Source organism: Medicago truncatula, chromosome 1, assembly GCF_003473485.1.
Source record: "Medicago truncatula cultivar Jemalong A17 chromosome 1, MtrunA17r5.0-ANR, whole genome shotgun sequence".
NCBI lineage: Eukaryota > Viridiplantae > Streptophyta > Magnoliopsida > Fabales > Fabaceae > Medicago > Medicago truncatula.
In genome coordinates, this window is record NC_053042.1 from 52563165 (window position 1) to 52695084 (window position 131920).

A 131920-nucleotide genomic window follows, 5' to 3' on the forward strand; every position below is an offset into this window, starting at 1 on the left:
CAGCTTATATTCAATATCTCAAAGCAAGAAGAAACACAAGCATAAGAAATTGCTTATTAGTACTTCCTAGTTCTTATTTTACATCATATTAAAATTGGTCTTCTTTCTCATGTTTGCAGGATGAAGCCTCCCTCTTCCTTAGCATGATATATTTCTATGAAGTATTAGTAATAGTAGGTATCACTTGCTTTCATATCATTCCTTACCATTTTCTTTTAAATTCCTCACCAAATTTTATTTCCAATGATTTCTATTATATAATTTCTTCTGGTCATGCGGCCTACATTTGTGATGCTCAACAAAGCGTCTTTGAAATAATAGTTTTATTTATCCAAATATTGCAGGTGATTACTAGTTACTTATCTTTGAGCATGAAAACCATCTTAAATGATCACATTAATACAGTTGAGGTAAAAAATAAAACAGCATGTTGCCAATTTTATACTCCTATTTATTTGTTAATTTGATTGTGATCAATTCTATGCTGAAGTTAATAGCCTTTAAGTGTATAACATCCACTTTCTTTATTAAAGGTTTTTTAGCTAGACTTGGAATGAAGGTGGATTGAACCAGATGAAGGATTGAATATGGAGGTCTCAACTCTCAATGTGTAGGGTGTGTCAATACCATCTTAATTTAGCTTATATATTTTTTATCCTATAAATCATTATTCCATTTTCAAATTCTACACAACTATAATGAAAAGAAAGAAGAAAAAAAAAATGAATAAAAAATATTGTTTCCAAAGAGTTCTTTGTTAACAAATACAACACAAGTGGTATGCAAATTTCATCAGAATATATAAAAAACAAAGGCACGCAACACATATTCTTAAATTGTAAATTGATATTAAAAAACAGAGAGAATCAAGAATTTAAAAATGAATGAAAAATAAATATGTTATATTTACATAATAGACTGTTTTTGACTTGTTGTGCTTAAGCCAGCCATGAGTATTCCACTCTCTTCTGTCACATTTAGTTGCCTTTTATTGCGCGTTTTATTGCGGCTTTTCGTGCAGTCCAATTCCCAGTACTTATTGCAGGTGTCCTTTTCAAAGCTTTAACTCCAAAAGGATTATCTTTACTCTGTTGCACACACAAAGGAAATGAAATCAAGTTCAAACTAAAGAAACATCAAGTCACAGAACAAGAGAATGGTTATTATTTGTGGTTTATAGCAACCAGAAGCAATAACCAATGTTGCAACACAAAATTGCAACACATGTTTGATGGTTCTTATCTGTAATAGAAATAGACTTAAGGAAGAAATAAGATAATTACCAATCGGCAAGTTCCAGCTTCAACATCGCAGACCGGGTAGTCATGAGGGCAACAGCTGGAACCGTCATCGCAGCAAGTTGCAGACTCAATAGGGCAGCATCCCCAAGCAAAGCAGAAGTTTCCATACTCAAAAAGGCAACAACATGTGGTTCCAGCTGAGCAAGAGTAGTATTCATCACATACAGTTGAAGGCTGAACAGGTGATGGAGGTGAAGGACCAGGATTTGGTGGGTTCTGACCCTTCTTGATAGGATATGATGCCTCCATTGCAATTCCACACTTGCCAGTTTCTTTTGTTAACAAATTTCTCTCCATCTTAATGTAGCCATTTTCACCCCATGATGAACCCCATGAGTTCCTCACTAACCAGTAATCGATCCCGTTCTCTGTTCCATATCCAACCACTGCAACACCGTGATCAAGTTCTGTTCCACAAATGCCAGTAAAAACACCCTGGATCGACAAAAATCAAAATTTGAGACAGCATTCATTTAAGTAAGTCGACACCATCAACACATTTGAACAATTAATCACTTAATGTTACACAATTGTCATCATAAAAAAGTAATTAAGAAAGAGATAAATATAATACCGATTGGTAAAGTTGAAATGCCCTGCCACCAGCTTCAATGGCAACGCTAACAGGTTGATGTGCAACCGCCTTCTTCAAAGATTTCTCATCATTCTGAGGAACATCTTCATATCCATCAATAGAGACTACCCGAGCATTTTTCTAAAACACCAGAAATCACATAGTTAGCTAAACCAATACATTCTTAAGGTAACACACACACACAGATTGACATATATATATATATACACACACACACACACACACTCACACACACACACATATAGAAAATGGAACAAGCAAGTGTAAAATTATTTTATATACCCTGAATGCATCACATGTATTATCACGAGCATGATAAGGGTAATCCTCTTCTGTATCGATGCCTCCATTTTTCATTATAAACTCAAAAGCATAGTCCATGAGACCTCCATTGCACCCCATGTTATAACCTCTATCACAATCCACCAACTCTTGTTCTGATAGAGATATGAGATCACCGGTTACAATTTGATTGATCCCTTCCACAGCTGCAACCGTTGAGAATGCCCAACAACTCCCTTCACAAATCACAAAGTCAATTCAATACTCACATGTTTCATAACTTTCACAAATAAATTCAAAAGGAACAAGTATATGTTTGGTTCTATGGTGTAAGTCTGTTGAATATTTAAAAGTGAATTGAAATATAAATTGCAGAACAAACTAAAATAAATAATCAATTGTGAAGGCAAAAGTTTAGGATTCTTGTTAAGCTATAATCAATTTAATTCACTAAATTCAATTCATCAAATTATAGAAAAAAGAAAGAGAAAAAACTCACCACATTGGCCTTGATCTTTGACGGGATTGACAGCACCTTTCTCCCTCCAATCAACGTGCTCTGGCAATTCATCGTTATCACGAATAGCATAACGATCACTCTTGGAAGCAGACAACAACCCTTTGGATTTCCGAGGTCGTGTACCCAAAAACATGGAACGATATTCTTCATTGGTAAGATCAGCAAACTTTGTGAGACCCAACTTGAAGGAGTGGTTTTCAAAATTGTTATGGTTTTCAATATACCTAAGGTTGTCCTTAAAGATTTCAAATCGACGTACTTTCTCACCTAATGCATTATAAACCTTACCATGCTTCATCAACCACGATTCATACAACTTCATGAGGTGGTTTTCGTTCTTTGCAGCATCGAGTTTTGCATCGTAGTCGATGATGGACATGTCTACGGCAAGAGCAAGAGACAAAAACGAAAGAGAAAGCACGAGGACAAGAGAGAGATGTGGTTTTTGAAAGAGTGCCATGATGACGATGATTATAGAATTGGGAAGTGAATTGATGAAAAAGAATGTGAATGAGGTTGTTCTTATATAAGAGAGAAAAGAAACGGAAATAGCGTTGAAATAGAAATTTGTCAACAACATGCGCTAGAAATAGGGGGAAGGTGCGTTTTTGGCTCGATTTAGGAGGAGAAACAACACACGTACGTATCAAATTCTGTTTTTCCCAACCAAATATATAGCATAGATATTTTTATTTTTATTTTCTAAAAATAATGAACGATCACATTCTGTTTTTCCCAAGCAAAAATATAGCATAATTTTGTTTCCACTATATTACAAGAACCCAAATTCGACCAAAAGCAAATGCAATTATTTTACTATTTTATTGAATTAAGGAAGTCCACGATTTTAGACAAATTATGATACATTTTCCTGTGTATGCATGTATTTAATTATTTTTTTATGTGAATGGTGTATGAACTGTGTAGCTTTGCTTCCGAGTGTTTACAAGAAAGTACATCATGTATGCCATTTTCCTACAATACAAGTTCAATCTGTCAGCTGAAATTCATTAAATTATAGATAAAGCATAAGAAACAAATGTAGCTATATATACATACGTATAAATGCATGTTTTGGCTAGTATATATAAACATATAATGAAATATGCACCTATATTATCATTGGAGAAGCTTCACTTGATCATCTTCAAGGGTCTCATCATAGCATTGTCTTCATGGTCCAATATCTACATCAAAATGAGTATCAATACATGTATATTTTTAATAATTGTTACAAAAAAAATATATTATAAGCACTTACATGACAATGATACACGTAACCAGACTCCTTAGTTGCATCAAACCCATACGTTGCATTGGTATGTATGTAAGCAAACCTAACAACAATCTTTGTAACAAACCCAGGTCTCATCTTAAACACATTCTTCCACCCTTTCTCATAATCAGGCACCTTAACTTTCTTCCCACGTGCATGCTCATCCACGTGGCACTTCACAGCATCATTATTTTTCGTCATACAATCCTTAAATTCATCAGATTTCACTAGCTCGGTCTGATCCAAAACCTTAAACAAACCCAAATGAATATGAAGTGGGTGATTATCATCAGTCAAATTAATCACATACCACACCTCACTGGACCCCACTTTCGCAATTTCTGTAACCTGTGCTTCGTAAGGTTTCGCGTTGAAATACAAGTGAATCGGTTCATCAATATCACTCGTGTACTCATACATAGCAATATACCGTGTTTCCGTCACACTTGATAAATCAACAACCGGATATTCCACAAGCTTTTCCGGTATCCTTGACGTGTCAACTTCTTTATCCGGTAAAATTACAAATTTCATAACCTTACCACTAGTTTCATCAACTGGATCACCGGTTGGGTAAGGATAAGCTGCATCATTACGTAGAATAGCAACGTTACTCTTAGATTCAGAAAAATCAACAATAACATCTGTGATCTCAGATGGCCCCACAAGAGTTTCATTACTCGTAACTGGCTTCCCGATATAAGCAGAATCAGATGCCACGTGTACAAATCTTAAACCATTACTGAAAAAGAGCCTGAAAAATCTAGCGTTACTTGCATTGATGATACGAAATCTATACTTACGACGTCGTACAGTTAAACGTGGCCAAGCTTTACCGTTTACAATGATTGCGTCACCAAAATATTCCGGTTGCCACTGTGGATGAATCGTAGGGTTGTTACCAGTTGAGTTCATGAAAATCGAACCGTCCGTTTTAAAGCTACGATCGAATAACATCAACGGTAAATCGAATTCGTTACCGTGTGGTAATTTTAGTGTTGATTCGATCGAAGGGTCACGAATGATGTAGGTCCCAATTAAGCCAGCTAGAAGGTTGACTCTGGTCAAACCCATAGCATGGTCATGGTACCATAAATTTCCAGGGTGTTGATTATTTGGATAGTGATATGACTTTTTTGTCCAAGTGGGTCCCTTGATTTTGAATCCAGCGGTGAAAAATGAGTTTGGGTTACCATCGCTTTCGGGTTCATGAATTCCACCGTGGAGATGAACTACAGTGGGAATACCATTGGTTGTTTTGGTCAATGAAGTGGGGATAGTTGGGTCCCATGGGAGTATGTGATTTGGAGGGAGGTGATTTTGCCACGTCACGTCTGTGGAGATTCCGTTGAGGGCTTCGATTGTTGGACCAGGAATTGTTGCTTTGTGTTTGTTTAATCCGTAAGCGTAAACGGTTGTTGGTGGAAGATCTCTGTGGAATTTCTGCATTATAGAAAACAAGTTGGGGTACAAATTTCTTAATTGAATGACTGACTATTATTAAATAATGTTGAAATTAATATAGTACAATTGACAACAATGTGAGTAGAATTAAAATTAAACAATGCTCCAAAGTGGAGAATGAGTGAGTGATCACTATCAGTAAGTGTCAAGACCTGAGTGGATGACACTAAAAAGGTTGGGGGAACTAATTCTTTGCTTCATAATTATCAATAAGCTAAGATCTTTTTAGAGCTTGTGGTCCACTAGTTGGTGAATGAATTATATAGAACAATATTGTGATCAATACCATAGGTATTTTATAAAAATATTAGTATGATCATTATTTGCAACATCACTTCTTTTGAAGAAAGTACGGAACTTGGGACATGAGTTTGAGGAAATTACAGTTTGGAACAACCGTTATAGTTGTCCAAAAATGTGTAGCCTAGAGGTTTGGTACCTATGGCTAACATTTTCACCATGTCCTCTAAAAATTTAGTGACAACTAGTAATCGTTTGTCTATAAAAAAACGTTATAGTTGATTATGCATCTGGCGTGCACCCTTTACAAACTGGCATTTGGGTAGCTAAGACCAGGGTCACATGCATATGCAAGTGTTAAAGGAATTCTGCTTAAAAGAAGGTACTGTAAATTTGTAGCATTTGATGGAAAAGGAATTGTAGAGCATTGAGAAAAAGTAAAAAAAAAAAATGGATATATCTAAATTTACCCCAAAGAATTGGATATATCTCTTTTGTTGGGTGGTAAAATTTTATGGAATGTGTGTTTTACGAGAATAAAAGAGTTTAACGGTGGAGTTCGTTGCTCATTTGTCTTCTATTCGTTTGTAATTAATCCTAAGTACGTATAATTAAGTTTTCATAATGATGAATTGAATTCAATGTAAAAAATTAATATGGTATTTAAGTCCATTAACTATTTTTTTGAGGGAACTTATTTTAAACAATTTTAATAAATACAAACTTTGTATTACCAATAAGAAAGAAAGTTATCTAGATCAAAAAAACCCAGGTATCAGAAACTTTGTATTAATCATGTGAACCATGTAAACCCACAGAAAAATAATCTAGAGATACTTTATCACACACAACTTTAAGATAAGAAAGAGAGTTATCTAGATCCTGAAATTCATGAACTGTGGTATAGTCCTATCGAAACAAGTAAAGAATGAATTTGGCATGGTATAATAAAGACAACACAAAAAGCGGAGATTCGCATGCAATGAGGAATTTAAACAAAAAAAAAAAACAGCAACATACCCATTTCTTCTTGAACATGCCAATCTTGAGAGACTTTGATTTGGGAACGCCATCTACAACCTTGTAGCCATAGACTTTGGGCATATTGGGAAGGTCATCAACAAACATCTTCAGCTTGGATGCATTTATGAGTTTGACTGTAGCTGCTGCTGATGATGATGATAAGGAAACAAAACATAGTAAATGAGCTAAAATTGTGAGTAGCTTCAAGAGCACTGTTTTCTCCATCGCTACCTTGTTGTAAGGTGGATTTGAGATAGAGTATTATAAAGGGAGAAAAAGGAGAATGTTGCAGTGAGAACTCAAAACAATAGGATAATTGAATTATAGTTTAAGCATAAACTTAATATGTGAGCCGTTCGATATGTATTCAACGATTCTGATTCGGAGATTGCATTGGTAGCAAAATGTGGGTTGGAAATGTTGAGTGGGAAATAGGAAGGGTATTTGTAGGACGAATATTGGTCAATATTTGGAGTAATGTAATATGTCATGGTAAAGATTCCAGTACCTTGTGCAATGCTCGTGGCCACAATTGGATCACTCGCAATATAGAAACCAAATTAATTAATACTTTAAATATTCAATTTAAATCAATTAAATTGGTCAAACTAAACAAACAAATTCAAACCTCAATTAATTTGAAAATTAATTTTATATTGCTTCAAATTGATTATCAAGATTTGAGTCAAATATAATAAATATCACTTAATGCACTTTAATTTATTTTATTTCAATTTTGTCTGTAACAAATACTCCATTTTAATATGACTATTTTGAGTATCTATAGAAGAGGACGAAGATACTACATAGTATTAAAAAAGTTTATAATGCAAAAACAAAAAATTAACGGCAAAGTAGAATATATTATATATTGGGTGCTAAATACAATAAGTTTTAAACCAACAAATATATTATATACTATCGAGTTTTTAACTCAATATATATTATATATTGGGTTTTTTCCTTCTAAAAACAAAAATACAATGAGTTTTAAACCAACAAATCACGATAAAGCATAATGGTATTCAATCCTCTAAAAATTGCAAACAATGAGTTTTAAACCGCCAACTTGTTCAAAACGTTTTCCTTCATTCCCGCAATTACTCTCTCTACAACCACAAAACAATATGAAGAAAGAAACCATAGCAATAGCATAACAACTTCACACTACACGCACAATACCCTCAATTCCAACAATGGCAACTCTCTCTGAAACCTACGCTTGCGCACCTTCCACCGAACGCGGCCGCGGCATTCTCATCTCCGGCGATCCCAAAACCAACAACATTCTCTATTGCACTGCACGATCCGTCATCATTCGCAATCTTGATAATCCCTTACAGGTCTCTGTTTACGGCGAACATTCTTATCCTGTCACCGTCGCACGTTACTCCCCCAACGGCGAATGGATCGCGTCCGCTGATGTTTCCGGTACCATTCGCATTTGGGGAACTCATAATGATTATGTTCTCAAGAACGAATTTCGTGTTCTATCTGGTCGGATCGATGATCTTCAGTGGTCTGCAGATTGCCAGAGGATTGTTGCTTGTGGAGATGGAAAGGGAAAATCGTTTGTCCGCGCTTTTATGTAATCATATTTATCCTTTTCATACCTCATTATTTATGTTATGACTTTTGAGTTACAACTGATCGAATGTGTTTGTCTAACATCCACCACACGACACTCACTTATGTGATTATATTGAAACTAATTCTTTTCTCAAATTATTATCAACGTTCATGTGTTAATATCCACGTTGTCCGTGTCGATTTTGTTTGTTTTTAATTTCATGCAATATCAAATTTATATCTATGTATCTCACGTGTAGTTTGAATGTTTGATGATCCAGTCACAATCACTGGTGGAGTGGATCAGATTTTTGATAGTCTTGGCCACAAGCTTCCGAATCTCCTTTTACTAATATAATAATAAGGGAAATGTTAATGTACAAATATAAAAACTTGAATTGATTAGTTGATATCACATTATTTCTCTTGAGTAGTGAGGAAGATGTGACTTCATTATATTTAAAAATAAGAATTCAATCTTAATATATAGGGATGAATTAAGTAAGCTTGACTATGTGTTGTTTGAGAAATAAATAAGAACTTGTTACATGTGGTAAGGTTCTGTGCAGAGTTGAGCTATCCTAAATAATATTGTATTGCTCATGTGACCAAGGAAATTGTATGGAAATTCTTTTGATAAAAAAACTTGTAATTCTATGGATGCTGGTTAATTACATTTTTAAATTTCAACTACTCTATGGCATCTAAGGTTTCCACCACTTAGCAGAGCTAAACACATCAGCTATCATGTCTCCGTCTACCCTGTATGATTTAGATGGATGTAATGTAACCATTTGATTTCCTAACTTGTTTGAGTATTTTAAATATATTTTTTGCAGTAAGGCTTGAATTTAAATTACCATATTGTCAGATTAATTCCTCTTTACTTGGAAGAATTGACTAATTGCATGCATGGGTGAATGTGCTTCCATCCTCTCTCTTTTTTTACCACCTGATCCCTTTTTTAATGTTTAAAACATTTTGCATTTGAAGGTGGGATTCAGGTTCCACTGTTGGTGATTTTGATGGCCATTCACGGCGGGTTCTAAGTTGTGCATTCAAACCAACAAGGCCATTCCGCATTGTCTCGTGTGGAGAAGATTTTTTAGCAAACTTTTATGAAGGTCCGCCGTTCAAGTTCAATATGTCCATCAGGTAAGTGTTATTATCTGTTGTAGCATATCTGCCTCTCTAATTAAGCAATAGATAAAATTTTCAAATTATAAATGAGCTTATCCCTTTTTTCATTTTTTTTATTTACCTTGTCTTCTTTTTAAGGGGGTAGTCTATTATCAATAACATTTTCTATGAATGTAACCAACCACACATTGAATAGACAAAAAATGAATGTATGTCTATTCCTAGGGTATTAAAATATGGAGAATGCTAACCAGTGTCCTGGAGGCATTGGTTAAGCAACTAAAACAAGTAAGTTTTTAATGAAAAGTAATGCAATCATTATTTGGTCAAATAGATTGAAATGGGTTTTAACATGGTAACTTCATCATAAGTTTATAAGTCGTAGTATTATCAATTCTTTACATCTTGGAATAGTATCTAGTTCTAGCTTGAAATAAGTATTTTGGGTTGAGTAGGTTTCTATTTCCTTATTCAGGTTGTCATAGAAGACATTCTATATCTGCAGGGACCATACGAATTTTGTCAACTGTGTTAGATATTCTCCAGATGGGAGCAAATTCGTTACAGTTAGCTCAGATAGGAAGGGTATTATATATGATGGAAAGACTGGGAGTAAACTTGGAGAGTTTTCTGAAGAGGACGGTCACAAGGGCAGCATATATGCAGTTAGTTGGAGTCGTGACAGTAAACAGGTGAACTCCAGGTTGTGTTTGAATGTTACTGTTTTATTATGTTGACATTGATAAAAATTTCGTCTTTTTTCTTTTGGCCAGAATTGTATATAAGATTGCAATGTGAAATCGATTCTGTACTGGTTTAACATTGTTGAGAGCTTAATCACCACATACATATACATACACATACAAAATGAATGTGCATGCATACAAATATCATATATGTAAGGAGGAACATGTTATGAATTTATTTGTGCTATTTTAGATGTTCAGTACTGCTATTTACATTCTAGTTTAAATTAAGTAAAAAAAATTACAGGTTCTTACTGTCTCTGCTGACAAGTCTGCAAAAGTGTGGGATATTGATGAGAATGGTAGTGGAACAGTACATAAGACATTGGCACATCCTGAATCTGGTGGGGTGGAGGACATGCTCGTTGGTTGTCTTTGGCAGAATGATCATCTGCTTACTGTCTCCCTTGGTGGCACGATTAGTTTATACTCTGCTAAGGATCTAGATCAAAGCCCAAAGTCCTTATCTGGTCACATGAAGAATATCACTGTTTTGAATCTGCTCAACAAAAGTGAAAAGATGCTTTTGTCTAGCAGCTATGATGGAGTGATCATTAGATGGATTCCAGGCATTGGCTATAGTGGTAAGTTTGACAGTAAACAATTTGGATTAATCAAATTGTTAGCAGCTGCTGAAGAAGAAGTTGTTACTTCTGGATTTGACAACAAGGTAACTGATATATATGTGTCATAACTAATCATTATCATCATATGGGCTCTTCAATTGTCAAGCTTAAAAAATAACCAATAGATACATTTTATATTCAGCTGTTCTGTCATCGATGCCCATATCAAACATAAAAGTGAAACTACACCTCTAATGTCACTCTGATTGCTGAATTATTTTTACAAAAATTCAAATATTTCTGATTGCGTTTAAACTACATCTGGTAGAAGCCAGGGAGTTTGTTTTGTTCATGTATTATCCTGAAAGAACATGCAAAATCAAGTATGTTGATTCCATTATTAGAGGTTGAACTTGCATCAAAGTGTAAAATCTAAATCTAGGCCTCTGATTTTTGCAACTGTTGAAACAATCTTTAACGAAGACTTTGTTCTTGATTATCTGTGAAACAAAATGTTGCTAAATAATGCATTTACTGTAGGTGCAACATGATTTGGATGAAGTCTTCAATCATTATTACCAATTCATAAACTAAGGACATGTTAATAGATATTCAAAAGCTAGCTCTAGAATAGAATTATTGCAGGCAACTTGTTGATTTCTTGATTCTATAATTGATAGTATTTAAATTTAAATGTATTAAATGCAGGTATACAGAGTTCCCCTGCAAGGGGATAATTTTGGTCCTGCTGAGCATGTTGATGTTGGAAGCCAGCCAAAGGATTTGGGCCTTGCACTTAATTCCCCCAAGCTTGCTCTTATTGGAATTGAATCCGGGGTTGTCTTACTTAACGGTTCAAATATTGTCACCACTGTAAACCTTGGCTTTGTTGTGACAGCGTCTACTATTTCACCTGATGGCAGTGAAGCAATTGTAGGTGGGCAAGATGGTAAGCTGCATATTTATTCTATCTCAGGAGATACACTTACAGAACAAATTGTTCTTGAGAAGCACCGAGGAGCAATCAGTGTAATCAAATATTCTCCAGATGTTTCCATGTTTGCATCAGCTGATCTAAATCGTGAAGCTGTTGTGTGGGACTGTGCTTCCAGAGAGGTAACTTGAGCCTGATATGACTGTTCCATGAAGTTGATATGTCTTGTGCCTGAATGCTTTGTTTGTCCTATATATACCAAATTTTCCTATGTGAAATGAGAAATACATGACTTATACTCTCATGATTGTAACATTATTGCTTCAATTATCATGATGTACACTTGTTTTTGTCATAACTTACTGAAAAATGTCGTTGCTAAATAAATCTTCCTTTCTCTTTCAGGTGGTGCTTAATAACATGTTGTTTCACACTGCACGTGTAAACTGTCTTGCTTGGTCACCTAATAGCAAACTGGTAGCTACTGGTTCACTTGATACATGTGTTATTGTATACGAAATTGGAAAGCCAGCATCAAGCCGCAGAACCATAAAAGGGGCTCATTTAGGTGGAGTGTATGGCTTGACTTTTATTGAGCCAGAAAGAGTGGTCAGTTCGGGAGAAGATAGTTGCGTTCGTGTTTGGGATTTAATTTCAGAATAAATTAGCCTCCCAATGTATGTTGCGGTTTTGTCGTAAGAAATTGATTGATGCGTTGTATTATATGATGATTATCTTCACTGCTCGCTCTGCAATGGTTATGCAGTAGGAAGAAAAGTTAAGATTACAATAGTGTCTAGGTATCTATTTTCGACGGATTTCTCCTTGAACTATCAATCTTATTCTTTATTATCCTAGCCGATTTTGATCTGCAGAGATGGGGTATTCTTAATAATTTCCAAAGAAATTGGCAACAATTGGTCTTTGTCTAAGCAAATTAGCTTCCTTTATTTTGCCTATCAAAGCAATTTAATTCACTTTTGTTTCAATAAGCGAATTTGTCCATCTAACAAACAAGGGATTCAGTAAAAAGAAAAGAGAGCAAGAAACAAGGATTATTGTGGTCTTATTTTATGTGTATACCTATAAATTAACTTAACATGTCTGTTATCTGCAACTTGTGGGTTGCAAACCTTGCACATTCAGTTCAGATCGGATAGTTTCACTTCTTTACACTTTAGCATGAGGTTTTAAGGGTTTGATTTCCTTATAGGGTTTTAGAGCTCGTTTGGATGTACTAACGAAGCACATTGAAGAGCCTAGCATCATGACATAGTTGTATTTAGAGAGTCTAGAGAAGAAATAAAGAGGAGGTTAAATACTTGGAGATAAGAAAAGGATAAATTTCAATTAACTACTTAGTGATAAGGGAAAGTCGAAAGAATGACGTTATAAAATCAAAAAAAAGGAATTAGGTTTTGAGACATTTTAGCCACCGTCAAGAAAAATGTTTGACGAGATCTAGTAAGTGTTCATGAGACATTTCTCTGTTGCAAAAAAACACAGAAATGCGCTCATTTTAAATAATCGAAATACATGTCAACCATATCACTTGGATGTAATGACGGATGTCCTTTTCGAAATAAATGTGAACCACCAAATCGCAAAACATGCATACGAATATCATGCATATGAATATCATAAGGTAACACAATACAAATTCCAAACCACCACAAAACATGGAGCCAACTGATACCAACGAAATCACATTAAAATAAAAGATCATTAATATATTCCTCCTCTCAACACCCTCTTAAACACGACATTGAGTTTAAGGGAACAACTCTACGACTAGTGTAGTTATCTTTGGTTGAATTCCTCTTACCTTTTTTAAATAAAAAAAAATATCTTAAATATCAATAATAATTAATAAGAGTCTAGAATACTTATTTTTTTCAATAACTTCTATACAAGGAAAATTAAATAATTAAATCAATCCAATTGACTATCTTGTATACAAAATTGTAAACTATTTAGATATTTATTGGCCTGTTGGGTTAATAAAAGATATTTACATATTTTTTTAATGTAAAAATGAAAGTGCAAATGCATCATTATGATTTTTTTTGGTATATCAACAACGTTGACACTCCAATGAAACTTGTAATCATGTGCAACACCTCCTAAAATATTATTGGTAATGAAAAAAGAAATGACTATTATTTTTCCGATCCTATGTTATTCTCGGACGTCCTGTAAAATTTACAAAAATATCCTTGGTTCAGATTATATAATTTGAACCAGATTGTTAGCATTTTTCGGATTATAAAATCTGAAATACTAGGAACTCCATTACGACATTTATTTTGTCGTAAAAAATGTTTAAGAAAAGATGGGAAGTGAAGAATGAATGAAATTGTCGAAGATACTAGCCTATTTATAACCTTAAACAAGTCATAGATCATAACTACAGTCAAATGATACGTTTTCCATGCCCCAACCGTCCAAAAATGCATTAAACACACAACCGTCTAAATCTTTGGTGAAACGCCACCATCCATATAAACCAAAGTCTAATTAAAATTATGGTAAAAGAAAATTTCGAATTATATAATTCAAAAATTCCTAACAATTTAATTCGGATTATATAATCGGAAGGAGAGGTATTTTTAGAGAAAAAGTTAAGGCGCGTAAGAAATACGTAGGATTGGAAAAATAATTGCTCATGACTCGAGTCATGGACCATGGAATCTCCTTGACTTAGCGGCAGCATTATGCTTTCTAGTCAATATGGTCCTCCCGGTGCATCTCCTTCCTTAATAACAAACCAACCTTCAACCAAACTGCTTCCTTTTCTAGGAAAAACATTAATGGATCTACTCTTTTTCTTTTAATGGATCCACTTATCTCATCATAATGAAATTATTATATAAAAAATACAATTATCATAAAAATTGAATCGTCCTTTTTCTCTACACACAGTTGGTCGTACACATTTTAAAAGGGACTTTCACAAAATAATTCCACGTTTATTAAAGTTATAGTTTCTGAAAGTTGGTACCAATAAAGATAAAAGTGTATTTATGGCTTACCATCTTCTTTAATAAAAGTTTAGACTTAAATATCACTTGACCCACCAACTTCATTACTAGAATATAGTAGTACGAACTAGCAGTCTGCTTTAACTTTGTTTAGTTCCTTCATTTCCCTTTCATTAAACATATAAAATGCTAGTACAATGTTCAGTTGTAAATTCTCTATGGATAAGCACTATTACCTTGCTATCAGCATCATTTGTGTATAATTAGCATTCTAATAAATATAATACTCCATCAACATTCAAGTTTCAATGTGGTCCCTTCTGGTTATAATCACACGTGACGTACGCGTGCTAATCTACCTAACGTGCACAATACAATATTCACAACGATGCACTTTGTTGTCAACCAAACTGTTCCTACACGCACAGTTTCATCATGTTTGTGCGCACAGAAAACAGTAACTTGTTTCACCTTGTCTACTTTGAGTAAGAATGTCCCATATCCTATCCAATAGTATAATAAAACAAAACCCATTCATCAATGTCCCTTAATCCTCCTCCGGTACTCACTTTGGTTAGCAATAAACATGTACTTAATTAATTTAGTAGTATTATTTTAAAAAACCAATACAAGACGGTTCATACATACATACATACATACCTTAATACAAATCAAGGTTTTTAAAACCTTGATTCATACATTCCAATTCGAGCTTGAATCATGGCTCAAAAGTCTCACCGGTTTGATAACCAATTCGATTTTAAAAACATGACTAATTAGAATCACATTAAGATTAACAACATAAGAAACACAAGTCATGAGACACAACCACAGACATTTTTAAAAAGGCCCACATCATCATCTCAACTACTACACAGTACACTACTGATAAAGATTCACAAACAAACAAACACATCCAACATCCTAACACAAACCTGTCCCACCAAATTACAGTCAAACTACTATACTAACTTAGAAAATGGGACTTAGGTCAAACACAATCCATTTTGCATCTTTTTTTCCTTCACTTTTTAACTCTACAATCACTATCATTACATTATTGAACAGCTGCTGGTAGTATTGTCATCACTGAACATGTGTGCTGCAGAGTTATCCTCCGTTGGATAACAAGCATTTGCATAGGAGTAATTTGCAGGAATGTAGTTATTATAATTGTAATGATAGCCAGTATTAGGAGGAACAAAAGGTGACCTGTGATACATCATCTGAGGCTGTTGCTGCATAGCATGCCTTGCCTGCATGTTCATCAATGAAGATGGATGGTTATTGAAACCATTCATGTTCATTAACATAGATGGTGGATACTGGCCAGTAACAAAACCACCATTTGGAATAGATGCAGTGGATCCTGCAGGAAAACCTCCTAAACCATTGGAATTTCCACCTACAACAGTAGCACTACCAGCACCATTGTTATTGTTCCCATTAAAACCAGCTAAATTCATCATAGCACCAATGTCGCTAGCCCTTTTGGATTCTCCAAGGTTGAGACTTTCATTACCAACCAAATGAGCATTGTTCAACTTCATAGCTGCCAATGTTTTCTGATCAATCCCATTAGCACCTTCCTTCATTACCATGTTCTGATTTGGATTTCCTTTCTTGCCACTATTTCCATTGCCAGCATTGTTCATCTTAGCTATAATACCTTTCTTCACATTGTTTGCATCATTCGCTTGCTTTAGCATCTGAAGATGATTAGTTCTCTCCCTGATGAACCGCATCTCTTCATCCTCCTCCTCTTCGTCCTCGTCATATTCGTAGTATTCATCATCCTCTTCAGAACTAAAAGCAGGAAATTTCTGCTGATTTTTGAAGACTTCAAGCCCTTTGACCAGTCCTTGTTTTTGTCCTCTGTTCTTGTCATCTTTGACATTGTTGTTGTTCTTCTGCTTTTGATTCTGATTATTGTTGGTTTTCTGAGACCAGAGCTCAGCATATTTTCCAGATCTTACTAGTTTCTTGATCAAAGTTGCAGCATCCACACTACCTGAAACTGTTACCTTCTGCTGTTCTGCATCTATTTGAACTTGGTAAACACCTATACAACAAAAAGGTCGAAATATAAAAAATCCAAGCACGCCAAAAAAGGTTAAAATAGTGTGTTATCCTCCAACTATTAAAGAACATTTCAAACCAATGTAATGTTTACATTAACCATATTCATATAGGGTACACTAAGGTAAAAAAAAAAAAAAAAAAGATATTTTTAAGAAAAAAAGGTAAAAAGTTCTAAATACCAAACCAAACCTTTTATAGCCTAAGCTTTCCATTGAAGATTTAAAAAGTAGCATTCATGTTGTCCACTTATTAGAACAAATCAGCTTTGTATAGACAAAAAAGTACCATTTTTTATGTCTACCTTAAACTCCCATAACTTATAAAAGGAACCCCATTATTATTGTGACTAAACTAAACAATGTTACTTACTAGACTGAGTTTGAATATGATTCTGAAATTCTTATAAAATGTACTATATTGTTTTCTGTTCCGTACATTTTAACTTGAAGAAAACAAGGCAAGTTAAACATCATCATAATCATAATAGAGACAAAAATGAGTGAATAGTGAGGACAAGTGAGTGGAGAGAGGAAAGAAAGTGACCTTCAATTCTCTGAAGGAGTTTCTTCACTTTCTGCTTACAACCATCACAGTGAATGTTCACTTTGAGAACACAAGTCTGTAGATGAAATAAAACAAAGCAAACAACAAAAAAAACAAAAACATTATTAAAGAAATAGACCAAATACTAGAAAACTAAACTAAAATAATAAAAGGGAGAAGGGGGGGTGTTAAAAGAAAAAAAAGAAAGCATGTTGTTTTATGGATAATGTTAATAAAGGGAGAAAGAAGTACCTGGATTTTAAGGAGCTTAAAGTCTTCTTCTTTAGTCATTGAAAGTGGTGTTTGGAACAAAACAAGTCTAGCTCTTTTTTCTGTTTGCAATGAAAAGAATAAGGTAGGTTAAGCAAATGGTAAAACTAAAAAAGGTAGCATGTGAGTTTCTACAAGTTATATACTAGAAGTAGATAATAGATAGATTCTAGTTTCTCACACTCTCTATGCTGCTGCTATTACTAGCTAGTAGTAGCTAAGCTTCTTGTTCACAGTTCACAAGTCTCAAGCAAGCAAAGCAGTTCACGAAAGCAAACAAAACAAGTGCACATGGGTGTTTCAGCATAAAAATATATTTTAAAAGGAGAAAGAGTGCAAGGGAAGTGAAAAGGTAGAAGAAAAGAACCAATAAAAAATGCAGTGAGAGAAGGGAAGAGTAATGGAAAAGTCAGAAGAAGAATTTTGAATGAGAGAGAGAGAGAGAGAGAGGGTTGGTCTGAAATCTGAAATGATGTGATTTAACGTTAAAATAAATATACTGAGTGAGTGAGTGAGATGAGAGGGAAAAAACAATAAAAGAACAACAGCGACTTGACATGCCGAATTCATACTCTGTGTACACTTTGTCACATCTCAACGTACTAGTACTCTCTTTTTTCTTGTGATGTTTCAAACAAAGTTGCGAGTATTTTTTGGGATAGATTTCAAAGCAAAGCTCTATCACCTTTATTACTATAAAGTTTAAAAGTTGTTTTTTTTACAAAAATATGTAGTTTTTTAAAAGTTTTGGCTCGGATATAATGAATAGAAAAAGAAAAAAAAAATCATATGAATAAAATTTATTTAATTCAATTCTTATTTTTTTTATTTGTATCTAAGTATTTTATCTCAACGTACTAGTACCATATTATCTCTCGTTTTTGTTGAAGTTGATTGTTTGATTGTGGCTAAGTTTGTCAACAATGAATTTTAAAGTTAAGTAATGATATTTGTACATCTAATTGATGATTACTTTGTTTTTCTCTCGATAAAAAATAATAAAGAGAGAAAAAAGGAGAGAGAATAAGAATCTCACGTGAGTATGAGAGAGAAAGTTCCAAAAATTATCACATAATGATTGCACAAATATCATTTATCTTTGAAGTTAAGTAGGTACTTCATGCTTCTATAAGACATGTCTCTCCTTCACACATTACATAAAGAACCAAACACATGTGATTTCCTTGTCATTTTCAAACATATAGCATGTGGGTATCGATCCTCCCTACAACCATCTCGAAAATCCATGTCGCCAAATTCCTCAAAGTTTTGTATTTCCTCCGTCTATAATAGATGACATATTTGACAATATGTATTATTGACCTAAAATATTTTGACCATATTTTTCTACTAATATATAAACATAAATAATATCATATAAGATATTGTTAAATTCGTCTCGATGATTTTTTTTTTGTCAAGTAGCCTAGTGGTTAGAGCTCACACAATTAAATTATGGAGAAGTGGAGTGTCCGGTGTTCGAACCCTGGCCCCTGCATATAATATGCAATATTCCTACCAAATGAGTTAAGCTCACGGGGATTCTCGATGAATATTTTTAAAATATTAAATATTGATAATTTTTTCTAATTGAGAATTAAAGGTATTAAAGATAAAAATTATGTATCAGTATGTGTGACATAGTCAACTGTGACAGTTAATATGGCCGGAGCGAATAATATTTAAGCATGCATCAACATATATTAATCATTGTGAAACGCATAACAAAACATGTTTATCATTTATTTAAATAAGAATTTCATTGTTATACCTAAAGATATGCCGCGTATCTTGCTAGTTGTTATGTCTCATGATGACATGCAACATTAGCATCCATGTACAAGTTAACAAGGGCAACCGTTCCTCATGCGAAATCGTTGATCAACTCAGACTCACAAAGATACTTCAGATACGTCACGTCAACATCAATGGCACATTTGTCAATAAAGATTGTGATGCCCACCAAGCACAACAAATATATTCAGACAGTTTGGTCCCAATTCAGGTGCATTTGCTCATCCTCATCTTCCACCTTAGTTGCAATTGCTTTCTGAAGATGACGCCTAAACCATGTTCTCAAGAAGTTGAAACGTGCATGAGCACCGTTTGTGGTTGTCACCAGATCAGTTCCTAATAACTCTATCGTCAAACTACATGACCTTCTTAGCATCTGGGTGGACATCATCATGAGCAACATCATTCTCGTCATGCTCCTAATACCCGTGCTTAGGCTCGTGCACATGAGATGGTCTGTGGCTGCCACTCATGTTGCCCTTGCCCCTACTCTTCCTCACCATGCCCTCTACTTTACGTAACCATTCTCGCATGGTGGATGTTGTCACGATAGGTCTGCTGTGTCTAATACAGTCTTGGTGTTGATCCATAATTGAATCCATCATATCACATACAAATAAACTAAAATGCATTTTTTTTTTTATAATTTGAACTTACAAGCAATATGTTTCAAATTATGTAATTTGAATGCATTCATCCCAACAAAAAAAAAAAACAAATTAAAGAACAATAGACCGAAGAAATACAATCTTGCTTATGTTTGATGTTTGAAAAGGCTTAAAATATGATGACTACGATTCTAACAAAAAAACTTCAAGAATCATACAATATACGGTGATTCAGATTTTGGATGGTGTGAAATTAGTTAGGGCAAAAATTAAAATTGTTGAGAATAGATGAAGATTTTTGGTTTTATTTATATATAAAACGAGTTTAGATTATATAATCGAAACCTTTTTTTTACAATTTTTTTTTTACAGAGAAACTTTTTTTTACTTTAAATTTTATAATCGAAACACAATAAAAATAGATTTTTTTTTGTGGCGGACGAAGTTTGAACCCCGAACCTTGCATATATTATGCACTGTCTTTACCAACATAGTTAAACTGACACAATAAAAATAGAATTGCGGAGGGCGCATGAGTAGCTCCTAGAGTGGGAAAAGAAATTCTACAAAAATAGAAATATATGACATGATTTAGGTTCGTTTTAAAAAAATAAAATTGAGAATCTGAATTTTTATTTTGTAGTTCACTATTCCCCAGATTCACCACAAAACTTCCCTGTTCTTCTCCTACCGGCAGGGGCGGACCTGAGCAGGGCAGGGTGTGGCAATAGCCACACCAGCTCAAACCCAATATTTTTTTTTTGCATGTAGCCAAGCCCAATAGTTTTTTTGTTTTACAGTATCAACAGATGTAGAACACGTTTTCCTCTTCAAAAATTGCTTTTCTGACATCAAATATTTCATATTGACAAAAGTAAATGACCAAATTACCCTCATCGGTAGTTAACTGGGCATATCCGGCATCAGTTAACTACCACTGGCCCCACTGCCTCTGGCTTTGCTGCTAAGTGCACTTCAAGTTGTGATTTTACACCTTTCGATCGAAAAATCAAAATAAATCAAAACTCATTCAGAATTCTACGAAAATTTACAGACCCTCTATATATATATTTTTTTTTAGAGTTGTCTGTAAAAGACCAGCTCAAAATTCAATTTATAGGTTGTTGTTTTGATGTTTTAGTTTCTTGAGTTATTGGCGCATTAAAAATTCATATTTAATCCATCCGTTGTCGAAAAATTCTAATTTTTTGCGGGAAATGTTTTTTTTATGTTCTTAATATTTGTGCAAAAAATAATGAAAAAATTCAAACTCTATATAACTTTTCCGGATGCACAGTTGAAAAAAAATTCCAATTTTACGTGTTTCAGTAAAAAATTCAAAATAAATTGAGGATTAGTCGAAATACTACGAAAATTTGCATATCCTCTATATGTATTTTTATAGAGATGTCTGCAAAAAAACTACTCAAAATTCAATTTTTAGGTCGATTTTTTTCAATAGCGATTTTGCACGTTTCGATCGAAAAAATAAAAAAATCAAGACTTATTTGGAATGTTACGAAACTTTTCACATCATCTATATGTATTTTTATAGAGGTGTAGGTAAAATTTCGTAGAATTCTAAATAAGTTTTGATTTATTTTGATTTTTCGAATCGAAACGCATAAAATCACAATTGAAATTGCACTTAAGTGTAGCAGAGTCAATGACAATTAACTTGTGCTGGAGGTAATTTGGTAATTTACTTGTATCAATGAACTATTTGGAGTCAAAAAAAACAATTTTCTTCCTCTCCTCTAAGCAGAAACACGCGTTTTCCATCTCCTCAGAAGCGAATCACGACGATTCACGAACAAACAAGTGCCCAACAAAAAAAAAAATTGCGATTCATCCCATCTCCTCTCCTCTCCTCTATCAGCCGGTCATGATCATTCCATCTCCTCTCCATTCTTAGCCTGTCAGCCCATGCCCATCTCCTCTCTTCTTCTCTCTCAGTCTCAGGTCAGTTTTGAAATTGATTATAAAAGTGAGAGTAATTGAACCATGATATAGAAATTGAAATTGAATTTGATTTTAACTTTTAGGGTTTGGTTTGGTTACTAAAATTGATTTAGGTTGTTTGGAATTGGAGTTGAACTTGAATTAGGTTGTATTATTGAGAGAATGAGAGTGTAGCAACTGTAATCCATAAAAGTGGTGATTTATTGGTAGGAATTTGAATGGGGTGTGTGAGTGAATCTAAAATAGGACAGAGAACCTCCTAAGTATATATAGCCTTAGTGATGACTCTCTTGGGCCTTGTATTCTCACTGATATGAGCCTGCTCTTCTGCATAACCTTCTTCTGTTATGCTCATATATTTATTGATGTCGATTTACTCTATGAATTCCTCTCTTGGGCCTTGTATTTTCACTTTAGGACTCTCTAGTTTGATGACTTTGTATAATTCCATTGTTGGGGTACTTGAAGAAGTGCAGACAGTGGCGGAGCCAGGAATTTCTTAGAGCCCGGGCAAAAATTTAATCGCAAATTCAAATGTGACATAGTGCTAATTATTGTTTGTAGTATGTTGACTTAATTCTTTACAACCATGTATAAAAGAATGTTATACTAAAACTAGTTATATATTTTTAACACTTGCATAAATACTGTACTGTATAGTTTCATGCTTATATAAGTAGTTTCATATTCGGCACAAAGAAATAGTGACAACATTTAATCCCAAATCATGCTATAGTATGCTTATATAAGTAGTTTCTATATGAGAAATATAAGTAGTTTCATGAAATAGTATTAACATATAATACTGTATAAATATTTGCAACAGCTTATATAAGTAGTTTTTTTGATATAGTTTCATGCTAGCAAGCTACTAGTACAGATACATCAACAATGAGAGAAACACAAATCATGAAGGAATGCTTTATAATTTTTGATATAGTTTTCATATCAGTTACTATAATTTCCTATCAGATATATTGAGACCGATAGAGAGAGCCAGAGAGGTGAGTTTGCCCAATATTTTTTTTTTTGAAGAATCTAAATGGGCTTTTGGGTTGGGCCTAATGTGCATAAATTATCGATCGACCCCGGCCACCGCCCGGAGTTGCCGGGCGGTGGAACCGCCCCTGAGTGCAGAAGGATACATCATTTGATAAACATGGTGAAACTGTATATTTGTTAGATGTGCTTCAATCGTTTGATTTTATCTTCATGTTACATCTAATGGTTGAGATTTTTTGATGCTACAATCTCTGTTAATATAGCTTCTTATTAATTTTTTTATTATTTAATCATTTGACGAAAAAATATTGCCCCACTGATACTGGAAGTCCAGGTCCGCTCGTATATTTGTGCTGTGAAATTGATCAGGGTTCTAATAAATTGACCTCTCTTTATATGTGGTTTATGCATTTAATTTTTTAACTCTTGCTGATTGAGGTTTATGCAATATCCATGTTCAATTTTATAGATAAATTCCTAATTGTATTATCACTTCATTTGAGCGCTATTAATTTATTCGTGTTATCTGCGTGCATAATTATGTACTTATTTTTATTGTTATGTCATTGTTTCATTCATCCACATTATGTTTCAAATAACCATCAGCTTATAATATCTATTTTTTTTAATCATTTTGCAGGCTAACGTGTATAAATCTATAAAATGCTTTCTGGCGTGAAATTCATTCCCCGTGACCAGGTTTGTAGAGTTACCATACTTCTAACAGTATCACTGTTGTTGTTCATTCCTATTTTTCGTTCTGATTTTCTTTCCTACAAATGTTATGCGTTGTATGTACTAGGTACAAGATGAGGACTTGGATAGGGATTCTGTCTCCAAAGAAAGAAAGAAATCAGATAGTAGGAGGAAAAAAGATAAGAGGAAAGGGAAGAGCTCGAGGAATATATCTTCTGATGAGGATGATCACCTTGATAAGATAAAAAAAGGCTCTAGAAAGAAGAAGTGGTATTCGTCTGATGAAAATTCTTCATTTTATACCACCGAAAGTGAAAGCGACCGGGATGATAAGAAACGAAGGCGGAAGGGAAAAAAGAAAAGGGATGGACTGTCAAGGAGTGGTAAAAAGGAATATACATCGGAGGAAGACTCTTCTTCTTCAGATGGCAGTGATGGTTCTTTGGGTCGCCAAGGGAAGCGCGAAAAGTCACGTACTAAAGATGGGAGTAGAGATAACAAGATCAAAGGTGAAGTTAACGACGTTGCGAGAAAAGAAATGGGATTGGATTGGATGCTTAGGTCTGAAAGTAAGAGGTCAGCTGTTTCAGAAACAAAGGAGATATTGCCAGAGGACGTTCCGGTTGAGGAGGTATGTCTTAGTATTAAATTCCATTTCCCCTCAGCTGTTCAAATGTCTAGCTCTCATGTCAACCCTATATTTATGTTCTTTTTGAAGTTTTTCTATGAATTCTCTCTTTATGCCCATCATAATCTGTTGGTGTCATTTTCAAGTTATTTCTCACAAGATATTTAAAAGATAGATAAAAAGGGAAAGAGTGCAAAGAGAAACTTTTTTGTGTGTATTTGGATGGTCACCACTCATCAATGAAAGATAGTATTGAATGCAAGGCAGAAGATATAAGCTTGAATTGTACAATATACCATAGCGTTAGTCTTAGAATTTAACTATTTAAGTTCGATTTAGGGTCTTGCTAACAAGTGTCCTTTGTGGAATCAAAAAAGGAAATAATTTAAAGTTTTATGTAGCAAAAGTTATTTTTTAAAGTTCCAATGTTTTGAATACACCATTCCTAAGATAAAATTTCTTCTTTTGACTTCTTAGCAAGTGCCCTTAGGGCACCTGTTAGCATTTCCCTTTAAGTTATAGGGATACATCATTCAAAACAATTGTAAGATAAAAGGAGATATAAACCATAGGATCCAAAATCTAAACAGTGTGGATGAACTAAAGAAATGCGTTAGGTGTGATTTGTGATAGAAGGTGCCACTCAATATTAAAGGAAAATTGTATCACAGTTTAGGACCTGCAGCACTATATAGAGTTTAATGTCACGAGGTAAAGAGTCGACAAGAAAGTAAGGTCTTTGTTGCAAATGTTGGAATGGTCCTACAAATGAGTAACTATACTTATACAAGACAATGTAGGATTTGGAATAGAATCATTACAGATGAAGTTTGGGAAGCCCTTATCGTAGCAAAGATGGTAATGTTCTGTTTTATATGGTTTGAAAACATGTGTGCCGAAAGATGTGGAGAAGCTCTATTTAGGAGGGTAGTCCAGATGATAGAATAATCCAATAGTCAGTGGAAGGCGAGGTTTTGGAAAACCATTCTCCAAATAATTAAGAGAGATTTAGATATAATTTTGGATTTGATTCGAGATCAGAAATTATGCTGTTGTTTGATTCATGTAGCCAATCCCACCTATTGAGAAAAGGCGTCGGGTGTTGTTGTATTGTCCTCCTGGTGCTGTAAAACTTTTGTCATGGCATAGTGTAGGAGTCAGACAGACCCAATGCAAATGTATTGTAGATAGTCTTACGTTCTATCTTCTAGAACTTAATTCCACAGGTCAAACTTGTAATTTCCTAGTCACACGACAACAACTTCAAATATTATGCCAAGGCTCTCCTTCTGTTGTTGTATTGTCATTGACATACCGTTTTTTTTTTTTTTCTTTTGAAAATAATGAAAACTTAATATAGAAAAAACAATAACCAATGAGTAAATGGAAAAGAATGATGAAATATGTTATCCAAAAACTGAAAAAGGTATCGGATTGAGATAGTTAGCTTTGGTGAGCATTAGACTTCTGAAGTATGATTTAAGCCTTTGGCCTTCTTCTGCATGAGATAAAGTTTATATTCATTTGTCTTATATTATTTATGTTTGGAGTTTGTTTAATATTTATCATGTATCTTTGTATTTTTTTTTTGTAAGTTACTTATGAGTAAACAATATTCCATGTTGATGCTCCAACAGGTGAAGTGTATATTCAGTTATGGTCTTATCTTAAACCCCTTCATTTGTTTGCAGCTTATTTTGATCTTTTAATCACATGGCCAATATAACATGTTAAAAGAACTAAATGTATTTTTTCTTTCTTCACATGCCCAATATAACATGTCAAAAGAAATAAATGTATTTTTTCTTTCTTTTAGTCAAAGAAGGCAAATCCTAAGGAATTGAATCCTTATCTAAAGGATGATGGAAGTGGTTACCCAGAAGAAAGGGATGGAGTTAACAATGGTGCAAGCAAACTTCTATCGTCCTCCCTTGTTGGGGATGGAGGAGCCAGTTGGAGACTTAAAGCTTTAAAGCGTGCACAAGAGCAAGCAGCTCGAGAAGGACGAAGCTGCCAAGAGGTTTTATTCCCTTGCTTTTCAGACATTCTTTATTTCCTGTCTATCCTATAAAAGTGTTATTATTCTGTTAGGACAGAAGGATCTTTGATTGGAAGAATAGAGGGAAGATAATTAGTTTGGGAAATGTGTAAATGTAGAGAGAGGACCATTAGCATTTGGGAACTGAACCTTTGTTATGTTGTTGTAGAATGATGAAACCCTTGTAAGGAGAATTGTCTCCTCCTGTTGATATTATTTCATTCTATGATAATAGATTCATTCTCATTCTTTCTATTTACCATTCCGTTCTTTAATTAAGGTTAATGGTTCTTAACATATTCACTATATGGATACGTACAGGTTGTGGGAGAAAGGTGGGGTTCTCTTGGTGAGTTGACTGCATCCGTTGCATCTAAAGCAGCTGCCCCAGCTCGGGCTCATCTACATGCTATAAGAAGCAGACAAAGAGGGGTAACTGAAGAAAATTCACCAGATTCTGATAAGCCTATCCAACGGGATTCTAAAAGGGTAACTTTGAGAATAGATAGAAAACTATTGCATATGTCTTGTTTTTTAGATGAATTATATTTTCAATATATTATTGTTTGTGTTAATCTCATTTATGAAGCATATTCCATTGCACTTCACTGAATTTCGCTAATGAAATACTGGCAGGACTACATAAAAAATACTCCTCGGCACCGTGAAATGAAAGCGCCTAAAGTGCAAGATTCATTATCTTGGAGAAAGCGCAAAAGCCAGTTTGCTGTAGCTGAGGGTGCCGAGATCATCGCTGCTGCAGCATCTAGCTTAAATAAATTTGCTAATGATGGAAGCTTTATGCGTGAGTTAGTTAGCAAGGAGAGTGGTAACTCCGATGGCTCTGTTTTGGAAAGTTTTGAAGCGGAAAAGGTTTCTCCAGATGTAGACATACGTGGTGAAAGAAAAGCAGCAATACAGAATAACATGAGTGCAAACCAGTTGGCAGCTAAGGCTATGCAACTTCGTTTGAAAGGAAAAAATGAAGAAGCTGATAGACTAATGGTAAGCCCATAAGACGGGAGAGTATGCATCCTTTTCTAGATTTTGTTTATCTCTTAATATACTGTCTACAAAAGCATATCCTTCTAGCCTCGTGATTATTTTTATTAAGTTGTGTGCTTTTCCATTATTGTTTTGGTGGGCAGGAAGAAGCAAGGGTTTTGAACACAAAGCAGGGAAATGAAGATCATGAAATTAGATCAAGAACTGAGGGAAGTTCTAGTTCTAGAAGGTATTTTTCTATCTTGAAATTCTGTATACTATGTTTTTTGTTCCTCTGTAATCCCCTACATATTTGTTTCATGTATTTCGGATGTGAAAACGTTGTGGCTAAGATGGATTTCTTGTAATGCAGCAAAACATAGTGTGACTGATTGTCTTTGATTTTTTTTTGTCTAATAGTTTATATTTCTTTGCAAGTTCACAAACATGTCTGACGTGTTGCATCAATAGTATTGGTTTCTACAAATTTACGCATAAAATTTTACTTTTCTTATGATTTTAATGGTGACATTTTTTACTTTATTCAAGGTATGCTATGCAGAGGATATCTTCTGAACAGAAGAAAGGAGAGGATGATGCTGATATGCATCTTGCTCGCAATATAATGCAGAACAAGCAGTTTAAGGTTTATACTCAGGCGGATGATGAATATGACTTTGAGGTTGGTCCAAGCAAAAAGAGTAGAAAGAAGCAAGGAGGTGAAGACCCCAAGAATATCCAAAAAAAGATGAATGCAAATCGGTTCTTGACCCAGAAAGAACGTTGCCTCTTTTGTCTAGAGAATCCAAATCGGCCTATGCATCTTGTTGTGTCCATTGCAAATTTCACATATCTTATGTTGCCACAGTGGCAGCCTGTCGTGCCTGGTCATTGCTGTATTTTACCCATTCACGTGAGTTTAATTTCTACTGCTATTAGTGTTTCTTTAAGAGTTGAAGCCAGTTGAAAAAACCATAAGCTTGTTGTTCATTTAACACAATATCTGCAATATAATTGATTAAGTTCTTTGGTCGGCGAGTAGATGATAGTAACAAAGACTTAAATGAATTTGATACCTTATTGAAATTGGTTAAATTTGTTGTTGTTGTTTGGAAGTAACCTTAAGATATATAATGGTGAATTAAATTTTAAGTGGATGAACTAATATTTAGTCAGTTGATCTGTATCATAACGGACTTAATATATTTATTTCAGTCTCTAATTTGCAACTTCTTATCCTTAACATGACAGCATGAATCAGCTACAAGAACGGTGGATGATAATGTGTGGGGAGAAATCCGAAATTTCAAAAAATGTCTTATTATGATGTTTGCAAAGCAAGATAAAGAAGTAGTGTTTCTTGAAACTGTGATGGGATTGGCGCAGCAACGGAGGCATTGCATGGTTGAGTGCATTCCTGTACCCAAAGATATTGCTAAAGAGGCTCCTTTATACTTTAAGAAGGTCAGTTGTCGAACATTTTTATATTCTGTAGTTCTGCATTGCTTGTCTTTGTCTCTCCAGAATCAGTGCTTTTCATATATGCATCCTTGAAATGAACTATTCATCTAGTAAGCTGCACATAGTTGTATTACTTGTTCTAAAAGTCAGCATGAAAACATCATCAGTGTTCCATGGGGAGTAAGGGATTTGAGGGATGTTGGATCGTGGTGGAGGGTTTGGGGAAATGGTTCTTTCACAATTCATATATTATTATGAGAAATGCGGGAATATGTATTCAGAGCATTTGAGGATCATAGAATGATAGAACTAGTTTCTTTACTAGTGTTCTGATAGAAATCAATTGATATAGAAGAATAAAATAGGGAAAATCCCTTTGATTACAGAATAATATTGCAGAACTTCGAGGGTCTGCACCTCCCTATTACCAAAATGGCCCCTTCCCAGTCAAATCCTTAGATGCCCCTCAATCTTCCCATCCCTCCCCTATTTATTCTTAAAACTTAACCTCCCACTACTGACTTAATTAATTATTAATCATAATATAATAATAAACCATAACTGCATAATTAACTACTATAATTATAATAAAACTGACACAATTCTAATAAGATATCCAACATGTTCCTATAGCGTTTCTATAATAAGGTCCATTTATTTATTTATTTTATGTAAACTCTGTATTAGAAGTTACAATTGACACTATAATTACTAACTTTTGGGGAGTAACTTGTTAAATGGTTCTAGCATGGTTAAAATTATCTAGAGTTTCTTTGGATGCCCTTCTTTGATAAAATGTCAAATAGATAGTTCAAACTCCAAATTGGAACTTGGACCATGAAGTTGAATGAGAAAACCATGTAAATTATCAAGCATTTACATTTATTTCCTTATGTGTTTGTCAACTTTTTGGGGTGTCTTGGGTTTTAAAGTACCTAGTCATGTATCGTATTTAGAGAAAGATGACATTAGGTTCCCTTATATGAGGACATTTGGATGACCTAACTAGGAGACGATGGGCCACAAATTTGATACTAAAAGGTGAAGCATACCTTCGTTACTCTATATTAAACCTTAAAAAGTTTTAACCATACAGTCTACACTGATTGCTGCTTCATTTTTGTTTCGATATACTCGGACTCAATGCATGAGGTGGTTTAGTGTGAGATTTGCCGGATCTTAAAACTGCAGATGTCATGTTTAGATATGGTCATTTGGACAATTGAACCTAAAATCTGAGACATCCATCCCACCCCCAAAAAAAAACTAGATGTCAAATAAAGGACAGGGATGATATATTAGGAATTCTTCATGATTCACGACTTCACGTAGCAAATTGCAAGTTTGACATGCTACCCAAGTTGAGTTTGATTTGAATTCTCAAGCTTTTAAACTGGTTCGGTATGATTAATTACAGTTAAATTAGTTGCATATAGTGAACAATTAACCACATCATGCATAAAACTGGATCAGTTTCTACCAGTTTAAATGGTTTCATCTTATTTTGTTTTTTGGGGTAGAAGTTCATCTGCACAACCTTAACTATGTCATTATATGATGTTCTTCTGATGTGTGCGCCACATGTGGTTATTAAAACTTAAAAGCGAACCTGCAAAATCTGAACAGGGTTGTTAAAATGATGTACTATTATGTTCCATCTACCCACCTAGTTTTCCTTGAGATCATTGATATTCCAGTATAGCATTTGGGGAAAAATTTCGTTTTGTTGTTTGTTGACTGCACTTTTCATTCTATCCATTATTCCATTTTTGTTTTTATTTCAATTGTGTTTCAAGCCATAAACTCACCGTCCATTTTTAAATTTACTTCAATCGCAGGCAATTGATGAAGCAGAAGATGAGTGGAGCCAGCACAATGCCAAAAGACTCATTGATACGAGTCAAAAGGGTTTACGCAACTCAATTCCCAAGGACTTTCCTTATTTTCATGTAGAATTTGGTCTAAACAAAGGTTTTGTCCATGTTATTGATGATGAAAAGGAGTTTAAGAGTAGTCTCGGGTTGAATGTCATTAGAGGCATGCTGCATTTGGCTGAGGAAGACATGTATAGACGTCAAAGGTACGAGAAAGTGGAGGTGCAAAAGCAAGCTGTTGCTAGCTTTTCCAAAGACTGGGATCATTTTGACTGGACAAAGCAGCTAAATGAAACATCTTAGCAACGCATACAGATTTGACTACATTGACTTTTTTCAAATTAATCTTTATAGTCTCATAGAAACAAATTATGTATTGAAACACCAATTGCCAAGAGATGCTAGTTTCTCCACATGTAATGCAACAATATAACTTGTTGATGCTCGGGCTTTATGAGAATCATAGGAACATCCAAAATCAGCATATTCTACCAATGAAATAGTTGCTATGTAATAGGATACATAACACTTTACGTTTAGATTATGTCTATAGAAGATTTGAAATTGAAACTATTGTTCGATAGTGCAGTATTTATACGACTGGGAATCTAAAAAGTTCCATTCAATGAGTCACTTGATCATCTGTTTTATTATAAATTACAAGTGTCGTGTTTGTAAAAGAAAAAAGTGTTAAAACGTCCTCCTCTTGGTGAGTTTACTCCATCCTTTACATTCTTACATATTATTCTATAGTCTCATTGTTAGAACGTTCCACCAAAATCACTACCAAGTGTTGTGGTAGAGTCCTCATGTATCCGCCTCTAAACTCTGGCCACTCTACCTCATTCAGATTTGGTCTGTCCACCAAAGCTGCCAAATGTTACACGTAATTTCATTGCTGCACTGATCAGAAGGTTTCAATCAGTATTGAGATTGTTTTTTGCGATGAAAGATGATAACGTTTCAAAAGTAATTTTGATTCCTTGGACTTCCTAGTTTGCAGGAAAAATTTGCTAGTCTCTTATATGATATTCTTAGGACAATCGAACTTAACCACAATAATCTTTGAGGTTTGAGGATATTTAGAATGACCAAACTGAATATGAGACTAATATTTATTTCACTTTTATTAATGATGGGAATTTTTTGTCAAAAATAATTACTAACAGTCAAAATGAGTTTCTCCTAAAAAAAACAGTCAAAATGAGTTTTTTCAATTGAATTTGCCCCTCTTGATATGCTATCATAGCCTCGTTTCCCCTTCAAATTATTCCTATGGTTCACGACTGACCTCGTGTTTTTCATTTTTTAACAATTGAGTTGTCTAATCTTATCAAAATTTCAAGGAACTCACCCTATATAAATTCCACCAGTAAGCATGTACCAAAGTAAAACTAATGAAATTCCATACTCTTGGAGAAATTAGACAAGAGAACTGAGAAAGATCACAAAGGTAGAAGCGGGTTATACTTATAAAAAGTAGGATAACATGATCTATTTTTATTTTCATTTTTTATTAGAAAATTATATTTTTCTTGTTTGAATGAAGATGATGTTAAATGTTTAATACAGCAGCTAATGATAATAATTTTTTCCTTTGGGAGGAGCAAATAGCAGTTTGATAACTTTCCATAGTTTCTACAAACATCATTCCAATTCACAAGTTACAATACATGAAAGAATATTGCTATTACCCACAACCAATACTTCATGGAGAAAAGGAAAATCCTCCTATAACAGGTCCTGATTCATGTCAAGATGAGATAAACTTCTTCGACCTCGCAAAAAACACAACTAACTAACTAACATATGGTTTCTTCAAGTTCAAACAATTATCTGATGCATGCATAAACAACTCCTGACCCTGATTTGATTCCTTCTCTGACATTAAGAACCACGATGATAATATGTTAAAGCAGTAACATTTACATGTGTCATTTCCTCAAATCAAGAACCAGTATGTATATCTTAAAATCCCAACAAGGCAATGTTGGTTTAAAATTATGTATTTAATTTACATACATAAACAGTGAAATTAAGTTTCACACACACATACAATTGTATTTTGTTATCTTATTGTAGTGTAAATAAGTTTTAAGCAATATTACATATGATACAGTACGAAATACAGTTGGGCATCTCTATAAAATATGATTTTTTATGTTAGTGTATGTTTGTGTATAGTTACATGAACAAGATAGCTTCGTCTTTCGATTCATTTTTCAAACTAAACACAATGATGCTATCTGCCGTATATGAAAGTTATGCAGCAGGACAGGGCACGTTTTTACAGAGAATCTAGCCCATCGAAGACCCTGACAAATCTTACTATTGGTATGGGTACTTAAAGTAAATTTACACTAACCAGTTATAAAGATAAATCAAGATAAAAACAGAGAAAACTCTAGACCTGCAGTTTCCAATTGCTTCTGAAGTTCTTGGCATATTGCATCATTTTCAGCCTGTAAAGTGATATCCAGAAACGATGAAAACATTAATATCATCAGTTACAATTAGACTATCACGTCAAAAGCTACGCGATCAGTCACATATCAAGTCGGTTAGCTGTGTGTTACATACTTGTAGTTCTTTAATCCTCTTAACTCTTAAGTTGTGCTTCTTCTCCTGCATCAGATATTGCAAGCGATGCAACCAATGCATCAAACTGCAGAAGAAACAACATATAAATAGCTCAAAGGACAGCTCATGAATGGTCTATTAATATTGTTGAAATATAGAAGACAGAAAGCATGATGACTATGTCCAATATTACTATAAAATTTCAAAACTAACAGTGTGCTATAGTTATCCTCCAAGAGAATCACATAACTAAGACTCTTTTTGGTAAAAAAAAAAAATAAAGATGACGGATAAAGTAGCTAATAATAGGCGAACTTGCGAGTAACATATAAGATAGCCAATAGCTAATAGCATATAAGCGGGATGATTGAATTTGAAGTATTTGGTAAAATTAATGGATGAACTAACTAGTAAATATAAAATGACATAAAGTAATTTTTAAGTAGTATTTAAATTTTTTCATTTAAGATAATGAAGATTAAAAATATTATACTACAAGCTCAAACTCTACTTAGCATCTCAAAATATATAGTAAGATCAATGTTCTTCATCAATCTAATGGTGACAAATGTCATTTTTGTTATACAAAAAAAAAATCACCATTTTTTAATGTCTCCTACAGTAGGAGACCTATTCTCGTCTCCTACCGGAAACGGCGCCTATGATACAACATTTCCATGTTTGAAACTTCTTATAAAATTTCTAAACTTTTTTTAAGCATGTATCTATTCTACTTCTGAATAAAATGCTATATACCTGCTTAGCAGCCTTCATCAAAGTAGAAGCCATCAACTTTGGTTGTTCTGAAAAATTTGCACTATCCATTGATGTAGTATGTGCAGGTGGTTCAGGGTAATTTGGTGAAAGCTGACTAGAAGGAGCATCCCTTTGCAATGTCCCAACAGTATTAGAAGCTAAATGTGCTATCAAATTAACTTGTTCTTGTAACTGGGAGACTATATCCATCGTCGAAGAAACTTTATGGCGATAATTTCAAATTAACAAAGTTCAACTGCAGAATAAGAAACATAAAGGTTATCGATACGTTTATACATATGCAATTACGGACATATGTAGTCAAAATCCAGTTACATGCTTATGACAAATCTAAATTCTAATGAAAACAAAGATTCTGACAAATGAAGGTAGAAGGTAGAAGCCGTTTCGTTTAGCTTTGCTATAAATGAAAGAAAATGACATAGGTAGCCATCACAGTACTTGGTTTAGACATTTTATCAAACACCTAACATACTATTTTAAGCACATATTCAGTAAAAAATGAAGTATATATGAATTTAAAAATTGAGCAATTAGCTATTTATTTATGCTATTGAACAAGGGATTTGTATAACAATGTTGTTCTAAAAGTAATGAACCCAGCAATACATACACGAATTTATGTGCTGAAATGTGAAGTGATAGCTTCTAATTACCAACCACAAGTAACATTCTATTTCTAATTTGTGCTCCCTCTTCTATTCACAATACCTGAATACCAGTTAAAAACAACTTCAGATAAAAAGATACGTCAAAACAAAAAAAGTTTACTATATAGTATTTTTTTTGAAAGATGTTTACTATAATTAAATCTAACAATTATATATTAGATCTAATTTGTATCGTTGTCATTTTTTTTTTAGTTCAAACGGTGGACATTCGTAGAAATATTTTTTAAATTAACTGGTAATGACATTTGTAAATTGTAGAGATATTTTAAGAATTAAAATAATTTGATTGGTTGTATTTGTAAATTTTCTTTTATAGGATAACATTATAACCATTAGATTGGAGGATTTTTTGACTCAAAATCGATTTAAGATAAACGAAAACACGCCGAATAAATTTTGGATGGACACAAAAATTTGGATCCTCTATTGATTATACACAAAAAAGTAAAACATTACATGTTATAATCATCTAAAAACTAATGATTATTTTTTTTTTTTTTTTTTTACTTTTCCTTTTTTATGTGTGTATGGCTAAACAGAGGATATAAATTTTTGGAGTCTAGGTATGCTCCATTTAGTCATTTAAGTCATGATGTATGACATGTGGCAAAAGAATATTCAAGGGTTAAGATTTAAAATAAAAATAATTTGTTTACTAAAACAAAACCCAAAACTTGTATCATGTCTAGAGCTGTCAAAACGGGCCGGTCCGTTTAATCCGAATAAATATAGGGCTTGGGTCTAAAATATTGAGCCTGAATTTTAATAGGGCTTTTTAGCCCGGCCCTTAAAAGTCCGGTACCCGTTAGGGCTAGCCCGAATGGGCCGCGGGTAGCCCGTTGGCCCGCATAACAAAAAAAATTCTATAAATTATATATATTTTTCAAATAATTATTTACTTAGTTGATTATCAAAGTAAAAAACAAAAGTGAAAATTCAATGAATTAACACAAATATAAATGTAATATAAAATTATATTTATTCATTTCGTTATTTATAGTTTTAAAGATCGAATATATAAATATCTATAACCATAACATATCTAATTTATTTAAAATCATTTTCCTCGTCGTTTTAGTTTACGACGTTTGTACGAAAATGTTTACAATTTACTTTTGTGCTAGACATTATTTAAACATATTAAAAATATTATTTATAAAAAAATTATAGCAGTGTTTTATAGTACTTTTTTAAAATAAAAAATATATAATTTTTAATACGGGCCGGCCCGTTTAGCCCGCGGCCCGTGTAGGGCCGGGCTCGGGTAGTATATTTCAAGCCTGTTTTGTCAACCGGACTTTTTGGCCCGGCCTGCTAAAGCCCAAAGCCCGCTAGGGCCGGCCCGTTTAGGACCGGGCCGCCCGTTTTGACAGCTCTAATCATCTCCCTCACGGGTAGCACTTGGGTGCCATTGATACTTTTGTGTCTATCTCTCTTAACAACTCATTTTCTCGCATTAAAATAATTTATTTTAATCATTCATTCATCATTCTCTCTCATCTAAAATGAACCTATGTCACCAATGTTATAAAAAAACTATGGCACCGAAGTATTTCCCCTTCCTTTTCCATGTTATGACAATTAATTGATGTCAATCAAGAGGATGTTCATGACATAATTATATATTGATTTATAAATTCCCCAAATTAATTTTATTGAATTGATTGTTTAATAATATGAATATTGAATTGAATTGCAACAGTCATGGATATTGAATATCGAAGGTTAAAGGGTTTTTTTTGTAAAAAAAATAAATAAACAAATCACATGCGAGGAAGAGTAATGATTGTTGTTTGCAGAGGAAGATGAGATGGAGAAATACTTGGGTGCTATAGTTTTTTTGTGACATTGGTGACATAAGTTCATTTTAGATGAGAGAGAATGATGAATGAATGATTAAAATAAATTATTTTGATGAGAGAGAATGAGTTGTTAAGAGAGAGATAGACACAATGGCACCAATGACACCAAAAGCCAATGACACCCAAGTGCTATCCGAAAAAAGGGGAAATACTTGGGTGCCATAGTTTTTTTGTGACATTGGTGACATAGGTTCATTTTAGATGAGAGAGAATGATGAATGAATGATTAAAATAAATTATTTTGATGAGAGAGAATGAGTTGTTAAGAGAGAGATAGACACAAAAGTATCAATGGCACAAAAAGTCAATGGCATCCAAGTGCTACCCGAAAAGAGGGGAAATACTTGGGTGCCATAGTTTTTTTGTGACATTGGTGACATAGGTTCATTTTAGATGAGAGAATGATGAATGAATGATTAAAATAAATTATTTTGATGAGAGAGAATGAGTTGTTAAGAGAGAGATAGACACAAAAGTATCAATGGCACCAATGGCACCAAAAGCCAATGACACCCAAGTGCTACCCGAAAAAAGGGGAAATACTTGGGTGCCATAGTTTTTTTGTGACATTGGTGACATAAGTTCATTTTAGATGAGAGAGAATGATGAATGAATGATTAAAATAAATTATTTTGATGAGAGAGAATGAGTTGTTAAGAGAGAGATAGACACAAAATGGAGTATACCTGGGGAAGAGGGGAGAAACGTGAATCTCGGATGAAAGGAAGAGGGGTGTAAATTGGAAGAGGGCATGACTCTGATTTTAATTTTAAATCTTGACCATTGGATGTTATTTTGCCATATATCATGCATCCAATATCGTAAATCAACTAAATGGAGTATACCTGAACTCAAATTCTTGTGTCCACTCAAGATTTGCTCAAACACATGCTTATTGTATGAAAGACATGCATAAATAAGAACTTTTCAAAGCTTTGATTCTTTTGATGGAACAACTCTTCTATGGACACAAACCTAAATGAAAAATATTTGGGCACACACTCACAATTAGAAAAATTTAATAGAGAAATAAATTAGTCACATCATCTTTTACTTTTATCTTTTAATAATTTTTCTCATCCATGTGTGTGTGCCTAAGTACTAGTATTTATTTATGTTTATGACCAACTAAGACTTTCTCCTTTTGATGTTTATTTTTTAGTCTTGTTAATCGGTGTTCCGGGACACCGATTAAAGAATCCAAAAATAGAATTTGTCTTAAAAATATAAGGGTGTGTTTATTTCAAGTTATATTTGTTGATTCCAGAGAATAAAATGATAGAAATGTATATGCCTATGTTTGTTACAAGTTTACTAAATTTTATTTTCGGGTATAAAATGTTCATGGGAATAGAAAAAATTTCCCAAAGATAAGGATGGGAATAAAGTTCCCATGGAGATGGGAATAAATTCATATGTAGTTGCCTATTATAATCCCTATTTTTATGGTTTCTAGGAATATTATAAAGTTAACCAAACATATTTTTTTCTAAATACCTTGGAATAAAATTCTCATCTTTATATTCTAAGGAATGTTATTCCTAAGAATAAATTTGATAAACTTGAAACAAACACACTCTAAAAGTTTTTCCTTTTAATTAAATAATGATTAAGCGACTTTCTAATAAAAACTATTCTTTTGGTTGCTTAACCAATGACGTTGGGCACTAGTTACTCAATCCATTTCAAAATAAGCGTCGTTTTAGCCAATTACACACAGATTAATGAATGAAATAAAATAGTCAAATGCCATAGCAATTTTACCAAATTATCCTAATCAACTATTGATTTATTTTTCATTAAAGAAAAAAATAATATTTTGGAAGTAGTGTAACATAATATTAATTGAAGGGTACGATTGAAAAGAAAAAATTATTATTGCATTGGAAACTGAAAGTGACATTCATCTTTATATTCTAAGGAATGTTATTCCTAAGAATAAATTTGATAAACTTAAAACAAACACACTCTAAAAGTTTTTCCTTTTAATTAAATAATGATTAAGCGACTTTCTAATAAAAACTATTCTTTTGGTTGCTTAACCAATGACGTTGGGCACTAGTTACTCAATCCGTTTTAAAATGAGCGTCGTTTTAGCCAATTACACACAGATTAAGGAATGAAATAAAATAGTCAAATGTCATAGCAATTTTACCAAATTATCCTAATCAACTATTGATTTGTTTTTCATTAAAGAAAAAAATAATATTTTGGAAGTAGTGTAACATAATATTAATTGAAGGGTACAATTGAAAAGAAAAAATTATTATTGCATTGGAAACTGAAAGTGACATTCATTTTGAAATAATTTTTTTTTTTTATTAAAACGACACTCATTTTGAAACGGATTGAGTAATTTTTTTTTTTTTGTTTACTTTGGTTTAATCCCTTTAATGCTGCAAGGCAAAGTCACCTTATTCGATATTCACATCCTAGCCAAAATGCTACACATCTTCGTTTAAATGATCAACCAATTGCATTTTTTCTTCTTCTTTCTGATTTGCTAAATCATTATCATTTGGTGTTTCTTAATCATTTCGCCACGAGAAAATGAATGTTTGTCCTCTTATCATTAGACAATCTAATTCGGTTTTCAAATACATCCACAGGAATAAATTTCTTATCTAGAACTTTTGCCCTTTTAAAAAATTCATTGCTTAGTTTCTTTCTTTTTTCTTTATTATTGGAGCTCCAATAATTAGACAATTCATTATCATTATAGGAGATTTTATCTTTTGTGAAGAGATCCATTTTTTTTTCCATGATTTTCAGAAAACTAGATAAATCAGGTGGATACGTGAAAGAGATTCGTTCTTTTCCATCACTTTGACATATATGAAAAAAAAACTGTGAATTTTCATCTCGTACGACTCTTTCAAAGTGATCGTTTTTTATATATCGCAATGGCCTATTCCATTTTCGATAATCGAAAAGAGTAGTTACAAGAGGTTTTTCCAATGCCAAGAGATTATTATCTTGCTCAATGTTCTCCAAAGTCTTATCTTTTTTCGGAAAAAGATAAGAAAGAATATCTTCTTCGTCTTCGATGGAGCCGTTTTGTTCTTGTTCCGAATCTATTTCAACATCGATTTCTGTTTCACCATTGATTTCATCCTTTTGTTTCTCGTCGTATTCTAAGATTTCATCAGTATAAGTATATAAATATGGAACCGGTGTTCTGCCTAAATAGTGGACAACGATAACAAATGAAAAAACAACAAATATTTGACCCACATAATTTCGCAATTGTAATAGAATGTACTTATCAAATCGCATAGTTAACTTAGATTTGATCGAATTTTTTTGCTTTGACCAAACTAATAATATCAATCCAATACATTTCATCAAAAAGATATGACCAATTAACCAACCAAGAAAACTACTTGTTAAGAATAACAATTTATTGTTGGATCGAAAGAGATAAATGTTCATTAATCTTAGTAAGATTGAACTTGGGAAAAGCAAGGGGTTTGATAACTGAAAAAAAAGATTGTTAAAGAATACTTTGTAAATACGAAATTTACGTATTGAATTTGGATTCTTGTATCCGTAATCCAAATCCAAATAAAAGTGAGAATCCGCCGAATAATAGTGTTTGTTGTTTTTGTATACGAAATTAAAGAAAAGATACGGTAGAGTTAGGACAGTGATTGTATGAGGTCTAATCAAAGCCAAATGCAAAGGCGCATAATAGATCGATATGAACATCATAAGCTGTCCCGTAATAAACCCGGTTGTTGCTGCTATTTCCGTCTCGGTCCCTTTGTCCATAACCCGGGCTCGAATAAGGAAGAGATAAGATGGCCCTATGGAGAATGTAGTCAGAAATCCATAATACAGTCCCATCACAATGGCTGAATTTAGTATTTTAAGCCATAAACCTACTAAACGATCTAGTATAAACAATTGATAAATCATGAAAAACCTCTTTTAGTATTTTGATATTTATTGCAATTTTTATTCTTGCAATTTCATTACTATTCATATATGATATTAGTAATTCATATATGTTATTAGTATATGATATGAATTATTCATTTTCGTATTTTTTATTTATTATATATAATAATATATTATATGATATTTAGTAGATAGTAAATGTTATTTAGTATATTTAGTATATGTTATTTAGTATATGATATGAATTATTCATTTTCGTATTTTTTATTTATTATATATAATAATATATTATATGATATTTAGTAGATAGTAAATAGTTAGTGATATGATATTAAATGATATTAATAGTATAGTAAATGATATTAATAAGTAAATGGTTGGTGATATGATATTCTTTTATTATTTATATTAGATATTATTAGATTAAATATCTTATTATATGATAATATGGATAGAATAGAATGAAATAGAGCCACTTTGAATTTACCTATGAAATGAGGCATGGAACGTAGCCATTATGAAGAAGTTCCACAAGTTATAAAGGAAACTTCGGTCTGATAAAAGAATTTACCTTTGTTCCTCAGTAGCTCAGTGGTAGAGCGGTCGGCTGTTAACCGATTGGTCGTAGGTTCGAATCCTATTTGGGGAGATTTTTTTCATTCCGGATTACATAATTCGAAAGGAAGGGTAAAGTGTTCGCTTGTTAAGTAAGATGTTAAGTAAGAGTAGGTAACGGGTTACCCCTGTCATTGTTTCTATTACATTCTATCTCATCGTATACCATCCTGTTCTGCAATATTGGAGACTCGCGGTCAATACCTAGGTGTAGGTTGGGGATACTCCTTTGTTCTACTAACTATTTTCATATGTACTAGTAATAGGAAGTGCATCTTTGATGCAGTCATCAATTCTCCCGAGAGGCCACCATTACCGAGAGCAAACATATTAATGACGAGGAACGCATTTTTGGTATGCTACTTTGCTCTGCTGTTCTGCCCCAAGCCGAAGAATTAACAAAACAAAAATAAATATAGTATTCATATTTATTTTCATTTTAAGAACGAAATAAGGTCACACTATTTCATTTCAAGAAAATATCGATAGCTAAGTTCCATAGCTTTGCTTCCACTAGCCCGATCCTAGTTGATTTTCTTATCCAAAAAGTCCTTCCCCTTTTTGCCGGTTGTGGGCGAGGAGGGATTCGAACCCCCGACACCGTGGTTCGTAGCCACGTGCTCTAATCCTCTGAGCTACAGGCCCCACCCAGTCTCAACTAGATCTGTTCCTCGGAGGAACCTACAAGAAACCTTCCCTCTCCCCAGATATTTTAGCTTAATAAGATGTAAAAGCGCCTCTCTCTCTATAATAATTGTGCGTTCCGAGGTGTGAAGTGGGAGAGATTTTAGTTGAGAATTGGGGTTTTGAATAAGATGACCTTTTCATTCTTATTCCCTATTGCTATTGAAAAAGGGAATAAGAATGAAAAGTGTTAAGCTTTTTATGATCCCGGCGCCGAGCTATTTTCCCGCAGGACCTCCCCTACAGTATCGTCACCGCAGTAGAGTTTAACCACCAAGTTCGGGATGGATTGGTGTGGTTCCTCTACGCCTAGGACACCAGAATATCGAACCATGAACGAAGTAAAGGCATGAGATAAAAGCATATTGACTGGTCAATGTCAGGTCCTAATTCTTGACTGGAGAGGACACCAAAGGCCTCTGCCCTTCCTAGCTATTCAAGGGATGGGGGACAGAGGTTTTGGTTTTTTCATGTTGTCAAAGAGTTGAACAATCAAAATAGATGGTGATTGCCTGATCGAATTGATCAGGTCATGTAAGAACAAGGTTCAAGTCTACCGGTCTGTTAGGATGCCTCAGCTGCATACATTACTGCACTTCCACTTGACACCTATCGTTAATGAAAAACGGCTCGTCTCGCCGTGACCTTCTCTTGAATTCTCAAAACTTCTTTTGCTCCATCCCCGCAGGGGCAGAGAACCCATATGATCATTGAAAAATATATTAGAATTAAACGATCAATTTTAGTTCATAGGAAAAACTACAAGACCCAATTTGATACCTAAAATAAATAAAATTAGTTTTTAGTCTCTAATTTTTTTTGGGACAACATAGTCCCAACTTGTACTTCAACCACGGGTAAAAAAATGGATAATTAAGTCTTCGAACAATGGTTAACAAGGAACAATTTAGTCTTTAACAATAAAGAAAAAGTCATTTTTGTCCCTACAACACAAAAATTTCCTAAATAGTTTATTCTTTAAAAATTACTCCATCGTTTTAAAATGAATTTCGTTTTAACAAAAAAACCTTAATATGTGTGTAAAAATCTTAAACGACATTCATTTTAAAATGAACGGAGTATTTATTTTGGTTTTTTTTTCTTACTCCTTTTTGAAATTCAAGCAAAGACATTAGGCGACAAGATTATTCAAGCAAAGTTGGATTAAAGCAAATACGGATGGAGCAGCTACAAAGAACCCCAATAGAGCAGCTGCAGGAGGAATCTTTAGAAATTCTGATAGATTATGTGTTGGATGCTTTACTCAGTATCTGGGGGAGCATAATGCACTATATGCCGAACTAGTAGCTGCTATGACTGCTATTGAAATAACTCACATCAATGGTTTCTCAAATTTTTGGTTGGAAAAAGACTCCCAATTGGTCATTTTAGCTTTCAAATCTCTCTCTGTGGTTCCTTGGGTTTTAAGAAATAGGTGGCTTAACTGTCTGGTTAGGATTAGACAGATGAGTTTTGTGGTGTCTCATATCTATAGGGAGGGCAATGCTTGTGCTGACAATCTTGCTAATGTTGGTCTAGCCTTAACTTCTGCTGACTTGTTTTGGTCTGATGACTTACTTGACTTCATTAGAGGAGAGTACAATAGGAACAGGTTGGGTATGCCCAACTTTAGATTTACTACCTTTTGAAAAGGTTTTGGTATAGTCCCTTTTTTTTTTTGTACACTTTTTTTTGGTTTCTAATGGATAGTTGCTTTTTAAAAAAAAAAAATATATAACAGTACTTAGGAATTCTAAAAAAGATCTCTAAGTTTATAACATATATAAAAATGGTGTCAACAATGTACCAAAAACAAATACATGTTACCTAGGCTCTAGAGAAAAAGAACAAAAATAGCATTTATAGAAGTAATAATTATTTAATGATCATTTCTGTGGGACTGGGAGCAAATTGGTTATTTTTAATTATTTTCAAGGACCAAATTGTTTCTTTCAAATTATTGTTAAGACCTAATTGTCATTTTTCTAACGATAATTCAGGCAGAACTAAGTTATCTCAATTTTTTTTCCTCTACGTCGGAAAGTTACCTTGATTTTTCTTAAGGATTAAATTAGTTTACAATATTTTCAGATACTAAAACGGGTATTCACTCAATGTTTTATATTTTTGTTCAAAAACCATCGGCGTGTAAAATTTGTGTTCTTATTATTCATGCTAAGTTCACAGAAGTATATCATGCTATAAGGAAGAGGGAAGCTTCATTTTGCAAACATGAGATTGGAATTGGCTAAGAAATGTTAATGACTGTTTAGGAAGGATTGGCTAAGAAAATTCTTAGCCTCTACTCTCCTTCAGTTGTTAGCCATTCGCTTAAAATTAATTTAAATTGTTAAGGGTAATTTTATCAGTAGTCAACTTTTGAGTTTTTATACAATGGTATAGATAAAAATATGTTTTTTTTTTTTATCAAACATGAGGGCCAAAACCAAGAAAGAAAGCTTAACAATTAGTTAAATAAAAAGAACTAATCTGAATGAGATATTACTCATATAGAATCAAAAGAAAGCCTCCATCACAAGTCATACCTCCAACACAACACAATCCATATTTGCCAAAGCATCTGCACTGGAATTAACATAAGCTAGTATAATTGTGTACATTATTGCATCACCAAGCGCCTTAGTTTAATATTCTTTAGATTGTGGCATCAAGGCCTTTGTTCTTTTCAATTGCATTCCACAACCATTAGGCATTGTTTAATAACAATGACATTTCAATACTGGACAAAGGAACATATAAATTAGGAAAGTTAAAAATATTGCTGACAGAACAGACTTAGTTCATGATAATGTCAAGTTTTCTACTTAAATTCAAAATTTTGTTCAGAATCATAAAAGCTATGAAAATAAAAGGCAGTAGTGTGAAGACTATACATCAATTGTTTAACATTATTCTAAACAAGTTGGAGGCCGGTCCAATAAATTATATTTGTAGATGAGGCATAAAGAAAAAAATGTTTTGATATTCACACTATATAACACTTCGAATCGCAATGATCAATTAAGTGTGAGGTCATTATGAAGCTTCCCTCTCATGTTAATTCAAAATTATATCCGAATTTGAAATTGCCTGTAGTTAGGAGCAAGTCGTCCCGAAGAAGCAGTGAGGTGAATTCGATCCTTCCATGAAGCGTCATACAAACTACAAAGCAGGAGCTTTGTTTCATGTAACAAAAATCTTGAGATAGAATCCTACAAGTTTATCAGAGTTGTAAAAGGAAAGAGATAATAAATGCAGAAGGGATTTCTAGATAAGCATTTCATATATAATGGACACTAATTAACGAAGTTTACATTGATAATGATTAGATTATTGGTGAACAAATATATACATGTTCAAGTGCTAAACTAAGATGAGTTAACAACATGTGCTGCAGTTAATCTGCAACTTCTTATTTTTTGTATATGCTGCATAAAGAGCAACAGATAAATAGAAGTATAAAATTAGTAATGTTATGTCATATTTCTTACTTCAATTTTTCTGTATCAGTTTGATCAATAAAAATAGTTTTGGTGCTCGAAGATAACTGACCATTACTTTTTGCCACTAATATATGCCACATGACCAAAATAAATGATATAAATTAAATCCATCTTTCACCAAAAAACAAACAAAATCCATGTCAGTAAAATTTGGTAAAGGAAGAGGGGTGTAAATTGGAAGAGGGCATGGCTGTGATTTTAAATCCATCTTTCACCAAAAAACAAACAAAATCCATATCAGTAAATTAAAGTTACTCCTGATGTCAGTAAATAAAGGGGAATATATCATACTAATGTAGAGGGAGGCTTCGTTCTGCAAACATGAGAAGGAAGAACAATTTTGATGTGACTTTACATAGGAACTAGGTATCGATAATTAGCAATGTCCAAAGCTTCTGCTAGGTAGAAACATACATGTTTGTGCTTGCTTTGAGATATATAAGCTATAAGCTACAATGATTTGAAACGTATGAAAGTGGAAGGAAATATTAAGCATTTCAATGAGTGTGATTATTGAGCAACTTGAAGGAGCGTTGAGGGAGTGAGTGAGTGGTGGGTGTGTATGTTTCTGACTAAAACCCACATCGGTTAGTGCTTAAATCAAACTAGACCGCTCAAGCTATAAATATAAATGGACTTACTCATTTCAAATCACAGAGTTGTGGGTCATGTGATCAACTAATTAGCAATCTCCTTGTTAATCCTCTCAAACGTCTTCAATGGTTCCTTGATAATCTTATCTCTCACATATCACTGAGCAATGAGAGAAAAAAATGTCACCATTCTTGCTCAGGGTAACTTGGCGGGAGCTGATTAGGAGGAGCATCCCTTTGCAATGTTCCAACAGTATTTAAAGCTAAATATGTATACAAATTAACTTGTTCTTGTAACTGGGGGACAATGTCAATTGCAGGAGTAACTTTATGGAGAAAATTTCGACTTAAAAAATGTTCAACTGCAGAATAAGAAACATAAAGGTTATCTACATGTTTATACATATGCATCTACAAACACATACTCAAAATCCAGCTGCTTATAAGAAATCAGAATTATAATGAAAACTTCTATGAATCATAGGTTTTGACAAATGAAATAGACGGCAGAAGCTGTTTTGTTTAGCTTTGCTGCAAATGAAAGAAAATGACATAGGCAGCCATCACAGAACTTCACTTTCAGCATTCAAAAAACAACAAACATAGCTTTAATATTCTAAATATGTGAATATATGGAAAATGGATGTCGGATGTCCATTGGGAGTGAATTACCATCGAAAATAAGTCTAATAATAATAATATCATTCATTTATGTTTTGAAGACAATCTCAGAGGTTAGAAATTAGACATTTTATCAAACACCTAACATACAATTCAGAAAAGGATGCAACGATACATCACACTTCACATAGGTTACTTAAAAGTATTCCTCTCGCTTTTTCAAGAAAAGAGATTAATTGACTTAGTATAAGAAATTATGGCTATCTTTTATCACACAGATTATAAAGATTAAATGAAACACCAAAATCATGCCTTTAATCCTATCCCATGCACCCCAAGTACAAGCAAATGCAGCAAAAAAAAAATAAAAAACATGTTGGTTATTATAGACATTCAGTTCAAGTTTTTTGTTAAGCAAAAATCACACGAGTCAATATTTCATAGCAGCACAAAATTTACAAATCATGGAAGCAACAATACGCATAAATTCAGTCCTTGCAGATATATAGGAAATAGATAAATTTAAAAATTGAGAAATTGGCTATTTATGTCAAGGGATTTATACAGCAAATTAACAACTATAGTAGAGTGAATGCAAACACCTAATTTATCCCAATTACAAATACCAGTGAGAAAATCACAACGAAACTAAATGCTTCATACGAGAACAAAGAATCATAAATTAATCTATTCTAATTTCAACGACAAAAATAACACGTGGAGTTATGCAATAAAAAACAAACACAAGAAGTCCACTTTTCCTATGAGCAACATCGGTTAAAAACAACAATTCAGAAAAGGAGTGTCCATCTTGAAAATAAAGCACCTTTTCAATGGTTACACAGATTTATGTAGATAAGTATCCACAGAACATTTTCAAGGGTTACAGCCCAAATTACTGAAATTTGAAGCAATATGCTTCCTAACAAAGTCAATGGATCACTTAAAAAGCTTAGTGTAAGTCAAGCAATTAATGGAGTATTCCTCAGTTTATCAACTTTCTTTGCAAAATGTATCACAGTATTTTCCATTCCCGCAGCCATTAGAGCTCTCTTGAAGGCACTGAACATATTAGCAGTAGGCCGAATGCCAACATCCAGCATTTGTTGAAAGTATCTGCATGCATCATCCAACTTATTTTCATGACACAAGGAAATTATTAATGTCGAGAACATGTGAATTCCCGGAAGGATTCCCTTGTCTTTCATCTCATTCCAAACTACCATTGCCATATCCAATTGGTTTTCATTACAAAACATTCTCACCATGATCGCATATGTGCTTACACTCGGCTCACACCCCGTCTCACTACTCATCCTCTGGAAAACCGAGTAAGCTTCTTTGGTTCTTCCACCCTTTATCAAGTGAACAAGTATTATATCATACGTTCGAGCATTCGGACCAATCCCAAGTTCTTTCATCTCACCGACAATCCTGTAAGCATCATCGATCCGCATTGACCAGCAGTAAGCACTAACAACAGCATTATAAGTAGGTGCTTCCGGCGGAAACCCACTAGCCTTAGATTTTTCAAAGAATTCAAAAGCTTCATCCATTCTACTACCATTACCAAGACCAGTAATAAAAGTACAATATATATGAGGACTAGGATTTACATTCTTTGATAGCATGTCATGATAAATACCAATAGCCTCGTCATACTTTTTCGCCTTACAATAAGCATTGATGATTATACCATAAGTAACCACATCAGGCTGAAAACCATCATCCTTCATCTCCCTGCAAACCTCATCAACCTTCAACAAATTTTGCTGTTGACTCCAACCTTCTATCAAAATAGTATAGGATTTAAGATTAGGCTCTAAATTCCATTGCCGCATTTTATCAAACAGTTCTTGTGCTTTCTCAACATGAAACTTTGACTTACATAAAACATCAATTAACTTGTTGAAATCCGAAATTTGAGGCTTCAATCCATATTTTTCCATTCTCTCAAACGTCTTCAATGCTTCCTTGATAACTTTAGCTCTGACATAACGACGAGCAATGAGTGAAAAAGTGTCACCATTGAGCAACTTTCGTTGTTTCATTTCATCAACCAAATTCCAAATCATCTTGAACTGTCTGATTTTACCCAATGCTTCAATCAAAGCATGGAAAATCTCTGTGTTGTGATTGAAACCTTGCTGTTTCTCGGCCCAACGGAAGAAGGAAAGAGCGAGAATGCCAGCATTGCTGAGCTTGTTCAAGACAGCAACGACGAGCTCCGGTGAGACTTCCACCGGAAAGTTGCGAAGAGAGACGTCGACAGGTGATTCGGGTGTGGTTGAAAGGATTCTGCAGATAGTTTCGGCATGTGGGTTGTTGGGTTTATGAAGAAGTGATGTGTGAAATGGGAAAATGTGGAATTTGAGTGACCGAGATGGGTTTTGGATGAATTGAACCGTGGGTGATTCAAAATGTGAAGTTGATTTAGAGAGTGGAAAAAGATTGGGAAATCTTCTGAATGATCGTGAGAGTGTCATGGTCATGGAACGAAGATGGAAGATATAAAGGTGATGTCCGGTTTAAGTGTTATCACCGTATCAAATTCAAATAAGTAGCCCTTCCACCATTTACAATGCTTTCAACACTCAACAACACACACTTTTTCTTTTCTCAAAACTCCATTTCCTCTCTCATCCATTTAATAATTTATTACTTAATATTGAACAACTATATAAGACAACTTTGGTGACAATTTTTATTTCCTTTCTTTCTAGAGGTCAAAATCAATAAAAAAAAAAAAAAAAGGAAGAGAGAGAACTAGAACATAAGATAATGTGTACAAATATTTTTTCTCTTTTCCATTTAACAATCTATCCCACCACTTTTTATTTCATATTCTTATTTAATTTTATATTTTTGTTTTCATGATTACATAAAATTACAATTATTGATTATGATTAAATTAAAATAATAAACACTTAACAATTTATCTTTTAGATTTTTGTAAAAAAAAAAAATTATTTAAATAATTTATTTTTATTTTCTTATCTTATATTATTAATAAAAACGTTCATCTTTCAATTAGAAGAATTTTGGGTGTTGAAATGATTATTATTGGGATCCATTTCACTAAAAAGAATATTAAAACTTCAAATGAAAAGCTAATAGAAAGATACTACTACGATAGTAAAAAACTTCATTTTTTTTCTGTGTCCAAATCAAATGAACCAAGCCTCTATTTATAGAAAAAAAAAATCATGATTTTTGATAAAAAAAAATAATAATTTGCAATTAAATAATTGAGTTCAAATTACTAAGTGAGATAAATCCATACAGCTAACCAGCAAACGCCACATAATATAACTTATCCACTTATTTCTTCTCTCTCTGCATCACTGCCACGCCCACTCGTGCATGTCGGCGCGCGGGATGCACGTGCTCATTATGCCAATCAAAACGCGCTGCGTGGCTTGCTGTTCCTCGCAATTTTCAGAACTCAACTAGTTGAGTTCATTCATCACCTCTCCCCTCCACATCATTTTTCAACAAATTTCAACTCCCCATTGCAGAACTACCAAGTGTTGAAATGGCCTTTCAACACAACCCTTAAAAATATACTAAGCAGAAATAGTTAATGCATGGAAAGGTTTGAAGAGTTTAAAGAACTACAAATATAAAAAGTAGTTGTTATAATTAAGGAGAGACCAATTGACTTATATTTTTAATATAGTATTGGGTAAAATGGTCAAAATGACTTGTAATTTTTTAAACAATGTCCTTAAGGACCGTTATTAATAACATTTTGATAACATCACACAAGCCTCCGGAATGAGGTGATGCCACTCTTAATAGAACTTTTATTATCCATTCAATCTATAGGAAGGTTTGTCATTTTCAATGAAAGAACAAAGATAAAAGTAGTTGAACAAAAACCCACGGTTGGTTAGTTATTTAGCAATACAATAGACGATGACAGTGACAGTGTTCCACTTGCCAATATCCATCCATATCAAAGTCATTAAGTTAGTAGCACATGCATGTGCAGGACCATCAAACAATTAGTATCCAGTAAGGTGTATAACAAGTGCCAAAAGGAAAAGATTGATTGGAGAATGGAAAATGACAATCATATTCATAATCCAAAAAGAATGAGCTAGCTATCCTGCTCGAATCGTACAGATGAGACATATATAGAACATACAACATTTATGAAAGTGAAAAGCAAGAGGAATATCCTCCCACTTGATTCAAAGGCATCATTGGAGGATCTACCATAAATATCAAGCCTCCAAAACAATACAGCACCCCAGGCTCATCAAAATGCATTTCCCTTCCCCATTCCAACTCTCAACTCTTGTTTCTTATGCACAGAGCCCCACCTCTCATGATTGATATTACACTTTGGTGACCAAAGAATGTGTTTTTCTTTCAAAATAAATGGCAAATTCTACTGGTCAGTGCAATAGATAGACTGCGCAGCTTCCTACAATGGTTTCTATTCTTAGTGTCTATGCTGTGATCACTGGCACTGATTTGTCTGTGCGGTCCAGTCATCAAGAAGGCTAGAAACAGATGCCTCAAGCTTCTTAGCCTGAGGACCTGGCTTAAGAATATTGACATCACCCCACTGTGAGCACGGATCCACCCACCAGCTCCTCCGACCGGAGCACCATGCCCCTGGTGCAGCTCGGTTGCGACCACCACGTTGGAGAATTTTTTTGTCAATCATATCCAGCACGGGGTTATTAGCCTCGAACTGTCTTGCAAATGCTGCTCCACTTTCTGCCATCATATCATAAACAGATGTATTAAGGAAGAGTGGTTCCATCTTTGGAGGATTGTCCCATATCATGTATCGTAAGTCACCATTCACTGTTGTGTTCTTATATTCGGGTGCATTGCAAATGACTGAGTGAAAGTAGCCTTCTTGAGATAACTTAACATTTGTAAAATACATTAGTAGCGTTCGTGGTAAATTATCCCAACCGAAAATGCAGAACTCCAGAAAGGGTCGGCTCAATGTGACCCACGGCGAACCTGCACGGCATGAAAAGCATTCAATATGAAAAAGAAATGGAAAAAATCATAGGCAGGGATGTGTTGCACGCATCGGAGAATATATTTACCAGTGAAGAGTTTGAATGCATCAGGTGTTGCTCTCTTCTCTGTAGCTTGAAAAATTTGACTTCTCCTTGCTAAATATGTTCCTGGATCAACTACAATAGGCTTGAATCTGTCACTCCTGCATGTGCAATTGAATAAAAACATAAATAATCCAGGACCAACTGATTAAGTGCCACAAGGTAGAGGTTTGATTCAGCAGTGGTTTTCATACTCTTTCCATCCAAGGTCACCAGTATGATCAATGAAATTGAGGTCTCTATTCACGGAGGAGAAAACATGGGATAGATCTGTTAATAAAGACAAGCACAATATGAGCACAGTCATTAGAAGGGTCTTAGGAAAGAAGACAAACATCAAATTGAGATTTGTGAACATGGAAGAGACATGAGATATATAAGGATCTTACAACAAGCACAATTCAGTGAATAAATTTTAGAACAATATGAGCTCTTCCTCACACATAAATTATAAAACAAAGAGTGTAAATGTTCTTGTACTGCAACAAAAATAATATAGAACAAAACTAAAATAGATACCAAGTTCTACGGTCATCTGAGAAATACCAATGCTTTGTGCTTAGTATGAGGCATGCCACAACTCCAAGAACCAAAGCAGATAAATATGTTGCAGTTCGCAATCTTAGGCTGATGAAAATATGTGGCCAACCTCAAAAAGTTTGTGTCAGCCAGCCACAACACTGTGCAGTTCAGATGCAAAAATATCATAAGAAAACATAACCTGAACAAATGAGCGGCGGGCGCAGTGGTGAAGTGAGAGTGTGTGGAAGTGATGAAGGAGAAAGGAGAATAAAGGGAAGGGAACAAAGGAGCCAATGAAAAGAGAAGGAGTTAGTTTGGAACTATTTTGTTGAAATGTGTGAGTGGATGTCAGATATTGATATGGTTTATTTGTTGGGAAGATAACAACCAATTAATCACGACGGAGTTGAGAGCAGGGGAAAAAATCAACAGAGGTATATACACTGTCAGCAAGGACCTTAATGTTTTCACAATTTAAAGAGAAAATACAGTGGGTGTTTGCTTTCGCATTTGCAAGGGAATTAAATGCATGTTCAATGTGAAGCTCCAGCTGGTAGCTTCATTCACTACCATGAGGTTAGCGGTTCTAAAGATCTACATAATAGATAATCATTAATCCCATCGATAATGAACTCAACTTCCATTTCCCTTGAATCGTGACGCTGACCCCCTCTTACTCACACCACTCTATCTTTTGTGATAACTTTTCATCTTATGCACAATTTGTTACATTTGAGCGCATGCTGAGTTATATCCTATAGTCACCATATCAGTTAGACTACCTACTAATTTAGCACTGGAATATTTATTCCACTGTATAAGGATGCCTAAAAATCCCTGCAACTAAAATACCATGCCATCCTCCAGTCTTCTTAGATTTGTATAATTAGATTACGGTTTCTCAATTCATAGGCAAATAAGAACAATCGAATGAAATCACATGCAATCAGAAGAAACTCTTGGTCTCTTATCACAGATCCTAACAATTATAACTACATGAGATATTCAACTATTTAAGGCATGAATAAAATTCCCAGCTCAGAACCAATCTCTTCACGGAAAGTTTCATTGAGTTCCCTCAGCATATAGAGGTAGTTTGATGAATCTATACCTCGGAATATATATTTTTAAGATGAAAACAATAAATTCTTTCAAAGAGGAACAGGCAGAGGGGTCCAGGGGAGGCAATTGAGCCCTGGCCCATCCTCTATAACGCTCCCCCCCCCCAAAAAAAAAAAAAAATACCCTTCTACTATCTCTATCTACTCACTCCTCTCCCCCTATCTGTGACCCCTGTTTCAACTGTACACCTTTTTACCCTTTTCATAGCCCCCTCTTAACTAATTTTTTGACTTCACTTCCTGGCTGTTACCAAACATTCCTTATGCGTGGACGACAAATCTCATGAATAACTTGTCTTTTCACCTTAGTGTCCTATACAAACTCAATACTATTGTAGTCTAATCATGGACAGTATCCAATAAACTGTAAAATTCATTTGAAAAACCAAATTAGAAAAAAAAATCAAAGTACCATCTGGACAGGGCTCATTTTAATCAAGCTGTTGCAACCAATCCAATGTTATAACCTGAAGACATTTCGGTATCATTCAAAAAGTATAAACCTTATACTTCAGGATCTCAAATTAAAAAAGGCTATCGAAAAATGATGAAAACTTACAGTTTAAGGACCTAATAAGAAAAGGCATCTATGAATACTTAGTCTTTTACTGATATAACACAAATTCAAGCAGATCAATGATAAGAAATCATTTCCCTATAATGCAGAGCAACTTTGGAGCAAGCTTATTGACTTGAACATTAATTCTAAGATATCATGATTCCAATTAATACTGCATTTCAAATTTCCTAAATCAATCAAACCTGGCCATGAAAACGGTGAATAAAAGGATAAAAAACTGAAATAGAAACAAAACTCCTAAACAGTGGCAGAAACATTCCAATGAATACCAAACCACCACACACAGAACAATCTCAATATTGAATTGCCAAGCTCGTTAGTTTAAAACACACTAATTGTTCAAATTTCCAACTAACACTACACTCATTGCTGTATATAGAAACATCCACAAAGCAATCAGAAATAACCAAAATTTGCATACCATCCTGTGTAATGAGAGGATAATCACGAGCACTCAAAGTGATAAACCAATTCCATCCACTATCCAATTTAAGCATAATAGCAGCAGCACGTAGCGTAATAGCAACATTGGAAGAACCCAAATAAGTGATCCAATCAGCCTTGCCAACCACATCAACATTCCCGAAAGCCCGAATCGCGGGAACAGAACTAACAGCATCAGCCAAACCCTGTCTCTCTTCATTCCTAGCATCCATACCAAGATGAAGCAAATAACGGTTCCTCGGATGATAAACAGCCAACAACAAACGAAAGATCCGGTCTTTATCACCATGTCCACCAGAGATGAAGTATGCAAAAGCAGGAGGGTAATGAGAACCATGTTGAACAAAAGATGGAAAAGGCTTTTGAGAACTGAAAGTTGAAAAAGAAGACATTAACAAAAGCATTAGAGATAAAACTGCTGCACTGAATAGCGTGAAAAGCCATTTTTTTTCAGCTCCCATAACTGATTTCACTACGTGGGCATATGAAAGTTTAGATTTTGAGAAGTGGGTTTGGTTAAAGTTTGGATTTTGAAACTAATTGCGTTACTGGGTCGTTGAAGATCTTGGATTTTTGAAACTCTATGTTGATGATGCACATCGAAGTAATAGATAGATAAATAAAATTGAAGATGTAAAATTGAAAACCCAGATCAGAAATTTCCAAAAATTTGCTCCAGAATTGTTGTTGATTCTTAGTAATTGAATGTTGGAATTTTTGTGGAAAGGTAAATTAGGAAAGTGGGGTTTGTTAAAGAGGGTTAGGTTTTTTTTTTTTTGGTTAGATTGGTTGTTGGGGGAGTTACAGAAGAAGATGGAGATTGGAGATCACGGATTTGTATTTTTCTTTCTTATGTTCTCATTGTCATTCATTCAAGTCAAATTTCAGGTTTATTTCTTACCAAAAAAATATATTAAGGTTTATTTCATTATAAAAAGAATAAAAAAAGCCTAGAAGGATTTGTCAAAAAAAGCCTAGAAGGATGCAATGAAAGCAGATGATCAAAAAAAGTGGAGAAGAATATACATGCATTACATGAAAGCAGATTTTATTTGGGGCCCTTATTTGGCTGATATAAATTTAAGACTTTAAATCAATGATAATGGAAATGATTATATTTGACAAATAATTTTAGTCAAAAAAATATCCACATTTAATATCTGCCATGCTTCAAATAGATTACATTTAATAAAATATTAGACAAAATATATAAAAATAATTAAGAGTTTGATGCACAATAAAGGAAATGAGATTATTTTTTTTTCTCTTTCTAATTAGAGACCAGAATTTGTTGGTGTTATATTATCAGTTTTAAAATACACTTACAAAAGTTAATTTTGTTGTAAAATTATATTAAGAGTTTTTCTAATTACACCCTGATTAATCATGGTTGCACCTCAAAATGATAAAATTACCCTTCCATAAAATTAATTTTCGAAAAACATCTTTCTTTTTTCTTGGTTATACCCTAAAATCTCTCTTCAATTTAAGTAGGTTATGTAAACTTAGTTTCAGTAGGTCATGTAAACTGAGTTTAAGTGTACATACTTAAATTCAGTTTAAGTAGGTCATGTAAACCGAGTTTAAGTGTACATTTAAAAGTTCAACAATTTTTCAATGATTCTACGTAATCTCAGTTTAAGTATGTACATATAAACTTATTTTAAGTAGGTCATGTAAACTGAGTTTAAGTGCATATTTAAAAGTTCAACCTTGTTCAATGATTCTACGTAATCTCAGTAATCTCAGTTTAAATATATACATATAAACTTATTTTAAGCAGGTCATGTAAACTAAGTTTAAGTAGGTCATGTAAACTGAGTTTAAGTGTACATCTAAAAGTTCAATCTTGTTAAATGATTATACGTAATATCAGTTTAAGTATGTACATGTAAACTCAGTTTAAGTAGGTTATGTAAACTAAGTTTAAGTAGATTATGTAAACTAAGTTTACATGAACCTACTTAAACTGAATTTAAGTTAACCTCAACAATGTAAAACTGAAACTGTCGTATAGTGCAGTTTAACAAGAAGAATAAAATTGAAACCAACATTATTGAAAAAGAAAAAAAATTCACTTATTTATATGCAATCGAGTATGAATGAAAGATGTTTTGATTCACTCTTTAATCTTCCATAGAGATTAATTGAACATCAGGACTGTTTGATCGTTGGTGGGTGAAAGAGAGTGGAATTTTAGAGTGACAATGAATGAAATCAAGATTTTAAGTAAATTTATATAAAAGTGACAATGAATGAAATCAAGATTGTATTATCAAAAACTTTTTTAAAAAACCGAGTGTAACCAAAAATATATAGGGTGTGAATAGAAAAACTCTTATATTAAATCTTGGCTTAATACATGTTTTAATCCCTTAACTTATTTTCGGATTTCATTTTGGTCCCCTAACTATAAAGTGTCTCAATTTGGTCCCTTGTGTCTTTTGTCGTTACCTCTTTTGGTCCTATCCGTTACATTTTAACTGTTTGATCTATTTTTCAAATAGAAACCGTTGGATCATGTAGGTTTATTGTAGCCTACGGTGAATGATTAACACCTGATTTTTTTGAAGCCAAAAATATATAAAAAATTCATATTTTTTATAAAATCATTTTCAAAATTAAAAAATATTTTTTTTTACGAAATTTTTAAAAAAGGTCAAAAAAAAAGTTTTTTTAATTTTTTCCTACAAAATTCTGGAATCTGGAAAAATATATAAAAAATTCAGATTTTAAAATTAGAAAAAAAAAAATTCCAGAATTTTTATAAAATCTTTTCCAAGATTTAAAAATTTGAAAAAAATTAATTTTTTACGAAATTTAAAAAAAAGGTCAGATTTATAATTTTTTTAATTTTTTCTACAAAATTCTGGAAAATATTTTAATTTTGAAAAATATATAAAAAAATTGAGATTTTTATAAAATATTTTTCAAAATTTGAAAAAAAAATAATTTTTGTACCAGATTTTTTTTAAAATTTTTTTTTCTGCAAAATTCTGAAAAATATTTTAATTTTTAAAAATCTGGATACAAATTATTTTAAAAATATATAAAATGATGAAGATTGATGGTGATTTTAAATTTATATTTTTGGGAAAATCAAGAAAAATAAAAATGATTATATGTTGTGAGCCCATTGTATACTTGTGTACTTTTCAAATCTAGCCCTTGATCATCAATCTTAAATGATATGTGGACAAGGGTTAACTATTTTTGAAAACAAACTAACGGAGATGACCAAAAGAGGTAACGGCAGAAGACATAAGGGACCAAATTGAGACACTTTATAGTTAGGGGACCAAAATGAAATCCGAAAATAAGTTAAGGGACGAAAGCATATATTAAGCCTTAAATCTTTAATTTAATTCATGATTTTTTTTTTTTTGTGGTAGTCAGGTTTAAACCCTAAACTTTATCCATATTATATATTGTCCATATCAATTCCAATTATGTTAAGTTCACGAAAACTTTTGAGAAATAATTTAGTTTATAATTTGAGTTGTACAAAAATAATAATGATAATATTGTGATATGTATTTTACACATAATATTCTACCATCAGCAGCAGTTGAAGACTCGCCAGGCTTTTGAATATGCCGCAGTTGCTCAACTGCCCTATCAAGCAGTTCCAATCGAAGTGTCTTACCATCGAAGAACAATACAGCATCACTTTCCTTGTATTCCTCACTAGTTCCCTCAAATGTCACCTTGGACTTTCCTATTTGTTTGTTCTGAGATTCCACAGAGACGCTTTTCTCTTCAGTGTTGCTTAGCAATCCTGGCTTAGCACTATCAGCTGACTGAGGCTTAAATTCATCTATAAAAATTTCAAAGCTAAGATTAAAACACAAAATAGACATAAAAAATAAGAATAAAAGGCAACTTAAAAAATCATAACAATATATTTATTTCAAATCAAGCATGAATTTTCATGTTGATAGGAACAATTAGGAAACAAATGAAAACATTCCAAACACAATATTATAAAAGGATTATTTTGCTTTGTAACTTACACCGTAGAGTGCAGTATTTGTTATAGGATTCATCTTTGAAAGAAGGTCCTAGAGTGAGATTGTAACACTCATCAGAATCAGGATCCGCCTTGAGTTCTTTAGATTTGTGTGTCACTATGGAAGAGAAGTCCAGGAACTTGACACGGCCTGTTTGGATGAATTTTTATTAAACTCATTAGATTCAAAAATAAATGAACAGATAAAGATAAACCAAATCAACAAAGTACATATTGTATCCTCATCTATCCTTCTATCACACTCTAAACTCTCTAAAAGAGTCCATAATTATAATAGAACATGATAAATGCATTCTGACTATTTTTACCTCTGTCAGCACCACCAAAACAATTTTATTGACTACATTTTCAGATTGTATTATTCATTGGAGATAGATTACATTTATACTTGTGATATAATCGCGTAAACATAAAGCTGATGATTAGAAACCCAAAAGCTAATAAATTATCAGCATTACTATTAACAGAAGCAAATGAAAAGTTCTAGCTAACTGATTTATCCTATTTTGGTGTTACCTCTCAACATACCCCCTTTCTAAGGTGTTTCCACAGATAAACGACGAATGATTCCTTACGATTGATAAAATGATGGTATAAGAAATTCTTGGCCATTATGATTGATAGAAGGATTTCATAATAGTCCATATGAAGCTGTGTCTAGTTTCATGTCTGTATAGTTTCATCCCTGTAAGTCTAGACTTATCATCAATAATCGTTGAAGTATCAAATATTGAACATAGAATCGAAATGCAGAATAGGGAAACCAGGTATCATAATCTATCATATCAAACAAAGAATCAGAAATAATGGTACTATTATGAAATGACAATCTTCTTTGTTTAGAGAAATGACAAATTTCACATGCTTTTTGGACATGCAAGCAACATAGTAATCAATGTGATATGTGGCACTAGCACCTAAGTTCAAGATTAAAAAGATGTTGAATTTTTACCTGAAATTGAAGAGGAAGTGATGATATTATCTGTAGCAACAAGGTTTGAGGTATGAGAGGTGGTTGCAGGATTGGATTGTGGAAGTTGTGACAAGGCATTTGGATTTGTATGAACCTTGATACTGAGTTGTTTTCTTTCTTCATTTTTCAATCCTTGAAAATGCCTCGTCCAGGACAGGAATGGGATCAATACCAAGGATTTCGGAACGAGTAGCAGCAAAATTGTCATTCAACCCTTGAAGAAAGTATAAAGTCTCATCTTCCGACCTATGATCAATAGCAGTGTCATAAGCATAGCACGTAGAACGACATCGAGAGATAGGTCGAAAAAGAGCCAGCTCGTCAAGAAGATTCTTGAGTTTTGTTCTGTAACTACTAACTGAAGAGTCACCTTGTTTCAATGAAAAAAGATGAGAACAAAGTTGATAAATTGGGACAAATTTACCATGGGAGTATCTATCTTTGAGTACTCTTGCCAAAGAACTGAAGCATCCGTGATATCTTCGATGCTTTCTTGAATCAGTGAAGATATGGTGGCACGTACACCAGATAACACAAAATCATTGCATCTCTTCCAAGTAGGAAAAAGTGGGTCAGTGGAATCTGGTTTCTTGATTGTGCCATCAAGAAATACAAACTTGTTCTTACTTTCCAAAACACCGATCATGGCTTTAGACTGGGTAGCATAGTTAGGGCCCTTCATCTCTTCGGTTTGGAAAAAGCCACGATCATCTTAAGAATGTGGTAGGGGCTCAAACGATCATTTGCATAATCAGTTTCCATGGAGGAAGAAGATTATTCACAGAGAAAAGAGAGAAGCAAAGTGAGAAAAGAGAGAATCTTTATTTTTTATTTTTTTTCCACTGATATCAGATTAAGAGATTGTGAACTCTAATTCTAATCATTGTAGATGAGTTACGTAACCAAAAGCTAACAAACTAAAACAGAAAGCAACTGAAAATTTCTAACTAACTAACCATCTGATATTCCTTTTTTTAAAAAAAAAAACTAGCTGATATTTCCTATCTGTTACTTATCAGATTACATAAACCGACCTTGAACTAACTATATTTATATCTTGGAGAGAGAGAGTCTAACTAACTCTGTAACCGTTTTTGCTATTCAATTTTTCTCAGTGGTAAAATGGAGGTGAGATGCTTATATAGTGACTTCAACTAGCTTAGAGTTAGATGAGTCAATGTTATTCCTAATTCCTAATATGACCTCAATTAACTATAGTTAATTTAGTCAATACAATCTAATAATAATCAAAATAAGAGTCATTTAAAAATTAGAAATAAAAATAGGGATTTTCAATAAAGGCTAAATTGGTTATTTAAATAATTACTTGTTGCAAATAAATTTTGTTTATACGAGTAATGAGATTTTACAACAAAAACTCCACGCTCCCTCAATCCTCATTTCGTTTCATATCAACTCTCTTTTCTTTTTTTTTTTGACAAATTTTCATATCAACTCTCTTGTGATCATCAATCTTCACAAGAAGGAATAATGGTATTATATTGTATGTTATTTCTTCAAAAAAAAGAAGATATATATTGTATGCTATTATTGATAAAAAAAAAATATATAAATCAGAATATAAAAAAAAATTATAAGGGAATTTATATGTTTTTTTATAAATAATTTAACCAATAAAATATACTTTAACAATGTCTCCTTGATCATAACTCAATTGATGAAAATATTATAATATGGGTCTTACTAACCAGTGCCATCAGGACAATGGTTAAGGAAACCAAAAGTAGTATATTTACATTAAATTCAACAATGTTTTGACTTTTAAAAAGTAAATTTTTCACTTTTCACCATTTTCTAATACAATATTTCTATTTTTATCATCTTAACTAATGCCTAAAGAGCACTCTTTAGCATTTCATATTATAAAGCTGATATTTAAATCTAAATTCCTCATTTATTATTCCATTAAGAGATGATATTCTATCCATTATATTAATTGGAAGAGCAGTGCTAGCGACAGGCGCTTTTGCACTCGCCTATGCACACTCTCTCTAATTGTGGAGCCACGTCATTAGCCATTTCTTGGATACCGGTGTTTGCTTAACAGGATTTACTTAATTTTTTAATTATTTAAATCAGTTTTTTCTAAATAGAATTATTTAAAGCAGTTAATGCCCTGCACATGCTTTTTCATCATTACCATTATTTTCACATTCTCTTCCCCGAAAAAATATTGTTGCCCAGACAGATTCACTTGCATTTAGTGAGAAAGAAAGGAAACCATGTTCAAATATCAATTGATCATGCTAAGCGGTCACTGTTAAACTTGTTCTGCTGGATTCTTCAACTCTCTTCTTCACAAGCTCTCGACAAAGACTGCCCCCTCATGCCGTCGAGAACCGTCACCAGAAACGGAAAGTGTGTTTTAACTTTTATGAATAAGAGAGCAACATATATCACCTAAAATGAATCAAAACCACCGATCCAATAATACCTCTTCTCAATTGTTGCCATAGAAAAAGGGTAATTAGTTGATATAATATACCTTACCCAATTCGCCCAGATTTATCAAGAAGGGGATAATTCATGGTTATAAATTCAAAAGGCAATTGATAAAACACTTATTTATTCTTTTCATTTTGCAATTGATAAAACAAAAAACTCCAATATGCTATCAAAAGGCAAATTGATAGATCAATCTGAATTATGATGGTGTTTGATTCGGGTGAAGTTCACAGCTGATGTTGAACGTTGTGGTTAGGGGAGGCGGAGGAGAAAGTTGGAGGAGAGTAATGCTGAATGATTTAAAGGATAAAGTATTGGATTGTTGCTTGGGTTTTCATGGGGTTCAATTGAGATCAAAGTTCATGGAAGTTGTTTGGCCTTTTGACGTTCAGGAGTGTTTAAGATGCAGAAAATAAAATTAAAAAATATAAATAAATGTTAACTTAGAGAACCGGTAAACCAGTAACCCATTTTAAAAAAGTGGTGACGTGACTGAATGAGGGAGTGAGTGTCCAACAGCGACTGTCAAAGTGACTGTGCATAGCATTCCTCTAATGAAAAAGAAAATATACTTTAACAGTTGTACCAGAATAAATATATAACTTAGGTTAGAGAGACATACATCAAGGTTCCGACTAACGATGCACAAAGAATAAACTACATTTAGTTTTGTTCCAAGTCATTTATGGACAATTGCATAGTTGCTAGTAGTATGTTTTGATTTGGACATTAAAATGATCATGTATGTGTTTGGTTATTTTTTTTCTCTCACTGCAATCATACGTCGGTTCATGGGTGAAAAGCCGTTAAAATTGTGAAGCTACTTTTTCATGCTTTAGTAAAACACACGTTTTCAATTGTTGACGTGGAAAGAAACACCAAGTTTAATTTGTTGAATTATGTTGATTTGTCCGAATGGATTCAATTTAAATAACGTGTAATCAATGGCGGAGTCAAAATTTTATAGAACCGGTAAAAAAATTATTGCAAAACTTTATTTCTTTACTGCGAATAATTTCACATTTTTTGCAGATAATTTCACATTTCCTGCAGATAATTTCACGTTATTACCTCACCTGAAAAGCTAAATCCTTGACAAAATCTGCATGAAATGTGTTTCCTGCGGAATTTACACAAAAATCCGCAAATAAATCCGCAGGAAAAGCTAAAAGTTCTAGTAATGGCTTGGCTTGCTACAAAGAATGTTGGAGCTGAGCCCAGGCTAGCTGGGGAGTGGCTCCGCCCATGGACTTTGACTTGATATATGTTAAAATAGTTGGAAGTTATGTGGAGTTAGTTAAGGTAGTTAGACAAGAGTTAGTAATCAACTATAGTTAGTTGATAAGTAAACTAGAGTTAGTAGTTTGGTTAGACCATCCACAACAGAACACCTCGATTTAAGTGCTTAAATGTAGAGCTGTCAAAACGGGCCGGACCGGACCCTATGAGCCGGCCCGTTTAGCCCGATTAATTATAGGGCTTGGGCCTTAAATATTGAGCCCGAATTTTAATAGGGCTTTTTAGCCCGACCCTAAAAAGCCCACTACCCGTTAGGGCTAGCCCGAACGGGCCGAGGGTAGCCCGCATAACAAAAAAAAATCCTATAAATTATATATATTTTTCAAATAATTCTTATCTTTGTTGATTATCAAAGTAATAAATAAAAGTGAAAATTCAATGAATTAACACAAATATACATTTAATATAAAATTATATTTACTCGTTTCGTTATTTATAATTTTAAAGATCGAATATATAAATATCTATAACTATAACGTATCTTATTTATTTAAAATTGTTTTCCTCGCCGTTTTAGTTTACGACGTTTATACGAAAATGTTTACAATTTATTTTTGTTCTAGGCATTATTTAAACATATTAAAAATATTATTTATAAAAAAAATGATAGGAGTATTTTATAGTACTTTTTTAAAAAAAAATATATAAAATTTTTAATACGGGCTGGCCCGTTCCGGGCCGCCCGTTTTGACAGCTCTACTTAAATGAGATCCTTTTGTCCACATTACTCATTTTACAATAATATTTAATAAGCACCAATTTTCTCCAACCCAGCACCACAAAAGAAATTACGAAATAGATTCTATAAATAATTTCATATCATTACATTTCAATAAAAATTTATTTATTTCATTATGATTTTTTAAATGGGGTCCACAAAAAGTGAAGAGAGAAAAGATACTTTCATAGACATCCAAATATTATACCCCACAATGTGAGTGTCTATTTAATATGGTGCTAAATAGATGAAACACCCACCATTATGGATGACCTTAGAAGTTAGTTAGAGTTGGTTACTCAAACTAATCTCTATACATATAAACACTATTGTACTCATTCAGTATCTTTTAATCAAATCTATTCATTTCTATATAATGAGTTTATATGAGTATCTCTCACATGAATACTCTTATACTTGCTCTCTTGCTTACATCTATAATCTTCGTCCCTATGATTCTACGATTTTCTACAATGTATTATCAGTAATTGATGAGAAGCATGAAGCTTGTAGCCATTGTATAAGAGTATATGAGACTGAGATGACAAACCCCTCAATGAAAATGGCAATGGCTGAAAGTATAAAGTAATTTATGTCCAAAGAAGAAAATGTTGTAAATTTAAGAACAATGTGAAAAAGTAGTCGTAATCTGACATGTCTACTGTGGGGGAAAGGTGCATATTAGGTTCGTTCATGTATATGTCAAATAAAAACTTATTTATGCACCAAATAATATTTGTGGCTTGATGTGTCAAGTATTGTGCAAAGATTCATTTTAATTCGAACCTTAATTGTTATCTCATCTCTATCTTCTTCTTTTTTAGTTCAAAGATATTTATCTCTTTGTAAAATCACTGGCATTTCTTTGACGTCTATTTTTCTCATCTCATTTTCTATCCTCAGCAAATAACACCAGACAGAGTAATTTTTTTTTTTTTTTATAAGGCAAAAGAAAGCAATAAAATTCAAGAGAGGGCTTGAACCTTTATACAGCCATAGAACAGAAGTTACACAAGATCAAAACAGAACTTAAGCCAGAGGAAAAATCCAAAAAGATAAGCCCCAACGTCTCATTATGGGATTGTTTTGGCTTTGTATTGAAGCAAAAACCCACCCAATTGAGATTACGATAAGGAAACGATAAAACAAAAAACAGAAAACCTTTTTCTTTTCTCACTGATACAAGTACACTCTACAGTTCCGTTTTTAGTTTTTTCTACTCGTCTTATCTATCTACACACACAAATTAACACGTGTCACCCATGCTCTTCACTCACAAAACGCCGTCGTTTTTACTCTGATTTTTATTTTTCCTCATTCTCATTTCTCTGTTTCAAGCTCAAACTTCACTTCCCTTCACTAGTCACTACCGAAACTTCAGACGGAAACGATAATGGTGGTTTTCGGTGGGAAAAAGGTTCATCAAATCGTCACCGGCTTAGGCGGAAGCGGCCTTGGCCAGCTCGCCGTCGCCGTTGCTGTCTCTTTCCTTGTTCGTATCTTCTCTGCACCCGGTCCCGCTCTCTTACCGGAAAACGACGTCGACGACGATGTTCCAATCAACGACGGTGAAACTCCTCCTTCCACCGGAAAGGTTACCCCGGTCACAATCCGTTGGAACAATATTAATTGTTCACTTTCTGATAAATCCTCCAAGTCCGTGAGTTTCTATTCCTTCTCTCTCTGTAAATGCTGAATTAGTTGCTGAGAAAATCAGAATCTAACAGTGTGAGGAAAAATCGTTGTAATAGTCTTGGATATTTATTGTATCGTTGCATGCACGTGGTTCTGTTGGTTTTATAGAGATTTTGGATGTTTGTTTTTGAAGTTTGATTTTGGTGATGATGGAGATTTTATGTGAATTTTTAAATGAATAGGTGAGATTTTTGCTTAAAAATCTGAGTGGAGAAGCAAAACCGGGAAGATTATTAGCAATAATGGGACCTTCAGGTTCAGGGAAGACAACATTGCTCAATGTTCTTGCTGGTCAGCTATCAGCGTCACCTCGGCTTCATTTGAGTGGCCTTTTGGAGTTCAATGGAAAGCCTAGTTCCAGAAACGCTTACAAGTATGTGTTTGTTTAGTTGTTTGATTGGAATTTGTACCTGCACTGATTTTCATGATAAATATATCTTTGAAGTTTTGTTTGATGTTTAACTGAAATGCTGGTTTTTTGTAGGTTTGCTTATGTGAGACAGGAGGATCTCTTCTTCTCACAGCTTACTGTGAGGGAAACGTTGTCTCTTGCTATAGAATTACAGCTTCACAACATATCTTCTGCCGAAGAGAGGGATGAATATGTCAACAATCTCCTTTTCAAAACAGGCCTGGTGAGTTTTTCTATATGGTATAATTTGTTTCAGTCGCAAAGTAGTTGCTGGTTTTTAAGTAGATTTTTTCAACAAACCTTTATATCTTCCTTGAAGATTGATGAATTTTGGTCCTTCAATTATGATTGACTACTGCTCTTATATCTGTTTTATGCCTTCCATATTTGCATGCTTGCTCGCCATCCTCCCAAGTTCCAAAAATGAAAATTACTATCAAAGTTACTTGTATGATTATTTTTAGCTTTCCTATATCAGATTCATGATTGAAAATTTGTTAGTCTCATTGGACAGTTCTATGTTACTTATCTTACTCCCTTTGGCATCTGTGTGCTTAAGGTCAGCTGTGCTGATACTAATGTTGGTGATGCAAAAGTTCGTGGAATCAGCGGTGGAGAAAAGAAACGTCTATCTTTGGCATGTGAACTGCTTGCAAGCCCATCTGTTATATTTGCTGATGAACCCACAACAGGTAAGCATGCACATGCAGAATTGCTTTGCATTGGATTCAAACTTTGATTATGATATAAGGCACAGAAGTAAAGAAGAAATCAATAAGAAATTCATCTTGTGGTAAAAGAATTTCAATTTGAATATGCTAGATTGTTTGTACACATTAGGAACCCACATGCTAATAGAGTATAAAAAGAATGATTTCATTTCTTGACTGAAAATGAATCGAATGAAGGGAAATATATCTCCAATGGTTCTTTTTTTCACAACTGAGCACTTGCTTGGTCCTTTGAACGATCAAACTCTTGTCTCTTCATACTTGTTAATCTTAATAACCCCCTGTGAGTAACCAACTATTCCAACTGTCTAAATTAACTAACTCCTAAGGGATCCCTTAATTTTTGGATTGCTTCTCAAAAACTCCCTAGCAATTTAAAACTCAATAGCTCATCTCCTCCAACTTATGACACTTCATATTGATTCCCTACAACCCAAGGGGTTGATTTTACACTAACATTGCACCATTTGGTTTGTTTAGGGAGTCAATTTTTTGTGTTGAATCGCAATGGGTCTTTCTAACACTGACCTATACTGGAGGGGTTCCTTGTGCATCAACCTATATAGTGTAATAATATATATGCACAGATAGAACTTCCTTTCTTCTTTTGATGATAATTTTTTGCCAAACTCTTGTTTTCTCTTAGTAAGTGATAATGCATAAATGACTTCTCCTTGCCATTTACTGCTGTCATGTGTGGTCAATTTTCGGAGAATTATAACCTCTCTCTCTCTCTCTCTCCCCACTAATTTTGTCATGAAGTTACTCTCAGGACTTGATGCCTTCCAGGCTGAGAAGGTTATGGAAACTCTCCGACAACTTGCACTCGATGGTCATACTGTAATATGCTCTATACATCAGCCAAGAGGATCAGTGTACAGCAAATTCGACGACATTGTCTTGCTAACTGATGGTTCACTTGTTTATGCTGGTCCTGCTGGTGATGAACCATTGACGTACTTCTCAAAATTCGGGTAGTTGTCTTAACCTTATTTACGTTTTGCTGTCTTACATTCTTAATTTGGGAATCCTCAAGTGTTGGAGTACTTAAGAAATTATGGCCCAATTAACTTCATATACTATTAAATAACCTATTTCGTTGCGACCAATTTCTTTATAATAAGTTGATTACACAATTTTTCTGTCTATTATTTGAGAATCTTTAATGAAACAGTAAACTCCTTGAAAAGCCAAGAAATCTAGATTATAGAAGCTTGTCAGAACTTCAAATATGTTCACATTCAACTTATCATTCCATCAAGTTTTGGCTTGATATTGATAACACCATTGTGGTAAACAATATTCTTGGTGTAACATTGTGCATCTTTAGTTATTCTACTTATTTTATTTGAGTCTCCTTATCAATATCTAAGGTTTACATTTTGTAGTCAAGCCACAATTTTATGTGGTGTACGAGGGCTGAAAAGCATAATCTCAAAATTGGAATAGATATATTTCTAACTTTCTGTGAGGAGAGATTCTTTCACCATGGTCTGCATTTAATTTCCGCTTAATACCTATATCTTGTGTAGTAGGTAATTCTGTTTTAGCTTTTATTTGATAGGGTATTTGAAAAATATATTTTACATTAATCCGATGAACTTTTATTCATTATCTAATAAATTCAAGTTGAAAATCCTCCTGCATTTGTTCAGTCAACCCAAACACATGATCTCTTTCTCCATGCTGTTTATTGTTAATATCTTACTAGAAGTAAGGGATAGTACATTGAAATGGAAATTTTGTTTAACATTTTGTCATGGATTCTTGTTTATTCTGAACAGTATGTTGATAATTTTTTATGAAACAGGTACCACTGCCCAGATCATGTTAATCCTGCAGAATTTTTGGCCGATCTTATATCCATAGACTACAGTTCTTCTGACAGTGTCTATTCCTCTCAAAAAAGGACCAATGGGCTTGTTGAGTCATTCTCACTAAGACAATCTACAATAATATATGCTACTCCAATTACTCTAGATGACCTCTCGAAAAGTAGAAAGAGAATCAGCAAGAGGAGTGTAGCAAAAACGAAAGGGGGCTGGTGGAAGCAATTTCGGTTGCTTCTTAGACGGGCATGGATGCAGGTTTCTTTTTCAATTCATTGTCTTTCTACTTATTGAAATGGCTGAACTTGGGTATATTGCATGATGAGTAGTGCTGAGAACACTCTCTTTAACACTCCATCCAACACTCGCTCTATTGTTGGGTAAAACCACGTGGGCCCCACAATTTATGTGGGACCTACTTTTTAAATTGTGGGACCCACATGAATTTCTTCCAATAGAAGACTGAGTGTAGAAAAGAGTATTAAAGTGACTGTTAAAGGAAGACTTACGAGGCTTGTCATGTTACAAGACATAATCACAAAAGTGGTTATACTGTTTATTGTTTTCATATCTTGTATTTTGTGAAGTAAAAAAATATTTTCTGTGTATCAACTTCAACCATATCACCTCTTGTCTTTATATTCTTTACCTCTGGACCCTGGTCACTAGATATTAGACAGCCTTATAGTTTTGGAACTTAAAAAGGGATGATTTATATCTTGCAGTCGGTGTATGGAGAATTAAAATTATTTCTCATTTATTTTTGATTCATGATTCTCTGTCTGACTAGGCTTCCCGTGATGCACCTACCAACAAAGTTCGGTCAAGGATGTCAATTGCATCAGCAGTTATCTTTGGTTCAGTTTTTTGGAGAATGGGAAAATCTCAGACTTCAATACAAGACAGAATGGGATTGCTTCAGGTTTGTGATATTCTTGATTCCTGCAAGATTATTTCTCGTAGGCCTGTGATAAGATTATTAAATAATATATAAAATAAATTATTAATATGTTTTATATATAATTCATACGTAATATATTAGTAATAATGTATTTTTTTTTGTTGTTGAGGGAAGTAATAATGTATTATTATGTATATAAGAAGTTAGTATTATTATTAATTATATATTATATGGGTTTTGTTAACGAGTGCCCCTGGGGCATTCTTTAAGCATACTAAATTAAGTAATTATTTTTTAAAAATGTCAAAGTTTTCAATTTCCAATGCACTGATTACACAAATTTTCATAAAAAGTTACCATTTAAAGTCCTTAACTAGTGCCCCATTTCCCATATTTATATATAGTTAGTTAGTAGTTTTATGGAGTTAGGAAATGGTGGTTAATAAACTACCTCTTCTACTATATAAATATGCATTGTATGTGCAAGGAAAATATGAAGAAATTAATAATGAAATTCTAGTCTTTCCCCCATTTCTATGGAGACCTATTCCTTCTCGAATTGGAATAGTTATCTGTATCATCATATATCTTATCAGCCTGCTGCTAATGTGCATCGCGGAACAACTTTAAACTGTTTTAATGCTAGATATTCAATTTTTAATCTACTACGGCAGTAGAAGTAATGTCTGTCTATATGCAAATTCGTATATCATTGGCTGCTGTGGAATAGTGGAATTTATCATGCTTATTAAATTGTTCTTCTACTAGGTAACATTCTAGAAGTCATTTTTAGATGCCATGCTGTGTGGATTTTGACTATTAATCATTTGATTTTTTGGTATAGACACCTTCTGCAAGTATGTATTTGTAATGTGTGTACGCTTCGACATGATTTTATTAGACTCAAGCTCTTAAAGTATTAGTGGATTTTTGCTTATTACCCTAAGGTAAAACTGAAAATAATTAAATATTATGGGGGACCATCAATTAATTGTGCTGGGATAGTGCTCTCCTAATCTAGTAGACTTGAGTTCCATCTTTTATTTTAATTATCTCAACAATCGTTTTGAAATGCTTTAAACTCCAAAATCTATAAAATCTTTTTATTATGTTATTAGAATGACAGTTTCACTTGGCTAAGTTTACCTTCCTGAATGACATGGATGACATTCACAGGTTGCTGCTATAAACACAGCTATGGCTGCTCTCACTAAGACTGTAGGCGTGTTTCCGAAGGAACGGTCAATTGTTGATAGAGAACGTTCTAAAGGCTCCTATTCCTTGGGTCCCTATCTGTTTTCAAAACTATTGGCTGAGGCTCCCATTGGAGCAGCATTTCCATTAATGTTTGGTGCTGTTTTATACCCAATGGCACGTCTCCATCCCACTTTGATGAGGTTAGTTTACTTAGTTGGTCTCTGTGAGCTATGTAGTTTGAGTCAGTTCTCGATTTCATTTCATTTTGCTGGTTTTTTGGGTGGTAGGTTAAGTTTTTTGGTATTGCTTTATACAGTGTTGTGCAAGAAAGGTGCATGATTTGCCAAATTTTCGCATAATGCATAAATGACTTTGTTTATTTATTTGGGCGGTGGATTAATTATTGTTCAAAATCCCAGCTATGACTTTCGCATAATGCATAAATGACTTTGTTTTTTCCAAGAATTATTTATTGTTCAAAATCCCAAAGGCATAGGGGTATACATATACATAGGAGATGAAAAACCATTCTGTATAAGCAGAAATGACAAATTTGATATTTTTCACCTTTCTCTTGATTTTTGACATCTTCAGTATGAAAAGGAAAAGAACCAAAAAAGAAAATCGCAAGAGGAAAAAAGTTTGTCCTCTATGTCGCTGTCTCTTTTCTCACATCTACTTTGTGTCTTTGTCGTCACGAGGGCTTTATTTGTAGTTGATTATTTCCATCTCTTTATATAACTAATTTATTTTCGACATTTTAGATTTGGGAAATTCTGTGGAATCGTTACTGCAGAATCCTTTGCTGCATCTGCGATGGGTCTTACTGTTGGTGCTATGGTTCCAACCACTGAAGCAGCAATGGCAGTAGGCCCCTCTCTTATGACAGTATTTATAGTATTTGGTGGCTACTATGTCAACCCTGAGAATACCCCAATCATCTTCCGCTGGATTCCTAGTGTTTCTCTGATTAGATGGTAAGCACAGTTCTGATTTATTAATAATCAAGGGGAGTAAAACTGTCAAATATATAACCGGAACTAAGAAACAGAACATTATTGAGTGAAAGGGTTAAGCATCATTGCAAACGTTAATATATGTTTGTCAGACTCTCGTACTAATGGATACCAACTTAATTTATGCACACTTTCAGGGCCTTTCAAGGACTTTGCATCAATGAATTCCGTGGTCTTCAATTTGATCATCAGCATTCATTTGATATTCAAACTGGAGAGCAGGTGAGGAGCCGTAATCTTTTAAATTTCACCTGGAACTAAGATTGTTTGATAAAATTATATAAAATACTTATATATTATGAGTTTTGACCAGGACGTATGAGTGAAGTGAATAAACTGAACCTGTGAGGCTATGATATCAGTTTTTACTCAAGTTTTTTTTTTTTTTTTTTGACCAAAGCAAAGTTAACTATTATCTTTAATCAACCAGTGTTCAATACAAGAAGGATAAGAATAAAAAATACGGTGACTAGCCCAAGAACAGGCTGCCCTAGCTAAGCTATGAGTAACCATGTTCGCTTGTCTCCTAACAAACTTCACCTCGAAGTTGGAATGTAAAGATAACTGAAAAATAATACTAGAAACAATAGCATAAAATTCCGAATCACCATGGCCCGGAGACGATAGCGCTTGCACTAGAGTAGCTGAGTTGAACTCGAAGACAACCCGGTCCCATCTGTTCCCAACAACAAAGTGAATCGCATCGAGTAAGGCAACTGCCTCCCCCTCCAAAACTTTCATATTTGCTCGTTGCCATTTCGTTTGAGCCCGAATGAATTGCCAACGGGAGTCTCTAACACAACACGCGAAAGATGTAATATGTTGACGGTCATGAAACGCGGCATCCACATTGCACTTCAACCACGTCTCACGCGGTTTCTCCCAATCTGAGTTGTTAGCTTGCACTCTATTCTGCCCGTGTTGCACAATCGATGATGAGGGTTGTTTATGAACCTCCTGCCACCTGGGACAGTATCAAGAAGTATTGGAGTGTGATCAGAGTGGGAAGTAAGCAAGTTTGTAAGTTTGACTTCTGGAAAACGTTGGAGCCATTCGGAGTTTCCCATAGCCATATCCAATCTTTCTTCTAGTACTCGATTAGTACCCGGACTCTTGATCCACGTAAATGAGTGACCATGCAATTTAATATCGGATAAGGCACAATCATCAACCACTTCACGGAAACCCATACACAACCAATTAGGATGAGGATGAATACCAGACTTGTCTTGTTGAGACAACAAGTCATTAAAGTCCCCAATGATACACCACGGAAGAGATGACATATCCCGCAACTCCCGAAGTAAATCCCAAGCATCACGACTACGAGCACGTTCAGGAAAGCGATAATAATAAGTTAATCTCCAATCACCAGCTTCTTTATCCTCCACAATCATATTAATGAAATTTCGAGAGTAATTTAACACACGACAATTAGAAACATCTTTCCAAAACACTGCCAGCCCACCACTCCTGCCTACCACATCAACTGCTAAGCATGAGTCATATCCCAACATGACACGAATATTTTCCATGCTTCGTGTATTAGCCAACGTTTCAGAGAGGAAAAGAATATCTGGTTTGTGTCCCCGGGCCAGGTTTCGTAGATTTGGAACTGCACTCGGGCTGCCCAATCCCCGACAGTTCCAACTCAAAATAATCATTGGTCCCGACAGTCCTGGTTGCCAGGACGTGCCGATAAAAAATGCTGGTTTGTCTGATTTGTGGAATCCTCGACAGGTTGTTTGTTCTCTCGCATACGTTTTCTCTGAAACTGATATTCCATTTCTGCATTATTTTCCTTCTCACCAGTAATGTGCACCTGATTTTGGTTATCGATAGTTGAGGAAATGACCGAACATGATGTACCCGAGCTTATATCTTTAGTAAAAGTCAATAAAGGAGCATTTGCATGCCTTAACTCCTTTACTCAAGTTTTTATGTTTTAATATTACTGTAATATAGCTGCTCCTGGAATAGAAATGCTTTTGCTTTTACAACATCAAATAAGCTATAAATTTAGAAATTAATATATCCCCATTCAACCATTTATGTTGAGTTAAATTAAAATAAAACTATGATATACCGTCAATGTTTCTTGGATAATATAAGATTGGTTGTTTAATTGGGCGTGCTTTCTTGAATGCTGATCTGTTTCACTTGCTTGTCCTTTTCTCTATTTCGCAGGCACTAGAACGTCTTTCCTTTGGAAAAAGTACAATTAGGGATACACTGCTAGCGCAAAATAGAATATTGTTATTTTGGTATTGTACCACCTACCTTCTCCTTGAGAAAAACAAGCCCAAATACCAGCAACTTGAAACAACCCCTCCTGACCACAGTAAACCACATTTAAAACTCGAGGAGTTAAATCCTGAACAAGTTGATCAGACACATGAAGCACCAGAGGTCAGCCAAGTTGGTTCGGACGAGCCGCTTGAGTCACCTGAATTAGACCCTGTTGGCTCATTTATCCTAGAAGGTTTGTAATCAGCTGGGCACTACTACTGTTCATATCAGACATTCATCTATTTAATAATTTATCTAATACAGGTGCTCAGTAGAGTGATATCTTTGCAAAGGATGACCTGCAATTACTGAGAAGTGAGCCTTCTCCTATAGAACAAGACCACAATCACTGATTTCCACGATGTCATTATCGGACATTCAAAAAATAATAATCATAAAGCTTATGATATCAGATTTTTAGCTGGCTGTAATATCAAACAGTGACAGTGGATCATTTTAAGCAGTTTCATGTTTGGTTCATTTAGATAAAGCAACTATTTTTTATTCAGTGATAGGAGTATGTGGAAATCGTCTACGTAAAGAGTTTTTTTCTTGATTGTGAATAGTGCTATGACGAATGATGTCTGAAAATTGAAGCAGGCAGGTTATTTTTAATTGACCTAGTGGACACTAAACCTTCTAGACTTTGCTATTTCTTGCCCAATGTTGGATCATTTTTAGTCATCTTTTTGGGCTGGAATCGAGTGGCAAAGCTCACCTTTTCAATTTAGCATTTATTAATTTTTTATATTTGTTCCCTTTAGTCGCTTAATTTATCATTTGTTTTGATATATGTTCTCTTAGTAATCATTAAAAGGACAAAACTTATGTGCATTTTCTTAGGTACTTTTCATATGATTCTTAACAAAAAAAAATACATTTTTTGTTGTTATAACAAACTTCTAAAAAATTATAGATTTGAAAAAATCATAGATAATTTAGTCAAGTCATATGAAAAACACCATATGCACATTGTCCTTACGAAAATACTATTTTTATGGAAAGTGACATCATGTTAAATAAATTAAGCAAGGCTACTAGTTATTTAACGTATCAACATTGTTTTTATATTGCATCGTAGCGTTTGCGGCTTTGCCTCATGAAAGTTGATTTAAAAAATTATATTTGTCGTCCAATATACTATGATGATGATGGTATCAGTGATTTGGACAGGAAACAAATACAACGTGATGCAAATTGAATGAGAAAGACAAAAAGAAGGTTCTTTCTTTGGCGTAAGGAAGATTCAAATTAATCAACACGCTTCCTCTAATTTCAAATAATATGATGTGACGTGATCCCCAATCTCACTTTCTTGGAATTAAACTCTATTTCACGCCCCAACTTCCACTCCACCGCCCTTACAAAGTAACAACAGAATACGCGCAAAATCATGTCTTATATGGGTGGCACCTTCTTATATATATGCACAACATAATCAGCATCATAAAAATATTCCACAATACCTTCCAAATACAGATTGCAATTCAAACCTAGCTATTGCTTTCTTGCCTTACAAACCTTAATCACTTGGAAGATTTTCATTCAAGTCCTAGAAAATGCAAGCAACATTTATATCCTCGCATGTGCTTCTATCAAGCCCTTCTTCGGGAAATATAATGCGCCGAAGTACACCATTCAATTCACATAATAACAAGAGTTTTATCTGTGCATCAAAAAGAGACCCATTTGGCCAACAATATGATGGCAAGTTGGTGGATGAGAACATGATCATTCTTAGAATGCGAATCCGTGAGATTGAGATGGTGGAAACAAAGACTAAAGATCATTCTGATTGGACTGAATGGGAGAAGAAGTATTTTGAGAATTATGGTTCGGATGTATGTGATGCAGTTGGATTGTTGCAAAGAATGTTGATGAACACTAGACCTGCCTTGGCTGTGGGCATATTAGCTCTGTTTATGCTAAGCATGTCAATGTCCATGTCACTACTTATGATTCATCTCGTGGAGTTGGCAAATACCTCAATGATAACTTTTTCATCAATCTAATTTGGAACCAACCAACACCTGGTGAAGAAAACTGCCAGATGTGCCATGGATTACTATGTCACAAATATTATTTGTTCATAATTTTATTTCACCGATTCCATGTATGAATTACAGTGAAAAAAACAATTCTCTTAGAGTGTGTTTGGATGGGGGAATGTTTTGAAGGAATTCAAATATTTGAGGTGAATTCTATTGTTTGGATAATAATTTGAAGAATTTTCAAAATGATGGATATTTATGAAGTATTTTGTTCAAGTCAAATTTAGAGAATTTGAAATGACACCTAAAAGCTAAGAATTTTTTAAAATTTTGCATTTTGGTCCTCAAACTTTCCAAAATTTTCAATTTGACCCCAATAAATTTCCAAAAAATTGCAAATTGGCCCCTCAGAATTTTCAAAAAATATAATTTGACCCCTCAGATTTTTTAAATTTATAATTTGACCCCTAATTTCAATTTTTAATTTTGGCCCCAAAAAATTAAAATTTCTAAAAGTTGTCCAAAAATGATGATAATGAAATTTTTTATTACTTCATCCAACAAAAATATTAAAAAATGAAAGTAATTTAATTGAATCATTTAGATAGCCTAAAACTCTAAATTCTTCAAAATTTCTCAATTAGCTCATCCAAACATACTCTTAGCATTTTTTAAAATTATATGCAAGTAATGTCGAATTCCCAAATTATTTGGAACTAGCGTTACAATTTTTTTAGAAACTAATTCCCGTGTCGAACTCTCTCTCTCTAAATAAATTTAAGGAGAAAACTTAGGTACAATTCCTTAGGTACTTTTCATATGGTTCTTAACTAAATTCACTATGATTTCCTCAAATTCATAATTTTCTCAAAGTTTGTTATATCCAAAAAATATATATTTTTAGTTAAGAACCATACGAAAAGGACCTAAGGAATTGTACCTAAGTTTTCTCCTAAATTTAATGCTGCATTTCAAAGCTTAATCCAAAATTAAGACCTTAGAATAGTCTGGAAGAGACTGAAATTATCTCATTCAAACTCTCTTATGTCAACATGAATAAAACCTGTTTTGCTTTTGCCAAAAAAAAAAAAACTTATAAAATCTATGTTAATTATTGACAAGTGCCATTTAGTTACTTTATGTCATACTGAAGTAAGTATTTTTCTTCACACGTGTATTCCTCGCTTGATTGTTCAATCAGTATCCAAATGAGTTAAAAGAGTTAAAAGATTCAAATTTAAATATTAGTGAAAGCGGAAAATGCTAACATTTGTTTATCCATAAAATATAATTTTTTTCACTTAACGTTCCTTAGATGAAACAAGATTTTACAAACATCATTAGATCAATTTGTAAGATTCATATAATGAATGAAAACAAAAATTGAAACATCAATAATTTGCATGTCATTTTATGTTAATTAAACAGTTTTATTTTTACAGGAAGTAAAACAGATTTTATTAACTAAAGCAAAAGTTTTAATTATATTTCTGTTTTCGGACTGTCATATTTTTTAATAGGGTTAATGGTGCTTGACTCCCCTGTAATATAGGTCATTTTTTTGTTTTTCCCTGAAAAAGTTTTTCGTGCAATACACGAAAAACTTATTAGTACACCGCATATTATCGATATGATATATGATCCTTTAGATATGATATGGTGAAAATGAAAATGCTGGGTGGAGGGTGTAAAAATGAAATATTGTTGGGTTGTAAAAAAATTAGTGAAATTGCTGATGGGATGAAGTCTGGTAAATATTTAGGCCCTCTTTGCGGTTATTGATATTTACACCCCTATTAAACCCAATATTACAATATACACCCTTTTGTAATAAAAAAAATTGGGTCCCTTACGGGCATGGGCCCTAGGCCGCTGCACCACCGGCCTTTGCCTTGGGCCGGCCATGAAGTCGATTGAATTCTGCTCTTTACCCAACAGAAATTGCTCGCTCCTAACTGAAATTCTGAAACTGCCCCTGCGTGAGTTAACTCACGCTAGTTATGTGTTCAAGTGACTTCAGTCACGCCGCGTGAGTTAAGTCACGCTACGTGGCTTAACTCATTTATCAGCAAAACAGACACACACTTCCTCCATTTTCAAAAACTCCCAAGTAAGTGATGATATCCTACTTCATTGCATTTTTTTGGTTGAAATTTTTGAATTTTTTAAGAAATTTAACATTTTTAGGTTTTTATAAATTTTGCTTGCATGTTAGTGATGAATTAAGTTAGGAATTGTATTGTAGATGTTGTTTAGAGTGAAATGTGGTAGTTTTAGGTAGGCTAAAATATGATTTTAGTCCCTGCAAATATGCCTCGTTTTGGTTTTAGTCTTTGTTAAAAAAAAATTGTTTTTGGTCCCTGCAAAATTTTTTGTTTTTGAAAATAGTCCCTCTTTCAAAAACAAAAAATTTTGCAGGGACCTTTTTTAAAAACAAAATATTTTGCTGGGACCAAAAACTACAAAATTGGTTCAGTTATAATGTGCCACGTATGCAAATCATCACAAAAGTGGGGTCAGAGACTATTTTCAAAAACAAAAAATTTTGCAGGGACCAAAAACAAAATTTTTATTTTACAGGGACTAAAACCAAAACAAGGCATATTTGCAGGGACTAAAACCATATTTTAGCCAATATAGGTATTTGAAACAGCGTTATGAGGAGCTGTTGAATAGGTGTAACCATTTGCTGGGGGAGGATTTATCAGATGAGGAGGAGGAGGAGGAGCTGAGTCGTATTAGGCCCGCCTATGTCAAGGCGTTTTTGTTGCTCTTGCTTGGCTACACCCTCTTTGCCGACAAGAATAGCAAAACCATTAATCTGTTGTGGATGCTTACGATTCCGAATTTGGATGACTTAGGAACGTGATCATGGGGCAGGATGAGACTTGCTTTCTTGTATGAGCAGCTGAATCTTACCTCCAACTCACATGTTGACGCCATTGGTGGTTACATGACCTTGCTTGTGGTAATATATTTTTTTTAAGTTAATCGTAAATGTATATTTTTTTGTATGATACTTGTGTGCTGATTTAAATTTGTCTATTTGTGCTTGCAAGGATGGGTTATAGCTCACTTCAGACATGTCATTCCGAGGAAGAAATATGAAGATTACGAACGGGAGTACCCGTATGTGGAGCATTGTCATGTATTTTGGAGGCTTGATGCATTCGATGGAGCATTGTCATGTATTTTGGAGGCCGTACGAGCGCCGACGAGACCTGATGCCTTTTCAGTTCGTGTGCTAGTACTCCAGATGGATCATGGTCGACAAACAAAAGATAGTGCGTCACTTGCCGGAGCGGGTTTTGAGGCAGTATGACTATGTTCAGACCGTTCCCCGACCTGCTACGACGATTCTGCCTCTTGCTCCAGCAGATGTGGTTGCTGCCTTCTTGGAGTTTGCTCTGCATGTCGTCAGTCAGCAAGATATGGGTGAGGCGGTCCCGGACGACGAGCCTTGGAAGCATTTAGATGGGTACATGAGATGGTTCTACCGTGTATCTCATCCTCTTATCGTCGGCCTTGCTCCCGTTCCTCAGTACGTAACTCCCAGACTTGTCTACCAGAAGGTTATTGTTGAGCAGGAGTGGGCTAGACATCCTCCCGATCCATTGCAGGTCATCAACAGCATGAGAGTCAAAGTGGAGCAGACGATGGAGATTCCAGAGGTGGTTTCACATCCACTCTTTTTCAGCATTTTGGAGGGCCTCCAGACCGATTATAGCGTGTTTGACTAGGAGTCAGTTCCACGGAGGAGGAGTAGGAGTCATAGTCTACAAGAGCATCAATAGTGTCTTATTTTAGTACTTTTTTATATTTGTTGTATTTATGACATTTTAGTTATTTTTCGTTGATATTGCGTATACTATGAATGCATGATTTAATGAATTGTTGAATGAATGTTCTTTAAATTGTGAGTTTTGATTGAATGAATAAAGGAACTTGGGAAAACAGGGAACAAGGCACTACATCCTGTTCTGGTTCGAGCACAAAAGCTTGCGTGAGTTAACTCACACTCAGTTTAACACTAAGGTGACTTAACTCACGCTGATTAACTTAAGTCACACATGATTTTGAACTAGCGTGAGTTAAGTCTCGTTGTTGTTAACACTAGCGTGACTTAAATCACGTGGCATGATCTAAGCCACACAAGATTTTGTACTAGTGTGAGTTAACATAAGTAGGGGTAAAATTGTCTTTTCAATTGCGAATGAGCAATTTCTGTTGGGTATAGAGCATAATTCAAGCCGATTTTGTAAGAATAAGTTAGATCTCAAATTTCAACATGGTATCATAGTCATGTTAAAGATTGCATTTTGGGAATTTGACCCAGGCACACGCTAGGCATGATGGTGTGTGTTGAAGTTGGTTTTGAAATTGTTTTGTAGTTTGTTATTTGTCACATATTGCTCAGGTTTCTGGACTGCTGAGTTATAGAGAGAAGACACTCATTACCTTACAAGCCGGTTTTATAAGGATGAGGCACCTTATGATACGATGGAATGTGAGAAACATTATTATACAACCTATAATTTAATGATTTGTGAAGCACTAGGCCAAGTACTATAAATTGATGTACTTTGGTGTTGGTTTTCTTCATCTCATGCGTCCTTTTCGTCAAGATTGCAAATTGCTCTTGGGGCTATAGCTTTCTTTCGTTCTTGTTTATCTTCATCTATTAGAATTAGCTATTCCTGTTTTAGCTGGACTTAACCTTTCCCACCTCTTTTGTGATGTGATCAACTTAAACTAGGTGCCTATTCATTTCGTTATATATTTTGGAAAAAACTTGTTTGGTGTTTTTGGTATGATTCTTGATTAAATTCATCATAATTTCTTTAAATACATAATTTTCTCAAGTTTGTTATATCCAAAAAAAAATATATTTTTTTACAAAAAACACCTAGAGAATTGTAGCTAAGTTTTGTCCATATATTTTTACATACAATCTCATCATATGTAAAAAAAAAAATTTAAGTCTTATCATATGTAGTTACATACTTATTTTTGTACTACTTCTTCCGATCTTCAATATAAGAGAATATTCTTTTTCTAAGTAAGTTAAATAAATAATATATCTTCTTATTCCTAAACAAAGCTTTGTTGCCCTAATTTTAACCTAATATTTTAGCAACTTTTCCCTCCTTCAAAACCTAACCATATTCCCTAATTCCCCTCCTCCAAACCCTAACCATGATTTCCTAACTTCACTCCTCCTAAAACCTATCTAATTGATTTCCATAAACCATATCTCCTAACTCCCCTCCTCCAAACCCTCACCAATATATTTTAATCTTTTCTCCTAAACCGAAATCTCTTTCTAAAACCATACCTTTCTCTTAAACCAAAATTTCTTCTTATTCCTAAACAAAGCTTTGTTGCCCTAATTTTAACCTAATATTTTAGCAACTTTTCCCTCCTTCAAAACCTAACCATATTCCCTAATTCCCCTCCTCCAAACCCTAACCATGATTTCCTAACTTCACTCCTCCTAAAACCTATCTAATTGATTTCCATAAACCATATCTCCTAACTCCCCTCCTCCAAACCCTCACCAATATATTTTAATCTTTTCTCCTAAACCGAAATCTCTTTCTAAAACCATACCTTTCTCTTAAACCGAAATTTCTTAATCAACATGGCTTCCAGAAACATTCAGACTTTGCTGTCATACCACTGCCTCACTGATAACTATATCTTCATTCCACTCTGGTTTATACTAAATATACAGATTTGTGCTCTTATTCCTCACTGTTGTAAAGTATAAATCATTCTTTCAATCCCTTTTAATCTTTTGTAGGTCTGTTGGTGAAAAACCCTCTTTCCGATCTTGACAAAGCAATCAACAAGCTGAGACTAAAATACAGATCATATATTGTTGAATATGACATTCATGTTGTATGTTTTTTTTTGCGAAATATACCTATTCTTAATTATTTGCATTCTATTTTATCAACGTTTGTGATGTTTTTTTTTTTTTTTTTTTTTTAGGGTGCAGTATGCTTGCCAAACATGTTTGGCGGTGATTTTGGAGATCAAATTGGGCGCTATGCAATATTGACTGATCCTAAGTCCAACAAGTTTGAAGTATTGGTCGACAAAGTAAATGGAGCATTTTTTCTCACAAAGGGATGGAAAGCGATTCGTGACTTTTACGGAATCGATCTTGGTGCCTGAATTACCTTGGTTTTTGTTGGTGACGGACAGTTTGATATACAGTTGACTGATAGGTTTCACAAGAGTATCCCCTACCCGGTTTTTGATCCCCCTATGCATTTCCTTCTTGACAAGATGAATTTGCAAGCAACTTTCGTGAAGGTGTGAAGATCAGAGGGGGTGCTCCGATGGTTGGGTCACATGATACAATCTACCTTGATGTTATTTACAATTAGTCCATGTTTAGATAAATTGTGCAACACCTTTCCACTTTGAATTTTAAGTTTTAGTTTCTTAGAGTTTTGGAAGCATCTATTTTTTTGTCTTTGAATTTAGCAAATGTCCCTTGAATTTCATAAATAATTTAGCCTTGCTTGCTTTGGTTTTTGATTTATATATTTGTGTTTGTGCTCCTCAAACTATATTTAGTACCATTGTTGTGTTATTGAAGCATTTTAGTAGCATAGCTTTTAGTAACATTATTAGTAACAATTACTACCTTTTTGGTGACACTTTTAGTAACATTATTACTAACAATTACTAATCCTAATCTCTAAAATATGTTTTGGGTGGAATCAAACTAAAATCCTAATCCTAATTTCTCTCATTCAAGTAACTAAGAAATTTCATCCACATCTCTAAAGTAACTTTTTGGTGGAAACAAACTAAAATCCTTATTTATCTCATTCAAATAATTACGGGATTTCATCCACATCTCTAAAATATGTTTTGGGTGGAAACAAACTAAAAATTCTAATTCCTCTCATTCAAGTAACTACTAAAGATTTCATCCACATCTCTAAAATATTTTTTAGGTGGAAACAAACTAAAATTCTAATCATAATTTCTCTCATTCAAGTAACCAAGAGATTTCATCCACATCTCTATAGTAATTTTTTGGTGGAAACAAACTAAAATCCTTATTTATCTCATTCAAATAAGTAAGAGATTTCATCCACATCTCTAAAATATGTTTTGGGTGGAAACAAACTAAAAATCTTAATTCCTCTCATTCAAGTAACTACTACATTTCACCCGAGTCAACTATCTTAATCATTTGTTCTGCGCCCCTAAACCCTGTTTACAAGTCAATTCTTAAGTCAAACACACTGCCCCATCAAGAATATTAATTTCATATTATTTGTATTTATCTTTATCCTAAAATGTTGGGCATTTCCTAAATTTATTCCACTTCAAGTGCATCCATTTGTTTTGCGCCCTCCCAATTTACATGCCAATTCTTAAGTAAAAAAAAAAAGTCTCATCAAAAATATTAATTTCATTTTATTCATATTAATCTTTATCCTAAAATGTTGGGCATTTCCTAATTTTGTTCCACTATTTTGTGCTTATCGTGATAAGTAATACTCTTTATTGTTCAACCATCATATCTTACTCACACGTATTGTTCGAGAGGTGATTTAAAAATATTGATTAATGACGAGGACGACGATTATACCGATGTTGCATCAAATGTGGTCTACAAAGAAGTTTTCCGTAATGTGTAGGACTTTTTTGTGTACTATTCATTTTCTTACTTATTGAAATTATTTGCATGTCAACGAACTTCAGTTTCCCTTTTAAAATTATATGTTATGTTAAAGTAACAGAAACGCGTCTTAGAATTATGGAACAATAACAAAGTTTATCGTAATTGACATTATGCTTTGATTCACGACAATTTTTACATTCAAGCGAACTACATTGTTTTATTTTTACATGAATATTTACTTCTTAAAATGACCCGTGCGTTAGCAGGGGTCAATGGTCTAGTTTAATTTATATTATAGTCTAAATACATTAATTATTCAATCAATCTGAGCGGTCTCTTATATGATTTGTTAAGAAATTAAACCAACCAATTATTATTTTATTTTAAATCCGTAGCTACAAGTCCATAACAAAAACCTAATTTTATATGGCATTATAAGTCTCTCGCTCTTTTTCATCCCTACGCTGTTTCCAACAAAAAGAAGAATGGCAACCATCGCCGAGCGTCAGCATTTTCACCGTCAACATTAACGGAACCAACATTACCGTCACCGTTACTACGTCTGCCTCCGTGATCGATGAGTGGATTAACACGACGTTCATTCGCAGCGCCGACTATGTCCGCCGTCGAATACTTGTCTTCGGTCTCAGCATGGATCCTGATGTGAACACGTTGCGTCTCTGCGTCGGTGACCGATGCTTGATTATCCAGCTCTATCGGGCCGATTCGATACCGCAAAGCCTCCGCAAATTGTTTCTTGATTGGGTGTACAAATTCGGAGGATTCTCGAACGACTGGCATCGCGAGAGGATAACACGCTCGAAGCATGGTTTGAAGATGTACAAGGATCCTATGGAACTGAGGTTATTAAAGGATGGTCTTGAAAATCTTTCTGTGGAGGAGATGGTTCATGAACTTCTAGGATTCGAAGTGGAGCTGAAAGAAGAGATCAGAAAAAGTGATTGGAGTCAAAAGGATCTCAGCGATGATCAAGTTCTTTATGCTTACGTTGAAGCGTACGCAGCTTTCGCCATTGGGGTCAAACTAAGGATGTGGGATCTTTGCTTCTAATATTTGGGGTCAATCTAAGGATGTAGGTTCTTTTCTTATAACATTTCATTTGTTTTTTATGTTTGTCTTCTGAAAACCTCTAAGGATGCATGTGGGGTCTTTGCTTCTAATATGTTTATCATCAACCATTTTAGTACAACTTTTGTACAACCTTCTCTCTCATACTCACATTATCTTCTTATTCTCTCTCTTCCTTTTTCTCTCTCTATTGTTTTTGACCAATAAGAAGAGAACACAACAAGGTTGTCCCAAAAATTGTACCAAAAGAGTTGTTCAAATATCAATACTCTAATTATAATGATGATAATGATAGTTGTATGTCTTTGTTCATCCCGGATGTTTGCAATTAAGCTATTCAGAATAATATAAAAAAAAAAACTTTTAGTATGCCTTGTGTTTGCCATGGTAGCAATTTTAGTTCTCTAATAAAAAAAGTACTTTCCAACCCTCTAACTCCTTTTGCAACCTTTGAGCCCCTATGATTTTGACCGGGTCAAAGCCCAAGTGGCCACTCACTCAATTAGTTGGACGCAAAGTTGGTTATTTTTTAATTTAAAAAAAACTGCGCGTAACTCACAATTTAAAAAAAAAATTGGAATTGGATTTGGATTTGGATTGACACGTGACTCCTCTCAACACCGTATCCACCATCCTTCATCCAAAATACAACACATGAACAACAAACAATATTCATCATCCAATTCAAATCAAATTTCTCCACCAGCAAACTCCCAACAACAATCCGTCAATTCTCATCTCGCAATCCTCGAAGCGGCAAAGACGAATGGAACGAAGCATGGGAATCAAAGTGGCTACCACAAGACCTAACACCAAAGACACGAGCACCATGGGAAGGTGACATGAATTTCGCTTCAGAAGAAGTGGCGCGGAGACGAAGGCGTTTGTTGAGGAGATGAATGAGAATTGGAATGAAAGGAGAAAGGGGTCGAAGACCATGAATTCCATGATTTTGCATTTTTTTTTATTTCTTTTTCATTTATTTAATTCTATAAATAATTAGTTGGCTTTTTCTTTATTTAAAAAATAACCTACATGGTGTCCATCTCAGTTAAGCGAGTGACCACATGGGTTTTGACCCGGTCAAAATCAGAGGACCTAAAAGTTGCAAAAGAGGGTAAACATAGGGGTTGGAAAGTAATTTTTTTAAAAGGTCGCCAAAATTGCTACCATGACAAATACAGAGGGCCAAAAGTGCGTTTAAGCCAAAAATTTATGTATAAGTCGAATTTATATAAGTGCAACGATTATGCACACAATTAGCACATGGTCATATTCTATATTTATTCTTGCCTCTAATAAATAAATCAATAATCTTAACCACAGCAGAAAGAAAAAAAATCCCACCGTAGATTTACGATTAAATTGCAATATTTTAATCAAGAATTAAATAATATTAAACTAATTCACCACTTGCAACGGTTTTGTCTTTCAACATCCACTTGCCATATGATACCTTCCCCATACACTTGCAACGACTTTCCCACCTTATGCCTTTTCTCGCGCGTCCTTTTTTTTTCAATTTTACCCCTGGTCCAGATTTCGTTTTTCGGATGGTATTGTTAGAATTTTGCAGATGTTTAATGTTTTACCAGAAGTTTTGCAATTTTAATCTTCAAAATTCATAAAATAAAATGCAAATAAATTAAAAAACAGAAATAAAAAGACACAAATATAAAAACAACTCATTTTATTAATATATGAACAACACATTACAATAATTTTCAAGCTTTTTAAGCTTATTACATAAGATCCTAAATCTATTTCTAATCTCCTACGAGCCTAATTCTAATCTCCTAAGAGCCTAACCACTGGTATGTGATGGGACATACCAGTAATTTGCCTATTGGAGGAAAACCGGAGGAGGAGGGAAGAGTATGGCGGGAAGAAGAGAACAATGCCCCTGAGGAAGATGGGGGGTGCTCAAATTTACGCCCAAACAGGTCAAGCTAAGAACCACACTGACCCACATGACCCTCAAATGAACTGTGCTTCGTTGCAGCGCGGTTCCATCCTCATTGACCGTTCATACAAACCCTAAAAGTTTTAAACGAGACCTTTATCTATGAATAGGGATGGCAATTGGACTTAGATCGAATGGGTACCCGCAAAAAATATCCACAAAGGGTAGGGTAAAACCCCGCTTTTATGGGTCTGGGCACGGGTAATACCCACAAAATTAAATGGGTATGGGCACAGGTAAGGGTACTATACTGCCCAGACCCGCAACCCCGCATATACATATTTATATAATATCATAAATTATTTATTTATTTTTTATGTATAATTAATTTCTTTATTTAGCTATTTCAGCCTAAACCTAAACTTAAACCAAACAACTGCTTAATACAATAACAACTCCATCATGCCGGTGTATAATTTTTTAGGGATATTTTGGATGTTTTCTATTTGACTAAATACCACGATTCATATTATTTTATGAGTTAATTTTTAAAAATTGGGATTGTAGTTTTATCTCATTTGTGATGTTTTTTATTTTTTTTATTTTTCATAGTTAAAGTGCGGGTAATGGGTGCGGGTATGGGCACTGAGGTACCCATAGAGTATGGGGAAGGGGACTAAAGTTGTTGCCCACGAGGATACGGGCAAGGGCACGGGTATTTTTTATAAATGCGGGTATGGGGACAGGCACTGTAGTACCCTACCCATTGGGTACCCATTGCCATCCCTATCTATAAAGGCCAACGATGGAAATCCATGGTTGTAGAAAGAAGAAGAGGAGGAGAGGGTGGGAGAGGATGGTGTGAGAAATGGTGGGGTTTGGAAGGCTATTTATAGGGAGGGGTGGGTCAAAAACGGTTGGGAGGCCATAAATGCAGTCAAAAAATGCGTTTTACCACGTTTTTTTACTTGACCACCGACAAAAACGTGTGGTGCAGACCACCGACCATGACTGATGCATTCTGGAATATGTTTTCCGAATTATTGCGATAATGGTGGCGAACGAGGGAAAAGTTGCACTTCCTGTAGGGCTAAGGACATTCCGGAATATAAAATCCGAAAAGATTCAGAGTCATTAATGTGGGTTTGGACGGTTAGAATCACTAACACGTTTTCATTGACTGTATAAATAGGCTTCCATCTTCAACAAATACGTTCATTCTTCATATCACCTCTTTTCTTACATTTTCTTCAAATGCTTTTTAGTTTTTTAGGGGTGTCATTGTCATTGTTGACCATTCATAGGAACCCTGCAATTGCAATGCATTGCAGCTTGTGTGGGGTTCATATAACGGTCAACAGAGACCTTTGACATCAAAGAAAGACACAGAAAATTACATAATATCTGGTCCGGATTTCTGTTTCCAGAAATCACTAACAATCTGGTCCGGATTATGTAATCCGAATCAGTGGTATTTTAGTAAATTTTACAGGGCGCGCAAGAAGGCAGCAGGGTGAAAAAAGTAATTGTCAAAAAGTAATATTGACACAAAATCCAAAAACAATAGAAAGAGAAAGTAAAAACAATGTAAATATAATAAATGAGAAAGTTGTCGTTGTTCAAATATCATTTATCTATAAGAAATAGGTATAACACCACCCTGAAAAAACTTTATTTTATTCACTATATACACCGCTAAAAGGGGGTGTTACTTTGCTTAAAAGAAAGTCCATAAAAAAAAAATTGTCAATAAAAAGTCCATTAAATTGATGTGGTGAAAATACAATAGTGTGCATGTTACACTTTTGAAAGAATTTCACAATGTTGTGCTAAACTCCTATATTTCGTGCAAGTTTATCCATAATTTAAAACTCATCTCTATCTCTAGAATAGATTCATACTCACATGAGCACAAGACAGCATTACATATAGATGGCACAAGATAATTTCAAGCAAACACTATAGGTCCGGGACCATTCCCCATTCGTAAGTCTTAACGGCTTAACCCAAGCACAAGATAATTTAAATCAAGGTTTTGCAACTCGAGAATTTACCTCAACTTGTTTTGCCTTGGTAAACTCAACTCGAGAACTCCTACGAGTTAACCTAAAATTAAAATTATATAAAATTTACATATGCAAGACATATGTAAACTAATATAATATTGTAAATAGATCAATAGTGCAAAATATGACTTAATTACAAAGGCAAATTATACTAAACTACCATAATAAAACATTATGTTCAACTTAGCATCAAAATACAAAAAATAAAATCATAAGTTTCATAAGTCTTTAAGTTTAAGCCATCCATAAACCATCCAAAAAAAAAAGGAAGTTTCACAATTTTCGCTAATAAAACTATCTAAAAAATAAACTAGTTAATTTCTTCAAAAGGTCAACAAACACCACCACCGCAACCCTAATCGGTGTCGAAATTTGAATTTCCACCGTCGGAATTGCAACCATAACTAGTATGTGCTCCCATGTTCATGGTTTGAGAACTTAGAGAAGAAAGAAAAAGAAACGTTTTATTTCAGGAACAACGTGTTAAACATTTCAATCTTTGGGCTTGTAGAAAAGGAATTGAGTTTTGAAAAAAATCAACCCAAAGAAGGGCCTATTTTTTTTTTTTTTTTTAGATGTATACTCATCAACTTGATAAACTCGGTAGAGTTTACACGAGTTTACCGAGTATTAACTCGGTCAAACTCGTCAAACCTTCCAATTTCATCAGAAATCAAGTTTACCTCAGAGTTAACACGATTTTGGTACCTAAACACGTAAACTCAGTAAACTCGAAGAGTTAACCCTCGATTTGCGGAACATTGATTTAAACAGATTTTTTAACCATACTTTGCAAGTTTTTACTTTTAGTACATAATAACAGAATCCATTAAACGAGCCATACTTTGAGATATATAATTTTGACTATCAACAAAGTTTCGACAATTATCGAACTTCAGTATTCAATTCCAATATACTGGCCATCTTGTACCTACTAACAACCTACAATTTATGCAGATATGAAGGGAATTCAGTATTTCCAACTCGTCGTAATGAAGGTGATTAACTGACACAAAAACTGATAAATATATGGAATGGATAACACTTACACAAATATTTTCATAATATAATGTCTAGAAAGACACAAAACTGGAGGCTCTTGCACCTACAATGAAGATAGTTCATTACTAACTTTTAAAATTCTAAAAAACATTGTTTCTTGCCACCCCTCATGACATGGTAGACCATCCGCCTTCATCTAGGGAAAAAGGTAATAAAACCAAATCAGTTACATGTGTACACAAAAAATTCAGGATATTCAGCAAAATCATCTGTTCTGTTGAAAGTTGAACAGCAAAAATACATCAAGAGAAACATCAAGCACAACATATGCCATAGGAAAATGGATCCTCCCATTAACATTCCACTCAAACATTTTATGTTGATATCTCTCTCTAGATATCCATTAATTTTGGAAAGAGTTCACTCCTAAAAATCTTTAGAGGAGAGCAATAGACACAATTTCAACATTATTAGGTTATCTATAATGAAACCCTGAGAGGATGCACTCTCCTTGTTGAGGTGAATGACTAAACTTTTAAAGAAGAAGCATGTTACCTACTCAGTCTTCGAACTTTATCTTCTTTGGAGCAGACTGGAGGTTACCCACCTGCAACAGCAATTAGACATAGCATGAGAAAAGATCAAGAAATGGACTATCAAAACAACTAATCAGTCAAAGAAAGGCGAAAAAAGCTCACAATCTCAGGACATTCATAATCAATGCCAGCAGCCTCTATCTTTTTACGTCGTTTTTTGTCACGCTTCATAACTCTATCAACCAACTTTTTGTGTTCTTCCAATGTTCTTTCCTGAAATAATAACAATAATTAGTACATTTTCTTTTTATACAGAGCACCAGAGTAACTAAATACAAATGATATACTTCCTCATCACACTAGATACCTTGTCATGTAGCTCTCGTTCAATTTGGAGTGTGTCCAAGGGCTTGTAGCGGTAATTGAATCCTTTCCATCTACAAAGAAAAATCCCACCTTTTAATTTATTTTTCTTGATTATGTTAAGAAAAGAAACAAATTATTTAACCTCAGGCATGTCATTTAGTATACCATTAGTTCCAAAAAAAATTTAAAAAAATTCTGCTAGATGCTTCTATTGTTTTAAAATGTCTGATATGTTGGTTTATAATTATATTCTGTACAGTACATCATTATATAGCCTTAGGCCTTAAGAAAACCGACTTCTGATTTCTGTAAGTGCTTCAACTGGCTAGGATTATTTCGTTGACATAATTAAACAGTTTCAAGTGTGCACAAAAGCGAATCACTGTTCCTTTTATCTATAAACAAACGGTTGCTTCTGTATCAGTTTTCAGTCAGCTAATTCAAAATACAAATTGGAATTTCTCTTGCACTTTCCCTATTTTCCTTCTTTATGATTTCTAACAAACTGACTTACCAGATATGTTAGCTTACATCTTACATTTTAACACAAGGTAGGAAAATGCTCGAGCGCTTTGCTCTTTTTCAGGCATGTGGGGTATTTGGTTAAAAGGCAGTGCTAGACATTTCCTTCTGAACATTGTGCGATATGATAGTTTTCCTAAATACTATTTGGGTATGGTGCCCTCATCTATTTCATAAGCCTCTGATTTATTTCATAACCAGCCTAGAAGGCTCACAATCCTACAACTTTGACAGTATCGTCACGCTGTGGAACCATAGCCATAATCATGTTAATCTGATATCTAGAGGGATAGGTAAGTTTGTGTGCTGATTTACCTTTCCTATGATTCTAGAAAATCCCCCCACCCAAGGATTGTTGATCCTCCAGTAAAATTTCTTGTTTTCTCATAATAAACTCTCTTCCAACATGAGAAAAAAAAAAAACTAGAAAAGAGAATATTACAGACTAATTATGAAGCTTAAACAAAAATACATATGGATAACGAAGTTAATTAGTAACTTACAATCGGGGATGAACATGTTCTGAAGGTACCACAAAAACCTGTAGTAGGTGTTCAAAAAGCAAATAATTGTGCATAGTATCAGCAACAATTTTTGCTACCTGCAAAACAAAACCAAAAAACATCAGCACAAACAAGAGTTTATACGCCAAAAATCAAAATCACAACACAATAATCAGAAAAACAAATTTTACCTCAGGAGATTCAAATTCTATGAACCCAAAATGTCTTGATTTTCCAGTCTGTTAAACATGAAATAAATGAGCTATCAATATTAATAAAAAATATATCAATGACGATCAAAGGTAGTTAACTAACTAAATATTGCTGAAATTGAGCATTTTACTAAAACAAGTAACTCGAAGGCACGGGTGTCAAAAATCAAAGAAAAAAGTCAAGAACCAACCAAATAAAAAGGATGAAATTCCTGTTACACAAAGGCTTTACCTTTGAAGAAAGGGATGCTAAAAGCGAAGAACTAAGTATCACAACAAATTTGAAGAATTTGCAATGTGCATAAAAAATATTTATTAAAATTAAAAGATAACCAATATACATTGAATGAAACATTCTAGAAAAATTATCATCAAAATTATAGTTCTAATGGATGAGACAGAGTAATTCAATACAGTAAACAAAGCAAGCCACAAATAATAATCATTGTCATCATGTAGATAAAAATCTAAGCAAACACAGCACAGGCACAACGAAAAGAAGTGTAAGAGCTTAACCTTTTTATTTCTGGAAATTCTCAATCTCTTGATGGTTCCAAATTGTCCAAAATAAGCTGCAAAAACCAATTAATTCATAAACAAAGATAAATTTAATAACAATCAAGAAATTGAGAAAATAATTCTCTCAAAAAAAAAAATTTGAGAAAACAATAAAAAAATAATCTAAAAGTGTAAGCTGGTACCTTCCATCTCCTTCTCATAGAAGCCATGTGGAATCCGACCAATATACAAAACAGGGGAAGAATTCTCCAATTGTTTAAGTTCAGGAAGTTTGCGACCAGGACCACCTTCCAACGGCTACACCAAAATCAATCACCAAATAATCAAAAACACCATCAACAAAAAATTGAGAGCAAAAGTGTTATGAACAATAACATACCAAAAAATCAGCAGCATGCTCAGATGGTTTATTATTGATAGCATTGACCCTTTTCAAACTCTTCTTCTTCAAAGCTTTCTTTGCCTTCGTCCCCATCTTGGTATGAAAACCCTAATTATGAATCAACAGAGTTCAATTTTCACACCAATCACCAAATGGGATGAATAGCTTGGAGCTTAGTTGTGTGAGCTCCGAAATCCTAAACCCTAATTTACGAGAATTTTGTTATAATAAATCGGGCTGACCCGCTCCTTTTCCCAACCCGTTAGTTAACTGGGCCGAATCGATTCGACCCACACACATGTTGTAACTAATATTAACACCTCCATGGTCTACACCCTAGACTTTTATGAAGCATGAAACTTGTATCCTTTCAGGAAGAAAAAAAATCATGAAACAATTATAAATTTATTCCGATAAAAATTATATTAAAAATGAAATATATTAAAAGCCGAAAATAAAATCATAACCAACACAAAAAATTCAAGAAAAGGATTCAAAAATTATCCATGAAAAAAGTTACAAAAAATAAGAGACCAACTGAAAAATCACACAAACTATGTAGCAAAACTTAGACCAACAATGGGATTATGCCACCATAAAAGAACTCAAAACAAGGCTTGTCAAATACAGATTGAATCAATATATTTATGTCTAATTATTATCATTATTTGTGTACATCTCCATTTATTTCTTACAAGTACCCTAAACGTGCATTCTAGATACACGAGAAATGGAGAAAGTCTTGGTTGGGCACATACACATGCACGAGTATCTTTGTAGTATATAATAGACAAAATTACATTTTTAATCCCTTAATTTAATTTTAGGTAATAGTTGGGTCCTTTATCTTTTTTTTCATTTCAATTTGGTCCTTTTTTATCCATTTTCATATACATTTTTAAGTTTAAAATTCATGATTTTATTTACTTATGGTCTTTCCATCTTCAAATCTACGATCCTCTTTTATGTTTGCATAAGAATATTAGATTTGAAACTTGAAAATGTATATGAAAATGGATAAAAATGACCAAATTGAAATGAAAAAATAAAGGACCAAAATGTTACCTGAAATTAAGTTAAGGGACTAAAAATGTAATTTTACCTATATAATATGTATACAATATTTTGTAGTATATAACTATGATACATCTATGGTATATATTCGTGGGTATATGTGAAGTATCAGTATTTAATGTGTGCGATTGTATCAATATGAATGTAATCTTCAATTTGAGAATAACCGGGTTCGTAGCTACATATATTATCGAATATGTATCAAAAATTCACTACTACAAAAATGGGCTTATATAGCGCCTTTTTTTTTTTTACTTTAGATAGTGCTCTTGAAGCGCTACCGTAAATGGCGCTAGTAAAGGTAATATAACGTTCTTTCTGTATAAAGCGCTATATAAAGCAAGGGTTAAATAGCGCTTTATGTCAAAAACCGCTAGCAAAGGTTCTCCTTAGATAGCACTTTCAAAAATAAACGTCACCTAAAAGGGGGTTAAAATAACGCAAGCACTAGGTAAAAACAGCTTTTTTGTTTTAAAACGCTATGCAATACTAGGTTTAGATGACGCTTTATACAGGAAAAAAGCGCTAGGAAAAACATTTTTTTTTTTTTGTCTGATTATTTTTTATTTTTACAGATAGTTTTTTTATTAGTTTAAAGTAATATATATATATATATATATATATATATATATATATATATATATATATATATATATATAATTTTTCTAAGGTAAATATATATATTTTTGGTACATTAAAATTGAGACTATTATTTATCAAATAAAATTCAAACATATCATAAAATATGGGTGTCATTTAATTTGGGAAAGGAGAGTTCTTTCCCACAATGGGAAAGTTGATCATGTTCATTAGATTAAATGAGGAACATATTCCTATCATACTCTCTCAACCACTATATTATTTTTTTATACTATCTTTCACACTCTCTCTTTCATGTTCCCACACACCCATACCACCACCACTAAATCACAAATTCAACAACCACTTTAACCACCACTGCACCACCACACACCACCATTGCACCACCACACAGATGAAAACTATGTTCGAATATCATTGAGGATAAAACTGAGCTCAACGATGAAAAACCTAGCTCAAAGCTTCGGTTCAGCCAAACTCAAAATTTAAACATGAAATGGTTATGAAAAGTGATATTCAGATCATCTCTACATTCAAAAACTCATATTCTGCTAATTACTAATGGATTAAGAAAGATGGGGTTTCCATTATTTGAAGCATTGCTGTTGAAATATTCCGAAAATGCTATTTTGATCTGTTCATTTCTAATTAAGTATGCTACTAGGCAAGGACAACCACACGTGCACAATAAGCAAGGACACCATTATTGAATTTGTGTGGTGGTGCAGTGGTGGTCAAGATGGTTGTTGAATTTGTGATTTAGTGGTGGTGGTATGGGTGTGTGGGGATATGAAAGAGAGAGTGTGAAAGATAGTATAAAAAAATAATCTAGTGGTTGAGAGAGTATGATAGGAATATGTTTCTCATTTAATCTAATGGACATGATCAACTTTTCCATGGTGGGAAAGAACTCTCCTTTCCCAAATTAAATGGCACCTAAAATATGTATGTATATATAGCATAAAAGTCAGAGATGTATAGCCACTAATATGATAACATGTATATCTCTAAGTTACAAATAATTAGTTAACATAAAATCAAAATCTTCTATGGTAGCATGCAGTCATCATCTATCTTTCTTGGTCGTCTCAAAATTTTTATCCAAAACAAGTAGGCAAATCATCATTCATTTTCAAATTTCGTTCACTCTCCTCCACCTGAATATATACCAGAAAATACCATTAAGAAATAACGCTATATTATATTAGAGACAAATTCAAAGTACTACTGATCATGAGTACAAATTAAAACCACTACCACTTCTAGCAAATATATTTTGAAACATGAAACTTACCTTATTATAAAAAAAATCATATAACTTTTAGGTTGATCATGAACCGACACCATTCTTCTTGGATTTCTATTAGTTTATCTTTTGGGTATGTCAAACACTTGAAACCATCAATGTACTGCATATATTATAACATAAAAAATAACCATATTACTTAATAAAATTAATTATATACTTTAATATAAAAATAACATACCCCTTGCACGACCAGAATATTCACCGACATGTAATGTTTTGCTAAGTATGTCCCTACAACTAGAAGTTTGAGAAGATTGAGATAGAGTCACCTGAAATAATATATGGTAGTACAGAAAAAAAAGATCGTCATAAAAAAATTCACAAATTGGCTTAATACATGCTTTGGTTCCTTAACTTATTTTCGGATTTCATTTTAGTCCCCTAACTATAAAGTGTCTCAATTTGATCCCTTATGTCTTCTGTCGTTACCTCTTTTGGCCCTCTCTGTTAGTTTGTTTTCAAAAATAGTTATCCCTTGTCCACATGTCATTTAAGATTGGTGATCAAGGGCTAGATTTGAAAAGTACACAAGTATACAATGGGCTCACAACATATAATCATTTCTATTTTTCTTGATTTTCCTAAAAATATAAATTTAAAATGGCTAGGCGTTGTTACTGTTATGCCTAATGATGTTCAAGGGCACTTTATTCAATTCAGTTTTTTAGGTGGTGTCTCTAAGTCGAAGCAATCTATTCTCCAGGTGATTTGGTTTGCAACAATGTCGGAGATTTGGAAGGAAAGAAATAATAGAATTTTTAATGCAAAGGTTAGTTCTGTTATACAGGTGGTGGACAAAATTAAGTTGTTGACTTTCAAGTGGTTAAAGGTGAAGTTTGTAACTCTTCCCTTTAATTATCATGGGTGGTGGCTTAGTCCGTTTACATTACTACGCATAGGCTAAAGGCATCTTGGTGTTGTTTTGTTTTGTGGTGCTTGCGATCTTGTGTTTTGTAATATTCATACTTTGTTCTTCTTTTGAGGTTTTTATTCCTTTGCACACCTTGTGCTAGGAAGGCCTTAGGTGTGTTAATATATTTCATTTTAGTTTCTTCAAAAAAAAAAAAAATCACCATCAATCTTCATCTATTTATATATTTATTTTTTTAAAAAAATCTGACCTTTTTTTTAAATTTCGTAAAAAAATAATTTTTTTTCAAATTTTTAAATCTTGGAAAAGATTTTATAAAAATTCTGGAATATTTTTTTTTCTAATTTTAAAATCTGAATTTTTTATATATTTTTCCAAATTTTTAAAAATTAGAATATTTTCCAGAATTTTGTAAAATTTAAAAAACCTTTTTTTTTCGAAAAAAAAATCTGACCTTTTTTAAAAATTTCGTAAAAAAATAAATTTTTTTAATTTTGAAAATGATTTTATAAAAATTCTGAAAAAAATCTGGAATATTTTTTTCTTCATATTTTATAAAATATATGAATTTTTTATATATTTTTGGCTTAAAAAAAATTAGGTGTTAATCATCACCGTAGACTACAATACACCTACATGATCCAATGGTTTCTATTTGAAAAATAGATCAAACAATTAAAATGTAACGGATAGAACCAAAAGACATAAGGGACCAAGTTGAGACACTTTATAGTTAGGGAACCAAAATGAAATCCGAAAATAAGTTAAGGGACCAAAGCATGTATTAAGCCTCACAAATTTTATATGAAGTAACAATAAATTTTTAGAATCAAATTAAATAGAAATAATACTTACACATTCTTCATATACTTTCTGGACGCTCTCATCAACCATTTCATCCTTCTTCACACGCCCTTCCCTCCACCTTAAACATTTATCAATGTCTTTTTCTTTAGATTTAGTCTCTGGTAGCTACAAAATGATAAAAAAATGCATACCAATTAGGAGTATTGTTAGAATCTAATACGTCATGATATGGTTTTGATTATATATACTCACTATTTTTGTGTTAAGCTTGCATTCCCATACGCCCCTGCGGAATGGGTATTGGGGGTTTGACGCTCTCTTTATATTTTTTTCACTCAATTCCTGTACAAACAAGTAGCATTATCAAAACATGGTATTTAATTATACATATTATATAATATCATAAAAAACATTTGTCAATAAATTATTCTAACTTGGAATTCAGGAGTGTTCCGTTTAAAATCTAGATTCACAGCAATCGTAAAAGAAGGTAATTGCTTCATGCACCAAATCAACACTGTTGGATTAAGCTCATATCTTCGCTACCAGTAACCCACCTGTTGGGAACCTCTCACACTAGATCACCCTTTTATGATTTCTATATCAGCTATGCCTACTTATGAGTTATTTCATAAAAGAGTGTTTATCCCGTTATTTCATAAAAGAGTGTTTATCCCCTACTAAATTTTTCTTCCCTTACATGGTAAAGCATTCAAAAATATCTAATTTTATTAATAGTTACACAAACTAAACTAATCATTTAACTTCTATCTGATAGCACTAGGAAATAGGTTTTGCCTAAAAAGAAATGACAAATTTGGTTTTATAAAGTCAATAGGATCTGCAATAAGAGTGAAACAAAATAAAAATCCAGGAATATAGAATTCAAGAAAACTATATCCAATACCTATAAGGTTGCTTTGCAGTGTGGATTATATAAAAGTTTTACCGTACACAGTTACTAGAAAAACAATGATGTACAAAGTGACAAGAAAATACAACAAATCTAAGTTGACATTATCAAAGAAAAAACCAAGAAGTAACTCCTAAAACATAAATCTCTCACCAACTTTTATGAGTTCAAACTTGATCAGAGCCCTTACAACATACTAGCAAACATGATATCGTGACCCAAAAAGAGTTTCCGCTTGCTGAAATAGCAAAGAAAATCTTTCGGAGCCAGTGGCGGATCTTGGAATATTTTATGCGGGGTGCCAGAATTGTATGAAATATATATTAAACTGTGTGAAAGAAATATCATAACTGTTAACTGGTCTAGTGGTTTATTTTGCTTGATAGCAGAGTAGGGGATGCCAGTTTGAATCCACATAAGGAGCTTTTTTTTTTTTGAACAAAATAGTAAAAATATAACATAAATATAAAGAGGATGGAAGAGTCGAACCCGCGACCTACGCAAGAAAAACAAAAATCAATTCCACAGCGCCATTTGCGTAGTTGTAACACAATTATGCCTAATTTAATATATATATATATATATATATATATAGGGGGTACCATGGCACCTGCAGGTCCCTATGAAGATCCGCCACTGTTCGGAGCCATTATTCGCAATGACGGCCTTGCAAATACCATCGACTCAATAATAATGTTAGTAGCCACTTTATTACAACCCCTTAAATTCTGATCTCTCTCAATTGTGTGCAATTTTCTACTACCCTACTAATGCCCAACACTTTCACAGCGCATTGTGTTTCAAAATAAGTCGTGGATTGAATTGGGCCGCGAGAAAATTGCGAGGAACCGAATTGGGTTTCACTATAATTACACCGAAAAATCAACATGTATAACTCCCAGAAATTAAACCAATTCCAAACTAATAATATAACAATTATCAGTATCTTATTCTAAATACAAAATAACGCGTAATCAATAGCAAACACGAGTAAAAGATATAAGAAACATATTCCAGAATTGAAAAAGACTAGAGAAATAAATATAAAATCAAAGGCTTGAATTTCAACTACTGAAAAAAAAATCAACAAAAATCGATGAAACACAAACCTTTGAAAGCAGAATCTGAGAAAAACTGGGAAAAGAAAGTGAAGAAAATCGAATCGATTGAAACGAAGAGTGTTTGTGTATGTATTTTGTGGAATCGAAACCCTTCCTTTTAGCTTTAAAACAGTGTCTCTAAAAAAAAAACTTTTAAACGGTGCGTTTCAGAGAGGACTCCAGAGAGAGGGGATCGAACAAATTGATTTGGTAAACCAATTTTTTTAGGGTATAAGGGATTTAGAGAGAGGGAAACCATTTTTTTTGGAGGAATAGAGATATGTTTTTTGGAAAATTTTGGAGAAAGTAATATTTTAAGGGAACTTCTACGGCACACTCACAAAGTGAGGTGTATCGGTACTCCTGCTTCATAATTTTATAAATTAACGATCATTTTTTATGTAATAAATAACTATCTATCAATATTTATATTTTATAGAACATCATTTCATAAGAAAAAACATCATTTCATTGTTTATAAGAATTATAGTAATTTTTTTTACATATTATCATAAAAAATAATGAATGTTCTCGATTATGAGTGATAAAAATTCAAAAAATAATAATTTTATTTTGTTGACATTTTTTATGAATAAGATTTAGTTATCATAATTATAAATGATAAAAAAAATATATTTTTCTTCAAAAAACAACTTATTTAACTATTAATTTAAAGAGTGGGTGTACCGGTACACTCAAATATATTGAGTGTACCATAGAATTTGCCATATTTTAAAGGATAAAAATATTAAAAAAAGAACATTACTTGACCCACCAAAACTATATATTCATTGTCTTACAAATATTTTATCTTTTTCTTTTTTAAGCAAAATTGCATTAAAGGAACACCTTCCATTTTTTATTTTGGTGAAGCAGTGGAGAATTTGGGGTTCGAACCCCGACCACCGCACAAATTATCTTGGATAGATACCAATTAAGCTACAGTTACGGGACAACATACAACACAATTAAGATACACTAAATTTACTCAAAACTCGTACATGTCACTAAAAGGTGACCACACCAATATGAAAATGTGCATCCTGGTGGTATGCTTCCTTCCGTCCAAATAAACCAACCCCAAATAGGAACCTAATCTTTGTAATGACCTTACTAATGTTGGCACCCTTCCCTTCAAAGATCATCTTATCTCTTGTTGTTCAAAGAATCCAAGTTAGTACTGATATAGCCATATGATGTGTCGAATTTACACCTCGACATTAAAGGCAAATGGACATGAGAACAATAAATGGTTGGAAGCCTCCATAACATACATTTTGATGGAACTGAACAATTCCACAACAGTTTCGAGGCCCTCTACAGCTACGTCGACACCAAATTATGAGAACACTGATTTTTGCAGCATTGAATATGCAGATTTTACCAAGAAAACAACAGCTGCGTCGTGTTTCCATATCCATTTATCGTCAGTTCCCGCGTTCAAAACAGTCCCAGGCTCCTAGCTATGACAGCCTCAAATTCTTGCCTAAAATATTTATCTAATTTTGATTTAAAATATTTTTTTTTGGTTACAATTTTTGATTTAAAATATAAACCAATGCATTTTCTCAAACTTTTAAATTTTCAATATATATTATTATTTGTCTTAATTATGAATCTTAATTGATTGACAAACTATCTTATGTTTTAAATTCTTTATCTGATATAATAAACACTACATAGCAGATATTTGAATATTTAGTCTTTTATTTGTTACTGTCTTATATAATCTGTGTCTATTGTTTTCATATAGTTTATCTATAATTGTTTTTAAAGTTTCAAATAAAAGATTTTTTCCTATAATTCATCTTTATATTTTTTTAGGATTAATGAAGTAAATAGTCCTAATAAATATTGATAATTTCATTTTTAATCACAACATCGCACTTTTTAGTTCCTCTAAAACTTTTCATCAACATTTTTAGTCATTTAAAAAAAAAAAAAATCGTTAAAGAAAAATGTTACAAAGATTAAAAAATGTAATTTTATTTTGTAGGAATTTAAAACGAAATTGTCAGTATTTATAGGGGTCATTTTCTTATTTAACCCTCTTTTTTAAAGATTTCAATTTCAATGAAAAGCTCACTTCATCCGAAATATAAGGTAATGTTGACGAGTAAATGATTTCAATTTTATAGTTGGATAATATTTTTTATTTTTTAATAATATAAATGAATGATAATTATTTAGATAACGTGGATATGTCAAAATTATATGGAAGCTATCATAAATAAATTGGAAAAAAAATCGCATTATTTCATTTATTTGTAAGAGATAAAAAGGATTAATGACACATCATAATTTTGATACCGATATAGGGGAAAAAAATGCAATTTGTTACTAACTTATTAATGTCACGTCATTTTTTTATATAGAAAGTAAACTTATTGATAATAATAAATCAATAGAAATGTTCCTTTCAAAAAAAAATAAAAATCAATAGAAATAAAATTGTTATTATTATTATTATTTTAAAAAAAATTGTTATTATTAGTTTACAAGTATGATCTAATAAGAGCAATGTCTAATAGTCTATACAATCTTTTTGAAAGTTAATTCATGTTTATACCATTTTCACTAACAAGTGAATTGATCATGAATCATGATGGCTTTGGTACCTATAACACCATGTTTTGTTACTTTGTTTCGTGTTAAATTTATGATCATAAAAAAAAAAAAAAAAAATGAAAAGAGTAGGGAGGTTCATGGGGTTGTGTATAAGCTTGGTTGAAAAGAAAAGAATGTATTAGCCACAACTCTGTTTAGATCCCTCTAAGATTTTTCTCTCTTCATAAGTACAATCTTTCTCTAACTCATTCTCATTTCAAATGCTCAATCATTCCCAAACACTAGTTAGTCTCTCTTTTCTCTTCCTCTTACTCTTCTTTATCAAAATGGAATTGTTTCCAGCCAGTTGGAATTGTTTCCTGCCAAGAATAAGTATATACAAGAAAATAAAGATTATTAATATGCTGTACATCATTAAAAAGTAAGATAAATTTAGGCGATAGTAGATTAGTAGTAATTTACAAAATGATTTTTTTTACGAATATAAAATGAAGGTTTTCTTTAATTTCATATACAACATTGATAGTGCTAGCACTTACACTTGGGAAAGTGTTCATGTTCTAAAAGATCATACACAAAGTGACGCTTCATGAATCATTATATCTCACACGCTGCAAATTAAACAATGATAAGAAATTTCGCATAAAGAATAAACTATTTAAATACATACTAATATTAGAGTTAGAAGGTAATAATTATGAAGATATAGTTGCTGGAGGCGATGAAGAGGCCCCTTCAGTCCAAGACATGACAGTGACGACTGGAATGCAGCTCCCGCATCGTTGGATCAGAAGCACACACGTTGACACTATGCATGTTGTGAGCTATTGAACCAACGAGTCAGCAGCTGAGTCTCAGCCATCTTCTACCGTCTTGGACTGGACTGAAGTGAGCCCCTTCGATCCTCCTTCCTTCCCTCCATAATCACACCACTGTCCATTCCAAGAAGTTATGAGAATTGCGTTATAGAAGCGGTTTAACGTTGTTACAAAACAATGAATAAACTATATTTGTGTGGAGAAAGAAACTATCTTGTTTAACTAGGGCAAGGGTATGTTGTGAGAGATGAGAGAAGTAATGGTTTGGGGTTGTTAAATAATATAATAGTGAGAGGATGTTATGTGATAATAATAGTATAGTACAATAATAATTTGCAAACATGGAAATCTAAATGCAGAGTGAGATAGAGATTCTGGAATGATAATAGTGTTGAAATTAATTAATTTAATTTATTTGAGTGATGCCTTTTCAATTTCATTTCAATGACAAGAAGACAAAGTCTTATTGGGCAGCAGTAGTAGATAGGTAGTGCAATCTAATCAAACAGCAAAGATGCTTAGCATTATCTGTGCAGCAATGCCAATATAATAGGGTCAAGCTAGCCCAGCTGTCTCACTTTGCATTGTATTTGCATAAGTCTCTATACCTAGCTATTAATTCCAGATCATATACTATTTCTTCGTATCCCAGTTGTTACTTGGTTCTCACTTCTCAGACCCTACAATTTCTGTTCAACTGTTGTACTTGATTGCCACTGTCGGTAAATATTATACTACATACTACTATATACACACAATTATGGTGGCATTTAGCATGCACAAGTCATAAACTTGTGCACCATTCACAAGTTTATTTCAACCATCAGATATTAAGTTATATTATATCTTATCATGTGTCTCACACACTAGATCTGACCACGGACTTTCTACAATTCATCTCCCTAATACAACCCACCTTATGCAACTCGTCTCCCTTAATAATGCATAGTTTAACCTCCATGGTTGGATGCTTCATGTACTAAGCACTCACTGAATAATCCATGGCATGACACTAATATAAAACTAACACCCGAGAAGTAAACAAATCAAAACTTTAGAACTACATTCAATTTATAATAGCTAATAAATCTTCCCAAATTCACTTCAAAAAGGGGTAACATCGCTGATTATGTAAACCCAATTCTGGACATTAATTCGATGCATTAACTCTGGGCATTTTCTGTCAAAAAAACTCTAAGGCATTAATTTAGCCATGATTTTAGGCATTAATTTACCTTCTTTCATTTAAATTTTTATTCAGCCAATACATCATCCATTAACTCTCCTACATAATTTGTTATTAAGATAAGTAGAAAAAGTATGATAAATTAACCCAGAAATTGCTAGCTGTTGAGCCTTCTTTAACAACCCAGTGTTTTCTTTGAAAATATATCTTGGCTCTTATTAGAATCTTCAACACTTTATCTCAATCTTTCCAATACCCATTTTTTATTTCTCAAAATTCACAGACCCAATTGCTAAAAAATGGAGAAAACTAAAAAACCCAATTGTGAATTTCGGATTCAATGTTTCAACTATTCAAGGTGGGTTTACCGTATGCATATCCTCTATCTACATAAAAGCTGCAAAACTTGGGTTTACGGCGGCAAATAAAAATGGATGCGTTCCAGATCTAATTAACTCGGTTTTCTTGGTTTCGGTGGAAAAAAAAAAATTACAGTCTTTGAACAACTGAGAAAGGAGGCTATAGCCACATTCTTCACACTATCCATTGATTCAACAAAGATTAAAGTGATTGGTGTTGGTGGCCTCTCATGGAGGTTGATAAAACTAAGATTGAAAATAAACTAAAAAAAGATAGGATGCAGATGGACCACAATAAAATCCATGTACCTGTTTAATCTAGTGGTTGAAATAAAATTTGTGCATGGTGCACAAGTTTTATACCTGTGCATGCTAAATGCCACCCACAATTATACTCATATAACATTTTCTTAAAGTAGGAAGAGTGCCGGCCCAATAAATGTATAGATTTAGATTTAAGATGAAGTCCTAGGTCGTATATGGTTGTACAGTATTGAATAATTGAATAATAAAATGGAGACTATTTTAGTTCATGATGAGGTAAAACTCCAAGACCCAATTTATTAAAACATAAGAAAAACAAAAACAACTTTTAATCCAAATATTAAAATGTAGAGTCGGCACTAGAATGCATGTTTTTTTTATGGATGATATAGTTGAGAAAGAAATTGGATGGCAGGTTGTAATAGAAGCATGTGAAACAAAAATTTAGCAAAATATGAAACATTTCTAGCACACAATTTAAATATCATATCATAGAAGTCATACAATTTAAATATTTCAATTCATTATAGAAAAGGATAAAGAAATTGATGTATTTATAAATCATCGAATTCAAAATGGGTGATTGGAACAGATGAGGATCAGACTCTCAATTGTTTTATGTGATGCAAAAGCAACATTCAAATTTAAGAGAAAGTTCTATAGTCAATTGTCAGACTTACGAAGCTGCATGAAACATGGTGTCGGCAGTAAAAATTCAACACGAGACGAGAATAAAATTAAGTGTAGTTGATAGGAGAATATTATGTTGAATGTATGATAAAACTAGACGAAATTGGATTAAGAATGACAATATTAAATAAAAAAATTGAGGTAACATCTATTGTAGAAAAGATGATGGAAGCAAGCTTATGTGATTTGGTCATGTGGTGAAATGACTTCTATTACTAATGAATACTCTAGATGTTAATGATTTGGATAATGATGTAACACAGAACGTAATAAATTGATTTGTTTGATCTATGTAGTCGTCCATACTTATGGTAATAATACTGGGTTATTATTTCTTTCTCAAAAAAAAATACTCGGTTATTGTTGTAATGAATAAAAAAAGTATTGAAATGATTAAGAAAGTTAAAAATAGAAATTTTCTATTAAAAACAATAACTTTTTTACTTTTATAAAACGAAACATTCAACTTTTCATCATTTTTTAATGTAAAATTTCTATATTAATCTCTTTAGTTGATGTCCTGGAGTACTATTTAACATTTTTCTATAAAAAATAAGCAATATTATTATCGTAATTTCTTGACAAAAAAAGATAGCTAGTTCTTTCCCAACCTTATACTTACTTGATCCTTAATGCCATGGTTGCCATTCCTTTAAAGTAATTTGTAAACCGTACTTAGTCAAGTTCCATCACCTGGTGGCAATGGCATTCATTTTGGGAGCTGAGACATAGTTCACTTAATTAATTAACACGCTTTTGGTAAAGGAAAAGAAACAAGTACATTTTTACCATGTTGGTGTTATTTGTAGCAATTGATGTTGTAGAGATGACTTGTGAGGGTGAGGCATTGTCACTCAGTCTTATGGTGATCTGTACTTATGATTGATTTAAGAATTCAAGGGAATCATTTTCGCGCACACGACTTGTCTTTTCATCACCTATGCTATGTTGTTCCTCTCCTCTCCTTCCTTGATTACTATTTTTATGGCATTCATTCATCTGTAAACGAGGTACGCTGATCAGAGTTTACAATGACACAGGTATAGTATTTCGAATTGAGTGATTGTTGTTTTTTTGGCATAAGTAAATTAATCTTTCACTAAACTTTAAGAAAGAGCAATGTTATTGGTACAACCATTTATTGTGACAACTTGTTGGACAACCAAATTTTACAAAGAAATTTAGATAATGGCACAAAAATCAAAGCAATAGAAAGAGAAAGTAGAATAATCATGTGAGTATGAGAGAGAAAGTTGTCACAAAAGTTGTCAAAAAATGGTTGTTCAAATATCATTTCTCTTTAAGAAATTGGTCTTTCATCACTATAAGTTTATTATTTAGGCTTAAAGGCTCTTTTGTGCCCTTAAGTATTTAATTGATATCGCTTTGGTCCATTAACTAAAAAAAAGATTGTTTGAGTACTTTAAGTTTTTTTTAGTCTCGTTTGGTCCTTTCTGTTAGGTTTCCTTTAGAGTTTAAAAAAAAAGTTAACTCCTGGACACGTGTCACCTTGTCATTGGCTGTGAGTTTTTTTTTCTTTTTTACAAAAAAAATAATAATATATTTTTTAAAAAAATATATATTTAAAAAAAAAATCCCAAAGCCAATGACAAAGTGACACGTGTCACCTTGTCATTGGTTCTGCGATTTTTTTAAAAAAATAAAATATATATATTTAAAAAATATTTTTTCTAAAATTTTTTAAAAAATATATTTTTTTTTTTTTGTAAAAAAACTCAGAGCCAATGACAAAGTGACACGTGTCCAGGAGTTAACTTTTTTTTAAACTCTAACGAAAACCTAACAGAAGGGACCAAAACGAGACTAAAAAAAAACTTAAAGTATTCAGACAATCTTTTTTTTAGTTAAGGGACCAAATAGATACCAATTAAATATTTAAGGGACCAAAAGAGCATTTAAGCCTATTATTTAATATTGAATTAACAAATTTCATTACATCTTATTTGATTCAATGAAAAAATTTATTGATCTAACCATGAAAATAAACTTATGTATAGTGCAAAATTTGTGTTGCTTATGTATTATAAACTTTGTCCTTTTTTTTTTTTTTATAAGAAATTGAGTGAGTATTTTATTATTATAAATGATATATTGCTAAGTTGTTGATTCATTGTTTTTATCTATTATCTATTATCCTAAATAAATCAATTGATCAATTATTTAATATATAAATAATATTGGATTATAGCAATTGAGTATATGACAGTCTCTATTGTAAAAAATAAATGAGACTTAAACTTTATGTTTAAAAAGACGGTATCTAACTTACGAATTGGCTAATACGAAATTAATCTCACCATCCACTAATGTAGGATATGAGACCTATATTATTTATTTTTAAATGTCATAAATTTACGTCAGTTACATAAAGGAAAATGCTATTTATCTCCAAAATTGTTAGTGATGAAAACATCATGAATGAGAGCATAAGTGTAATTGCAGCATCAATTTTAATCTCATTTACCCGATGTATTCTGCAAAAATCAATAATTAACTCTTCTTAATTCGTGATAACTTCTCTAACTACTCCTTTTAATTCGTGATAACTTCGTGGTGTATTTGTTCGTTAATATTAGGATGGTAATGGGTACCCAATGGGCAGGGTACTATGGTACCCATCTCCATACCCGCGTTCGTAAAAAATATCCGTACCCACGTGGGCAATAATTTTTGTGTCCTTCCTCATACCCTATGGGCACTTAAGTGTCCATACCTGCACCCATTACCCGCATTTTAACTGTGAAAAGACAATAAAAAAATATCACAATTGAAATAAAACTATAATCCATAAAATTTCAAATCAACTCATAAAATAGTCCGAATGGTAGTATTTAATTAGCCAAATAAAAAAAGCATCCAAAATATCACTAGAAAGAAAGAAAAAATAGATAGTACTTTACACAAGTTATACGTTAAAAAGTTGCAGTTGCATGTTAAATCATAATAAATTATTACTAAAGTTTTTATTAAGTTGTATTAAAATGTTTTAGCGTGAGGTTTAAATAGTTAAATAAATTAATTAATTGTACTCAAAAAATAAATAAATTATTTATCATATTATATAAACACATATATGCGGATTGCGGGACTGGATAGTACAGTGCCCATAGCCGTGTCCATACACATTCAAATATGCGGGTAATTACCCATACCCAAGCCGAACCCATGAAAACGGGGTTTTACATTATCCATAGCGGATACTTTTTGGAAGTCCCCATAAGGTCTGGGTACAATTGTTATCCCTATTCGTTATGTAGCATTGCTATAACAAAAATTAGCTAGTGTCTACCAACAACAAACACAGTCTTTTTTGGATACAAAGACAAATTTATTTTCTACAGAGGTTAATATATTACGTAGTAATAATAAATTTTTTATTTAGAGTCGTCTCCTTCAAAAAAACTGAGTATGAAGCTCTCCAAATGAACATACAATCTTGTGTGAATCGTCTGATCCCATGAATCTTCGGAGGTAAGATGATGCTAAAATATTATATCTCAATATTATAGATGCAAGTAAAATGAGCGCAGGTATGCTCCATTTACCACCAGCTCCATTTACCTCATTTAGGGTCTTGGATGAGTGACATGTGGCAAAAATGGATTCAATGGTTCAGATTAAAAATAAACAAAAACATCAGTTTTTTTAATAAAAAAGAGAGAGAGAGCAAACACGCGCTTCTCTTCTCTTCTTCTTTCATACGTGAACGTTACCCACTCTCTTTTCAGCTTCCCTTAGAACCTCTTCGTTTCCCTGTCATCAGCGCCAACAACCGCCGATTGTGTCGCCGTTCATCTCAATCGCTGGTGTTCATTCATCTCTCAATAACAGGATCCTCCTCATCCACTCCATGCATCGTCCCCTCTTCTGGTAACCGTTGTCTCGTCGCCGTCGTTTCAAATCAAACAATCTTTGTAGTTTTAAATAGTGGTATTTGAATTTTATATCGGTGCTATTGATTTGTGCATTATTTGGTTTGTGAATCATATATGGTCTAAGCTTTATTTGGTTTGTGCATTGCTGCTATGAGTTTTATATCGCTGCTATTGATTTGTTCTGTTAAGACTACTGCTACTATTAGCTGTTATGTGATCTATTTCAAACATGAGTATTATGCATTTACTAGTTTTTGCATCGCTGCTATTTGGTTTGTATATTTACGGTTTTTTAAACGCCGCAATTGCTAATTCTGCTATTCCTACTACTATTCTTATTCATGTGCTATCTAATTTATATGATGAAATTTCTTGTATGCACTTCTTTAATTTAAACTGTTTGTTGTTTTCAACATTTCTTTTATGTTTATTCTTTTCCTATTGCTCATCACAATCTATGACACTAAGACTCTGTTCGTACTTTCTCAGAAAACATGGATTCATCATCAATTCCAGATTGTGTCGATAAATGGGTGAACAATATCCATGAACAAAATGTTCATCACGAGAAAGAAAGTATTGCCAATAGTGGACCTCACTTGGGAATGCAATTTGAATCTGAGGCGGTGGCATATGAATTTTATAATGATTACAGTAAAAGAATTGGATTTGGTATTCGTCGAGAATATGGAAATAAAAGCAGAATAGATGGAGTTTTGACTTCGAGAAGATTCACATGCTTCAAAGAGGGTGCGCGAGTTGTTGACAAAAGACGTCAACCGACGGCGGAGTCTAGAGCAGAAACCAGAACAGGATGCACAGCGCGTATGGTTATTTCACTTGATCGAAAGATAGGGAAATATAAGGTTGTTGACTTTGAATCTCAACATAACCACCTTCTGGTTCCACCTGAGTATGTTCATATGATTCGCTCCCATCGACACATATCTGAGGCACAAGCATCACAAATTGTCTTGGGAGATGAATCTGGCTTAAGACCAAGAGAGTTGCATCAATATATATCCAAGCAAGCTGGTGGGGTAGAGACTGTCGGTTTTACAAGCCAAGACCTTAAGAATTTGCTTAAAACCAAAAGGAAGCAATCACTAAAGTACGGTGAAGTGGGTGCCTTGATGACATATTTCAAACAAGAAAGTGAAAATCCATCATTCTTTTATGATTTTCAAATGGATGTTGATGAGCTAATAACAAATATATTTTGGGCGGATGCACAGATGATTAATGATTATGGATACTTTGGTGATATCATCACTTTTGACACCACTTACAAGACAAATAAGGATTATCGACCTTTCGGTGTATTTGTTGGACTTAATAATCACAGGCAAACCGTCATTTTTGGGGCAACATTGTTATATGATGAAACAATTCCTTCTTTTCAGTGGTTATTTGAAACTTTTCTGAAAGCAATGGGTGGAGAAAAGCCTAAAACCATTCTAACAGATCAAGATGCAGCAATGGCTAAAGCTATTTCTTTAGTTATGCCAAAAACATTTCATGGATTGTGCACTTGGCATATAAGACAGAATGCTCTTAGGCATGTGAACCATCTATATCAAAAGAGTTCGCGATTCCGTTTGGATTTTGAAGCATGCATAGATCTACACGAGGAGGAAAGTGAATTTTTGAAGGAATGGAATTCTTTACTTGTTGATCATAATGTTTTGAAAGATTCGTGGTTGCATTCAATTTTTAAATTGAAGGAAAAATGGGCATGGGCTTATGTTCGGAAAACATTCACGGCAGGTATGCGATCTACTCAATTAAGTGAGAGCTTTAATGCTGATTTGAAAAACCATTTGAAGTCAGATATAAATTTGGTACAATTTTTTACTCACTTTAAAAGGGCTGTCAATGCTAAACGGAACAATGAGTCAGAAGCAGAATATGATTCAAGACATAAGCTTCCTAAATTGAAAATGAAGAAGGCTCGTATGCTCTTACAAGCCGCAAGTGTTTACACTCCAAATTTTTTTGAGGAATTTCAAGAGGAATATGAAGAATATCAAGATACTTGCATAAAGGAGGTGAAAGAAGGTTTGTATGTTGTCACAAATTATGATAATGCAAAGGAGAGGATGGTAATAGGAAATCATATGGAACAAAAAGTTTCTTGTGATTGTCGTAAATTTGAGACACATGGCATCTTATGTAATCATGCTTTGAAAGTTTTAGATGTCATGAACATTAAGTTAATTCCCGAACACTACATACTAAAACGATGGACAAGAGATGCAAGGCTGGGAAGTAATCAAGGTTGGAGTGGGAGGCATGTTGAATTAGACCAAAAAGCCCATTTCATGAAGCGGTACAATGAGTTATGTCCTCAGTTGCTTAAATTGACCAATAGAGCTTCAGAATCTCATGAAACTTACACATTTTTGTCCAAAGTTTATGAAGAGTCCAGCAAAATAGTTAATGATATGTTGTCCAAAAAATATCTGGATGGAGAATCAAGTGGAATGGTTCATGTATCCATATCAATTGCGAATGATGAAGTCGACAACAACATAGACACCGTTGGCAAGGCAAAAGGCATAAAGACAAAGGATTGTCCACGTAAGAGTAAAAAACGTTATATGTCTTGGCTTGAAAAAGAACGTAAAAAGATAAAGATGCGCTCAGAAAAAAAGAAAAAATCTCAAGAAGGTTTAGTACAATCAAGCCAAGTAAGCAATGAAACTCAACATCAAGATACAATCCAAGCAACACAATCAAGCCAAGTTAACTCATTGTAATTTCACAGTTTTTATGTGTGTGTTAGGAGACTTGTAATGTTCAAGTACTCTAATGTGTTTGTTATGAGACTTGTAATGTTCAAGTACTTTGATGTGTTTGTTAGGAGACTTGTAAGATTTAAGAATTTTGATGTAAAATATCACAAATCTGTCTGTTATAACAGTGACAGTGAGGTACTGGTTTAACAATTTGCTACTGGTTTTTTGAATTATAACAGTGACAGTGAGATTATGCATGTGTTTTGAAATATCACAAATTATGTTCAAGTACTTTTATCTTGTATTATGCATCTTGTCTGTTGCACAAATTTGAGAGAATGCAACATTTTTGTTTTGACAGACTTGTAATGTTTTATCAAGAATCATGTGACAGGTTTTTGTTTTGGCGGATCCTTGTGTGGATTATCGTTATTATTGTACAGTGGCTGCGCCTTGTTCTAGTGGAGGAAGCTCTTTCTAAGCTTCTGTTATTGGTGTGTGGCTGCTGGTGTGTGTCACTACAGTTTAGATTACCTAGTATTACACATATTATCTTAAGTTGTTGGTTAGTTAGAAGGTCGTTATTAGTTGATCATGATTAGTTGAGTTCTCAAAAACTGTTAATAGATACTTGTGTATATAAAGGTGCTGATAGAAGAATAATCATAATTTCATGTCATCCACATCATGTAGATTGTAGAGAAACTTTTCAAGTTCTACTTTCATTCCTCCTCCAACTCTAATAAATGGGAGTAGTTACCTGCATACTTGGTCCAGATTAATTGAAAGGCATTAATCATCATGAGATATTATTACATTATTACAAAATAGAACATCCTCGTAAAAGAAGAGCTATAGCTATCATTACATAACAACTTACAAGTTTAAACAGAAACCATAAAGTATAAATAATTCAGTTCATTATTTCACATACAAATGTGCCTTCATTAGTCTTGCATCATATCTTTCCAAAATCGATCAACAAGTGGTGCAATGTCTTATCAATGAATTTACAAATACAATGGTCTACTGAAAGATTTGAAATTCTTTTCCAGTAAAAAAGTTTCTCCATATGCTTCCAGTTGCTTACTCTATGTGCTTGTTCTCTTATAAACATATGATTTTGAGAAAAACTAGAAGGCGGTTAATCCCACTGCACTAAGAGCAGCCAGAAGAGCATAGAAATAATCAAGATGTGCATGATTAAGACCACTGTATTGTTTCAAGAGCAGAATTTTATTATGATCATTTCAAAACAATGAACAAATTGTCAAGTTCATCATTCATCTATCAAGGTGTAGGAAAAGAAGAAAGTGTAAAAGCTAAAATCCATCATCTCTGTGAAGTTTCAAAACTACTGCAATATTTCAAAACCATTGCACTATTTATCAAAACTACTGCTATGGAGAAAACTAATTTATCAGAATTCTCAGTGAACGAATTAATGTTGTCATGATTATTTGAGAATTCTCAGTGACCGAATTAATGTTGTCATGAATATTTAGAAATTGGCAAGGGTAAATGTGGGTAAGAGTGAATCGACTGGTGTGGAAGAGAAGAGCAACAAGGTGTTTTAGTATGTGAGGAGGGCGATGAGACGGCGGTGAGACGGGGGAGAGGGGCGGTGATAGGAAGAGGGCGATGATGTGTTTAATAGACGGCGGTTCCTAGAGGCATGACGGCGAGGGCGACAACATAAGGGAGGCATGGCGGTGAGGGAGATTGAAGAAGATGAACTGTGTGATACGAGAGAAGAGAAACGCGTGTTTGCAGAGAAGAGAAGCGCGTGTTTGCTCTCTCTCTTTTTTTTTAATTAAAAAAACTGATGTTTTTGTTTATTTTTAATCTGAACCATTGAATCCATTTTTGCCACATGTCACTCATCCAAGACCCTAAATGGGGTAAATGGAGCTGGTGGTAAATGGAGCATACCTGCGCTCAAGTAAAATGAGTGATCATACTATCAATTATCAAAGATGATGATATTTGAGTAGAGAAAAATAGAGATATTGGCTTATTCTTTCAAAATTGACGGTTGATAAAATGTCTACATCTACTTGCAATGCAAACACTCCATCAAACTCTGTCATATAAAAAAATCATTGAAGTAAAATGAATTTAGCAGTATGTAATCTATCCGAAATAATACTAAAATTTAAAATATTTGATATATCTTCACCCTGATTTTGATCAGAAAAATCGTTTAATCTTTTCTGATTCTAAAATAAAAATTAAAAAAATTGTTTATGGAAGGTTTTTGAACATTACATCTTTTGAAATATATATACTTGTAAAAAAAAAAAAAAATCTTTTGAAATATACAATCCGAAAAGTAGTAGGACGTGCTAGAACTTGTTAGGGTGGGAAAAACAACTTTCAACATTTTTTAAGGATAAATATATAAGATTGAGCCATGACATAGCCGTAACTTATGGTTCTGTGAAATTCTTCCCTCCGCCCACCCCCCCCCCATTTTATTTTGACAAAAAAAATGGAGTTGGAGATGATGAAAAGAGGGTTTTAAACAATTATGTCAACAAGGACATTTTTGGTATTATCATTAAATTTTAAATAGATTTAAGTGTAACTAGATATTTATACTTTATAGGGTGTTACTAGAAAAAATCTAAAATAAAATGAAACTCAACACAAAATTGACTAGGCCTTAGAAATGTTTGATGCCAATTAATTGGTTCTTATGATTTGTCCCCGAACACCACAAAAAAATATTGGTTCTTATGATTTCATGAGTGTATGTTATTAACCGTTCTTTTGATTTTCCTTGTTAGCATTTTCCCAAGAAATACAAAACTTACTCTCTTAATAAAGAATAAGCATTGTTGGAAAGAAAAAAAAAATTGTATCTGGTTGATATCATTTCATTAATCCCAATCAAATGATCGTGAAGACATGAACATGTGGCAGATTGAAATAAATTTTCATGCTTTCCAACAACAACAACAACAAAATAAGATAAATTGCCATGCTGTGAAGTTAGTGAGTGTTGTTAAGATTTTCGTGAATTGAAACTTTTCACGGTACCGCAGCATGACATACGTGAAGCTTTTTTATATTTATATTTATCCACAAATGTGAATCCTATATTTTCATTGTTTTTGTTATTATTAATTTATTATACTATAGTATATGTACATGCTCAAAGTCTTACTATCTTAAACTTATCACAATCATCCTTAGTTTTAGTCTTTGTTGTGGGAATTCATAGTAATATTCAGGTAATCATTCTCACAATTTTATTACTTTAGCTTCCATGGGATGATTATGAATATTGGTGTTATTGCAATCTACTCTGATTGTCTCATATTAAATGTCACATTTTTGTTTTAAAAAAACATCAAATATTTGTTTGTCTTATATTATTCTTTTCTCTTTTCTTATGACTCAATTGCAGGAGATTTTGTTATTCTTTGATCATGTTAGAAGATTTGCATGAAAATAATGATAAAATTAGGTCTCACAGTGAAGACATTAGAACTGCTCTGCAGCCTTTGTTGAAGTTAATCTGCCTTACACTCATAGGACTCCTTCTTGCAAACCCAAGAATGAAATTAATTCCTAAAGCCACATTTAAACTCCTAAGTAAACTTGTATTTGCATTATTTTTACCCTGCCTAATATTTAGTGAACTTGGTTCAAGCATTACTCTTGAGAATTTTAAGGAATGGTGGTTCATACCAGTTAATGTGCTTCTTTGTACATTTTTTGGATGTTTACTTGGATTCATAGTGGTTACTATATGTCACCCACCTCAAAGGTTTAATAGATTCACAATCATAATGACAGGATTTGGAAACACTGGTAATCTTCTCATTGCTGTAGTTGGATCTGTTTGTCATACTCAAAATACTCCTTTTGGAAAGCAATGCAATGCAAGAGGTGTAGCTTATGTTTCTTTATCTCAATGGATTTCTGTAATTCTTGTTTACACTTTTGTTTATCACATGCTGGAACCTCCTTTTGAGTATTATGAGATTGTTGAAAATGAAGCTGAAATTAGAGAAGAAACAATACTTAATGATATTAGTAGACCACTTCTTGTAGAAGCTGAGTGGCCTGGAATTGAAGATAAAGAAACTCAACATTCTAAGACACCCTTTATTGCTAGAATCTTTAAGAGCTTTTCCGGTATTTCCTCGTCCATTATTCCTGATCCTGATTTTGATTCATTATCAGGATCAGTAATGGCAGACGAGGAAGAAAGTGGTGAAAATAATCATATGTCTATTAGGTGTTTGGCGGAGCCTAGAGTTGTTAGGAGGATAAGAATTGTTGCTGAACAAACTCCAATTCATCACATACTTCAACCACCAACAATTGCATCTTTGTTGGCTATTATCATTGGAACAGTGCCTCAGTTGAAAACATTTTTCTTTGGAAATGATGCACCAATGTCTTTTATGACAGATAGTTTGGAAATTTTGGCAGGTGCAATGGTGCCTTGTGTGATGCTTATACTAGGGGGTATGCTAGCTGAAGGACCAAATGAATCAACACTTGGAATTAAAACTACAATTGGGATAATTGTGGCAAGACTTGTGGTGCTTCCTGTTATAGGAATTGGAGTTGTTGTGTTGGCTGATAAGTTGAATTTTTTGGTTGAAAATGATGCTATGTTTAGGTTTGTGCTTTTGTTGCAATATACAACACCAAGTGCTATTTTGTTGGGAGCAATTGCTAGCTTGAGGGGTTATGCAGTCAGTGAAGCTTCAGCAGTTCTATTCTGGCAGCACGTGTTTGCTCTTTTCTCACTTTCTCTATACATTATAATTTACTTTAGAGTAATTGATTATCTTTAGAGTTACAGCATATTGGGTAGCACTTGGGTGACATAGAGTTGGGTGACATTGGTGACATTGACCAATCACAATGTCACAATGCTTGTGAAAGAGAGAGAAACACAAGCATTGTGGCATTGTGATTGGTCAATGTCACCAATGTCACCCAACTCTATGTCACCCAAGTATTTTCCATATTTTACACGGCTCCATCTCCGGTACATGAGCTTCATGGGTCATGTACCATACATGACTTCCATTTTCAATTTTTTTTTTGTGCAAAATGAATTTCAGCCTTTGGATACTAGTGAATGGATGAGATGTAAAGGTTATGTGGCCTACAATGTGTGAATATTTAATCATTAATGCTGAATTTTTTTAATTGCAATGGAATATGGATTAGCTTTAATAAAGGATGTTTTTGGCATTGTCTCAATAAATCTAACAAACCCAGCAACCGTTTGGAAGAATTTAAATGGAATTTGATTTATTGGTTACAATTGCTAATACATTATAATGGAGTTTGATAATTTTCATCAAACCTCTTTAAAATTAAATTTCATTTTATCGTTGTTCATTTACTAGTAAAAGATGCGTTGGTCTTGGTCACGAAATATTTCGATAATTATTTAAAAAAAATGATTGAATAATTGCTAATATTTCAATAATTATTTAAAAAACTGATTGAATAATTGCTAATTTTGAGTATTATTGTTATGTGTCTGTTAAATATTTTTCTCTTATATATAAAAATAAATAATTAAATCATGCTAGTTGTGGATTTTATTTGTTTATATATGCGAAAACAAATATATATTATGAGAAAATCGATATGATAAAATATTGAAAACTCATGATTATTTTCAAAATATAAACATCAATGTGGTATTTCTATTAAATAAATTTTTATTTATATACAAAACACCGTTCAATGTTTGCATCACATCTGTGCAAATTTTGTTTGTTTATATCTGCCGAAAAAAATTATGTACATGTATGAGAAAGTCGATATGATAAAATTGTTGAAACTCGTGACTATTTTCAAATTATCAACATTAATGTAGTGTTTCTCTTAAATAACTTGTTATTTTATATTTAAAACATTCTTAAATATTTGCATTGCACTAGTTGAGGATTTTATATGTTTACATATGCACAAGAAGTTTTTATGTAACAATATGTGATACTCCATACGGTAAAATTTTGAAAACTGATCACTATTTCATAATATCAACATTAATGTAGCGTTCCTCCAAAATATCGTTAAATATTTACACTGCAATCCAATCGTTGCAAATGGTATGTGCTCATATCTCCAAAATCAAATTTTAGTTGTACGGATGTGAGAAAGTTGACTTACTTAAATTTTGAAAATTACTAATTATTAAATATCAATATTAATGTATTGTCATTTCGTGTAGTAGTCATATTCAACGGTCAGATTTATTATATTTGACACCGTTAGTCGGCTGGGTCTATTTTGGTCGTCAAATGAATGTCATTTCGTGTGACTGGGTCTCTTAAGGGATAGTTTGTCGGGTTGACACCAACAATATAACAAAAAAAATATAATCTAAATTTTTTTTTTATAACGAAACCAACAACAATCTTTATTATAGAAAAAATTATTTAAGGGTATAACTGGAATAATGAAAAAATAAGTATAAACATACTCATATAGTTTGTTACACTTTTTAAATGATAAAGGAAAAAAAAAATCAGATATATATATTCTTATCGTGTTTGTTACATTTGTTTTACTGTTTAAATTTATTCTTATCTATTTGCTACATGTGTTATTTGCATTGAAAATTGATGGTATTTTTGAAAAGAAAAATTCAACCCAATTGAAAATTGAGGGTATTTTTGAAAAGAAAAATTCAACCCAAAAATGTTGAAAGGAGTAGTTTTCTTTATATATAGCATAGATTAGCAATTGTAACCAAGAAATCAAATTCCATTTAAATTCTTTCAAACGGTTGCTGGGTTTGTTAGATTTATTGAGACAATGCCAAAAACACCCTTTATTAAAACTAATCTATATTCCATTGCAATTTAAAAAATTCAGCATTAATGATTAAATATTCACACATTGTGGGCCACATAACCTTTACATCTCATCCATTTACTAGCATCCAAAGACTGAAATTTATTTTGCACAAAAAAAAATTTGAAAATGGAAGTCATGTATGGTACATGACCCATGAAGCTCATGTACAGGAGATGGAGCCATTTTACACCTCTAAACATTACATTAACTAGTTTTTCCATGCCAATGAGGTTTTATCCCCTAAAGTTGGTTCATTATTATAGAACCAATAGTTGTATTCAATATTTTTATTTATCATTAGTAGGATGCTATTATGTGAATGTATTTAATTTGTATACATACATATTTTGATGATGTAACCTTTTCTATAAATACGTAGAAAAATACATCCAATTATATCTCACTATGAACTAACATAATAAAGAGACAAAACGATGTGATTTTATATGCATAAAAGAAACGGTGTGATTTTATAAACGCACATTTAAAAATAATTTACAGTATTAATATTGCATAGCAGTCAATTTATACACACAATAAAATTTTAATCTGATCCTTAAATTATCATTCTCTCCTATTTCGACTTTTAAACAATACAAATGTAATAAATTGTCCCTAAACTATTTTCAATTAATCAACTAAAAAGGTAGTTCTTTTTTTTTAAACAAGAGAGGAAAACTTTTATCAGAAGAATTTACCAATATACAATTGGTGTTGGATGAATCATCCTCAATACTGATCTAATGTTGAATGCTGCTCTTCACCCAGCACTTTTCGCTCGCGTCCTGCAGCATTGTATTTTGTGCGCCACTTAAGTAGTGCAGCGTGAGTTAACTCACGCAGCAATTACTTAAGTCGTTTATCAGCAAAACAGAGACAAAGTTCCTCATTTTTTCAACTTCTCCAAACACGAAATTTTCCCCTCCAAGTGCGATTTTCACCATTCTTGCGCCATTCAAAGCCAATTTCTCCCACAATATCAAGTAAGTGATGATTACCCTACTTCATTGTATTTAACTTGTAGAAATTTTAGTTTTTTTTTGAAGAAATATAACATTTTTAGATTTTTATAAATTTTGCTTGCATGTTAATTTTGATGATTGTTAGTGATGAATTAACTTAGGAATTGTTAGAAGTTGTTTAGAGTACAATGTGGTAGTTTAGGGTTTACAAATTGTTAGATTACCTAGTTGTTTGAAAATTGCACACTATGTGTTTGGTAAAATGTCTCTATGGAAATTATTTTGTTTTTTTGGATTGTGAATTATCAAATTAGTTAGCATATGGTTTGTTAATTTTGATTATAATATGTTTGACTGTAATGTGGTAGTTTACGGATTGAAATGACATTGTTGGAATTTTAGTGTTGTTGAATTGTTGGAAATGACACAATGTGCTTGTGAAAATGTGTCATTGAATTTGTGTTATGTTAAATGTTGTGCAAATATGCCTCAGAGGAAAACGTCTCAGAGACCGTCTGAGCCGCCTCAGGATAGGAGTGACAGACATAGGGTAGGGAGGCCTGCCCCTACTGGTAGTGCACGGAGGGAGAAACAAGCATTACGCCCTCATATGGTTGGTCGAGGGAGAGGTGGGGGAACGAGACTTGCTAGAGTTGATGCTGCAGGGGGGTCAACGTCACAGACGGGTCCATCCCAGACGGTGAACCCGACACAGTATCAACAGGATTATCAGGTGTATAAGCAGACGCAGGATCAGGCCTATCATTTTCAGGAGCCTCATCCTCAGTTGTATTAGTTTGATGCGTATCAGCAGCATCAGTATGAGGATCATCGGGAGCAGCCTAATATTAAGCAGGAGCAGGCTGATATTGAGGAGCCTCAGCAACAGGATGATATTGAGCAGCCTTAGCAACATGATGGTGGGGCTCGTTTTCAAGGGGTGCCGAGGGTGGTGTACGAGGTCGGACCAGACATATATGCAGGGGAGCCTTCTGAGCTGACGCTTTTACCTCACTTTGGTGGACATGTGACATGCAGGGTCTGGGTCGATGCCAATGTAAGTATAATTTAATTATTATTTTACTTATTTAATGTTAGAAGTAAAATTTAGGTTAGCATATATTTAATGTTTGATTTACTTATTATTTATTTAACGATGTTGTTTGCTGTTTTTTGTTTTTGTATTTCAGTTTTGAAGAAAACATAGGGTGAAATGTATCTTGCACGGGAAGAAGCTGAGCCTTAAAAACTTGACATTGCCTATGCCGGGGGAACAAAACGAGTGGTTTTGGTAAGAAGTGAATATGTTTGGTCTTACTCCCCTCCTGACTAGTGGGCGCGAGAACATCTTTCACGGGTTTGTTTGTGCGATGACAGAGAGATGGCATGAGGAGACCAACAGCTTCCATCTACCGGTTAGGGAGATGACCATCACACTAGATAATGTGGCGTGTCTCCTGGGCATCCTCGTCACTGGGAGGCTCCTTCCCGATAGAGAGTTAACCCGTGAGGAGGGGCTAGAGATGATGCAGGCGGACCTACTGTTTACAGAGGAGGCTGCCGCTAAGGAGATGACAAAATAGGGTGTTGCTCACGTCAGTTTTGGTGTACTGAAGAGGCGCTGCGAGGAGCTCTTGAATAGGTGTAACCAGCTGCTTGTGACTAACACACAGGAGGAGCAAGACGAGCGAGCTGAAGTTAGGCTGACCTGCATTAAGGCATTTCTGTTGCTCTTGCTTGGCTGGACCATTTTTTTTTCGGGAAGAACAACAAAAACATTAATCTTCTTTGGCTGCATGCTCTGTAAGATATGGACGAGTTGGACAGCTGATCATGGGGTGGGATGGGACTTGCTTTCCTATATGAGCAACTATCTTTTACTTCCGACTCATCTGTGCCCTCCTGTGGTGGTTACATGACATTGCTTGTGATAATATTTGTTTTTCCTTCTTTTTTACTTATTGGATTGTAAATGTTTAGTTGTTTGTATAATTCTTGCGGTGATATAAATATTTGTTTCTTTGTGTTTGCAGGGATGGACTTTGGCGCACTTCTCGAACATCATTCCGAGGATTGATGATGATGATTACGACCCTGCTGTTTCCCCGCTTGTGAGTCAATGGAAACCTGCAAGAGGCTTTCTAATCCTGGACACTACAGAGCAGGGTCGGCCATAGGGCATAGGCCGCGAGTGCGACGGCCTAGGGCCCATGCTGGTAGGAGGCCCAAATTTTTTTTAAGGTAAGGGGGTGTATATAGAAATATTTGGATTTTGGGGGGTATATATAGAAAAGTTCTCTTCAAAGACCCAAACTTTGACATGATAAAGGAATGGGCTGACATCTGTTAGTATTTTTGGCCCTTTTAGTGAGATTTGCTATATATATCCCATGTAACACAATTTTCTATATACACCCTCCTATAAAAAATTTGGTTGTTCTTGATAATATGCTAAAAATTTATTATCGAAGAAATTGGTGATATTTTTTTGGGCCCTTTGCTCCTAATAATGTGCTTCACTAATATTAAACATATCGACGATATTTATTATCCAAGAAATTGGGATAATTTTCGTAACAGCAAATTCTATTTTAGTTGAAAATAGAGTGCTAAAATTTCAGTCTACTTCACATGTGCTACTTTTCTCTACTTTTATGGTATTTTTATTTTGTTTTGGTGTATATAGAATATTTAATTTATTTTCAAATGTTGTCTTAAAAAAACATTTATTTTGTTAGAGAAAAGCAAAATAAAAAATCGAAATGAAAAGCAAAAAAACACAACAATGAGCTAAAAAAATTATGATGCATTATGTAAGGGCCCTTTTTTCATATTATGCCTAAGGCCCGTAAAACTCTAGGAACGGGCCTGCTACAGAGCTGCCATCGATTTGTTGGACCATTCACATGTCACCTGGAGGTCGTACGAGAGACGACGACACATCACGCCCTTTCAGGACATATGCTGGTACTCCGGATGGATCATGGCCGGCAACGACAGGATGGTCCGTCACTTGCCAGAGCGGGTTCTTAGGCAGTACGGGTATGTCTAGACTATTCCCAGGGCTCCTACAGACATTGAGCTTATTGCGGCGGATGACGTGGCTCAGGCCTTCACGGAGTTTGCTCTACATGTCCTCAGCCATCAGGATAGGGGTCATCCGATTCCGGATAACCAGCCGTGGGCTCATGCTAGGGGGTACATGAGATGGTTCATTAGAGTATCATATCCTACTGAACCCCCCTGCGGCCATTCCTGACTATGCAGCTGCTGCCCCTCCTCGTCCTGTCCCTCCCTATGAGGAGGCTATTGTTGAGCAGCAGTGGGCCAGACATCCTCCAGACCCATACCAAATCATCAGCAACATCAGAGCTAGAGTGGACGGTGCAATGGGACATCCTGCTGCGTTTCATAATTCAGAGGAGGTTATGCGCTTGATGCAAGACATACAGTCTGAGTGGAGCATGCTGGAGAAGGTGCCGGCTCCGCGGAGGAGGAGTAGGAGTCCACGGGATGGACCAGTATGACTTGTGTAGTTTTTTTTGTTTGACATTTTGTTGGATTTGCTTGTAATCCTATAACACTTGCGCTTTTTAGTGTTTTTATGACATTATTCGTTATTTTATTCCATTGTTTTATTCTGTTATTTTTCATAATATACTTATGACTTAATGCTTGATTGAATGAATGTTTGAATGAATGATGAAAAATGTTTGCTTGAATGAATGTATGAAAGAAGGATTGCAAAAAATAGGGAAAATAGAAGTTTCTGCCTCTTCTGGTTGTATACACAGACTGTGCGACTCACGCATGTGAGTTAACTCACGCATGTGCTAATGTCTGCGTGAGTTAACTCACACAGTGTTTTACACTTGCGCTCTTTAAGTTGCGCAGTGTTAGTTAACTAGCGCATACATTTACACTTGCGTGAGTTAACTAGTGCAAGGGTAAATTTAGAACGGCTACAGGGCGCGAGCAAAATGTGCTGGGTGAAGAGCAAAATTCTCTAATGTTTCATGGGTCAAATGGACTAACATATGGGCCAACTTATTACTATGAAAACTGCTCTTCTCCCATACAAAATTGCTCCATCCCATGTGAAATGACGAAAATAACTCCAACATAAGTCAAGTTGGTTTACTCATGTGATTTATTTATGATTCTTCTTTTTACTGCAAATACATGAGGGTTTAGTTCTCCAAATGGCTCTCCCTTATATCGTTGCTTCATGTGCGCACCATAAATATGAGGCGGCCTTTGGAACGGATTTATTGCAATCAGAATGTTTCCGGTATAAGTCTGCCATCGAAATTAAGAATATAGGTAACAATTTCTGCATTGACTAACTTCATTGGATCTTATGGCATCAAAGGGAAGGAAGCCTTACATATATTTTATTCAATTGATATCTGGCTTTTAAGTTCTGCAGGACTCCAGACTCGTGCAAATAGGACATTTTATTCATATCATCCACTTCAGCAGCCGTGGTGGAGTTAGAAAAAAAAATTCGGGTGGGTCAATAAAAATTAACCGTTGAAAAATTGTTTAAAGTCTCGCAAAATAGATCTATAATTGAATTATTTAAATTTTTCGGATGGACCACTACACCACTTTACGGGAATTTGGATCAACTAAACCTAGAACCGACATAAAATTGTATAAAATCTCTCGCAAAATATACCTATAATTATTAATTTTTCCCGGTGGGCATGAAGGGCTCCGCCACTGTTCACCGGGAAGAACTTTCGTATCCTTAGGAAGTATTTTTGATAAATTTGCAACAACCTTGAAATAGACAAAATAGCAGTACATGTATTATAATTCAGAATTTTCTTTCAAAAAATGTAATAATTCAGATGTAATTTTTGGCTTCAGAAGTTAATGAAACACTTTTCACTTATACCAGTCAGCAAAACAAAGCATGAGAAAGAACTAGTACTACACCAAGCAATGGAGAAGAATAATATGACTATTGCAATAAATAAATCACTTGAATAAACCACCGTGAGTTCATTGAGTTCAGCTTGAGTTAACTTAAGTTGGCTCAACGTAGACTAACCCATGTTGATGAGACCTCACATTGGGATTATTTTGGTCAATTCACGTGAGAGTGAACAATTTTGTATAGGAGAAGAGCAATTTTCTATTACTATCTCTCATAACATTTTGAGACCAAGAATTATCAAGATTCACCATTTTTTTCTCTTGACTCGTCTGATCATATGACCTCGAGTGTGTCTAATATTACAGTTACCATAAATCCCTTCTATCGATTTAATGATTACATTCCTCAAACAACAATAATGAGCAAAATCCATTGCTTGAAGCAAGGCTTTGACTGTCTTCGGTCTCTATCACGATGTTGTTCTTGATCTTCTCCAAGTAGCAACTGCGATCAACTTGCCTCTTTCGGCTCAAACCACCACTCCAAGGCCTCAGCGACCTTCGGTCTCTAGATTAGCATCATATTTCACCTTATAGAATTTTGAAGGAGGAGGTACCAATATGTGTATGTAAAAGTGTACATATAAGATTACGGTGGAGTGTAACTCCAAGGGTTTGGTAGATAGGCTGTGCAATAGAAAGTTTTATGCTCAAGTCTAGCTAATAAGGTAAGTGTAAATATATTTTTTTAATCCAGAAATATTTTTGGGTGCAAGGTAGATGTACGTATTTCTATAAGCATTATTTGAATTTGATAAGTAATTTTCATGCATTAAATTAAATTAAGATTATGGTGTGGAGTAGATAATGTCTCCCCCTTCCGTTACCACCCAAAAGTCCCGATTCCCAATATCAAATCATAATCACAGTAGTTGTTTCGTTTCTGTACCGCAGAAAATGCATGCAATGCATATAGACAAACCTGGCCCACTGGAACAAAAGTGAGATTAAAGCTCCGGAGCCAAATCATGGACCAATCCTAAGAAGATGTAGTGCAATGTGCACAAATGAATTGCCATAAAACTTTTTATTTCGTTAATATAAGTTTTAAATATGTCTTTCGTCCCTGCAAATATAGGTCATTTGAATTTTCGTCCATGAAGTTACTAATCCTTCCAATCTGCCCCTGCAAATATTAATCATTTGACTTTTGGTCCTAATTAGGTTTTTTGTTGAGGTGGGCTGTCATTAGCGACGTGGTGCCCATGTGGCAAGTGATGATTGGGCGAGGTGGTTTTCTTAAATAAGTCTTTCATCCCTGCAAATATAGGTCATTTGAATTTCCGTCCCTGAAGTTACTAATCAGATGTAATTAGGACCAAAAATCAAATGATTAATATTTGCAGAGGCAGATTGGAAGGATTAGTAACTTCATGGACGAAAATTCAAATGACCTATATTTGCAGGGACGAAAGACCTATTTAAGCCTTAATATAATATACAAATTTTTTCGCTAAGAGCATCCATAATGGAGACCTCCATTTTTGAATATTTAAATAGGTCTCACATGTACACATTACTCTTTATAATTTTTTAATAGTAATACCTAATAAGTATTCAATCTCTCCAACCGAGCATCTCACACAAAATTCTTAAATTAGACCCACAAATCAACTATCAATAACTTTATACAATTACATAACAATTTTTTAATATTAAAAAGGTGTGGTCTCATTTAAGATTGGGAGTCTTAAGTAAGACCCTGAGTCTTATAGGACCTTCAAAAAATTTCTCCACAATGGGGGGTCTTAATTAGTTAAGACCCTACCATGTGGATGGTCTTAGGGTCTTGTTAACGAGTGCCCTAAGGACACTATTTAAGGATTCATAATAAAAAAATTATTTTTTTTTAAAAAGTCAAAAACTCTAATTTCCAATGTATTATTTCATAAACTTTGACAAAAATTTACTATTTAAAGTTATTAAACAATGCCATAAGGGCACTTGTTAACATTTCCAAAAAAAATAATATACAAATTTTTTGTTTTAAATTTAATCCTTTCAAAAAAATTCTTTGATTTTTGGTCCATTCTTTTAAGTAAACTCATATGTATAATTCTTATTTTTTAATAAAATTTTGTAAAAAGTTTATTATATTATAATTTTAAATAATATTTTTGTAGAAAATTTTATAATATTATAAGAATCTCTTCCATAAAAAATAGAATTTTTTAACAATTAATGAATGAAATATGAACTTTTCTATTTTTTGCGGTTAAAATTTATATTTAATTCATGTTTTGTTAAAAAATTCTAAAAAAAAATTGGAGAGATTTTTAAAATATGATACACATGTATGCACAATTTCATTGAAAAATACAAAGGCAGTACATAATTTGACTTAAAAATAAAGATAAAAAATGGTGATTCAAAATTTTATAACCACTAAAAATCAAAAGAAATTTTTAGAAAAATTAAAATGAAAACTTGATATATTTATAAGGAAAAAAAATGCATTTAACCCTATTATTTAATAAAAAAAAAAAAGAAAAAGTATTCATCCTTGTAATAAGAGCTAAGCAAATTGCACATGCATCATATCGTTATCAGACAACTAAGTTTCCCTTGGCCTCCTCGAGCCACCACCGGCAAGTAGGAAAAGAATCTTATTGAGGATAGGAGAGCAAATACAGCAATGCTAACATACTTAGTTGATTTTTCAACATTTTATAAATTAGTGTGTAATTGTACTTTTTAGGTAGATAATTTGATTACCTTTTTTGAGGGAAATAATTGTTTATTAATTCACTTTAAAATATTAGAATAATATTAATAAAACCGGAATTCTCCAACAAATTGTAGATTGTGTTTGCATAGTCTTTTGTAATTTCTTTACTATATTTTTTTTTTTAATGAAAAATTGTGCTGAAATTAAAACTAAGATGTATTTGGAATCCAAAAAAATGTATACTCTTAATAAAAGAAATTAACATATTTCTTGAGAGAGAAAATGACGAAGAAAAAACAAATGATAGACGATTATCAGAATGCACCGGCGTTAAAATTCCTTGTTCTGGTGAGAATTTAAGTTTATCAAAGGATATCTTTATACTAACAATTTAGAGTTTTTAGAAATAGCCTATTCCAAAATCCTTTCCTCTAAAGACGTCCACATCATCATAATCATATTTGGCATTCGTTCCAAAAATTTCTCCTAATTTTAATACAAGCTTAATAATTATTATTATTATTAAAAACCGTTTTTTATTAATCATTATATTGTACATAAAATACATAGTTGGTTACAATCAAATAATTATTAATATAGTAATTGTTTCGATTAAAATTTATATGTTACATTAAAAATTTGTATGTTAGAATCAAATGATTATTAATATTATTATTATTCAATTAACATTTATATGGTACATTAAAAATTTGGTAGGTTACAAAATTATAATAAATAACTTGAATAAATTATATTTTGAATTTTGGTCCGTTACACTATGACAGTAACCTACTAATTAAAAATTTAATTGTAGAAATTAGTTTTTAAGGTTATATAATTAATTTTTATTCGTTACAAAATTATATTACTTAATATTAATAAGATATTATTAAATTTCAAATGTTATGAAGTTAATTTTTTTGTAGGTTACATGAAATATAATATAATCGTTTAATGCGCATTTTATAATATTAAATACGTTGATAATATTAATTTTAAAACGGTCAAATTAATAAGTAATAGATATTAACCGTTATGGTACTATTTTTCTATAAAAATAGTAGCGCTTTTGGGTACGAGTACACAACAATTACAAAATATAGTTCTTCTTTTTCTGTTCTCTGGTTCTCTGATATCTATTCTAAGTAATTTTTGTAATTTTTTCTATTGCAAAGAAAAATGTCTACGAAACACTACTTCATCTTTGATGTTTCGCCAAGAAAATAATCGTGGACATTGGTTGTAAGGGTTGTTCGTCTCAAGACTACAAAAATAAAAAACTTACATTTTCTAAGGAGTTGGTTATAATGGGAAAGATACTTTTTTCATACCATTTTTGTTTTTTTGTTTTTTTTATTTTTGTATTTTTTTGTTTAATGTATAATGTTTTAATTTTTGTTATCTAGGGTGATCGAATATGTGAGTTTATACAAAGAACATTGATCTACAAGTTCAAGGAGCAGCACTAAGAGGGAATGGTGTTCACGGTTTTCTCATTTGATTTTGCTTGCAACAGTGGTTCGTATAGACCATCACACAACGAATACAAACTGAATTTTACAATTAACACAAAAGTCAAAATATCTAAATCTTCTTTGGTCCCTACAAACATGTATTCGTTTACACTGCATATGATGTTTTCAATGATTCTTAGGACATGAAATGTAATTTGAATCATATTTTTATCATCAAACTAATTTCAAACCCCCATCCCCTTCTAACAATATGAAATAAATTATATATTTATGTAGTTGGTGTCTTGATTAGGGTGGATTTTGTTTGTATGAAGACCTCAAATCAACTATATTAAAAAGGCGAATTTGACCCAACCTATTCTAAGAAGCTAACACTTTAAAATGCAAATCAATTATATCAACTCACTTAACCCAATTGACTTTCCTAACTTCCGCACTCTCTCCACACTAAAAACAATAAGGATTCAATAAAATAATTTTTATTTAAGTAAGCCTTGAAGAATGAAAGAAATTAAACCAATTGTGGTGGATATTGAAGGAGAATACAAAGATACATTACAAGAACATTGAATTGAATTTGAATAGGTGAAATCGATTTGTTTTTTATTTTTAATATATAATACATTATGATATTTAATTATTATTTTAATTATTTGTCAATTAATTTTTAAGAGATATCAATTTGAACGTACTCTTTTTTCTATCTGTAAATTTAAAAAGGCGAATCTGACAAATTTTGTCGGCAAAAGTTAAGTTGTTCCTAGGTATGTATTTATAACTATCAACTTGATTATTTAATACCATTGAAACGTACATATTTATTCATTTACTTGAACCATTTTATTTGTTTCTTTAGAGATTGGAAAACAATGTTACAAAATTCTTTTCAATCAACTAAGATCAAATTCAACCGTTAAATTATGGAGACAAAAAGAACTAAAGAAAATGTATGCTTATTTTTATGAAGGAGATTTTTTTCACAATCCTTTTAGTAAATACATTTTCTAATAAATGGTAAAACAATTACCTTTATTTTTAGTTGCCTGATGTATCCCACATTAGCATACCAGAAGAATTTTTTAACCTTACTCTTAGGATCGCCATTGAGGAGTTGAAGAACTTGCATAAAATTGAGTTGGTTGAGATAGATCTCCTACCTTTTTCTTCCCATGTTTGATGGAGGTTTTAGTTTGTGGATTTTGGTTAGGAACATTAAGAAGGAGGAAGTGTTTGCTTGGAAAAAAGGGGAAATGATGAATTCGAAATCATAACTACACTAAAACATAACGAAATTAGGTTAGACTGTTTTAATTTGTGACCATTGATCTCTAATTTAAAAAAATGAAGAGAGAAGATTAAATAAAATTGTTTTCTCAAATTTTTCTCACTAGGGATAATTTGCTTCCGAGAGAAATACTCTCTCCAATATTTTTTTAGGAACTCTCTCCAATCTTAGATATAAAAAATAAACAACTACCTTATATTATCTTAAATTAAAAAAAATATATAACTTACTTCGACTCTATTTAATGTTATTTATCTTAATATACATTTAATTCATGTAAGTTTTATTTTTTATTCTCATGAAACAAGTTCCAATAGATGGTACTTTTCATAAATTTATCTTTTTTTAGAAACATTCGAGAAAACTAATTGCATATAAGTAAATTTTTTAACTTAGATATTTTTTTTATAATTGAAATCCGAGAGAGTATTTTGATTAAATAAAAAAAGAGATAGCTTTGTTCAAAGTGGTAGATTTTTTATTATATATTTATAAGACAAGAGCAAAAAGAATAATCTCAATTAAGTTGGTACCCTACTTTAATCAATTGTCAATTGTTCATATGTATTATTAAAAAAAGGAAAAAATTATATGAAATTTGGGAGGACAAAAAATCTGATGCAATCAATCCAAGTGGATCCACCCTAACGGGTAATACATAAAAAAAAGATCAACAAATTGGATTCAACCCTAATTAATTCTAACAAACGAATACCATTAACGATAGACGTTTGTGAGGGCAAAGTGGGTCTATAATTTGGCGAATTGATCGATCTTCATCACAAAATCGGATCACGTGCCATCAACTCCTTGCAACAACGACAACAAGCATTAACGACTCTTTCAAGTCCACACAGTCTCATGTCAATCAAGGATTAATGGGATACGAAACACATACATATTCTTGAGAGTGTGGAGTAGATTCAACCGCCAATACGGTAATTAACAAATCCACACGCACTAACAGTTTACTGCTATGATCAACATCAAATTAACAGTCATTTCTGGCCCAACATAGAACCGCAACCACCTCCAAAGAAAGGGAGGAGACGACGGATTTGAATGACCCACAATAACCAATCCACACGGCGGCGAAAAAGGTCTAAAACGGTGGAAAAATAGAGGATAAAGAACATACCCTTTCGAGTTTCAACCAAACCAATGCGGGGTTCTGCCATTGAGAAGCCAACACACAGAACCAAACAAGATCGCCGGTGACAACCAACAATTTATGAATACCAACAACTCAACAACCACCACCCGTAGCAGATGCGGTACTGGTTGAATCGGAAACCAACGACACGAATTGTTGTGGGAACCGGAAAAAGGGTGGTGCGGGGGGACGACGCCACTCATCGCACCATCGTTGCATGTTGGTACATCGTAAGTGATGAAGGTATCAAAAAAAGGGGGTGCGGTGGCAGAAGATTTCTAAAGAGAGGGCAGAGCCATAATGGTAGATTATAACAGATGTAATCATACCTCTTATTAATTAGATATATTTTTAAGAATATAGTAATTATTTATAGTATTTTTATATTTTAAGCATAGTTGTACTTTTTCTCACTATTTTAAGCAGAGTTGGCATGTCCCTGCCAACTCCGTCTCAATTTTGAATATGAAGATAAAGTACTACATAATTTCAAAATTCTGAATCAAATCAAACTAAAAAAGTCAAATAATATCTAAAAAAACTTATTTATGTGTAAACCCTGTTAAAACATTTTAAATAAAATGTATCCCGTGCTTGGCACGGGGCATTACACTAGTAAATGACGAATTTAAGTAAGAAACGCTCCTTCAATGATGTTGGTGGCCATCATCCATGGTAGAAATGATTCCCGGTAGCGAAGGTGTACTTATAAATACTTTGACATTCAAGTATATATGATCGAGATATGTATAGGTTTGGAATAAGGCATTGCTTGATATGTGATGGTGCAAGGCTTATATAGTTTAAAGAAGATGATATCACGCTTGGGTCAACTGGAAAGCTCACTCTATAACACTCTTGAAATAGAGTTTTGTTAATTTTATTCAAGTTAAAAGATTTAGTCCTCTATCAAGATGGAAAAAAATGTACTAATTTGCCTCACAATCATAACAA

At 33.4% G+C, this 131920-nt stretch overlaps 14 protein-coding genes, 1 long non-coding RNA gene, 2 other non-coding genes and 3 pseudogenes across 21 annotated transcripts; 9 read left to right on the top strand and 11 right to left on the bottom strand.

Annotated features, from left to right (window-relative positions):
• Nucleotides 1-779: 779 nt before the first annotated feature.
• Nucleotides 780-3317, bottom strand: LOC25485433 (low-temperature-induced cysteine proteinase). The gene is made up of 5 exons (XM_013614636.3): nucleotides 2678-3317; nucleotides 2179-2414; nucleotides 1876-2016; nucleotides 1284-1736; nucleotides 780-1088 (listed from the first exon to the last, which is right to left on the bottom strand). The coding sequence occupies exons 1-5, from the start codon at nucleotides 3276-3278 to the stop codon at nucleotides 978-980; spliced, it is 1542 nt and encodes a 513-aa protein (XP_013470090.2). The 5' UTR covers nucleotides 3279-3317; the 3' UTR covers nucleotides 780-977.
• Nucleotides 3318-3485: 168 nt separating this feature from the next.
• Nucleotides 3486-7145, bottom strand: LOC25485434 (multicopper oxidase LPR2). The gene is made up of 4 exons (XM_013614637.3): nucleotides 6699-7145; nucleotides 3960-5417; nucleotides 3810-3885; nucleotides 3486-3673 (listed from the first exon to the last, which is right to left on the bottom strand). Exons 1-3 carry the CDS (start codon nucleotides 6924-6926, stop codon nucleotides 3832-3834), a joined length of 1740 nt encoding a protein of 579 aa, XP_013470091.1. The 5' UTR covers nucleotides 6927-7145; the 3' UTR covers nucleotides 3486-3673; nucleotides 3810-3831.
• Nucleotides 7146-7794: 649 nt separating this feature from the next.
• On the top strand, nucleotides 7795-12530 carry LOC25485435 (actin-interacting protein 1-2). Its single transcript, XM_013614638.3, has 6 exons — nucleotides 7795-8289; nucleotides 9264-9425; nucleotides 9916-10102; nucleotides 10404-10826; nucleotides 11431-11838; nucleotides 12062-12530. Exons 1-6 carry the CDS (start codon nucleotides 7898-7900, stop codon nucleotides 12317-12319), a joined length of 1830 nt encoding a protein of 609 aa, XP_013470092.1. The 5' UTR covers nucleotides 7795-7897; the 3' UTR covers nucleotides 12320-12530.
• Nucleotides 12531-15406: 2876 nt separating this feature from the next.
• Nucleotides 15407-18016, bottom strand: LOC25485436 (heavy metal-associated isoprenylated plant protein 37). Its single transcript, XM_013614639.3, has 4 exons — nucleotides 17714-18016; nucleotides 17515-17594; nucleotides 17263-17338; nucleotides 15407-16699 (listed from the first exon to the last, which is right to left on the bottom strand). The coding sequence occupies exons 2-4, from the start codon at nucleotides 17551-17553 to the stop codon at nucleotides 15690-15692; spliced, it is 1125 nt and encodes a 374-aa protein (XP_013470093.1). The 5' UTR covers nucleotides 17554-17594; nucleotides 17714-18016; the 3' UTR covers nucleotides 15407-15689.
• Nucleotides 18017-21673: 3657 nt separating this feature from the next.
• On the top strand, nucleotides 21674-31208 carry LOC25485437 (CWF19-like protein 2 homolog). Its single transcript, XM_013614640.3, has 10 exons — nucleotides 21674-21896; nucleotides 23539-23597; nucleotides 23701-24225; nucleotides 26039-26242; nucleotides 26582-26749; nucleotides 26897-27265; nucleotides 27409-27494; nucleotides 27794-28157; nucleotides 28496-28708; nucleotides 30544-31208. The coding sequence occupies exons 2-10, from the start codon at nucleotides 23562-23564 to the stop codon at nucleotides 30880-30882; spliced, it is 2304 nt and encodes a 767-aa protein (XP_013470094.1). The 5' UTR covers nucleotides 21674-21896; nucleotides 23539-23561; the 3' UTR covers nucleotides 30883-31208.
• A 944-nt stretch (nucleotides 31209-32152) lies between these two features.
• On the bottom strand, nucleotides 32153-34791 carry LOC25485438 (mediator of RNA polymerase II transcription subunit 21-like; annotated as a pseudogene).
• Nucleotides 34792-39484: 4693 nt separating this feature from the next.
• Nucleotides 39485-40535, bottom strand: LOC120577937 (uncharacterized mitochondrial protein AtMg00370-like; annotated as a pseudogene). Its single transcript, XR_005643898.1, has one exon. The product of XR_005643898.1 is annotated as an uncharacterized mitochondrial protein AtMg00370-like (transcript).
• Nucleotides 40536-40946: 411 nt separating this feature from the next.
• TRNAN-GUU (transfer RNA asparagine (anticodon GUU)) lies at nucleotides 40947-41018 on the top strand. The gene has a single exon. It is a non-coding gene; the product is annotated as a tRNA-Asn (tRNA).
• Nucleotides 41019-41555: 537 nt separating this feature from the next.
• On the bottom strand, nucleotides 41556-41634 carry TRNAR-ACG (transfer RNA arginine (anticodon ACG)). The gene has a single exon. It is a non-coding gene; the product is annotated as a tRNA-Arg (tRNA).
• Nucleotides 41635-44374: 2740 nt separating this feature from the next.
• Nucleotides 44375-49106, bottom strand: LOC11419364 (pentatricopeptide repeat-containing protein At1g71060, mitochondrial). Of its 2 annotated transcripts, XM_039830013.1 has the most exons (3): nucleotides 47212-49106; nucleotides 45813-46126; nucleotides 44375-44880 (listed from the first exon to the last, which is right to left on the bottom strand). In XM_039830013.1, exon 1 carries the CDS (start codon nucleotides 48875-48877, stop codon nucleotides 47348-47350), a length of 1530 nt encoding a protein of 509 aa, XP_039685947.1. In that variant the 5' UTR covers nucleotides 48878-49106; the 3' UTR covers nucleotides 44375-44880; nucleotides 45813-46126; nucleotides 47212-47347. The 2 variants fall into 2 exon arrangements, with proteins under 2 accessions (XP_039685947.1, XP_003592540.2); XM_003592492.4 differs by having other exon boundaries at nucleotides 44375-46126.
• Nucleotides 49107-50412: 1306 nt separating this feature from the next.
• On the bottom strand, nucleotides 50413-55074 carry LOC11414115 (beta-glucuronosyltransferase GlcAT14A). The gene is made up of 4 exons (XM_003592493.4): nucleotides 54120-55074; nucleotides 51670-51745; nucleotides 51461-51576; nucleotides 50413-51371 (listed from the first exon to the last, which is right to left on the bottom strand). The coding sequence occupies exons 1-4, from the start codon at nucleotides 54601-54603 to the stop codon at nucleotides 50854-50856; spliced, it is 1194 nt and encodes a 397-aa protein (XP_003592541.1). The 5' UTR covers nucleotides 54604-55074; the 3' UTR covers nucleotides 50413-50853.
• Nucleotides 55075-56680: 1606 nt separating this feature from the next.
• LOC112418678 (uncharacterized) lies at nucleotides 56681-59929 on the bottom strand. The gene is made up of 4 exons (XM_039831443.1): nucleotides 59125-59929; nucleotides 58156-58302; nucleotides 57699-57959; nucleotides 56681-56700 (listed from the first exon to the last, which is right to left on the bottom strand). Exons 1-4 carry the CDS (start codon nucleotides 59351-59353, stop codon nucleotides 56681-56683), a joined length of 657 nt encoding a protein of 218 aa, XP_039687377.1. The 5' UTR covers nucleotides 59354-59929.
• A 4898-nt stretch (nucleotides 59930-64827) lies between these two features.
• On the top strand, nucleotides 64828-74345 carry LOC11427910 (ABC transporter G family member 7). The gene is made up of 12 exons (XM_003592497.4): nucleotides 64828-65288; nucleotides 65506-65696; nucleotides 65808-65958; nucleotides 66295-66427; nucleotides 67239-67440; nucleotides 68277-68553; nucleotides 69086-69217; nucleotides 70373-70593; nucleotides 71158-71370; nucleotides 71547-71631; nucleotides 73597-73891; nucleotides 73963-74345. Exons 1-12 carry the CDS (start codon nucleotides 65022-65024, stop codon nucleotides 73971-73973), a joined length of 2178 nt encoding a protein of 725 aa, XP_003592545.2. The 5' UTR covers nucleotides 64828-65021; the 3' UTR covers nucleotides 73974-74345.
• Nucleotides 74346-74907: 562 nt separating this feature from the next.
• Nucleotides 74908-75966, top strand: LOC11427909 (uncharacterized). The gene has a single exon (XM_003592496.4). It carries the CDS (start codon nucleotides 75258-75260, stop codon nucleotides 75708-75710), a length of 453 nt encoding a protein of 150 aa, XP_003592544.1. The 5' UTR covers nucleotides 74908-75257; the 3' UTR covers nucleotides 75711-75966.
• Nucleotides 75967-78311: 2345 nt separating this feature from the next.
• LOC120579387 (uncharacterized) lies at nucleotides 78312-79429 on the top strand. Its single transcript, XM_039831445.1, has 2 exons — nucleotides 78312-78657; nucleotides 78749-79429. Exon 2 carries the CDS (start codon nucleotides 78953-78955, stop codon nucleotides 79427-79429), a length of 477 nt encoding a protein of 158 aa, XP_039687379.1. The 5' UTR covers nucleotides 78312-78657; nucleotides 78749-78952.
• A 4351-nt stretch (nucleotides 79430-83780) lies between these two features.
• On the top strand, nucleotides 83781-84592 carry LOC112416778 (Werner syndrome ATP-dependent helicase-like; annotated as a pseudogene).
• A 4623-nt stretch (nucleotides 84593-89215) lies between these two features.
• Nucleotides 89216-92642, bottom strand: LOC11416225 (uncharacterized RNA-binding protein C1827.05c). 2 transcript variants are annotated; one of them, XR_003007230.2, is made up of 10 exons: nucleotides 92438-92642; nucleotides 92241-92355; nucleotides 92056-92111; nucleotides 91519-91566; nucleotides 91328-91425; nucleotides 90304-90373; nucleotides 90099-90209; nucleotides 89956-90007; nucleotides 89448-89596; nucleotides 89216-89340 (listed from the first exon to the last, which is right to left on the bottom strand). XR_003007230.2 is itself a non-coding variant. In XM_003592494.4 (9 exons), the coding sequence occupies exons 1-8, from the start codon at nucleotides 92531-92533 to the stop codon at nucleotides 89960-89962; spliced, it is 642 nt and encodes a 213-aa protein (XP_003592542.1). In that variant the 5' UTR covers nucleotides 92534-92642; the 3' UTR covers nucleotides 89275-89596; nucleotides 89956-89959. The 2 variants fall into 2 exon arrangements, 1 of the variants encoding a protein (XP_003592542.1); XM_003592494.4 differs by having other exon boundaries at nucleotides 89275-89596.
• Nucleotides 92643-95270: 2628 nt separating this feature from the next.
• On the bottom strand, nucleotides 95271-97733 carry LOC120577938 (uncharacterized). The gene is made up of 4 exons (XR_005643899.1): nucleotides 97354-97733; nucleotides 97150-97266; nucleotides 95602-95692; nucleotides 95271-95523 (listed from the first exon to the last, which is right to left on the bottom strand). It is a non-coding gene; the product is annotated as an uncharacterized lncRNA (long non-coding RNA).
• An 11656-nt stretch (nucleotides 97734-109389) lies between these two features.
• LOC112418679 (protein FAR1-RELATED SEQUENCE 5-like) lies at nucleotides 109390-111654 on the top strand. Its single transcript, XM_024775148.2, has one exon. It carries the CDS (start codon nucleotides 109390-109392, stop codon nucleotides 111652-111654), a length of 2265 nt encoding a protein of 754 aa, XP_024630916.2.
• A 3109-nt stretch (nucleotides 111655-114763) lies between these two features.
• Nucleotides 114764-118794, top strand: LOC11419365 (protein PIN-LIKES 2). Of its 2 annotated transcripts, XM_003592501.3 has the most exons (4): nucleotides 114764-114869; nucleotides 115046-116460; nucleotides 116596-116599; nucleotides 118689-118794. In XM_003592501.3, the coding sequence occupies exon 2, from the start codon at nucleotides 115068-115070 to the stop codon at nucleotides 116448-116450; it is 1383 nt and encodes a 460-aa protein (XP_003592549.1). In that variant the 5' UTR covers nucleotides 114764-114869; nucleotides 115046-115067; the 3' UTR covers nucleotides 116451-116460; nucleotides 116596-116599; nucleotides 118689-118794. The 2 variants fall into 2 exon arrangements, with proteins under 2 accessions (XP_003592549.1, XP_039685948.1); XM_039830014.1 differs by lacking the exon at nucleotides 114764-114869 and having other exon boundaries at nucleotides 114896-116460.
• The last annotated feature ends 13126 nt before the right edge of the window (nucleotides 118795-131920 follow it).

Coding starts and splice junctions, on each gene's coding strand:
- LOC25485433 (XM_013614636.3), bottom strand. CDS start 3,278: ATGTTGTTGACAAATTTCTATTTCAACGCTATTTCCGTTTCTTTTCTC. Junction 2,017..2,178: donor ATACATGTGATGCATTCAGG/GTATATAAAATA, acceptor CTGGTGTTTTAG/AAAAATGCTCGGGTAGTCTC. Junction 1,737..1,875: donor CATTTCAACTTTACCAATCG/GTATTATATTTA, acceptor TTGTCGATCCAG/GGTGTTTTTACTGGCATTTG.
- LOC25485434 (XM_013614637.3), bottom strand. CDS start 6,926: ATGGAGAAAACAGTGCTCTTGAAGCTACTCACAATTTTAGCTCATTTA. Junction 5,418..6,698: donor GCATGTTCAAGAAGAAATGG/GTATGTTGCTGT, acceptor TCTATAATGCAG/AAATTCCACAGAGATCTTCC. Junction 3,886..3,959: donor GTTACGTGTATCATTGTCAT/GTAAGTGCTTAT, acceptor ATTTTGATGTAG/ATATTGGACCATGAAGACAA.
- LOC25485435 (XM_013614638.3), top strand. CDS start 7,898: ATGGCAACTCTCTCTGAAACCTACGCTTGCGCACCTTCCACCGAACGC. Junction 8,290..9,263: donor TCGTTTGTCCGCGCTTTTAT/GTAATCATATTT, acceptor TTGCATTTGAAG/GTGGGATTCAGGTTCCACTG. Junction 10,827..11,430: donor CTTCTGGATTTGACAACAAG/GTAACTGATATA, acceptor TATTAAATGCAG/GTATACAGAGTTCCCCTGCA.
- LOC25485436 (XM_013614639.3), bottom strand. CDS start 17,553: ATGACTAAAGAAGAAGACTTTAAGCTCCTTAAAATCCAG. Junction 17,339..17,514: donor TTAAGCTCCTTAAAATCCAG/GTACTTCTTTCT, acceptor TTTCATCTACAG/ACTTGTGTTCTCAAAGTGAA. Junction 16,700..17,262: donor ACTCCTTCAGAGAATTGAAG/GTCACTTTCTTT, acceptor TTTGTTGTATAG/GTGTTTACCAAGTTCAAATA.
- LOC25485437 (XM_013614640.3), top strand. CDS start 23,562: ATGCTTTCTGGCGTGAAATTCATTCCCCGTGACCAG. Junction 23,598..23,700: donor AATTCATTCCCCGTGACCAG/GTTTGTAGAGTT, acceptor TGTATGTACTAG/GTACAAGATGAGGACTTGGA. Junction 27,495..27,793: donor GGAAGTTCTAGTTCTAGAAG/GTATTTTTCTAT, acceptor ACTTTATTCAAG/GTATGCTATGCAGAGGATAT.
- LOC11419364 (XM_039830013.1), bottom strand. CDS start 48,877: ATGACCATGACACTCTCACGATCATTCAGAAGATTTCCCAATCTTTTT.
- LOC11414115 (XM_003592493.4), bottom strand. CDS start 54,603: ATGGGAGCTGAAAAAAAATGGCTTTTCACGCTATTCAGTGCAGCAGTT. Junction 51,746..54,119: donor TCCTCTCATTACACAGGATG/GTATGCAAATTT, acceptor CTTTATTAACAG/ATCTATCCCATGTTTTCTCC. Junction 51,577..51,669: donor GGTGACCTTGGATGGAAAGA/GTATGAAAACCA, acceptor TTGCACATGCAG/GAGTGACAGATTCAAGCCTA.
- LOC112418678 (XM_039831443.1), bottom strand. CDS start 59,353: ATGACAATTTTGCTGCTACTCGTTCCGAAATCCTTGGTATTGATCCCA. Junction 58,303..59,124: donor CACTTCCTCTTCAATTTCAG/GTAAAAATTCAA, acceptor TCATCCAAACAG/GCCGTGTCAAGTTCCTGGAC. Junction 57,960..58,155: donor CAAATACTGCACTCTACGGT/GTAAGTTACAAA, acceptor AAATTTTTATAG/ATGAATTTAAGCCTCAGTCA.
- LOC11427910 (XM_003592497.4), top strand. CDS start 65,022: ATGGTGGTTTTCGGTGGGAAAAAGGTTCATCAAATCGTCACCGGCTTA. Junction 65,697..65,807: donor AGTTCCAGAAACGCTTACAA/GTATGTGTTTGT, acceptor GGTTTTTTGTAG/GTTTGCTTATGTGAGACAGG. Junction 66,428..67,238: donor TGCTGATGAACCCACAACAG/GTAAGCATGCAC, acceptor AGTTACTCTCAG/GACTTGATGCCTTCCAGGCT.
- LOC11427909 (XM_003592496.4), top strand. CDS start 75,258: ATGCAAGCAACATTTATATCCTCGCATGTGCTTCTATCAAGCCCTTCT.
- LOC120579387 (XM_039831445.1), top strand. CDS start 78,953: ATGGTCGACAAACAAAAGATAGTGCGTCACTTGCCGGAGCGGGTTTTG.
- LOC11416225 (XM_003592494.4), bottom strand. CDS start 92,533: ATGGGGACGAAGGCAAAGAAAGCTTTGAAGAAGAAGAGTTTGAAAAGG. Junction 92,112..92,240: donor CTATGAGAAGGAGATGGAAG/GTACCAGCTTAC, acceptor TGGTTTTTGCAG/CTTATTTTGGACAATTTGGA. Junction 91,567..92,055: donor GAATTTCCAGAAATAAAAAG/GTTAAGCTCTTA, acceptor CATGTTTAACAG/ACTGGAAAATCAAGACATTT.
- LOC112418679 (XM_024775148.2), top strand. CDS start 109,390: ATGGATTCATCATCAATTCCAGATTGTGTCGATAAATGGGTGAACAAT.
- LOC11419365 (XM_003592501.3), top strand. CDS start 115,068: ATGTTAGAAGATTTGCATGAAAATAATGATAAAATTAGGTCTCACAGT.